Below are 121,896 nucleotides of genomic sequence, written 5' to 3'. Positions count from 1 at the left end.
AATTGCCAAGAAACTGAAGATCTGGTACAACGCTGTGTACTACTCCCTCCACAGAACAGCCCAAACTGTCTCTAACCAGAATAGAAAGAGGAGTAGGAGGCCCCGGTGCACAACTGAGCAAGAGGACAAGTACATTAGAGTGTCTAGTTTGAGAAAGAGATGTCTCACAAGTCCTCAACAGGCAGCTTCATTAAATATATAAATATAACTTTATCCCATTACTCAACCATATGAAAGCAGATTTAATTAAATGGGACAATCTTCCCATAAATCTTACAGGTATAATAAACTTCTTCAGAATGACATGGCTCCGAAGTTATTACATTTATTCTCCTTATTATATTTCTTCTCGGTAATAGCAATTGGTGCTACCAAGCCATTCTTTAAAGAAGTATACTTGGTCATAAAATACTTTATATGAGCAAATAAAACTCATACAATAAAAAGGAATATTTTTATTATTTTTTATTATTATTATTTTTTAAATTCATTTTTTAAACAATCTTCATATATATATATTTTTTACCCCCTTTTTCATGGTATTCAATTGTTAGTAGTTACTGTCTTGTCTCATCGCTACAACTCCCGTACGGGCTCGGGAAGGTCGAGGGCCAAAACACAACCCAACCAAACCGCACTGCTTCTTAACACAGCGTACATCCAACACGGAAGCCAGCAATGTGTCGGAGGAAACACCGTGCACCTTGGTTAACGTGCAATGCGCCCGGCCCGCCACAGGAGTCGCTGGTGCGCGATGAGACAAGGCTATCCCTACCGGCCAAACCCGGATGACGCTAGGCCAATTGTGCGTCGCCCCACAGACCTCCCGGTCGCGACAGAGCCTGGGCGCGAACCCAGAGTCTCTGGTGGCACAGCTAGTGCTGCGATGCGATGCAGTGCCCTAGACCACTGCGCCACCCGGGAGGCCCTAGGATTTCTCAGTTTGGCTGGGCGGCCAGCTGTAGGAAGAGTCTTGGTGGTTCCAAACTTCTTCCATTTTAGAATGATGGAGGCCACTGTGTTCTTGGGGACCTTCAATACTGCATATTTTTTTTGGTAACCTTCCCCAGATCTGTGCCTCGACACAATCCTGTCTCTGAGCTCTATGGACAATTCCTTCGACCTCATGGCTTGGTTTTTGCTCTGACACGTACTGTCAACTGTGGGACCTCATACATCCAAATCATGTCCAATCAATTGAATTTACCACAGGTGGACTCCAATCAAGTTGAAGAAACATCTCAAGGATGATCAATGGAAAAAGGATGCACCTTAGCCCAATTTCGAGTTTCATAGCAAAGGGTCTGAATTCGGTATTTCTGTTTTTAATTTTTAATACATTTGCAAAAAAAAACTGTTTTGTTTCATCATTATGAGGTATTGTGTGTAGATTGCTGAGAAAAACGTTTTATTTAATCAATTTTAGAATAAGGCTGTAACGTAACAAAATGTGGAGAAAGTCAAGTGGTCTGAAAACTTTCCAAAGGCACTGCACTTAAAAAAATAGTATATTTTAATTATATCCACTAAATATATTTAAGTATACTTAAAAAAAAAAGATTTATAATATGCTGTTCCTCATTTAGCTTTTTCAATTGTTTTGATGTTCATTTGCCAACTGAATAATCGTGTACTTTTAACTAAACCATGTTTTATGTTAATTTATCACATTAATGTGAACAACTAAAGTGCTAAATGCGACTGGTGCACAGTTGTAAATTTTTTAAATGTAAAATTGCCACTTCAGCCACAACTGTTTTGTAAATAGACTGTTGTAACATTGGCTGAGAGGATGTCTTCATCAATCATTGTAACCTTTACATGGCTAATTACAATAGCCAATGTGGTATTACTGAGTAGAAGTATATTTGTAAAAGTATAACTGTACACCGTATTCATAAGGAATATCCAGGAATTCTAATTAAAATACCATTGAATTGATCATGCTAGTATACTAATAATATAATGACGTTGATGGGTCAACTACATGAAACTTACATTTATACGAATATAATTCTAATTTAAGAGAAATATACATAAAAAGTACCTAAAGTGTATTTAGGGGTGAAGGATAGCTGAAGCTGCTGGTAGATGGATTCAATTTTAGACTGAAATAAATGTAAAGTCCAGAAATGTATTGCAGAGCTTAAGAGAGCCAGTGAGGAGGGCGGGGAAAAACAGAAGCAATTTGCTGCCAGAAACAACTCACAAGATATAGATCAGGGAATTTTCTAAATGTGAAACCCACTTCCTTGAAACATTAACTGAAACTGTCTTTGTTGCATCCAAGATGATTAATTGCATGCCTTTTCCATTGTCTGATATGGCTGCTGGCCAAACTGTGTTTGCTCATGACAGCAGTTTGCAGTGAACTGTTTTAAATCCCCCCATTTCATGTTAAAGAGCTATCTCACCAGGATCAAATGGCACTAGGCAATGCAGCCTTCCACAGGGAAGTATACATGCAAATTCACCGCTTTCCCCATCTGTAAGTCTTCCTGCAACTTCTAATAATCTTCCATCTACCAGCATCATGTCAGTCAAATCTAATTACATAGTTGTCAAGAGTTAACCTGTCTAAGTATCAGGAAATTATTTTATTTGGAAAGAGGGTCAACTTTGGGTGTAAACATTTTGAAAGGGAGAGATGATGAGAAGTCTCGGCACAGCTTTCCAACAGTCTGGTGAGGAACTAACTAACTAACCAATCAGGGTTAGGGGTAAGTTACAGTCAGTGTTCTTGATTATCATGCATGCCCAAAGCCAGGGGACAAAGGTACAATACAAGAGACTAAAGCTTGGCCCCATGTGAATCACAATTACCAATTCATCAGGACTATGGATGTGTGAGGACCTGACTGAAATAAACATTTATGAGATGTTGAAGGATCTGTCACTGAAATGGTGATATGCCTTATTTAAACGCTCACGGAACTTGTGTAACATCAACATAGTAAGAGAACGAGTGCAAATGTTTGCTTAAACAAAAGAGCAATGTTTGTGCAGTTCTATTGACATATTCTAAAGAGCTACCATCTACCAACACAGTCAGATGAATCATCTTGGAATAGTAAGTTGACAGAAACATCTAACATTTGAGTGTTGGTTTGACACCAATTACAGATTTCCCCTTGGTTACCAATACCAATGAAAATATATAAAAAACAACTAAACCTGTCATGGAATTTGTTGATGCATATTCAATGGGCCCCACCTTACAACATGATACACTTTCTTTTTCTAATATATTTGAATTGAATAGTTGAAAGTGCAGAAGAGTAACAGCGCTGTTATACTTCTATTTTATACCCCAGATTGAACACCTCTTTCACAGACACAGACCCACCCACTCAAACCTTGATTCACCTACTATTACAGAATATCAGTCACTCATCTTGTCTTCAAACTAAGGGCCTCTTCACATTACAGTGCTTTGACAACTCAAACTAGGTCCAGCAGTGACACTTGTGTAGTGTAAAGAGAGATCTAAATTCAAATATATATTTAAAAGGTGTCTCCCATGCAACCCTATGTCAAATCAAATCAAATGTTATTTGTCACATGCGCCGAATACAACAGGTAGAAATATGAATACAACCTTACCGTGAAATGCAGTTCAAGAAATAGAGTTAAGGAAATATTTACTAAATAAACTAAAGTATAAAATGTCATTTAAAGTAACACAATAAAATTACAATACAGAGGCTATATACAGGGGGTACCGGTACCGAGTCAATGTGCAGGGGTACAGGTTAATCAAAGTAATTTGTACATTTAGGTAGGGGTAAGGTGACTATGCATAAATAATAAACAGTGAGTAGCAGCAGTGTTAAATCAGGGGGGGGGGGGGGGGTCAATGTATGTAGTCCGGGTGGCCATTTGATTAATTGTTTTATGGCTTGGGGATAGAAGCTGTTAAGGAGCTTTTTGGACCTAGACTTGGTGCTCCGGTACCGCTTGCCATGCAGTAGCAGAGAGAACAGTCTATGGCTTGGGTGGCTGGAGTCTATGCCCATTTTTTGGGCCTTCCTCTGACACCACCTAGTATATAGGTCGTGGATGGCAGAAAGCTTTGCCCCCTCTATAGCGCCTTACGATCGGATGCCGAGCAGTTGCCATACCAGGCGGTGATGCAACCAGTCAGGATGCTCTCGATGGTGCAGCTGTAGAACTCTTTGAGGATCTGGGGACCCATGCTAAATCTTTTCAGTCTCCTGAGGGAGAAAAGTTGTTGTTGTGCCCTCTTCACGACTGTCTTTGTGTGTTTGCACTATGATAGTTTGTTGGTGATATGGACACCAAGGAACTTGAAACTTTCAACCTGCTCCACTACAACCCCATTGATGTGAATTATGTACAAAATGGTTTAGACGATAAGCTCCTGTATAGTTGGAATTGCTATCCGTTATCATCTGCAAGCCCTGCCACATACGACAAGCATCGTAGCCGGTGTAATAGGATTCCACCTTCCTCCTATATTGTCATTTTTCATGTTTGATGTTTCGTCGGAGGTCTTAGCGGGATTTCTTGTATGTCTGTGTTCCATTCATTGTAAGCGGTAGCTCTAACCTTTAGCCCCGTGCGGATGTTGCCTGTCATGCATGGTTTTTGGTTGGGATACATTATCGTCACTGTGGGGTCGACATCGTTTATGCACTTATGAAGCCTGGGACTGTAAACTCCTCAATGTTATCGAATCCCGGAACATATCCCAGCCTGTACTAGCAAAACAGTCTTGTAGCTTCGCGTCTACTTGGTCCGACCACTTCCTTATTGGTACTTCCTGTTTGAGTGTTTGTTTGTAAACAGGAAGCAGGAGAATGGAGTAATGGTAAGATTTGCCAAAGATAGGACTTTGTATGTGTTTCTGTGGGTAGAATAAAAATGGTCTAGAGTTTTAGCGCCCCTAGTGGTGCAGGAGCCGTGTCGGTAGATGTGAGGTAGGACGGTTTTAAGTCTCCCTGTGTTAAAGTCTCCGCCCACCAGAAACCGCCACCTCTGGGTAAGCGGTTTCTTATTTGTTTATGGGCCCATACAGTTTGCTGAGTGCCAGAGTAGTGTTGGCCTTTGGAGGAATGTAGACAGCTGTGATAATTACAGATGAGAACTCTCTTGGTAGATAAAAAGGTCTGCATCTTACCGGGTGTTAATCCACTTCACTTACTGTAGTTCAATAACCAAAATAGATATTATTTCAACCTAAAGGTGTCATCATAGCTGACATCCCATTCTTACTGCAGAAATCTTTGAAATAAGACTTTTTTGAAAATGTGGTCACTTACCGTCATCCTGTTACCAAACTTTACATCTGCATTGTTCTTCGAGTAAACGTGTTTTTGTTACATTTTCAGTGGAAATTGTTAAAAGTAGTCCTTGTGCATAGAGTTGGATGGTTTGTTTAACTTTACAGGGTTTTTGTTTGGCACACTTTTAAAGTAAACAAATTCTGTTACTGTAGAATTGCCCACTGGCCAAGTACTTACTTTCGGCCCTAGGAGTTTAACACTTATTCAGACTGAAGAGTGATGGAGCAAAAACCTTGCTCTGCTATTAACATTTTTACTGTCGGAGTGTTGGGCTCAAAGAGACAATTCTGTTTAAATTGTCCTGCTTGGAGGGGGGCAACTCTCGGGCGAGGGTCGTGTGCTACCTCCGGAGGTAGCGTTTGAGACGTGAGAAAATTTGCAGCTTTACATTACAGTAATAAAACTAATCTCAGAATTGGTTTAATACCTCTCGAGAATCTCCTTAAATTTCCTGAAATGTTTTAGTCTACTGTATGTGGAGGCTATCCCCCTCTTTTTCAGTCAGAGCTTTTCACTATCCCATACCTTAGACATAGGCCCATGTAGCTTTACCTTCTAATAATTACTTTTATACCCTTGTCTAACTGGATATTTATTGGCTATTCATAAGATTTTTAGTATTTTAATTGAATCATTCCAAAAATGTTGATCAATGCCACATGAGATACAATCACCCACCCAGACTGATGGCTGGAATTCATTTATGAATGAACCCCTGTTAAATTTGGTGCAAAGTAATCAGTTATATAATGTATAATGTTGTGGGAACCTGAACAATGATTTGGATTTGGAGAGTTTGACATTAGTAGAGGAAAAGTTAGTTAATGAAAGCAAGTTATTCATTCTTAAGTTGCTTGCTTAGTAAATGTTACAGGCATCCATTTCCACTACCTGTACATAATAAATACATGTTTTTTGTGTCTTGAGTGCATGATTAAATCTGATCCGTTTAAAAAATTAAATCTGGAGAGAAATGTATTACTGCGGTGACTGCAAACCTAGTGAACGCAAGATAATGTAAAAAATAAAGACCATGTAGAAAACGGCCCGCATTTGGTTTTCAGTGATAATTTAATTATACAAAGGTTCATTCAAACATACAGAAAAAGGGCTTTCAATTCTTTGCTCTGACTTAGTCTCATAAATGTGCTGCTGTAGAACTCTAGCACCAAGTCATCCATTCACCACTCTAACCCCTGAAAACTTCAAAGAAAGAAAAATCTACCATACCAAAAAAAAAAGCAAACGTATCACTCATTACTACATACATGACATCCAATTGTAAATGAAAGATAAAAATGGGGATGTGTCCCAAATGGTATTGTACCCTATTCCCTATATAGTAAGGGAACTATAAAAGGGAATTGGGGGGGATTTGAGACGCAACCAGGGAGATTAGAGGGCAGTGTATTCATTTGTTTTTAAGACTGGGAGAAACGTTTGTCATTACCATGCTTCATAAAGTTTCAAGAGCACATGCAATTGATCCAAGATATTTCCAAATGCTGTTACCTAAGCAGATCAACCATGACAAGAGGTGTGGTTCTGGACAATGATACCGCTGTGACATTTTCATAGTACACAGTCATCCCTGGGGGGTAAATGAGTGTGCTGCTGTTTGTTGTCCTACTCCCCCCTATGTAAAGTGAATATTTGAAAAAGGTCATCTCGGTAGCCAGGTTGTCAAAGTCTTCACTAATTGCAGATGGAAATATAACAAATACAAGATAAAAAGTCATGTAGCCTTCCAGGCATGAAACTGAAGCATAAAGACAACTGGCCATAGTAAAAGAAGCGATAGTTAACTACTCAGTGCATAGAGATTAGCCAGTTAGTGCAAGTAATTTAAAAGGTCTTGAACAGTCCAAATCATGTTTTTCATGAAATTGAATGATATTTGGATGAAACTAGATCAAAGTATGATGACCAAAGTATGAAAAATGACTGTTGCTTTTACAATGATAAAGTTTGATCATAAAGTTACTGGTCCGCTCCCCCATATCAAACACTTGGATTCATTATTAAGAGGACATCACTTTAACTCTAATTTTAATACACTAATGGTAACATGATACTGTCTTACCTAATTTAAATAGGTACCGCCTTCTAACCAACATCAGCAAAAGTGTGTTTGGAGGGGCTTAGTTTATATAGCTAGATAGCTACTCTACTGGTGCCAACATTTTACTGTAGGGTGTCAGCAAATATAATTAAAAGTCTACCCTATTCATCTGTGGAAAAGACACACGTTTCCCCATTCATCTGTGTCTGGTGTTACTGGCTAGCTAGGTCTTCACCCAGCATGGAACAAAAGAGGGGGAAGGGTAGTTTACAACGCCAACGCAGTTGTCAAGCCAACACATCCGTCAGTGCTGCTGTGAACCCCATCACAAGAGACATGCCAAAACAAATATCATTGATGCAATTTCAATGTGGTTAGATTTGCTTTATGTATTACCAAGTTAGCTTGAGATAATTGTATTGCAACGCCGCTCACTGCATCCAAGTCGCTTGACATAGGCATTGAAAAGAGCTGTCAGTCAAGGCTAGTTGTCGGTCATGAATAAAAGCACCCTGCCCACTCAGCCTGTCTTTTCAAACTTCCTGGTAGTTAGCCATGAGAGAAAAAGTACTTTTCAGAATAACTGTTCAGAACCCTTCACATAGACTCTTGAGGGACTAATGAATTGACTGCTGGTACAAACAAATATTTTAACAAACGAGTTGTTTAACATTTTAATGTCTGAGCAAGATGAGACTAATTGTGAATTCAGAATTTTCTCTAAACAGTTTATTCCAAAGCCCAGGATCATTAGCAAAACATTAATCAAGCTGTGCCTTTTTCAAAGCAAATGTGTAAGATCTTTGGGCAAAATAAGCAAAGATGCTTCAAAACAACATAGCTCTACATTCTGCAAATACATTCAACTCAAGACAATAAAAGCCAGAAACATCATGGCTTTGCAACATGTGGACTTTTGCAATCTTACAGAACAAATGAAAACAAATTGAACCTACAGGGTGCTGATACAAATCTACTTTCCATGTATTGACCCTGATATAGAGGATCCTTTGAGTAAATGTTAGTTAATGTTTTTTGTGTGTTTTTTTTACAGGACTGGGCAACTCCAATTTTGATAAAGACCTCCCTCTAGTGGATGGATATACTGTAGCTCAACTTTCAGAGTAACATAATCAAAGTGAAGCTACAGCAAATAGTGAACAGGAAATGCATGTGAATGAGCTGTTCTTCATTTGATGTTTCCAGAAAACATCAACAACAATACATGCATATCAGGCTGCTGAATTTGTGGAATTACTCTCCTGTCCCTGAAAAGTATACACTGTGAAATTAGGATAAAAAAGTAAGAAGAGAACAGATTATATATTTTTAAGTCAGTTTAGGAACTAGAGGATCAGTACGCAAAATAAATGGCTTTTCCTCCCTAGTCTGTCTCTTTCAGGTTGCACAACACACGCAAACACACACACCCACGCAAACAGACACACACTACTCCTTTCATCACTGTAGTCTCAACTGCATTCAGACACGACAACTAAAATCAAAAAATAAAGATCAGAAAAAAAACTTCTCATCGCTTTTAAAAAGATTTGTAGCACCCTCATTCTTAACTTAGCATTCACACATGCATACACTGGATGTGGGATGTTGTTGGTTGAGTCGTATGCTGGGACAGAACAGAGCAGCTATGTCTTCTGGTTTCTGTTTGTTTTGTGGTAAAGTGGAGGTGGGACTTTGCATAAGTGTTTATATGAATCTCAGGATACTCCACCAGCCACAGGTAATCCTCCCTCATTAGTTGATGTGAATCCAGGAACACAGTGCTGCCTGGCTGTGACGATGTTTCCCGTGTCTTAGGACTGCCCAAAAGGATAGGGTCCGTGAATACCCTGTGGGGGAAAATAAAGAAACATCTTGTGGATATAGAAAAATATTAATAAATACAAAGTTTTGGTTATACTGATGAACTATAGTATATTAAACATTGAAGTGTATCCCTAAGAAGTTTATTGTTGCTCCATATAGGCCTTACCTGGCTGTAAGTCACTACTGATAAGTTGCTTTGGAGACCGTTTGTTGCTATATTCACAGAGTTTTGTGACAGTCCATTTTGCTCTTGCTGCATTTGGTCCGGGCCACCCTCCCAGGTGTCCGCGGGGTCCTTGAGACCGCTGTCGTCACGGTGACTGTTTTCGTTGCTACCGGCGTGTTTCTGTGGAGAGGCGAAGGGGTTGTAGTCTCCCTCCACGTTGCGGGCAGGCTGGGTGTTAAACTCAGCCTGGAAGGAAGACAGCTGCTGCGTCACACCCAGGAGGCCTCCCACCTCCACGCTGAGGATCACCCAGATCATATCTACAGTGGGGAGAGAAGAATGTTCACACTCCACCGGGGGAAAGGTTTTAGAAAACTACACCTAGTAGAAGCATTAGACCTTCAATGTATTCAAGTGATGAAAGCATTGCCTTTGGTGGATTCAACCTTAGACTGCGGTAACACGTTACATCAAAGTATACTTTCTAGAGGATGTGAAAAAGGTTTGAGTGGTTTAAACAAATACATTTATAGGTGGTTTATTAAATCGGTGCTAAACAGTTATAACAGTTGACTGCTAAATAAAGTTTCTCACCACCATAGAAGAGTCCTGTGGCTGTGCTCATCCTCCACTGGCCCTGGTACATGCCAGGAGCCGCTGGGCTACGCATCTGCACACTGACATCAGCCATCTCCTGGGGGTCTAATGAGCGCACCATCACCATGTTCACATGACCAAATTGGTCACCTCCAACATACTTCAGACATACCCCGGGGGGCCATGACTCTGCTCCTGTGAGAGACAAACAAACAAATTACACATGATGAAATTGATAAACCATTACCTCAATTGCCAGCCGCAGTAACGACCAGTAGCTTGTTAGGTTGTGATTTTAGTCACAGCTCCTAAAGGGTCTTTTCACTTCAACCAACCTGTGTTCTGTATCCTCCATGTCTTAGTGAATGGCGTGTCAGGAGGAACAGACTCCCCCTCACCGATCGTCACATCCCCAACAAAAGACATGCATGGTGCATTGATGTTGGGGCTTTCAAAGTCATAGTAGGCTCCGATGGCTGCTTGTAAGTTCCTATGAGAGACGTAAAAATGGGGGAAAGAAATGGATATCAGTTAGTAGAACACAACTATCCCCGTTTTGGTGCAAAGGGTGGAGGTTGAAAAGAGGGGGAAATCAAGCAAAAATATCATATTTAAAATAAAAGATGGGTTAAGTTTTCTTCAAACAAGCCTGTTACACACATACCCCTATACGGGTTGAAAGTGGCAGATTTGGGCATATAAGTGCCTGAATTCAGCCTGGTCTCAGAGACTAGACGTAACATAGTAAACCCGGTACACTAAAAGTATACTGGACAAAAATATAAAACACAACAATTTCAACGATTTTACTGAGTTACAGTTCATATAAGGAAAGCAGTCAATTGAAACAAATTCATTAGGCCCTAATCTAAGGATTTCACATGACTGGGAATACAGATATGTATCTGTTGGTCACAGATTTTTTTAAAACACACCAAAAAAAAGAGGGGCGTGGATCTGAAAAACAGTTTGTATTTGGTGTGACCACCATTTGCCTCATGCAGCGAGACACATTTCCTTCACATAGAGTTGATCAGGCTGTTGACTGTGGCTTGTGGAATGTTGTCCCACTCCTCTTCAATGGCTAGAAGGCCAACATCCCGGAGTCGCCTCTTCACTAATGAAGCTACCTGTTGAGGACTTTTGAGGAGTCCGTTTCTCAAACTAGACTCCCTAATGTACTTGTCCTCTTGCTCAGTTGTGCACCGGGGCCTCCCACTCCTTTTTCTATTCTGGTTTGAGACAGTTTGCGCTGTTCTGTGAAGGGAGTAGTACACAGCGTTGTATGAGATCTTCAGTTTCTTGGCAATTTCTCACATGGAATAGCCTTCATTTCTCAGAACAAGAATAGACTGATGAGTTTCAGAAGAAAGTTCTTTGTTTCTGTCCATTTTGAGCCTGTAATCAAACCCACAAATGTCGATGCTCCAGATACTCAACAAGTCAAAAGGCCAGTTTTATCGCTTCTTTAAAACCAGAACAAGTTTTCAGCTGTGCTAATTGCAAAAGGGTTTTCTAATGACCAATTAGCCTTTTAAAATGATAAACTTGGATTAGCTAACAACGTGCCATTGAAACACAGGAGTGATGGTTGCTGATAGGCGTACAGAGGTCCTAAAAAAATATATTTAAAAATAATTCAGCCGTATCCAGCTACAATAGTAATTTACACAACATTAACAATGTCTACACTGTATTTCTAATCAATTTGATGTTTTTTTTTTGTCCATTAGAATAAGTTATTTTCTTTTAAAAACAAGGACATTTCTAACTGACCCCAAACTTTTGAGCGGTAGTGTACGTTGTGCAAATTCGTAACATATCTAAAACAAATGAATACAAACCATAGGGAACATATACATATAGAGATTTTTTAAAATATAATTTCTTCGCTTCAGGCCCCCTCATACTCGGCTCAAGGCAAAAAACATCTGTCTGTTTAAGCAAGGGATATTGGCCTTTTTCATCAATTTACACACAATACCCCATAATGACAAAGCAAAAACATATACATACATATATATATATATATATATATATATATATATGTCAATATATATATGAAAGTCAATGTATTGGAGGGGCCATCACAAAGCCCTGATCTTAATCCCATAGAACATTTTTGGCTAGAACTGAAAAAGTGTGCATGAGCAAGGAGGCCTACAAACCTGACTCAGTTAAACCAGCTCTGTCAGGGGGAATGAGCCAAAATTCCCCCAACTTATTGTGGGAAGCTTGTGGAAGGCTACCCGAAAGATTTTGACCCAAGTTAAACAATTTAAAAGGAAATTAATATGTAAATATGCTTTTCTTGTTTTAGTTCCTAAAACGGCACAGCTAAGAGAGCTAAAAAAGAAAAGAACCTCATAGTTGAATACTCTTTGATTCACAAGTGCATTGAAATTACTCAGGAACTGTGCACACTTTGGGAGAGGTGTGTGGCCATTTGGACACCAGTTAGTCCTCTCACTCAAACCTTTGTAATTTTTTTGTCTTGCGTTGCACAGTTTTGTTTTTGCGTCTTTTACAATCGGTTTTGTACACCAGCTTCAAACAGCTGAAAATACAACATTTTTGGTTATTGAAAATATATATTTCACAGCGGTTAAGATGGCACAATAATTCTCTACACATTGCTTGTTTTGTCATATAAATGGAAATTAGTCAAACTATCCATATTTTTGCAACCATGAAATGGCAGAACGATTTCTGCATATTGCAACTTTAATCTACAGACTAAACACTGTCTTAAATTTTAATAAGACCCCTTGAAGTACATAAAAAAATATTTGATGAAAAACATAAAATTTGGCCTACTGCTATTAGCCCATACAAACACATTGAATAGTAAATTCACAACATTTAACAGATGTCCCTCCCCCCCCAAAAAAAAAATCTAAAAAGGAAGTTTATCTGAAAGATAAGAAAGATCAGCTTTGAATTATTATTATTTTTTTTTACATGTATTTAATATTGGCACTAAAAACACTCTTCATATATACACTTGTCATTCATTTTTTTCAACTGGTACCGGGGGGCCTTCAGACGACTTTTGTGATGCCTGTGGGCGTCCTAGAGCAAAACATGTACAGTACTAGTCAAAAATGTGGACACACCTACTCATTCCAGGGTTTCTCTTTATTTTGACTATTTTCTACCTTGTAGATTAACAGTGAAGACATCAAAACTATTAAATAACACATGGAATCATGTAGTGACCAAATATTAAGTGTTAAACATCAAAATATATTTAATATTTGAGATTCTTCAAAGTAGCCACTCTTTACCTTGATGACAGCTTTGCACACTCTTGGCATTCTCACAATCAGCGTCACCTGGAATGCTTTTCCAACAGTCTTGAAGGAGTTCCCACATATGCTGAGCACTTGTTGGCTGTTTTTCTTTTTCCATGCTTCACGATGGGAACCACACATGCGGTGATCATGCGTTCACCTACTCTGCGTCTCACAAAGACACGGCAGTTGGAACCAAAAATCTCACATTTGGAATCATCAAAACAAAAAGGGCAGATTTCCACCGGTCCAATGTCCATTGCTCGTGTTTCTTGGCACAAGGAAGTCTCTTGTTCTTATTGGTGTCCTTTAGTAGTGGTTTCTTAAACGGCAATTTGACCATGAAGGAAGGCCTGATTCACGCAGTCTCCTCTGAACAGTTGATTTTGAGATGTGTCTGTTACTTGAACTCTATGAAGCATTTATTTGGGCTGCAATCTGACGTGCAATTAACTCTAATGAATTTATCCTCTGCAGCAGAGGTAACTCTGGATCTTTCTTTTCTTTGGCGGTCCTCATGAGAGCCAGTTTCATCATAGCGCTTGATGGTTTTGGCGACTGCACTTGAAGAAACTTTCAAAGTTCTTGACATTTTCCAGATTGACTGACCATGTCTAAAAGTAAAGTATTTTACCATATAGGGCTATCTTCTGTATGCCACCTCAACTGATTGTCTCAAATGCATTAAGAAATTCCACAAATGAACTTTTAAGAAGGCACACCTGTTAATTGAAATGCATTCCAGGTGACTACCTCATGATGCTGTTTCAGAGAATGCCAAGAGTGTGCAAAGCTGTCATCGAGGCAAAAAGGTGACTACTTTGAAGAATCTAAGACATATTTTGATTTGTTTAACACTTTCTTTGGTTACTACATGATTCCATGTGTTATTTAATAGTTTTGATTGTAGAATAAAAGTGAAGACATCAATGTAGAAAATATAAAAATAAAGAAAAACCCTTGAATGAGTAGGTGTCCAAACTTTTGACTGGTACTGTACGTGTTTGTGAGAGTCTCGCCTTTGCACAGAGGTGTATTAGTGTGTAGCCCAAACTGTTCGGACACTACAGACAGATGCTTGGGACTCTACAGTGGAGCCAAGCCAAGCCCACTGTACAGTAGAGCCAAGCCCACTGTAGAGCAAAACTGAGAACACCATCGTGTTGGTGAGAGTCAAATCAAATGTATTTATATAGCCCTGCTTACATCAGCTGATATATCAAAGTGCTGTACAGAAACCCAGCCTAAAGCAATGCAGGTGCAGAAGGACGGTGGATAGGAAAAACTCCCTAGAAAGGCCCAAACCTAGGAAGAAACCTAGAGAGGAACCAGGCTATGAGGGGTAGCCAGTCCTCTTCTGACTGTGACGGGTGGAGATTATAACAGAACATGGCCAAGATGTTCAAATGCTCATAAATGACCAGCATGGTCAAATAATAATTTATTTGATTGATTTTTTATTTAATTTGACCTTTATTTAACTAGGCAAGTCAGTTAAGAACACATTCTTATTTCTAATGACGGCCTAGGAACAGTGGGTTAACTGCCTGGTCAGGGGCAGAACGACAGATTTGTACCTTGTCAGCTCGGGGGTTTGAACTTGCAACCTTCCGGTTACTAGTCCAACTTCCTATTACTAGTCCAACTCTCTAACCACTAGGCTACCCTGCCGCCCCAATAATAATCACAGTAGTTGTCGAGGGTGCAACAAGTCAGCACCTCAGGAGTAAATGTCAGTTGGCTTTTCATAGCCGATCATTGAGATTATCTCTACTGCTCCTGCTGTCTCTAGAGAGTTGAAAACAGCAGGTCTGGGACAGGTAGCACGTCCGGTGAACAGGTCAGGGTTCCATAGTCGCAGGCAGAACAGTTGAAACAGTCATCTTTCCATAGAGAGGTTTTTCTAGGCCAAACCATTCGGACGCTACAGACAATTTAGTGAGAAGACTGATTTCCGGGATGTCTCATGGTCTGACAAACACCACTCTAGCTGTCACCTTTCGCCGCAGACCGCAGATTGAGACACATCCAATGCAAAAAACGATATATCTAGCTTAAACTGATGGATTTTTAAATGGGGATTGTTTTATTATGCACGGGCATGGACATCGACTATAGGGGGGTTTTAAAGGACCAATCTTGAGGAACTGGCCAAAAACAGAGTGCGTGGAGATGATTTATGGATAACCTATGCTCCTCATGGAATAAAATGGTTTAAGTCAAGTCAGTAAGTCAAAGGTGCAATCTTGTGCCTTTAATTTAAAATTTCCACTGCTGTGGTAACTTGTATTGCTTCTTGGATCCCTCCCCCTGACACACTCTGATAAGGACAGGGAGCCAAGCCCACTGAAGCCAAGCCCACTGATCCACCACCCCTAAAGGCTTTTACTAACTAACAAGCTGGTCAACAGGAATTACATTCTCTGAGAAGGTTTTTTAGTCCCTTTCAAAATGTTCCTTGCTCATACAATTTGGCCAGATGTATTTTAGTGGACATTGACCTTTAGAATTATGCATGTTCCTCAGAGCAACACTACAGAAATGCTGCAAGCTGAATGTACAGCAATATACCTAATGTCATATGTGAGTGCAACAGTTCCACATTTTAGACAGTGCAAATACATAGTCTCACGTGATTACAAATCAAGGCCTTCGAATGCCCATTTGCCACGATGCAGTAGTATGTTGTTAGTTAACTAGCCATAGTCAATAGCGACGCAAAACTGTACAAATGTAATAGTCAATGAATGGGGTTATAACGTTCACAACCATGGAAGATAAACTGTCCAGTAACATTACTAAGGACGAACGACTGCGAAATATGATGTGTATTGTGTACATAGTTGCATTAATAAACACATTGTGAAACGTTTCCACAGCTGAACACTGCTGTGTGAGGGCAAACCTTCCACCTGCAACATTGCTGCATGTGAAACTTGAACTGCACAGCATGCTGACTGCACCACATGCTGACGGCAGCACGTGCCCATGATCTAAAGGAGGATCTTGGAACCATAGAGATCCTATTCAAGTACTATGTCATAACCCCTCAAAGTTCCAGAATGGTATGAAAATGGAAGCCATTGTGGTGGTCAGGGAGAAATCCAAACCAGTCTAATTGGAATGAATGGCAGTAGAGGCATTGGAGATGCATTTCCTGCTTTACTTACGCAGGAAACTAAAGGCATGTGATAGAGTGTGCAATATAATTATTGTCACCCTAAAATGATTGTATAAACTATTTATAGGTCTAACTTTGACATCTAAAATATATGTAGATAGACCATAAATGGAGTAATCCTTAAGGTCCAAGGAAGATATATATTATTTTCAAAGGTCGACTGGCTCTGGCAGAAAACACTCAAATCTAAATGTGAAACGATTCTCAATTGTAATACGGTTCAAGAAAAAAAAACTTTACTTTCATATCACATAAACATAATTTCACAAATGCTAAATATACACTTACAGTTCATGGTCGTAACCGGCTTTATCACAGTTGCAACCAACATTATTTTTTCAGGAAAACAGGTTTCTAGTGGCCTTCTGTTACACACAGGTGTTCGGAGCATGCTAGATAATTAGTTATCACAGGTGGTCCCTCTGTCTTCCGTAAACATGCGCTGTAACATGGGGATATGGCCATGTGGGAACACTAACTCTATAAAGTGGTGTATCAATTTAACCGTTTGAAAATTATTTCTTGCTGATATGAAAGGTCCTTATGCTTCCAAATGTTCAGAACAAGCCGTGGCTCTTAAAAAAACTCCTCCGTACAGAAGACGTCTTCATCCAATGACTCCTCTAGCGTCTAAGCCTGGGGGAGGGTTCCACTTAACTAACATATGGAATTGTTTTAAGATGGCGACACCAAAGATCATTTTGCTATTTGATTTTGACACCTTAGGTATAAAAAATATTCATGAAATACTGAATTTGACCTTACTGCTATTAGCCCATAGAAATGCATTGAACAACAGATTCATACGTGGAAAAATAGCTAGTCCCAAGAAATATTAAAAAGGAAGTTGTCTGTCCTTTATCTGAAAGATAAGAAAGACCAGGAAACTACTTTAAAAAATGTATACATATTTAACCCGCTTTTTTTTAAGGCACTAAACTACCATATATACTTCCATTATTTTTCTTGTATAAGGCTATCTTCAGGCGAGTCTTGTGGGTGTCTTTGAGCAACCGACCGTCTTCATGAAAAACTCACCTTTCCATAGATGGGTCATAATAGTTCGTAGGCTAAACTATTATGTTGTGTTATCATATTTTGCCTACTCCAATGTTTGTAGAATGCATACTGGCATTTGAAAAAGGGAATCCGGACACACTGTGGGCACGGGGGACATTTAAATGTAGTTGTAGATGCATGATACATTTGGAATTCCATGATCAGAACTCTATAATCAGAATACTAAAGCTGCATGAACTGTCAAGTCTAGACACAGCCTTAAATCCACAATATGTAACTTTTTGGGCAACTACCAAATTCACATAAAAAAGTGGGTTATAGATCTGTCATTCTCATTGAAAGCAAGTCCAAGAAGCGGAAGATCTGTTCCATGTACGCTATTTCTATGCCACTCTTTCTTAAGTTTAGTTTTTGGGGGTATTTTACTTTTGGCTATGAACACCAGTTTCAAACAGCTGAATTAAAAAAAAAAATGTTGGCTATGGGAAAAATATTTCACAGCGGTTTAAATGGTACAATGATTCTCTACATAGTGACTGCTTCCTTTGTTACATATACTGAAATTTGGCTAACTATTAGCATTTTAGCAACCAGGAAATGGCAGAGCAATTTCTGCATATTACACCTTTAAACTGGCTGGCTAACAAACATGCTGTGCATATAACAATAAGATAAGAATTTTATCACAGCACTGGCAGACCATGGCTGATCTATACTCTCCCTAACCACCTGATCTTTTATACTGTCATAATAACAAATCATGCATTGAACCTTATTGTGACCTAGGTCATAATAACAATTATGTTCCTTCTAGTATTCTAATTCTATGCTTGGAACCTTGTTGTGACCCAGGCCGTGGTCTTGTGATGCCTGGACACTTTCATGTGGAAAGAAATGTATTGCTGAAAAATAAAATCAGAGTGGACAAACGAGCCATATTGGTTGTATTTGCCCAGCTAGATATGATGACTACTCTTGCTAAAGATGCGTTAATTCAACGTTAACTCAATACCCTCTCCAGACATTATAATTAGTCTGACGGTAAATAGCTGTACAAAATAAAGATATGCAATTTACACGTTCCACAATAACGTTATAGAATGATCGTTAATAGACCCACACCTGTCAATGATTTTTCATTGAAGGAAGGACTATCCTGGCTGTAGCTAATTAGCCAGTTAGCTAGCTAGCAATCCAAATGACAATCCAATTAATTACATTTTACATCTAAGAATAGACGCAAAAAATAATATTTTTTGCTCGTTGAATTGTAAATAAAAAAGAAAATCACAAACAAATTGTTGGCTGACTATCCGTCATACAGCTAACTAACTAGCTCAATCCTCTACCTAGCTATCTAAGTTAGCATTAGCAAACACAGAGAGGCCACAAGTCCCCGAGCTCACCAATTGGTCATGTCCAGGAAGAAGGCGCATCCAGCGGGGTTCAGTTGAAACCCAAGCAGTCTCTGAAACTCGGCTATGAGGATGTCTTTATCGGTGGTGCCCATGCAGCTGAATTTCTGCATAAGCTCCGGGTCCAGATCCAATTCCATGCCCTCCATCGCGGATTTCCCTGACAAGGGACAGGGTACCTTTCCTAATTTAGTCCGAGGCCTCAACCCGTCATAAAAAAACTAAACAACAACCCAAATGCGCATGAGTGACAAATCTACGACTGATGCCGCGTTCAAACCAACAGGGAACTCGGAAATCTCCGAGGTCAGTGCGTTCAAAACAACCGGGAACTCGGGGAAAAAAGAGCTCCGACTGGGATTTTTGTTTATTTAAAACGGTCATCAAACTCGGAATTCCACATCGGGAACTTGGGCCTCTTTCTATCGCTCAGACTTTCCGACCTGAAGATCACTGATGTCATGTTTTGACCTCGTATTTTGCCGAATTCCTAATTGTTTTGAACGCGACATAATGGTGCGTTCAAGACAACTGAGAATTCCGAACAAACAAGACTTCAAACCATGACGTCAGTGATTTTCACGTCGGAAAGTCGAAACTCTACGAAGGTTCCCGAGTTGGAATTCCGAGTTGGATGACCGTTCAAAATATGTTTCCCAGTTGGAGCTCGTTTTTTCCCCCCAGAGATCCCAGTTACCGTGAACGAATTGAATTTGGAAGTTGGATATTTCCGAGTTTCCAGTTGTTTTGATCGCAGCATACGTCAACCCATGGCCAATTCACGAGGGTCGATGTAGCGACATAATCTGCCAACTCGGAGGTCACACCTAAAACGGTCAACTATTTGTTTTAGTTTTCGTAATAGATCAATTAATCTGTAATTAGGCTGCAACTATCAAACAACAGGTGGTGAACACAACAGATACACGCTATATTTTGTCATCGAGTCCGCGCTGCGCCAGCTCAGGCCGACCCTCTTGAACTAAACCACGGTTGGCGTTTCAGGTCGCCTACATTTTTGACGTGCTGCGCATTATCATATCTCAGAATAATTTTTTGCACTACAAAATGATTTCTTATGAATGCATACAGTACTCACAAAATGCAATGCCAAATGGTCAATTCAGAAATGTGTCATACAATTTATAAGACATTGATTCTCAGATTCTGTACCCGAATTTGCATTATTTGCAATACCGATTGTGGAGGGAGGTGGCGCTGCAGTTATTATGCGGACCCTAACGAGCACGCGTCTCCTCTCATCTTAAAGCAGTCGTTGTTTACTTAGACTTCCGGTAAAGGGAAAGGGGTTTTCAACGTTTGGTGTAAGCTAGGCTGATCGAAATGCCGAAGTAAGTGTTTTATCTTGTGTCTCTCAGTTGCATATTTAATCTATTTTGAAGGTATTTTACCTTAATGAACACTGGACATGTATATCTAATGGAAGTTAGTTAGCTAATTCAATCGGCTTCAGCCAGAGCTTCAACCCTGTTGGCTGTGAAGGAAGTGTAGCATCATTCATAGCGTTCCTGTTTTGCTCCCTGATCTTACATTGATTTGGTTTTATTATGACAGCTGAAGTATTTACTCTGGTTTTGCCTACACTGATCAAGTTGATCTAGTGCTCAATGTCTGTTTATCCATCAGGTTTTATTGTGACTACTGTGACACTTACCTAACTCATGACTCGGTAAGTCTGCACAACATTGGTAGTAGAAGTGTTTACTGATTGCACATGGTTGATTCTGTCTTGAAGCCGCATATGATGAGTTTCTTCTCTAGCCTTACTGTATATTCAGATTGTTGCAAGGTCAACATTGTGTCCAGTGTACATTGATGACTGTAATGTGTTTGGTAGCCCTCTGTGAGGAAAACACACTGCAGTGGCCGCAAACACAAAGAAAATGTAAAAGACTATTACCAGAAATGGATGGAAGAACAAGCACAGAGCCTCATTGACAAAACAAGTGAGTAACACAAGAAAAATACATACTTTGACCTGTCTTTGTTACCTTGATGTGTTTCGGCCACGATAACCATCCTAGGTGAAAAGGGGCCAGAGGGCTAATATGTCAGGAGTTCTAACACATTTTGTTTCTCTTAGCTGCTGCCTTCCAACAAGGGAAGATGCCCCCAACACCATTCCCAGGAGCCCCACCTCCAGGGGGTGCCATGATCCCTCCACCAAACCTCCGTAAGTGCACAAGTGCCATGTACATTTCTGCGAAAAGCACATCCAAGCTCGACCAAATTCCTCAGTTGGAGAGTAAATCTTACCACTCATTTGCAAAAATGACATAATATACAAATATTTTGTTACTAATAAAGGTCTGAGTTACCTAGTAGTGGTTGTTGTTAATGATGTTTTACGAATAGATGGCCCACCACGTCCAGGGATGCTACCAACACCCCAGATGGGTGGTCCTCCAATGATGCCCATGATGGGTGGAATGGGACCACCCCCACCTGGAATGATGGGTGGTCCAGGTAGGATAACCTCGAACTGTTATTTCTGTAATGTACAGTGCATTCAGAAAGTAGTCAGACCCCTTGACTTTTTCCAACATTTTGTTATGTTACAGCCTTATTCTAAAATCTATTAAATAAAACATTTTTCTCAGCAATCTACACACAATACCTCATAATGGCGAAGCTAAAATGGAAATATCACATTTGCATAAGACCCTTTACTCAGTACTTTGTTGAAGCAACTTCGGCAGCGATTACAGCCTCGGGTCTTATTGGGTATGACGCTACGAGCTTGGAACACCTGTATTCTTCTCTTCAGATCCTCTCAAGCTCTGCCAGGTTGGATGGCGAGCATCGCGCACAGCTATTTTCAGGTCTCTCCAGAGATGTTACATCGGGTTTTAGTCCTGGCTCTGGCTGGGCCACTCGAGGACATTGAGACTTGTCCCGAAGCCACTCCTGCGTTGTCTTCGCTGTCTGCTTAGGGTCGTTGTCTTGTTGGAAGGTGAACATTTGCCCCAGTCTGAGGTCCTGAGCGCTCTGGAGCAGATTTTCATAAAGGATCTCTCTGTATTTTGCTCCGTTCATTTTTGCCTCAAACCTGACTAGTCTCCCAGTCCCTGCCTCTGATAAACATCCCCACAGCATGCTTCACCCTACGGTGAAGGAATGGCTTCCATCTGGCAACTTTACCATAAAGGCCTGATTGGTGGAGTGCTGCAGAGATGGTGGTCTTTCTTGAAGGTTCTCCCATCTCCACAGAGAAACACTAGAGCTCTGTCAGAGTGACCATCGGGTTCTTGGTCACCTCACTGACCAAAGCCCGTCTCCCCCAATTGCTCAATTTGGTAGGGCGGCCAGCTCTAGGAGGAGTCTTGGTGGTTCCAAACTGCTTCCATTTAAGAATGATGGAGGCCACTGTGTTCTTGGGGACCTTCAATGCTGCAGAAATGTTTTGGTACCCTTCCCCAGATCTGTGCAATCCTGTCTCGGAGCTCTACGGACAATTCCTTTAACCTCATGGCTTGGGTTTTTTTCTCTGACGTGCTGTCAACTGTGGGACCTTCTATACAGTACCAGTCAAAAGTTAGGAGACACCTACTCATTCAATGGTTTTTCTTTATTTTGACTATTTTCTACATTGTAGAATAATAGTGAAGACATAAAAACTATGAAATAACACATGGAATCATGTAGTAACCAAAAAATTGTTAATAATATCAAAATATATTTTACATTTGAGATTCTTCAAAGTAGCCACCCTTTGCCTTGATGACAGCTTCACACATTCTTGGCATTCTCTGAACCAGCTTCATGAGGTAGTCACCTGGAATGCATTTCAATTAACAGGTGTGCCTTGTTAATTTGTGGAATTTCTTTCCTTAATACATTTGAGCCAATCAGTTGTTGTGACAAGGTAGGGGTGGTATACAGAAGATAGCTCTATTTGGTAAAAGACCAAGTCCATATTATGGAAAGAACAGCTGAAATAAGCAAAGAGAAATGACAGTCCATCATTACTTTAAGACATGAAGGTCAGTCAATGCAGAAAATGTCAAGAACTTTGACAGTTTCTAAAAGTGCAGTCGCAAAAACCATCAAGCGCTATGAAGAAGCTGCCTCTCATGACGACCGCCACAGGAAAGGAAGACCCAGAGTTAGCTCTGCTGTAGTGGATACTTCATTAGAGTTAACTGTCTCTCATGACGACCGCCACAGGAAAGGAAGACCCAGAGTTAGCTCTGCTGTAGTGGATACTTCATTAGAGTTAACTGTCTCTCATGACGACCGCCACAGGAAAGGAAGACCCAGAGTTAGCTCTGCTGCAGAGGATACTTCATTAGAGTTAACTGTCTCTCATGAGGACCGCCACAGGAAAGGAAGACCCAGAGTTAGCTCTGCTGCAGAGGATAAGTTCATTAGAGTTAACTGTCTCTCATGACGACCGCCACAGGAAAGGAAGACCCAGAGTTAGCTCTGCTGTAGTGGATACTTCATTAGAGTTAACTGTCTCTCATGACGACCGCCACAGGAAAGGAAGACCCAGAGTTAGCTCTGCTGTAGTGGATACTTCATTAGAGTTAACTGTCTCTCATGACGACCGCCACAGGAAAGGAAGACCCAGAGTTAGCTCTGCTGCAGAGGATACTTCATTAGAGTTAACTGTCTCTCATGACGACCGCCACAGGAAAGGAAGACCCAGAGTTAGCTCTGCTGCAGAGGATACTTCATTAGAGTTAACTGTCTCTCATGACGACCGCCACAGGAAAGGAAGACCCAGAGTTAGCTCTGCTGCAGAGGATACTTCATTAGAGTTACCAACCTCAAATTGCAGCCCAAATAAATGCTTCTGAGTTCAAGTAACAGACACATCTCAAAATCGACTGTTCAGAGGAGACTGCGTGAATCAGGCCTTCCTTCATGGTCAAATTGCTGCAAAGAAACCACTACCAAAGGACACCAATAAGAGACTTGCTTGGGCCAAGAAACACAAGCAATGGACATTAGACCGGTGGAAATTTGTCCTTTTGGTCTGAGTCCAAATGTGAGATTTTTGGTCCCAACCGCCGTGTCTTTGTGAGATGCAGATTAGGTGAACGGATGATCTTCGCATGTGTGGTTTCCACTGTGAAGCACGGAGGAGATGGTGTGGGGGTGCTTTGTTGGTGATTTATTTAGAATTCAAGGCACACTTAACCAACATGGCTACCACAGCATTCTGCAGCGAAATACCATCCCATCTGGTTTGCGCTTAGTGGGACGATCCATTTGTTTTTCAACAGCCTGGGGCTAGGCTGTGTAAGGGCTATTTGACCAAGAAGAATAGTGATGGAGTGCTGCATCAGATGACCTGGCCTCCACAATCACCAGACCTCAACCCAATTGAGATAGTTTGGGATGAGTTGGACTGCAGAGTGAAGGAAAAGCAGCCAAGAAGTGCTCAGCATGTGTGCGAACTCCTTCAAGACTGTTAGAATATAATTCCTGATGAAGCTTGTTGAGAGAATGCCAAGCGTGTGCAAAGTTGCCATCAAGGCAAAGGATAGCTTCTTTGAAAAATCTAAAATAAATCAAAATATAACTTTTTGGGGGGGTTCATGATTCCATGTGTTATTTCATAGTTTTGATGTCTTTACTATTAATTCAACATTGTAGAAAATAGTAAGAATAAAGGAAAATCCTTGAATGAGTAGGTGTCCAAACTTTTGACTGGTAGTGTAGACAGGTGTGTGCCTTTTCCAAATCATGTCCAATCAATTGAATTTACCACAGGTGAACTCCAAGTTGTAGAAAAATCTCAAGGATGATTAATGAAACAGGATGCACCTGAGCTCAATTTCAAGTCTCATAGCAAAGGGTCTGAATACGTATGTAAATAGGGTATTTGTTTTTTATTTTTAATACATTTGCAAACATTTCTAAAATCCTGTTTTTGCATTGTCATTATGGGGTATTGTGTGTAGAATGAGGGAAAACAATTATTTAATACATTTTAGAATAAGGCTGTAACGTTACAACATTTGGGAAAAAGTCGAGGGGTCTGCATAATTTCTGAATGCACTGTACATACATAGACTCAAACAAGTGACGAATGTGCTTCGGAGTATGCCAGTATTGAGAAAACATACAATCTAAAGCCAAAATACAATCATCTGAAAACAGGAATGACTCAAACCATAAACTGTAAATGCTTTCTTTCCTTCATTCTCAGGTATGCGACCTCCAATGGGTGGCCGAATGCAGATGATGCCTGGACATCACATGATGCGACCTCCCGGTCATCCAATGATGATGCGGCCAATGATGGCACGGCCAGACCGATAAACTCTCCCCTCCTCCCTCAAACACACACTGTGGGTTTGTTCCACATGATCACTAAATCTTAGGTTCTCACTTCTCCCCTAAAGTAATTTGATTAGGGAAATCTATGGTTGATTAAGTTGGTCTAAAGCATTTAATGAAGTTGCTGACAAGTGCCAAGGTCCCTTATATTTAGCCACTTGATCGTAGAAACATTGTTAATTTGATGTCAAACTACCAAGTAGATTTGAAGGTGAGTAAGAGATTCCATGGAACTAACCTTTTGGCAAATCCCTCCCCACTCTACATCTGTCTCTAGGACTTAACTTTACATAATACTTTTGGTCATCTTGCCTTTGCTGTCCTCCCACCCATTTTCCCTGGATGGATTTCATTTTTGTTATGCTACAGATTTTATAATAATCCCCTCTGCTTATTCCAATTTTCCCTGCCCATCCTTGTTAGTTTGGTGTCTTGGCACATGCTAAAGACAAAACAGGAACATATGAGGAGGTTGTTGAATGTGTTTTTGTCATTCACATAGAGGTGTATTAAGGTCTGTTTTTAGTTGGCAGTACCATTCGGATGAAGCATTGTATCAACTGTTTTTTTAAAAACATTTTTAAAACAATTTTTATGAGCTGATGCTATTGACTGTGCATTTATTTTATGACGGTCTATTAAACGAAAATGATAACTTATTTGTCTGGTCGATAAGGTTTTCCGTCTCTTTGAACAGTTATATTTTATATATTTTGCTGTTCGTTATAAATTCAGCCAGATGGCGCTATAACGCAATATGTGTCAAAGCATGTCTTTGCTGTGTCTTATGGGAAAAATACAATTACACAAATTACCCGTGGTGAATAAGGGTAGTTTCTCATTTGGCTGAAGATGAGAGGTGGAGTGGAATGTGAAGAGAATATGTCTATACGCTAGCTAGCTACAAATAAATAGTTTAGCTAGGTTATTCTCACCAACACCGCAATGGCAGGAATAATCAAAAAGCAAATATTGAAACATTTGTCCAGGTAAGAAAGATTGCTAGCTAGCTTGGCTTGACTAACGTTAGCTAGCCATCTGCTTTAAGCTTGGATGGGCCAGCTAGGTGTAATACTAGGTAGGCATGTCAACCAAAAGATGTCCAGATAGAAGGATATTCATGATTTGTTACACAGCCCACTAGTTGTCTTTTGTGTTGGATAAATCCGCTGGCAATCTCTCAAGCTAGTAGTGCAACACCAAGCAAAGCTGATGCTTTAGTCTCGCGTGCGAACAGACGTTTTCGCGGAATATTTTATTCATGTCAGTCACCTTACATAATGAATCAATACTGCCGACTGTAAATAAACGAATCCAGCATGATGTTACAATTTCTCAGGAGTGTGACTGTGTAATAGAGCATGAATGGACTGGAACCTATTATATTTAACGTTACCTTCAAGTGTTCTGCTTGGACCTCATCACCGTCAGTCATGTAACAGACATGCAGACTTTTCAGGACCGGCCAGCAATGAGTGTCTATGGACGGGACAGCAGTCATTTATAGGCACAGTATAAGCTCCTGAATGGGGCTTAAACAATTGTGTACATTTTTTGTGTTTTTTTAAAAGATTACCGAGACCTGTAGTTACAGCCATGAGTGGAGCCACTCCGTATTGAGAACAATGAAGCTCAGGTGGCTTCAGGACTATTCATACATTCCTGTCCCTCGTTAGAGTCAGGTTATGAGAGCAATTGCTGACTGTGGGTGTCATTTCAAGTCAGCGATGAACGGCCATCAGCCCTTCCTTCAGTGTAATTTGTCCTCACTTACAGTGGTTTGAATAACTTGGCATTACACCTCACAAGGATCTCATCATGAGATCTGCTGCCTGCTGGAGTGTAGTGCTGCTGCTGTGCTATTTTGAGAAGATGGTCCAATTTTGGGCTTTTGTTGACAGATGAGGATGTGAATTTGACATGTTTGTGTACTCCCATTATTTCTCTTTCTCTCGTACTCAAATAATAAGAAAATAGGTGTGTCTTGACCACCATTTGCCTCATGCAGCGCGACACATCTCCTTCGCATAGAGTTAATCAGGCTGTTGATTTTGGGCTGTGGAATGTTATTCCACTCTTCAATGGCTGTGTGAAGTTGCTGGATATTGGATGGAACTGGAATACACTGTCGTACATGTTGATCCTGAGCATCTCAAACATGCTCAATGAGGGACATGTCTAGTGAGTATGCAGGCCATGGAAGAACTGGGACATTTTCAGCTTCCAGGAATTATGTAGGGATCCTTGACATGGGGTCGTGCATTATCATGCTGAAACATGAAGTGATAGTGGCGGATGAATGACACGACAATGGACCTCGGGATCCCATCACGGCATCTCTGCATTCAAATTGCCATCGATAAAATGCAATTGTGTTCGTTGTCCATAGCTTATGCCTGCCCATACCATACCCCACTGCGCTGCTCTACCTTCTTAAAAGCATTATCAACAAGACAGGCCTTACAGGCTCTAGTTTTGTCACACCATCCAGGGAAAATGCAGCAGCTACTCTTTCTGGGGTCTGGCATAATTAAGGCAGTTATGAATGTATTGTAGTGTTTTTTTAAATTGTATAACAGATTTCACAACACACTAATTCAAGTGTGTGTCCTCAGGCCCCTATTCCACCACATATCAACAACACAAAATCCATGTGTATGTGTGTGTATATAGTGCCTATGTTATTGTGTGTGTATGCATGTGTCTGTGCCTGTTTGTGTTGCTTCACAGTCCCCGCTGTTCCATAAGGTGCATTTTTATCTGTTTTGTAATATCTGATTCTACTGCTTGCATCTGTTACCTGATGTGGTTCCATGTACAGTCGTGACCAAAAGTTTTGAGAATGACACAAATATAAATGTTCACATAGTCTGCTGCCTCAGTTTGTATGATGGCAATTTGCATATACTCCAGAATGTTATGAAGAGTGATCAGATGAATTGCAATTAATTGCAAAGTCCCTCTTTGCCATGCAAATGAACTGAATCCCCAAAAAACATTTCCACTGCATTTCAGCCCTGCCACAAAAGGACCAGCTGACATCATGTCAGTGATTCTCTCATTAACACAGGTGTGAGTGTTGATGAGGATAAGGCTGGAGATCACTCTGTCATGCTGATTGAGTTTGAATAACAAATCAAATTGAATTATATAGCCCTTCTTACATCAACTGATGACACAAATTTCCGTACAGAAACCCAGCCTAAAACCCCAAACAGCAAGCAATGCAGGTGTAGAAGTACAGACTGAAGGCTTCAAAAGGAGGGTGGTGCTTGGAATCATTGTTCTTCCTCTGTCAACCATGGTTACCTGCAAGGAAACACGTGCCGTCATCATTGCTTTGCACAAAAAGGGCTTCACAGGCAAGGATATTGCTGCCAGTAAGATTGCACCTAAATCAACCATTTATCGCATCATCAAGAACTTCAAGGAGAGCAGTTAAATTGTTGTGAAGAAGGCTTCAGGACACCCAAGAAAGTCCAGCAAGTGCCAGGACCGTCTCCTAAATTTGATTCAGCTGCGGGATCGGGGCTCCACCAGTACAGAGCTTGCTCAGGAATGGCAGCAGGCAGGTGTGAGTGCTAGAGGTTGACAGATTTATGATTTTTCAATGCCGATACCGATTATTGGAGGACCAAAAAAAAAGCAGATTCCGATTAATTAAAATATATATTTTATTTGTATTTTAATAATGACAATTACAACAATACTGAATTAACACTTATTTCAACTTAATATAATACATCAATAAAATCAATTTAGCCTCAAATAAATAATGAAACCTGTTCAATTTGGTTTAAATAATGCAAAAACAAAGTGTTGGAGAAGAAATTAAAAGTGCAATATGTGCCATGTAAAAAAACGAACTTTTAAGTTCCTTGCTCAGAACATGAGAACATATGAAAGCTGGTGATTCCTTTTAACATGAGTCTTCAATATTCCCAGGTAAGACGTTTTAGGTTGTAGTTATTATAAGAATTATAGGACTATTTCTCTCTATTCCATTTTGTATTTCATATACCTTTGACTATTGGATGTTTTTATAGGCACTTTAGTATTGCCAGTGTAACAGTATAGCTTCCGTTCCTCTCCTTGCCCCTACCTGGGCTCGAACCAGGAACACATCGACAACAGCCACCCTCGAAGCATCGTTACCCATCGCTCCACAAAAGTCGCGGCCCTTACAGGGCAAGGGGAACAACTACTTCAAGGTCTCAGAGCGAGTGACGTCACCGATTGAAACGCTATCAGCGCACACCCCGCTAACTAGCTAGCCATTTCACATCAGTTACACCAGCGTAATCTCGGGAGTTGATAGGCTTGAAGTCATAAACATCTCAATGCTTGAAGCACAGCGAAGAGCTGCTAGCAAATGTTTGAATGAATGCTTGCGAGCCTACTGCTGCCTACCACCGCTCAGTCAGACTGCTCTATCAAATATCAAATAATAGACTTAATTATAACATATACTAACACACATACGAGCCTTAGTTTCTGGATTTGACCATATTAATGACCTATCATTTCGAAAACAAAACGTTTATTCTTTCAATGAAATACAGAACCGTTCCGTATTTTAACTAACGGGTGGTATCCATAAGTCTAAATATTCCTGTTACATTGCACAACCTTCAATGTTATGTAATAATTACGTAACATTCTGGCAAATTAGTTTGCAACGAGCCAGGCGGCCCAAACTGTTGCATATACCCTGACTTTGCGTGCAATGAACGCAAGAGAAGTGACACAATTTCCCTAGTTTAATATTGCCTGCTAACCTGGATTTCTTTTAACTAAATATGCAGGTTTAAAAATATGTACTTTTGTGTATTGAATTCAAGAAAGACATTGATGTTTATGGTAAGGTACATTCGTGCAACGATTGTGCTTTTTTCGCAAATACGCTTTTGATAAGTCATCCCCCGTTTGGCGAAGTTGGTCTTCACACAGTTCGCAACGAGCCAGGCGGCCCAAAATGCTGCATATAACGCAAGAGAAATGACACAATTTCCCTAGTTAAAAGAAATGCATGTTAGCAGGAAATATTAACTAAATATGCAGGTTTAAAAAATATATACTTGTGTATTGATTTTAAGAAAGGCGTTGATGTTTATGGTTAGGTACACATTGGTGCAACGACAGTGCTTTTTCGCGAATGCGCTTGTTAAATAACCGTTTGGCGAAGTAGGCTATGATTCAATGATAAATTAACAGGCACCGCATCAATTATATGCAACGCAGGACAAGCTAGATAAACTAGTAATATCATCAACCATGTGTAGTTAACTAGTGATTATGTTAAGATTGATTGTTTTTTAAGATATGTTAAATAGCACCTTACCTTGGCTCCTTGCTGCACTTGCATAACAGGTAGTCAGCCTGTCATGCAGTCTCCTCGTGGAGTGCAATGTAATCGGCCATAATCGGTGTCCAACAATGGAGATTACCGATTGTTATGAAAACTTGAAATCGGCCCTAATTAATCGGCCATTCCGATTAATCGGTCGACCTCTAGTGAGTGCATCTGCACGCACAGTGAGGTAAAGACTTTGAGGATGGCCTGGTTTCAAGAAGAGCAGCAAAGAAGCCACTTCTCTCCAGGAAAACATCAAGGACAGACTGATATTCTGCAAAAGGTACAGGGATTGGACTGCTGAGAACTGGGGTAAAGTCATTTTCTCTGATGAATCCCCTTTCCGATTGTTTGGGGCATCTGTAAAAGGCTTGTCTGGAGAAGACAAGGTGAGAACTACCATCATTCCTGTGTCATGCCAACAGTAAAGCATCCTGAGACCATTCATGTGTGGGGTTGCTTCTCAGCCAAGGGAGTGGGCTCACTCACAATTATGCCTAAGAACACAGCCATGAATAAAGAATGGTACCAACACATCCTCCGAGAGCAACTTCTCCCAACCATCCAGGAAGAGTTTGGTGATGAACAATGCCTTTTCCAGCATGATGGAGCACCTTGCCATAAGGCAAAAGTCAAACTATGTGGCTTGGGGAACAAAACATCAATATATTGGCCAGGAAACTCCCCAGACCTTAATCCCATTGGGAACTTGTGGTCAATCCTCAAGAGGCAGGTGGACAAACAAAACCCCACAAATTCTGACAAACTCCAAGCATTGATTATGCAAGAATGGGCTGCCATCAGTGTGGCCCAAAAGTTAATTGACAGCATGCCAGGGTGGATTGCAGAGGTCTTGGAAAAAAAGGGTCAACACTGCAAATATTGACTCTTTGCGTCAACTTCATGTAATTGTCAATTAAAGCCTTTGACACTTATGAAATGCTTGTAATTATACTCCAGACTTCCATAGTAACATCTGACAAAAATATGTAAAGACACTGAAGCAGCAAACTTTGTGGAAGTTAATATTTGTGTCATTCTCAAAAGTTTTGGCCACGACTGTTGTCATGGCTCTATGTAGTACTGTGCACCTCCTATAGTCTGTTCTGGACTTGGGGACTGTGAAGAGACCTCTGGTGGCATGTCTTGTGGGGTATATATATGAGTGTTTGAGATTTGTGGTAGTTGTTTAAACAGACAGCTCGGTGCTTTCAACATGTCAATACCGCTCACAAATACTAGTGGTGAAGTCGATCTCTCCTCCACTTTGAGCCAGGATAGATTGACATTAAAGTCTGCTCTCTGTGTACATCCAAGGGCCAGCCATGCAGCCCTGTTCTGAGCCAATTGCAGTTTTACTAAGTCCCTCCTTGTAGCACCTGACCACATGTCTGAACAGTTGTCCAGGTACGACAAAACTAGAGCCTGTAGGACCTGCCTTGTTGATAGTGCAGTTAAGAAGGTAGAGTAGCGCTTTATTATGGACAGACTTCTCCCCATCTTAGCATTGTATTGTCCCTAATACAATGATTTTAGATTGAAATATTTAGGACTAACTTATTCCTTGCCACCCATTCTGAATCTGAGGCTCTTTGCTAAGTGGCATTACTCAATGCCAGTGGCATGTCGTTAATAAAGTTTGAAAAAAGTAAGGGGCCTAGACAGCTGCCCTGGGGAATTCCTGATTCTACCTGGATAATGTTGCAGATGCTTCCATTAAAGAACACCCTCTGTGTTCTGTTAAACAGGTAACTCTTTATCCACAATAAAGCAGGGGATGTAGAGCCATAACACATGAGTTTTTCCAGCAGTAGACTCAGATCGATAATGTCAAAAGCAGCGCTAAAGTCTAACAAAACAGCCCGCACATTCTTTTTATCATCAATTTCTCTCAGCCAATCATCAGTCATTTGTGTAAGTGCTGTGCTTGTTGAATGTCCTTCCCTATAAGCGTCTTGAAAGTCTTTTGTTAATTTGTTTACTGTAAAATAGCATTGTATCTGATCAAAGACAATTTTTCCCAGAATTTTACTAAGGGTTGGTATAACAGTCTGATTTTTGAGCCACTAAATGGGGCTTTACTATTCTTAGGTAGTGGAATTACTTTTGCTTCCCTCCAGGCATGAGGGCACACACTTTCTAGTAGGCTTAAATTGAAGATATGGCAAATAGGAGTGGCACTATTATCTGCTATTATCCTCAGTAATTTTCCATCAAAGTTGTCGAGTCCTCGGTAGTTTGTCATTGTTGATAGACAACAATAATTTTCACCTCTTCCACACTCACTTTACGTAATTCAAAATTACAATTTTTGTCTTTCATAATTTGGTCAGATATACTTGGATGTGTAGTGTCAGCGTTTGTTGCTGGTATGTCATGCTTAAGTTTGCTAGTCTTGCCAATGAAAAAATCATTGAAGTACTTGGCAATATCAGTCGGTTGGAGGCGGCTTATGGTAGAGAAATTTAACAATCAGTTCTCTGGTGACAGCTACGGTGGAGATTGCTGCAGTTAGCATGCCAATTACACGCTCCCTCAAAGCTTGCAAGCTCACTAACAGGGATGTAAACAGATGTGTGCACATAATGTGAGAGAAATAAGCTTTTTGTGCATATGGAACATTTCTTGGATCTTTTATTTCAGCTCATGAAACATGGGACCAACACTTTACTTGTTGAGTTTATATTTTTGTTCAGTACATGTTTAGGAGGGGGTTATAGCGTAGCCTAACCAATTCTAAATGGCACTAGCAGTTCGCAAAGTAGCTTAAGCTGATTTGTTTCAAAACTGCAGCTCGTTTTTGGAACACATTTTCTTACTTCAGTCAACCAGTCCATTTTGTGAAAAAAAGTAATTTCGCAAGGAATGTAGCTTGTGTATCCCATCAGTTAGATACGTTTTTATATGCATTTATTTCTGTAGGCCTAACGGGAGCTTGTGTGCACTCAGCACGCGTGTGGAGCGAGCGTTCAGAATGCAATTGAGTGAATGAGACACTGAGGGGAAAGGGAATTTAGGGAGAAGAACAGTGTGATGCTTGGAATAAATTAGAGACGGTTACTCATACTGTCGTGGTTGTGTGTATCAGACAATAGCCATAGGGAAGGCTAGCTTGCATCCCACTTATTGAAGCCACTACGTAGGCTTACAAAGTCATCTGTCTTTAAATGTAGCCTACGGTTGCACACCTTTGCATTTAGAGTTACGTAGAAGCGTCAAGCTTTTGTTTGCAGCAATACTGGTTTAGGTCTAACTCTGACAGTTCTCTCTCTTCTTGCATGCCTGGCAATTACTCTCACTCTGTCAGTAAGGGCAGGGTTTTTGTGGTGAAATTAGTTGAGATCTCACTCTGCTCCGCTGTATGGGGCAAAGGCTAAGAGGCATTGGCCTAACTCCAGTATGTCAGTTTGACACATGTTTTGCTTTGCTCTGTTGCTCCAATTGTGGTGACTGTTAAATAAATCATATTGTTCACTAGATAGGAGGTAACAGAGCAAATTCACAATGGCATTGAGAGCATACTGTAGCCTCTCAATTGCATTCTGACAAATGGTAAATATCCTAACCTTTTTTCCCTGTTATGGGACAAAATTAGAATTATGGCTTATTCGTTGATTTTGTCTTTGGTAATTAGCCTGAAGAGCTCCGGGTCTTCTATTCAACTGACGCTTCTCCCTCCCTGTACTATGACATTCGGCTATCATTATCAACACTGACTATCAGCTGTGGAAAACCATTGCCTAAGTCAAGACCTGCAACCCTACATTTTGTTTTGTTTTTCAAGCTTCTTTGAGATTCTCTTTGTAACGAAAAGCAGGAAATAAAATACATCTGTTATTGGTAATTGTATTCAGCCTTTGATTTGGCTTAGGGCTTTATTTCACCAGAGACACAATATTGCTATGGATTGTAGCTTCTTCAAGACTGCGAGTGCATTAGTATGACACATGGCCTGCATTAGGTATGACTGTTTCATTCCCCCTCCTTGCATAAACTATAATAAGGACTTGTCAGAAAACACAACTCTCTTGGAGTGTTAGCACACGAGAAACTGTGCTAGAATAGAATAGCTAGCCTTGCCGTTTCAGTGCTGCAAGTGTTTGGAAGATGCAGACATCATGTTTGAGTTTGTCCTCTAGGTCAGTTCCATGTTACCCACTCAGCAACTCCCTGGCCCTGCGGAACTGCCCAACCCAGTCAGCTGTCTTGTGGCACTGTTTTGTTGGCCAAACCGAGTGGTCAACATCAGTGCTCAATTCTGTTATGTCCAATTTCCACCCAATCCATTCCTTAACTCACTCAATCATGGTCTTTCTCTGGGAAGAATGACAGAATCAAAATCACCAGGCTCTACCAAGCGCTGGACACATCACCGTTAGTGACAGGCTCTGTTACTGATATGACCGGGTGCCCTGTTTTGGTTGTGCATATCATATAAAATAGGAAGATAACATCTTGGCCTAAAATTGACCAAATCTAGGCCCTATGTTGTGGCAAAAGATCGGTAGAAAGGGATATGACAAGTGTTAAACCGTGGCTATATCAAAATGTTGCTTTTTTTGACCACTCCACGTTCCTCAGCAATTTTCCTTGTCTTCAACCCCATTGGACATGAGACTATTGAAAACACTGACTAGCACTGTACTGAAAACGGCTAAACAGCATCCTTTCCAGCTCCTCATGAGTTGTTCTGGAGTATTTCGATTTTGAGAAGAAGGAGGATTGACATACTTCCCTGGATTTTACATGGGGCCTGTGAGCAACAAGCATCAAGTGAAACACTCGAGTTGTGTTCAAAGCTTAACCCTCAGGTAGTTTGTGTGGACTTCATGGTGGACTCCCACACACTGTAGTACTAAACAGGAGCTGCTCTCCCACAGCAAGCGTTAATGGGGTGCTCAGAAGTGTGTGACTGGTTGGCTTCCCTCTGTTTGAGAGAATGCCCTGAAGTCGACGTCTGTTATGAAGGGATTTGAGAGACTAGTTAAGGAAAATATCTCCTCCATCTTACCTGACACCCTAGATCCACAACAATTTGCATACCACCCCAACAGATTAATGGATGACGCAATAGCCATTGCACTGCACACTGCCCTAACCCACCTGGACATACCTATCTAAGAATGCTGTTCATCGACTACAGCTCAGCCTTCAACACCATAGTGCCCCGCCAAGCTCATCACTAAGCTCAGGGTCCTGGGTCTGAACCCCTCCATGTGAAACTGGGTCCTGAACTTCCTGCCACGCTGATCCTCAACACGGTAGCCCCACAGGGGTGCATGCTCAGCCCCCTCCTGTACTTCCTGTTCACCCATGACGGCGTAGCCATGCACATCTCCAACTCAATCATCAACTTTGCTGACGACATTGTTGGCCTGATTACCAACAACGATGAGACGGCTTACATGAAGGAGGTGAGAGCCCTGGCAGAGTGGTGCCAGGAAAATAACCTCTCCTTCAATGTCAACAAAAGGAAGGAGCTGATTGTGGACTACAGGAGACAGCAGAGAGAGCACGCCCCAATCCACATCGACGGGCCGCAGTGGAGAAGGTCAAAAGCTTCAAGTTCTTTTGCGTGGACTTCACTGAGGACCTGAAATTATCCCATCACACCTACAGTGTGGTGAAGAAGGCACAACAGCACCTCTTCAACCTCAGGAGGCTGAATAAATTTTACTTGGCTCCTAAGACCCTCACAAACTTCTACAAATCCACCATTGAGAGCATTCTGTCCGGATGTATCATCGCCTGGTATGGCATTTGCATTGTCCTCAACCGCAGAGCTCCCCAGAGAGTGGTGCGGTCAGCTGCTAAACTGTGTACGCAGCCATTAAAATTTGAGTTAGCATAGGATCTCTGCAGGCTATGAGCACATCTGTGAGTGATCACTGTCCATGATGTGCCTTGATCCTGGTTGATGGACAAGGGAAGCTCACTTTACTATGATGACAGCTCACTTTGGAACTAAAACCTGGTTTTACGCAGCATATTTAATACTGACTGGTAGATGGCTTGAAATCTTTTTTAAATCTTTTTTTAAATCAAAGACAAATATCACTTTTCCCTTTCATTCATAGCCAGGCCATTATGTGTTGAATAAGCCCTCAAATTGTTGTACCTCAAAACAATGCTAATCCCCAAAACATTGCTGTGGCCTAGTTTTAATGAATAACCTGATGGTTTGTATGGTGTTCGACTACAGCCTATTTATTCTTTTCACCGGAATACATTAAAATGCACGGCATTGTTAAAAGGGTTGGATCCCCAGCTAGGATGTGTTGGAGGCTGTGTTTTAAATACCTTTTTTCCCCTCTTCTCATTATTGATCTGGGTTAGTGTACATCAAAGCTACTGAGAGTGCAGGCTTTTGTCCAGCCCTGCTATAAATGATGGAACAAAATCATGCATACCCAGTAGCTCTAATATAATATAATAATATAATTTATTCAACTTTTAAAGTGCTATTCATTAGATAAAGAAATCTCAAAGCGCTGTAAAGCAACAACAAAAAGCAAGATATTTAAAAACAAGATCATTAATCATCATGTGTAGCTCAAGAGACTGAAGTTTGAGAAAGTTCATGGCTTGATTGAGGTCAGCGGAGGGAGGAGGTGGTCAAAGGGGAGACGTGTAGGGTAACAGTCTATTTTCAGACATGGACATTTCATTATGGGTTGCTAAAGTGGTCTTGTGGAATGAAAGTAGGCCTTTAACCTAATAAAAACAGTTCTGTAAGAATGGGTTTTGTGCAGTAGGCCTAATGCATTATCACAGTTTATTGACTATATGCCTGGCGTGCCAATATTGTTCTTCTCGGACCATGTTTATTATATTTCAAAACTCAAGCTTTGATTACAAAATATATCAGTTGGTGTAGCACTTGCGAGGCACAGATGAGCATAAATTGCAATAATTTGCTTTTTTATTTTACTGGACTGCTGGTACCTGCATCTGATGGTCATGGTGCTTTCAAGACAACTGGGAACACAGAAAAAAACAAGGTCAAATCATGACGTCAGTGATCTTCAGATCGGCATGTCGGAGCTCTAGAAACATGCCAGAGTTTCCGACTTGGATGAACATTAAAAACGATTTTTCCCAGTCGGATCTAGTATTTTCAGAGTTCCCCAGTTGTCTTGAACATACTGAAGTCAGAGATTTCCAAGTTCCCAGTGGTTTTGAACACAACATTAGTCTCAGCGGAGGGAGAGAGCAGCAGAGGATCCGCCTCTCATGCTCCCTGTTCTGTCCTTCCTTACCTCCGGTGAGACTGACCAGAGAGAGGGGACACCGTCTTCCACCTGATGGCAAAACTCAAGTCGCACCGCATCTGCCTCATGCATAAATTCCTGTTGTTCCTATGACCAGAGAAAGTGAAAAATTCCTCGAAGTTAAAATAAACATAATAATAAAAGCACATGGCTATCGATACACTTAGCTACTCATTCATTGTAGCTTCAGCGCGAGTGGAAATAGGGATTTTATAATAGTGTTGAATTTAAACACTGATAGTGCTGAATAAAACAATTCAACATGAGCGCACTCATAAAAACAGCATCTCTTTGCTGTATTCTTTGGCACTCTGTCTGTGGTCATGGTTTTAAAAGTTATTAAATCTTACGTAGGCTAGTATTAAACTGCTGTGGCCGGGGTCGTGGAAGCTTCGTAGGTGATTTGGACTATCTGATTGGCCAGCGCAGTAGGCGCACTTTAGCCAATTATCTCCCGGTCCGCGGAGTTTGTTTTTTTAACAAATGAAATGGTTTAAAATGGGAACACTTTGCTTACCCACTGCGCAGGGCTTCTGAATCAAGTGCACCTACTGCCAACAGCGCAACCCCTGCCACAAAAAAGGAGCACAAGCCTTTATCACAGCTGTTACCGTTGACTTTTCTACAGAAATGTTTGGTGATCGACTAGGAATGCCTTAAAGATCGACCAGTCGATTGTGATCGAACGGTTGGTGACCACTTCTTCTAGAGTCAATGACACACCAGTATTGTGACTGGGATATAGATTAGGAGGAATGGTTGAGGTGGTGGAGTGGTTCACCTGTTCACCTTAGCTTATCAATCGTTAACGTAGGCTGACAGAGGATATATCACTGTTATTTACAGGGCATTTCCATATATAGGAGCATGTTAATATGGGTGTCAAATTTAAGCTAAGAGCCTATACTTTTGAGAAATTTAAGGCATATACACATTTTCTACCATTTCCCATCTTAAAAATGTGGAATAAGCAAAGGCTTTGATTTTTGGTCAAACAGATGGAAATGGGGTCTTAGACAACATCTGGAGAAAGAGCTCAAACATTGCCTTGTGATGGAGAAAAACATCGATAGTGACATATTGCAATATTATTTTGGGATGATATATCGATATTTGATTGGTTTGTAGCTAGCGCTAGTTGGCTGTACCTGTGCCAAAACTCATCCTATACCTTGTTCTCCATCTAATTTTTAAACTGACCCAACATTTTCAGTACTTTTATTTATCTGAATGATCAAAACTTGTTTTCTAATGTTCTCTTGTCTCTCTGCAGCAGACAGCAATATGTTTGGAACATCAAATCGCAATAAAAATGCAGTATCAAATCGCAATACATACAGAATTGTGAGAATCGCATTGCATATTGTATCGGCACCTTAGTATCATGATAATATTGTATTGTGAGGTCCCTGGGGGCGTTATTCTCGTATCACAAAATTGAGATCCGTACCGAACAGGATTCATTAAATTCTTACCCGTAACCTGTCTCCAACCAAATCCGGGCATTACATTAAAAAAGAAAAATGTTCAATTTGGATCCGAGGTGATCCAGATCCGATTAGGGTGACCACAAGTCCCGGATTGTGCAGGACAGTCCTGCATTTTGGCTCTGCGTCCCGCAACCAAACAATCATGTCCCGCATTCTATCAACAAATTCAGACACCACTCTATGAGATTAAATGGTTCATTTGTCCCCAATTTCAGTCATACATTCCGACCTGCCCCTTTCAGTCACGTTGTGTTTCTGAAAATACATATATCATAAGGATGTGGTGGACTAAGCCTGCTGGTGAAGCCCAGTTCTCCAGTTGTTGTTAAGATCTGATATTCTGCGCAGCGCAAGACAAAAAGTAATGTCATTGGCCTATCGCCAACCAATCATATTTCTCAAACCGTTTCGGGCTTCATTTCAGCCACACTTGGAGAGGACAGTTAGGCCTAATTACTTACAAAAATGAGATTTCCTTTATATGAACTTTAACTCAGTAAATCTTAGAAATGGTTGCATTTTATATTTTGGTTCAGTATCGATAACAGTAGACTGAAAGATATGTAATTTCATCAAACTTTTGAGGCTCACGATATTCATTAAGATGCTCATTCAACAAATGTTCTGCTACTTCACTAAATTAAATCCCGCTTTTAGAGTCTCCCTTCCTAATTGTTTTACATTGACTGAGACCAATCAGAAATTTCCCTGGCCAAATATTTGCAGATTTTGTGGTCTCCCATTTCTGCATCGGACTGCAGGAGCCTCGCTCCGCCACTTCTCACAATGGTGCTTGTTTAGTAAAGTTTAGATCAAAGCTGAATCAATGTCTTGTTAGATCACATAATGATTCATTAGTATTTGACATAACATATCCAAATGTATGATAGGGCTGATGACCCAATTTAGTCGAGTGATCAATTGTTTGGTTGATAGGCTGTTGGTTGACCAAGATGTTTTTAGTCGAGCAATATAAAAAATATATATCATGGTGTACAAGTAAGCTGTCTGATTAGCTCCTGTCTGAGTGGACTAATCCATTGTGAGGCCCTGGCGGATGGCACAGTCCATCACTCTTAAGACATGTGCTACTAAAATTCTATATGGTTATATTACGTAAGAACAATGGTGCAACACTAATAAAAATAATATTTTATAACAAATGCGCATTCTCCTGTGTTGGATAGTGGTCACTGTCCGCAGTTCTGAAACACCTCAGTGCGCTATTGAATTGGCGCCTTTTCCTAGACAACGTTGCTTTGTGTATAGAAGTTAACCAGCATATTGGTGTTGAGAACAATGAGGCAGCTGCAGAATGAGGAGACGAGAAAAAACAGCCCTTTTCTTATTGTCTAAGAAAGGTGAGCAGAGAGGAAACCTCAACTTAATTAGGTCTATAATCAAAAGCCTAACTGTTAAATGTGCCTGGCTTTATGACCTTTTGAGTGTTTTAATAGCCTACTGATTCCTTGAGCAGTAAGCCTCACCCAACTACAGTGACTTCCAAAAGTATTCACCCCCCTTGGCATTTGTCCTATTTCGTTGCATTACAACCTGTAATTTAAATGGATTTTCATTTCGATTTCATTTAACTTTTTTGGGATAGGGGGCAGTATTCGGAAGTTAGGATGACTGAGGTGCCCAAAGTAAACTGCCTGTTACTTAGGCCCAGAAGCTAGGATATGCATATAATTGGTAGATTTGTATAGAAAACACTAAAGTTTCCAAAACTGTTAAAATAATGTCTGAGTATAACAGAACTGATATGGTACGCGAAAACCTGATGAAAATCCATCCAGGAAGTGGGATATTTTTGATCTGGGTACTTTTATATTGAATGCCTATACAGTATGTAATGGGTTAGGACCCAGATTGCAGTTCCTATGGCTTCCACTAGATGTCTTTAGACATTGTTTCAGGCTTGTTTTCTGAAAAATGTTTTGTAAGTGAACTGTAGAATGAAGCAGAGCTGGTTTGCGCGCGTGACCGATTGCGTGCTCTTCGTTGTTTTTCCTTTCTTTTGAATACGTTATTGTCCAGTTGAAATATTATAGATTATTTAGACAATAGACAACCTGAAGATTAATTATAAACATCTTTTGACATGTTTCGACGAACTTTACTGGTACTATTAGGATGTATTCGTCTGCACATTGTCACCGCCTTTGAGCCATGGATTACTGAACAAAACACGCCAACAAAATAAAGAGGGACTTTATCGAACTAAACAAACATTTATTGTCTAACAAGGACTCATGTGACTGCAACCATATGAAGATCAAAGGTAAGTGATTAATTTTATCGCTATTTCTGACTTTCGTGACTCCTCTACTTGGCTTGAAAATGTTTGTATGCTTTTGTAAGCAGGGCGCTGTCCTCAGATAATCGCATGGTATGCTTTCGCCGTAAAGCCTCTTTGAAATCTGACACAGCGTCTGGATTAACAAGAAGTTCATCTTTAAGCCGATGTATAACACTTGTATCTTTTATGAATGTTTATAATGAGTATTTCTGTATTTTGAATTTGGCGCGCTGCAATTTCACCCGATGTTGTCATGGTCGGTCGCTAGCGGAACGCCTATCCCTATAACAAAATAGTCCAAACTGGTGAAGTGAAATGAGAAAAAAAAATATTCTAAAAAATAAAACACGGAAAAGTGGTGTGTGCATATGCATTCACCCCCTTTGCTATGAAGCCCCTAAATAAGATCTGGTGTAACCAATTACCTTCAAAGTCACATAATTAATTAAATAGATTGCACACAGGTGGACTTTAAGTGTCACATCATCTGCCACATGATCTCTGTATATATTCTGTTCTGAAAGGCCCCAGAGTCTGCAACACCACTAAGCAAGGGGCACCACCAAGCAAGCGGCACCATGAAGACCAAGGAACTCTCCAAACAGGTCAGGGACAAAGTTGTGGAGAAGTACAGATCAGGGTTGGGTTATAAAAAAATATCAGAAACTTTGAACATCCATAACATCCATTATTGAAAAATGGAAAGAATATGGCACCACAACAAACCTGCCAAGAGAGGGCCGCCGCCCACCAAAACGTACGGACCAGGCAAGGAGGGCATTAATCAGAGAGGCAACAAAGAGCCCAAAGATAACTCTGAAGGAACTGCAAAGCTCCACAGCAGAGATTGGAGTATCTGTCCATAGCTCACAAGCTACAGACAACAGACAACATGGAAAGCGGCAATACACAGCTAGGGATTATGATCACAAATCTGATTGACCTTTAGCCATGTATTCATACATCTTGTGAAAGTGTGATAGGTGGTGCAGTTATGTGTGTCTGATGGCAGTGTATTCCAGACATGGGAAGCTCTCACAGAGAAAGCGGATTTACTAAAGGTGCTTATCCTTAAGGGAACTATACAGTCACCACTCATGGCAGACCTTGTGGATCTGCTGCCATATGTTTGGGTTTTCTGTTTAACAAAAATACTGAGTGGGGGGGGGCAGGCCATTTAGGATCTTGAATACAAGACATGCGTCGGTGTATTGCACAAGATTTTTCCAACTCAGGAGCTCATGCTTTCTGAGGATGTAACAGTGATGATGGCTATTGGGCTTCCTATCAAGCACTTTGAGAGCCTGTTTGTAGACAGACTGAATAGGTTTTAATGTTGTACAGAAAGCTTGGGCCCAACTAGTCAAGCAGTATGTTAAGTGGGGGAGTATCATAGATTTGAAGTACAGTTTTGCTACCTCTGTAGTCAAACAATTTCGTATAAATCGGAAATTAGCTAGGTTGAATTTGGTTATCTGAATTACCTTTTTCACATGCTTTTTAAAAGAGAGGTTGGAATCAAGTATGATGCCAAGGTACTTAAAATCAGATACCACCTGGAGCTTCTCCCCTGACACAGACATCTGGCTCAGTAGCATCTGTTGCCCTCTTTGTGAAGAACATGCAAACAGTTTTTTTCACATTGAGATGCAAACACGAGTCACTGAGCCACTTTGTAACCTGAACCATTACAGTAGTGAGTTCTTGTGCAGCTTGTGGTTTGCTCTTTGCATGCACATATATACTTCAGACCTAGTACAGACAGAAGGCAGATCATTAATGTACAGGCTGAACAGGAGGGGCCCCAGTATTGACCCTTGGGGCACGCCCACATCATAGCTAAGAGTGGGCGACAGCTCATAACTTACTCTGACACACCGAGTTCTGCCTTCAAAGTTTGATTTCATCCATCTCAAGGCATCGGGGGAAAAGTTGAACTTGGACAATTTTGTGATGAGAATCTCATGGTTAACAGTATCAAAAGCCTTCCTTAGGTCCAGAAACACAGCCCCAACAATGTCCCCTTTGTCCCTCTTGAAGAAAGCAGTTGGCCGTTTCTGTGGAGTGTTTCGCTCTGAAGCCAAACTGCATGGAGTGTAAGTGGTAGGCATGTTGTGTAAATTAAATTATACAAACCCCCCAAAAACAGCAAAATAGGAAAAATGCCAAGGGGGTGAATACCTTCGCAAGGCACTGTACAGTTGTGGCCAAAAGTTGAGAATGACACACATATAAATTTCCACAAAGTTTGCTGCTTCAGTGTCTTCAGATATTTTTGTCAGATGTTACTATGGAGGTCTGAAGTATAATTACAAGCATTTCATAAGTGTCAAAGGCTTTTATTGACAATTACATTAAGTTGATGCAAAGAGTCAATATTTGCAGTGTTGACCCTTCTTTTTTCAAGACCTCTGCAATCCGCCCTGGCATGCTGTCAATTAACTTCTGGGCCACATCCTGACTGACTGATGGCAGCCCATTCTTGCATAATCCATGCTTGGAGTTTGTCAGAATTTGTGAGTTTTTGTTTGTCCACCCGCCTCTTGAGGATTGACCACAAGTTTTCAATGGGATTAAGGTCTGGGGAGTTTTCTGGCCATGGACCCAAAATATTTATATTTACTTATCACTTTTGCCTTATGGCAAGGTGCTCCATCATCCTGGAAAAGGCATTGTTCATCACCAAACTCTTCCTTGATGGTTGGGAGAAGTTGCTCTTGGAGGATGTGTTGGTACCATTCTTTATTCATGGCTGTGTTCTTAGGCAAAATTGTGAGTGAGCCCACTCCCTTAGCTGAGAAGCAACCCCACACATGAATGGTCTCAGGATGCTTTACTGTTGGCATGACACAGGACTGATGGTGGCGCTCACCTTGTCTTCTACCTTTTGCAGAATATCAGTCTGTCCCTGATGTTTTTCTTGGAGAGAAGTGGCTTCTTTGCTGCCCTTCTTGACACCAGGCCATCCTCCAAAAGTCTTTGCCTCACTGTGTGTGCAGATGCACTGACACCTGCCTGCTGCCATTCCTGAGCGAGCTCTGTACTGGTGGTGCCGCGATCCCGCAGCTGAATCAGCTTTAGGAGACGGTCCTTGTGCTTGCTGGACTTTCTTGGGCGCCTTGAAGCCTTCTTCACAACAATTGAAGTTCTTGATGATCCGATAAATGGTTGATTTAGGTGCAATCCTACTGGCAGCAATATCCTTGCCTGTGAAGCCCTTTTTGTGCAAAGCAATGATGATGGCACGTGTTTCCTTGCAGGTAACCATGGTTGACAGAGGAAGAACAATGATTCCAAGCACCACCTTCCTTTTGAAGCTTTCAGTCTGTACTTCTACACCTGCATTGCTTGCTGTTTGGGGTTTTAGGCTGGGTTTCTGTACGGCAATTTGTGGCATCAGCTGATGTAAGAAGGGTTATATAATTAAATTTGATTTGATTTGTTATTCGAACTCAGTCAGCATGACAGAGTGATCTCCAGCCTTATCATAGTCAACATTCACACCTGTGTTAATGAGAGAATCACGGACATGATGTCAGCTGGTCCTTTTGTGGCAGGGCTGAAATGCAGTGGAAATGTTTTTTTGGGGATTCAGTTCATGACAAAGAGGGACTTTGCAATTAATTGCAATTCATCTGATCACTCTTCATAACATTCTGGAGTATATGCAAATTGCCATCATACATATTGAGGCAGCAGACTTTGTGAAAATTAATATTTGTGTCATTCTCAAAACTTTTGGCCACGACTGTACATGTCAAGTAAACAATTTCCAAAATGTGTCTGTTTTTATTATTTGCTTTGCTTTAATAAAGATTTTACATTTTTTTCATTAGAACAGCCTCTCTGGTATTAATTATAATTTATTTAGTGTTTACACTGTTCCAAGTTGTCCGAAATTATATTTATTATAATAATAATAACGTTCCTTTTTCTTGATCTCCTTATTGTTATTATTACTATTATTATGGTCATCCTCATGATAATAAGTAATGTCATTATCAGTAGTAGGCTTAGTATAGCAGCCTTGTATAACCACCAGCTGTTAGCCTAAGAGCGTATCCTGTTCAGTCTTAATACCATAACAAACTTAGGACTGACTATATTTCAATACTTATATAGGCTACTGTGTCAGTCAATCATTCATTTGTTTGTTATCACACAGCATGCGAGTCATTCATGATTTAAAATGCAATCAAGCGTTTTAGTTTGAAATTTTAAATAAAGCAAGCCTCGAATAATTAGCTTAAACAATAAATAAACTGTTCCATTTCGGCAATTGCATTACTTTATTTATTAAACAGTGTACGTAAAGCATCAGACAAGCTCAGTGAATATAGTTGATTTGTTTAAAACATCGGCTGTGTCTATATATGTAAAAATATGTTAATTGTTCGAAAGAACAGACCCAAATGGATTCAAGATATTTTAAAAATGCAGCTTTATTGCCGCACAATCCAGGTAAATTGTTTTGACTAGCCTGGCAGTGAACTTTACAACAGAAAATGCATGTATCTAAAATAGGCTAATTGATTTGTGATCTGTAGTTCGATATTGAATATTTGAGTAGGATGATTTGTTTAGGATCAACGCCAGACAGAGCAGCGAATAGTTGTATCCTAATATTTTGTAGGTCTATTCTTTTACTGAGCAACATTACAATATAGCATATTTAACTGTTTTGATCAGCACTGATTTAAACAAAAGGTAGGATATAGTCTGACCAGAAAGCTTCAAAATCAATTCAGAAAGTATTCACACCCGTTGACTTTTACCACTTTTGTTTTTACAGCCTGAATGTTCAAATGAATTATATAGAGATTCTGTGCCACTGATTTACTAAACACTATACCCCATAATGTCAAAGTGGAATTATGTTTTTAGAAATGTTCACAAATTCATTCAAATGAAAAGCTGAAGTATCTTGAGTCAAGAAGAGGGAAGATAATGAAAGTTGACAGAAGTAAGAAAAGGTAGACCTACTAATTAGTGTTTTTACTGATATTAAGTTTGTTTATGAATTATTAAGTGATTCAAACACGGAATTATTTTGATTTAATCAGTAACGAAATTACAGAAATCAGTAATGGAATTATTGCAATTGGCTACAATGGGAAATCCAATAGTAGTCACAAACCACAGTTGGGTGACCTGCTACTGTCATATCTTCCACTGGCATACTGTTATGTTCAGCTCATAACAGTTTTCTTTCTGTCTTCTTGTGGTAAAAGCAAGGCTGTAAAAACAGTCTAGACAACCCTTCACTCTCCCTTGCTCTCTCTGTCGCTCTTTCTCTTCTCTCACTCCTCTCTCTGTCCAGTTAATGTCACCTCTCCCGGCTCTTACTGACACCTACCATGACACCTACCCTCTTAACATTTACTCCAACAAGCATCCTTTCCCACTGAACCAATCAGAGGTTTGTTTCACAAGTTTGGACAGCACAATTCAGTACAGGAGAGTACAGAACAGTAAAGGAAACAAAAGTCGAATACAGTAGCGCACACGAGTAAAGTACAGTATAATGTACTGTACTGAACATATTTACTGTACTGTGCTCTACTGGGATGTCCAGATCTCTGACACAGATGGCTATGATTGGTTTAAATTTGGTCTGGTCCGGGCCAACCAAATGTGGTCGTGTTTAGGGGCGGAGCTCATTAGAATAATATCCAGTGTTTAGAATAATACACAAATATGCAAAATAAGGATATTGTATATTTGTACCTATTCAGGATACATCACCATGAAGAGAATTCCATTCATATTCATAATTATGCATTTCTGTATAGTACAGATCAGGGACCCATAATGACCCATAATGTAATTCCGTTCATGGCTGTAAATCCACTTGACCTACTACTGTACTACTGTGACACTCAAGGTGCCATGTCATAGCTGACACCCCATTCTTTCTGCAGACATCTTTGAATCAGAATTCAGAGCAGATATGTAACCATTTCTGGAAAACGCGGTCGCATAAAAAACCTGAGGGAGATTTTACTTCAATTCTGTTACCAAACTTTGCATCTGCATAGTTCTTCCAGTAAATGTGTTAATTGTATGGTTTGTTGAAATTTGAAATCAATGGTTTTTGTTTGGCATACATTTTAAAGTGAGAAATCTGTCAAAGCATAATTCAATTTCTGTGGAATTGCCCTACAGCTGACGACTGATAACCGGCATGTTCCTGTGCTGGCAGGCTAATTCAAATATTGTTGGACTTCGGTTGATGCTCTGTTATACTGGTATCTCAGCTTTCCAAATGTAGCCCTCTCATTAATAAAGTCAGGCTGTTGGAACTTGCTATATACCAAAGGCTGCACTTGGCTTATTAGGCTACTGGACGAGCCCCTGACATCATCTTGAACCAGTGTTTCACTTGTCTCAGTAGCATTACAATATGTTAACCAGACAGTGGACCGGTGAGTCAGACCTCTCGTGTATTGGCATTTATCTCTGTTACCACCAGCCAAAACCCAAGCAACACCAGCCTTTGTGTTGGGGTCTGAAATGTCAGGTTTTAGTTTTAATGAGTGTGCAATAAAAGGTCATAATTGTCAGTCATGGTGAGTGTGGTAGATTGGAACACTTAACTGGTCTGTTTGTTGCCACATACTGGTAATCATCAGCCTACTCCTCACCACCGCCGTTTCACTGTGTGGTTTTGCTCTGGCAAATGGCTCAGCAGTTCATTTGAATCTGTAGTGGAGAGTAAGGTCAATGAAGCCAGATGGAGAGCTATGGTGGGACTCTGGCCAAGACACTGACTGTTACTACAGCCTGGGATTCAATTAGACCTACAGCATGAACCTCACAATTACATCTCACTGCCAAAAGCCGACCTTGGTCAGACTAGCATCTCATTTCAATCAGTGTCTCACATAGCTTCCTAAACCTTGTAAACCACACAAACATATGTAGAAATTGGTGAACGCAGCAATATGTCTGGTTTACGTCACACACGCAACACACATCTCAGTGGTTTCCTTAACTAACCTCTCTCCCATTCCTTTGTATGAAGGTTCACCAAGAACCTGTCCCCAGACAAGATCAACCTCAGCACGCTGAAGGGCGAGGGTCAGCTGTCCAACCTGGAGCTGGATGAGGAGGTGCTGCAGAACATGCTGGACCTTCCCACCTGGTTGGCTGTCACCCGGGTCTACTGCAACAAGGCTGCAATCAGGGTGAGACAACTGTGTTCTTCTGATAATAAACCATGTCAAATCCATATCAGTCTTTCCCTAGGGCTGTGGCGGTCATGACATTTTGCGGCGGTTATTGTCATGCAAAATACTGCCCGTCTCACTGTAATTGACCATTAATTAACATAAACACGTTTAGAATCTCCAGGCCTCCACACTAGATGTCAACCGATTATGATTTTTCAATGCCGATACCGATTATTGGAGGATAAAAAAAAGCCGATACCGATTAAATCAACCGATTTTTATATATGTGTGTGTGTAATAAATGACAACAACAATACTGAATGAACAATGAACACTTTTATTTGAACTTAATATAATACATAAATAAAATTATTTAGTCTCAAATAAATAGTGCAAAAACAGTGTTGGAGAAGAAAGTAAAAGTGCAATATGTGCCATGCAAAAAAAGCTAGAGTTTAAGTTCCTTGCTCAGAACATAAAAGCTGGTGGTTCCTTTTAACATGAGTCTTCAATATTCCCAGGTAAGAAGTTTTAGGTTGTAGTTATTATATGACTATTTCTCTCTATACCATTTGTATTTCATATACCTTTGACTATTGGATGTTCTAATAGGCACTTTAGTATTGCCAGCCTAATCTTGGGAGTTGATAGGCTTGAAGTCATTAACAGCGCTGTGCATCCCAGCATTGCTAAGAGCTGCTGTTTGAATGAATGCTTATGACCCTGCTGCTGCCTTCCACCGCTCAATCAGACTGCTATCAAATCATATACTTAATTATAACATAGTAAACACACAGAAAGGAGAAAAGGCAAAGCAGGAAAAACCGCTGGTAGGCTTGGACATACAAGACAAACTGGCACAGAGAGACAGGAAACAATGGGATAAATACACTGGGGAAAACAAGCGACAACTGGAGGGGGTGGAGACAATAACGAGGACAGGTGAAACAGATCAGCGTGTGACAATCCCCCCAGGGGGCGCCACCAGGATGGCAGGGAGCCCAGCACCTCCACCGGGGCAAAACCTACCTGGTTGTCCAGGGTGTCGGCGGTGAAAGTCGACAGCAGTGGAACTCAGGTGATGGGAAAGGGACCAATAAAATGGGGGCTGGATCCAGGGCTGGCGATGAGGGCTGGATCCACCTTAAGGTGGTGTCCAGGTCTTGGTTGGCTCCCTCCAACTGACCGTTAGTTCGGGGATGGAATCCGGATGACAGGCTGGCCGACGACCCAATAAGGGTGCAGAATGTCTTCCAGAACTGAGATGAGAACCCTGATCGGAGACCATGTCTACCGGGAGTCCATGGATCCGGAAGACATGCTGCACCATAAGCTGGGCCGCCTCCTTGGCAGAAGGTAGTTTGGGGAGAGGGATGGAATGGGCAGCCTTGGAGAACTGGTCGACTACCGTCAGAATGACAGTCTTGCCATCAGACGGAGGGAGCCCAGTGACAAAGTCCAGAGATATGAGACCAGGGACGATGAGGAACCGGTAGTGGCTGCAGGAGGCCTGAAGGAGCTTGCCGTGGAGTCTTGTTTTGAGTATACACTGTGCATGCGGTGACAAAGGCAGAGACGTCAGGGACCATTGTGGGACACCAGAAATGTTGTTGAAGGCAGGCTAGTGTATGACAGGTCAGCCTGGAGGAATGAGCCCATTCCAGGACCCGGGACCGGACTGGATTAGGGACAAACAGCCGGTCAGCCGGCTCCCCCCTTCCGGTCCAGGCTGGGAGCGTTGTGCCTCACGGACCAGGTTCTCAATAACCCAATCTACAGTGGCAGCAAGGCATGAGGTAGGGAGAATGGTTTCAGAGGTCAAGGGTGTGGCAGAGGAACTGTATAGACGGGAGGGCGTCAGGCTTCACATTCTTAGACCCTGGGCGGTAGGAGATGGTGAAGTTAAATCTGGTGAACAGGAGGGCCCACCGGGCCTGCCTCGAGTTGAGGCGCTTGGCTGTACGGAGATTTTCCAGGTTATGGTTCGTCTAGATCAGGAATGGCTGTTCTGCTCCTTCCAGCCAGTGCCTCCACTCTTCCAACACCGTCTTCATCTCCTGGAGTTCTCGGTTGCCAACATTGTAGTTTCTTTCAGCAGGATTGAGACGATGGGACAGGAAGGCATAGGGATGGAGCTTCTGGTCCTGGGCAGATCGCTGGGACAGGATGGCCCCCACTCCAACATCTGAAGCATCAACTTCCACCACAAATTGACGCGAGGGCTCCGGATGGATGAGGATGGGTGCTGTTGTGAACCGATGCTTCAGGTCCACATAGGTTTTGTCGACAGGTGGAGACACACAGATATCATTGCATGCGTGACAGAAGAGCACAATATGTACTAAAAATATTTTTACCATGCTGCGGACACTCCTCAGCTCGGCAAAAAAAACTATAAGAATGATGGTGGGGCGGCCAGTGGCACTGTATCCCCCTACTGCGGATTCAATCTTTAAGGTCATAATTTGCAGGCCAAAGGAAGCAAAGCAGTAAAGCACTGCCAGGCAAAACCTATGGTGAGCGGTTTGACAAGACCATGTTATTGTGGTTTCACCGTGTAGCCTTTAGCTCCATCAATGAAAGCCACAGAGGGCATAAGCTACCCATGCTCCCTGGTAGCAGTCCAGAGATAAGCAGCACTGTTATCTGATAACACTGAGATCAGTGCACGTGTCTCTAGACCCACTGCTATCTCAAGATAACAGAGTGAGAAACAGCGTGGAAGAACACAAAAGGTCAGAGGCTAGCAACAGCACCAGCCACAGCCCTGAATAGATCAGACTGTTTAGGGAGATGTGGACTAGATCCGAGGAGATGAGCTCTGTATGGGTTGCCTCTGTAGGGCCCTGGTGTCCCTTTTATCTTCAGTATTACTAGTTTGAAGCCAGTCTAGATCAGATATTAGTCTGTAAGGAGAGTTCTTACTTGTGTTTCTTGGTGTAAGCTCTCTTTTGCACAGTGAATGATAAACATTCCAGTAGAACAGTGCTGAGGAAAGTGTTTGTGCATGACTGGTCCCTGCTGTTTTGTCTCCCTTAGATACAGTGGACAAAGTTGAAGACCAGCCCTATTTGCCTGGTATGAATTCTGCCCTTTGTTCTATTTCCTCCATGAGTTTGTTGACTTTCCTCTTTTTCTTTCTCTCGCTCTCCATCTGTCCCTCTCCCTTTCTTTCTCTTGTAACAGATTGTATTGGTTTCATGTTGTTATACTGCTATCAGGGTGTGGCCTCAGGCTATAGCCTACAATGTTGACCCATGGTATCCTTGCAGTTCCTGGACAAAGTAGAAGTGGAGATGAGAACGTGTGAGGAGCCCCGCGCCCCAAATGGCCCCTCCCCTATTGCCATCACTGCTGGCCAGAGGTAAGCCTTATCTGTTCTCTGTTTGGAACCTTTTGAGGGATTTTACTGTTCATGCTCTTTACCAGTGAAAGGATAGGTACATAGTTATCTGCAATTGTTCATATGTTGTTAGTAATAATGTGATAAAGTCTACATTCTCATCAAATGTTCTATTCCTATGTCTTTCTGCAGTGAGTATGGCTTTGCTGAGAAGGTGGTGGAGGGTATGTCAGTCATCATCAACTCTATCACCATCAAGGTGCAGTCCCGTGCCTTCCACGCCTCCTTCGAGCTCTGGCAGCTCCAGGGTAACAGTCTCAACCCCAAATGGCAGAAGACTGACCTCCGCTACACCCGCATCACAGACCCAAAAAGAGGAGAGGTACGCTCATATGATTGAATTAACACGGTTATATTGCATTTATGTAAATACCCCCTCCCCCCCCTGTGTTCACCTTCCTTCCTGTCAAGCCACAGTATATATTGTACAGCATGTCCAAATTACATGATACCTAGAAAGAAACCTAAAGAGGAACCAGGCTATGTGGGGTGGCCAGTCCTCTTCTGGCTGTGCCGGTGGAGATTATAACAGAATATGGCCAAGATGTTCAAATGTTCATAAATGACCAGCATGGTCGAATAATAATAAGGCAGAACAGTTGAAACTGGAGCAGCAGCACGGTCAGGTGGACTGGGGACAGCAAGGAGTCATCATGTCAGGTAGTCCTGGGGCATGGTCCTAGGGCTCAGGTCCTCCGAGAGAGAGAAAGAAAGAGAGAAGGAGAGAATTAGAGAACGCACACTTAGATTCACACAGGACACCGAATAGGACAGGAGAAGTACTCCAGATATAACAAACTGACCCTAGCCCCCCGACACATAAACTACTGCAGCATAAATACTGGAGGCTGAGACAGGAGGGTTCAGGAGACACTGTGGCCCCATCCGAGGACACCCCCGGACAGGGCCAAACAGGAAGGATATAACCCCACCCACTTTGCCAAAGCACAGCTCCCACACCACAGTTAGTACAACATGTCCAGGTTACATGGTACAGCGTGTCCAGGTTACATGGTACAGCATGTCCAGGTTACATGGTACAGCATGTCCAGGTTACGTGGTACAGTTAGTACAGCATGTCCAGGTTACATGGTACAGTTAGTACAGCATGTCCAGGTTACACAGTACAGTTAGTACAGCATGTCCAGGTTACATGGTACAGTTAGTACAGCATGTCCAGGTTACATGGTACAGCATGTCCAGGATACATGGTACAGCATGTCCAGGTTACATGGTACAGTTAGTACAGCATGCCCAGGTTACATGGTACAGTTAGTACAGCATGTCCAGGTTACATGGTACAGTATGTCCAGGTTACATGATACAGTTAGTACAGCATGTCTAGGTTACAGCATGTCCAGGGTACAGCATGTCCAGGTTACATGGTACAGTTAGTACATCATGTCCAGGTAACATGGTACAGTTGGTACAGCATGTCCAGGTTACATGGTACAGTTAGTACAGCATGTCCAGGTTACATGGTACAGTATGTCCAGGTTACATGATACAGTTAGTACAGCATGTCTAGGTTACATGGTACAGCATGTCCAGGTTACATGGTACAGTTAGTACATCATGTCCAGGTTACATGGTACAGTTAGTACAGCATGTCCAGGTTACATGGTACAGTATGTCCAGGTTACATGGTACAGCATGTCCAGGTTACATGGTACAGCATGTCCAGGTAACATGGTACAGTTAGTACAGCATGTCCAGGTTACATGGTACAGTTAGTACAGCATGTCCAGGTTACTTGGTACAGTTAGTACAGCATGTCCAGGTTACATGGTACAGTTAGTACAGCATGTCCAGGTACACATGTGGTTACAGTACAGTTAGTACATCATGTCCAGGTAACATGGTACAGTTAGTACAGCATGTCCAGGTTACATGGTACAGTTAGTACAGCATGTCCAGGTTACATGGTACAGTTAGTACAGCATGTCCAGGTTACATGGTACAGTTAGTACAGCATGTCCAGGTTACATGGTACAGTTGGTACAGCATGTCCAGGTTACATGGTACAGCATGTCCAGGTTACATGGTACAGTTAGTACAGCATGTCCAGGTTACATGGTACAGTATGTCCAGGTTACATGGTACAGTTAGTACAGCATGTCCAGGTTACATGGTACAGTACAGCATGTCCAGGTTACATGGTACAGCATGTCCAGGTTAGTACAGTTAGTACAGCATGTCCAGGTTACATGGTACAGTTAGTACAGCATGTCCAGGTTACATGGTACAGTATGTCCAGGTTACATGGTACAGCATGTCCAGGTTACATGGTACAGCATGTCCAGGTAACATGGTACAGTTAGTACAGCATGTCCAGGTTACATGGTACAGTTAGTACAGCATGTCCAGGGTACAGTTGGTACAGCATGTCCAGTTAGTACAGCATGTCCAGGTTACATGGTACAGTTAGTACAGCATGTCCAGGTTACACAGTACAGCACAGTTAGTACATGTCCAGGTTACAGTACAGCATGTCCAGGTTACAGGTTACAGTTAGTACAGCATGTCCAGGTTACATGGTACAGTTAGTACAGCATGTCCAGGTTACATGGTACAGTTAGTACAGCATGTCCAGGTTACATGATACAGTTAGTACAGCATGTCCAGGTTACATGATACAGTTAGTACAGCATGTCCAGGTTACATGGTACAGTTAGTACAGCATGTCCAGGTTACTTGGTACAGTTAGTACAGCATATCCAGGTTACATGGTACAGTTAGTACAGCATGTCCAGATTACACAGTACAGTTAGTACAGCATGTCCAGGTTACATGGTACAGTTAGTACAGCATGTCCAGGTTACATGGTACAGTTAGTACAGCATGTCCAGGTTACATGGTACAGTTAGTACAGCATGTCCAGGTTACATGGTACAGTTAGTACAGCATGTCCAGGTTACATGGTACAGTTAGTACAGCATGTCCAGGTTACATGGTACAGTTAGTACAGCATGTCCAGGTTACATGGTACAGTTAGTACAGCATGTTCCATGGTTACAGCATGTCCAGGTTACATGGTACAGTTAGTACAGCATGTCCAGGTTACAGTTGGTACAGCATGTCCAGGTTACATGGTACAGTACACATGGTACATGGTACATGGTACAGTTAGTACAGCATGTCCAGGTTACATGGTACAGTTAGTACAGCATGTCCAGGTTACACAGTACAGTTAGTACAGCATGTCCAGGTTACATGGTACAGTTAGTACAGCATGTCCAGGTTACATGGTACAGTTAGTACAGCATGTCCAGGTTACATGGTACAGTTAGTACAGCATGTCCAGGTTACATGGTACAGTTAGTACAGCATGTCCAGGTTACATGGTACAGTTAGTACAGCATGTCCAGGTTACATGGTACAGTTAGTACAGCATGTCCAGGTTACAGTACAGTTTACAGCATGTCCAGGTTACATGGTACAGTTAGTACAGCATGTCCAGGTTACATGGTACAGTTAGTACAGCATGTCCAGGTTACATGGTACAGTTAGTACAGCATGTCCAGGTTACATGGTACAGTTAGTACAGCATGTCCAGGTTACATGGTACAGTTAGTACAGCATGTCCAGGTTACATGGTACAGTTAGTACAGCATGTCCAGGTTACATGGTACAGTTAGTACAGCATGTCCAGGTTACATGGTACAGTTAGTACAGCATGTCCAGGTTACATGTCCAGGGTACAGTTAGTACAGCATGTCCAGGTTACATGGTACAGTTAGTACAGCATGTCCAGGTTACATGGTACAGTTAGTACAGCATGTCCAGGTTACACAGTACAGTTAGTACAGCATGTCCAGGTTACATGGTACAGTTAGTACAGCATGTCCAGGTTACATGGTACAGTTAGTACAGCATGTCCAGGTTACATGGTACAGTTAGTACAGCATGTCCAGGTTACATGTGGTACAGTTAGTACAGCATGTCCAGGTTACATGGTACAGTTAGTACAGCATGTCCAGGTTACATGGTACAGTTAGTACAGCATGTCCAGGTTACATGGTACAGTTAGTACAGCATGTCCAGGTTACATGGTACAGTTAGTACAGCATGTCCAGGTTACATGGTACAGTTAGTACAGCATGTCCAGGTTACATGGTACAGTTAGTACAGCATGTCCAGGTTACATGGTACAGTTAGTACAGCATGTCCAGGTTACACAGTACAGTTAGTACAGCATGTCCAGGTTACACGGTACAGTTAGTACAGCATGTCCAGGTTACATGGTACATGTTAGTACAGCATGTCCAGGTTACATGGTACAGTTAGTACAGCATGTCCAGGTTACATGGTACAGTTAGTACAGCATGTCCAGGTTACATGGTACAGTTAGTACAGCATGTCCAGGTTACATGGTACAGTTAGTACAGCATGTCCAGGTTACATGGTACAGTTAGTACAGCATGTCCAGGTTACATGGTACAGTTAGTACAGCATGTCCAGGTTACATGGTACAGTTAGTACAGCATGTCCAGGTTACATGGTACAGTTAGTACAGCATGTCCAGGTTACATGGTACAGTTAGTACAGCATGTCCAGGTTACATGGTACAGTTAGTACAGCATGTCCAGGTTACATGGTACAGTTAGTCCAGCATGTCCAGGTTACATGGTACAGTTAGTACAGCATGTCCAGGTTACATGGTACAGTTAGTACAGCATGTCCAGGTTACATGGTACAGTTAGTACAGCATGTCCAGGTTACACAGTACAGTTAGTACAGCATGTCCAGGTTACATGGTACAGCATGTCCAGGTTACATGGTACAGTTAGTACAGCATGTCCAGGTTACATGGTACAGTTAGTACAGCATGTCCAGGTTACATGGTACAGTTAGTACAGCATGTCCAGGTTACATGGTACAGCATGTCCAGGTAATATGGTACAGTTAGTACAGCATGTCCAGGTTACATGGTACAGTTAGTACAGCATGTCCAGGTTACATGGTACAGTTAGTACAGCATGTCCAGGTTACATGGTACAGTTAGTACAGCATGTCCAGGTTACATGGTACAGTTAGTCCAGCATGTCCAGGTTACACGGTACAGTTAGTACAGCATGTCCAGGTTACATGGTACAGTTAGTACAACATGTCCAGGTTACATGGTACAGTTAGTACAGCATGTCCAGGTTACATGGTACAGTTAGTACAGCATGTCCAGGTTACATGGTACAGTTAGTACAGCATGTCCAGGTTACACGGTACAGTTAGTACAGCATGTCCAGGTTACATGGTACAGCATGTCCAGGTTACATGGTACAGTTAGTACAGCATGTCCAGGTTACATGGTACAGTTAGTACAGCATGTCCAGGTTACATGGTACAGTTAGTACAGCATGTCCAGGTTACATGGTACAGTTAGTACAGCATGTCCAGGTTACATGATACAGTTAGTACAGCATGTCCAGGTTACATGGTACAGTTAGTACAGCATGTCCAGGTTACATGGTACAGTTAGTACAGCATGTCCAGGTTACATGGTACAGTTAGTACAGCATGTCCAGGTTACATGGTACAGTTAGTACAGCATGTCCAGGTAACATGGTACAGTTAGTACAGCATGTCCAGGTTACATGGTACAGTTAGTACAGCATGTCCAGGTTACATGGTACAGTTAGTACAGCATGTCCAGGTTACACGGTACAGTTAGTACAGCATGTCCAGGTTACATGGTACAGTTAGTACAGCATGTCCAGGTTACATGGTACAGTTAGTACAGCATGTCCAGGTTACACGGTACAGTTAGTACAGCATGTCCAGGTACAGCATGTACAGCCAGGTTACATGGTACAGTTAGTACAGCATGTCCAGGTTACATGGTACAGTTAGTACAGCATGTCCAGGTTACATGGTACAGTATGTCCAGGTTACATGGTACAGCATGTCCAGGTTACATGGTACAGTTAGTACAGCATGTCCAGGTTACATGGTACAGTTAGTACAGCATGTCCAGGTTACATGGTACAGTTAGTACAGCATGTCCAGGTTACATGGTACAGTTAGTACAGCATGTCCAGGTTACATGGTACAGTTAGTACAGCATGTCCAGGTTACATGGTACAGTTAGTACAGCATGTCCAGGTTACATGGTACAGTTAGTACAGCATGTCCAGGTTACATGGTACAGTTAGTACAGCAGGTCCAGGTTACATGGTACAGTTAGTACAGCATGTCCAGGTTACATGGTACAGTTAGTACAGCAGGTCCAGGTTACATGGTACAGTTAGTACAGCATGTCCAGGTTACATGGTACAGTTAGTACAGCATGTCCAGGTTACATGGTACAGTTAGTACAGCATGTCCAGGTTACATGGTACAGTTAGTACAGCATGTCCAGGTTACATGGTACAGTTAGTACAGCATGTCCAGGTTACATGGTACAGTTAGTCCAGCATGTCCAGGTAACATGGTACAGTTAGTACAGCATGTCCAGGTTACACAGTACAGTTAGTCCAGCATGTCCAGGTAACATGGTACAGTTAGTACAGCATGTCCAGGTAACATGGTACAGTTAGTACAGCATGTCCAGGTTACATGGTACAGTTAGTACAGCATGTCCAGGTTACATGGTACAGTTAGTACAGCATGTCCAGGTAACATGGTACAGTTAGTACAGCATGTCCAGGTTACACAATACAGTTAGTATATCATGACCAGGTTACACGGTACAGTTAGATTTTTTTGCCCCTCTAAATGAGATCCAGTAATCAAGTTATCAGGAAATGCATATGCGTAAGCCTCAGAGATGACCTCTTTTACATGGTCTCCCTGTTTGTCTCGTAAAGACACAGATTGTTTGGCCAGTTTACTTCAGGCTCCTCCTACACACTGGTTCCCTAATATGTATATTGTGTCTGTCTGTCCAACCTCCCAGGTGTTGACGTTTAAGGAGATCAACTGGCAGAGTCTGCGTATCGAGGCTGATGCCATAGAGAGTGAGGACCAGGACCTGAACAGTACCCCACTACGCCTCATCACCAACCAGGGACGCATCCGCATTGCCTTGAAGCGCAGGGTAAGACTGGGCCATGGGGGTGGGGTTTTCTTGATGTGACTTTTCCCCAACAGCTTCCCCATGTTACAGTTTCTCAAATGCAACCGTTCTCATGGTGTATCATACGTAAATAAACAAACAACATTGTGTCATTGACTAAGCAGTAAAATGATTGTCTTATGACGACTAACCAGGTTTCTCCTCTCTTTAATCATACCCCAGCTGAAGGACTGTAACGTGCTGGCCTCTAAGCTACTCTTCATCCTGGATGACCTGCTGTGGGTGCTGACGGACTCTCAGCTCAAAGCTGTCATCCACTACGCCAAGTCCCTGAGCGAGGCTATGGAGAAGTCTGCCCAGCAGAGGAAGAGCATGGCCGCAAAGTCCCTACAGGTACCATCCTTCTGCCTTCCTCTTATGTGTTAGAAACAGTACAGAGTCTGCAGCCCACACTTATATTGTACTGCAGTTCAAGTCTAACTATATTACTGAGCTGCTGTCTATCTACTCACTCAAACATTTTGTATAGATATTATAATAGCCTGTGTACTAATTGCAGTCATATTGTTGATATTATTCTCTCTGTGTTAGACTGCACCACCTTCCCCTGGTATACACGCTCTATGGACAAACCCTCCACCCTCTCCCAGTGGTGGAGTCCCCAGTACCCTGGACCAGTACTTTGATCAACACGATGTCAAAGAGTCCTCCTACCACACCTTCATCTCTCGTCTAGACCTGCACATATGCAACGACAGTTCCTCAGCAGACCCCGGTTAGTCCCACAGACACCCCAAAGATATGTCATGCACAGAATTAGACTATAACCTATGCCCCTCAAACTCATCTCTGGACCTTGAAGCCAGTTCTACTGTGTGTTTTCATTGTTGCCCTCTAATCAGGGACTGATTTAGAACTGGGACACCAGGTGGGTGCAATTAATTATCAGGTAGAACAGAAAACCAGCAGGCTCCAGACCTCGTAGGTTAAGAGTTGAATAGCCCTGACCTATGACCTTTGTAGCTTTTCTGCCTGAAGTGATCTTATCTCTCATTTCTGGTTGTCTTTAATTTAGCCAATTAGTGGGTGAAAACACACTTTGGTAATGAAATTGCATTTCCTATTGTTATAAAATAAAAATGTGATGCTGCTTCTCGCAGCGACTTTTGAGGATTTTACATGGTGGTGTGGTCAAATCAAACTTTATTTGTCACATGTGCTTACTACAACAAGTGTAGACTTTACTGTGAAATGCTTACTTACAAGCCCTTAACCAACACTGCAGTTCAAGAAGAAGAAAATATTTACCAAGTAGACTAAAATAAAAAGTAATAATAAAAAGTAACACAATAAGAATAACAATAACGAGGTTATATACAGGGGGCACCGGTACTGAGTCAGTGTGCAGGGGTACAGGGTAGTTGAGGTAATCTGTACATGTAGGTGGGGGCGAAGTGACTATGCATAGGTAACAAACAAACAGCGAGTTGCAGCAGTGTACAAAAGGGAGGGGGGTCAATGTATACCTCTTTAAGGAATACCTAGGATAGGATAAAGTAATCCTTCTCCCCCTCCCCCCCCCCCTTAAAAGACCTAGATGCACTATTGTAAAGTGGCTGTTCCACTGGATGTCATAAGGTGAAAGCACCAATTTGTAAGTCGCTCTGGATAAGAGCGTCTGCTAAATGACTTAAATGTAAATGTAAATGTAAATTGTTTGGTGGCGATTTAATGAATTGTTCAGCAGTCTTACGGCTTAGCGGTGGAAGCTGTTGAGAAGCCTTTTGATCCTAGACTTGGCACTCGGGTACTGGTGGTCTTCTGCAAAGTTGTTTCCACGGGTGGCAAAAAGCTCAATTAACATGACAGAGGAGGGAGACACATTCATAACTAGAGTGCAGAGGCCTGCCCGCCGTCCCGGCATAGAGCCTCATCTGTGCAAAAGCCCACCATTCGACCCCATATGGAATCTGTTTTTTCGTCAATATAGCCATGCAGCACACTGAACATACCCTATGCTGTTTCATGCTCGGGAATCGTAAGACAGAACAATATGTCCTCATGAATAGCTTCCCCCGACATGTATAGCGAACAAAAGTCAACGCATGGGCATCTCTGCCCTCACAGCTGATGTCCATTTGGAGAGCATAATCTCTCCGTATCCCAGTCTGCTGTCCCCACATGCTTCAAGATGGCCACCATTGTTCCTGTACCCAAGAAATCAAAGGTAACTGAACTAAACAGACGACACAACAGTAGTAGGCTTGATTACTCACAATGACGAGACAGCCTACAGGGAGGAGGCTCTGGGAGTGTGGTGCCAGGAAAATTACCTTTCACTCAATGTCAACAAAACAAAGGGGATGATCGTAGACTTCAGGAAACAGCAGAGGGAGCAACCCCCTATCCACATCGACGGAACCACAGTGGAGGTGGAAAGCTTCAAGTTTCTACACATCACTGACAAACTGAAATGGTCCAACTACAAATACAGTGTGGCGAAGAAGGCGCAACAGCGCCTCTTCAACCTCAGGAGGCTGAAGAAATTTGTCGAGACACCTAATTTTGGAGAAATGTCCTCTGGTCTGATGAAATAAAAATAGAACTGTTTAGCCATAATGACCATCGTTATGTTTGGAGGAAAAAGGGGGAGGCTTGCAAGCCGACGAACACAATCCCAACCGCAAAGCACGGGGTTGGCAGCATCATGTTGTGGGGGTGTTTTGCTGCAGAAAGGACTGGTGTACTTCACAAAATTGATGGTATCATGAGGGAGGAAATGATGTATTGAAGCAACAGCTCAAGACATTGGTCAGGAAGTTAATGCTTGGTCGCAAATGGGTCTTCCAAATGGACAATGACCCCAAGAATACTTCCAAAGTAGTGGCAAAATTGCATAAGGACAACAAAGTCAAGGTATTGGAGTGGCCATCACAAAGCCCTGACTTCAACCCCATAGAAAATGTGTGGGCAGAACTGAAAAAGCGTGTGCGAGCAAGGAGTCCTACAAACCTGACGTAGTTACACCAGCTCTGTCAGGAGGAATGGGCCAAAATTCAACCAACTTATTGTGGGAAGCTTATGGAAGGCTACCTGAAACATTTGACCCAAGATAAACAATTTTAAGGCAATGCTACCAAATACTAATTGAGTGTATGTAAACTTCTGACCCACTGGGAATGTGATGAAAGAAATACAAGCTGAAATAAATCACTACTATTATTCTGACATTTCACATTCTTAAAATAAAGTGATTATCCTAACTGACCTAAAACAGGGAATTTTTACTGGGATTAAATGTCAGGACTAAAATGTATTTAAATGTATTTGGCTAAGGTGTATGTAAACTTCCAACTTCAACTGTACATAGACTTTAAATCACTGGCCACTTTAATAAATGGAACACTAGTCACTTTAATAATGTTTACATATTTTGCATTTCTCATCTCATATGTATATACTATATTCTATTCTACGGTGTCTTAGTTTATTCCGCTCTGACACTGCTCGTCCATATATTTATATATTCTTAATTCCATTCCTTTACTTAGATTTATGTGTTTATGTTGTGAAATGGTTAGATATGACTTGTTAAATATTACTGCACTGTACTGTTGGAGCTTCAAACACAAGCATTTCTCCACTCCCGCAATAACATCTGCTAAACATGTGTATGTGACTGATACATTTTGATTTGATTTGATCAAAGTCTCTGTAATAATGTATAGTGGGCATAGCCATTCACTGTGGGAATGATTCAAGTGCAACGGTCAGGTGCGGCCTTTTCCCATGATCTAAGGGGCTCTCTCGTTTAATTTTATCTTTTAGATTTTAAGAATTTTCATTTCGATTTTTAAGGTTAACCACATTACAATGATTTTGAGATACAAAGACAATGTTTATATATTTTATTCTTCGGGATTTTGAAAATTCTCCCACGATCCCATTTTTTGGTTTTCTTAGAGGAGTATTTACACAAAAATCCACCCTCCAATTATGGTCTTGATGATGAAAGTTTGTTGTCAGAGTTGAACAAAGCTTTTGACCTTTGACTTCTCATGTCACACAGATGAGCCTCCTCCTCCATGCCCCCATGGTGCAATGCAGCTGACCTTCCGCAAGCTTGGTTTTGACTACTACCCCATCCACAGGCCTGGTGAGTGTCGTTCCCCCGATCGGTCAAGAGACTTGTGCTACTATTTGTTATAATTAGAGCTCACGTTTATTCACTGCTGTCCACCACATTCTTTGTTAGTGCTCCCACTGAAATATCAACCTACATTCAGACTTCTAGTAAACCTCCTCTCCATTAATTCATGCGAACTAATAGCCTTTTTGTACATAGTCCCCCCATTTTAAGGGACCAAAAGTATTGGGACAAATTCACTTATGTGTATTAAAGTAGTCAAAAGTTAAGTATTAATACTCATATTCATAGCACACATTGACTGCATCAATCTTGTGACTCATACATTTGTTGGAAACATTTGCTATTTGTTTTGGTTATAATCCTGAATGAATCGTGAATAATGATGAGTGAGAAAGTTAGACGCACACATATCATACACCCCCCCAACAAAAAAATGCTAACCTACCCTGTTATTGTAATGTTGAGAGGTTAGCATGTCTTGGGTGTATGATATTTGTGTGTCTAATTCAGGCTTATCCGTAATCATTGTAACATGATTCCTAGTATATGAAACCTCAACCTCCATTCAGACTTCTATTAAGCCTCCTCTCCATTCATTCATGCAAACTAATAGCCTGGATGGCGAAGGATGCCCATTGCTATTATTCTCAGTGGAATTATTTGACTGTAGAATGTGGAGCACCTCAATTCCTTCTCGAACTCTCCACATCACTTCATCAGAACTACTGGTCTGTTACACAATTATGGAAAACACATTTTAAGGGAGATTGGAATGGTTTGCTTGAGCAAGCATGCTAAATCCCAGATCAAATAGTAAAAAACAAAGCTTTGGAAAAAAATACTTTAAGTTGATGTATATAACTGGGATGTTATATACAGGTGTATATATTTTTATTTGGGTGAGGGATGGAATCTTTTCAACAATAACCCTGGTGATGCAGTGAACCCTATTGTATAACCTTAATGTATGACTTTGTATGATATGACCTGCAGGTGATGGCTGTCGGCATTGGGAGCGTCACTGTGGGGCGATGGATGCCCGGGCCCAGTGGGCTGGCATACTACTGCAGGAGTTCCAGAGGAGGGTGGAAGCATCAGGGATCCCTGGGCCAGACTCTAAGGTCCCCAACCAGGCCAAGGACTTCCCTGCCAAGAGGACCCAGGGTGAGACTTACTACAACACACTGCCAGGTCCTCTTACTGTAGTAGGAATCTGATCCACCAACAGACACATACTACATAAACAAAAGTATGTGGACACCCCTTCAAATTAGTGGATTCGGCTATTTCGGCCACACCTGTTGCTGACCGGTGTATAAAATCGACCACACAGCCATGCAATCTCCATAGATAAACATTGGGAGTAGAATGGCCTTACTTGAAGAGCTCAGTGACTTTCAACGTGGCACTGTCATAGGATGCCACCTTTCCAACAAGTCAATTGGTCACATTTCTGCCCTGCTAGAGCTGCCCCGGTCAACTGTAAGTGTTGTTATTGTGAAGTAGAAACATCTAGGAGCAACAATGGCTCAGCCGTGACATGGTAGGCCACATAAGCTCACAGAACGGGACCCCAAGTGCTGATACATGTAGGGCATAACATTTTCTGTCCTCGGTTGCAACACTCACTACCGAGTTCCAAACTGCCTCTGGAAGCAAATTTGGGTTTGGCGGATGCCAGGAGAACGCTACCTGTCCGAATGCATAGTGCCAACCGTAAAGTTTGGTGGAGGAGGTATAATGGTCTGGGGCTGTTTGTTATGGTTCGGGCTAGGCCCCTTAGTTACAGCGAAGGGAAATCTTAACGCTACAGCATACAATGACATTCTAGATAATTCTGCTCTTCCAACTTTGTGGCAACAGTTTGGGGAAGGCCCTTTTCTATTTCAGCATGAAAAGTCCATACAGAAATGGTTTCTAAAGATCGGTGTGGAAGAACTTGACTGGCCTACAAAGAGCCCTGACCTCAACTCCATCGAACACCTTTGGGATGAATTCGAACGCCGACTGCGAGCCAGGCCTAATCGCCAAACATCAGTGCCCGACCTCACTAATGTTCTTGTGGCTGAATGAAAGCAAGTCCCTGCAGCAATGTTCCAACATCTAGTGGAAAGCCTTCCCGGAAGAGTGGCGGCTGTTATAGCAGCACAGGGGGGGACCAACTCCATATTAATGCCCATGATTTTGGAATGAGATGCTCAACGAGCAAGTGCCCACATGCTTTTGGTAATGTAGTGTACCTAGTGATGAGAATAAATTGTTATTTTCAAGTCACAGATACTGACCCTAAAAGTTTGACTTATGATATACACAGATGGACAACCCAACCCCAAGGCCAGCCCTCCTGAAAGGGAGCAGATCTCCAAGAGGACCTCAATAGCACAACCTCTCCCGTTGAACCCTCTTAAGAGGCTCCGCTCCAGCTGTGTGGTGGTACGAATGGATGACCTGGATATACATCAGGTGAGACAGGACTACCTATGTACATCTCTCCGTTAGGCTTCCTCTGACATTGTTTTCTGTAATGGTGGCAGTCAAAGTATGCTATTCATTATAAAAGGCTATCAATGGCAAGGACAGAAGACATGGAATGCAGCTGGTTGCACAGAATCGAGACATGTTGAAGACAGGAAAGCCATGTGAAGAAAATGAAATACTCTCTATGCACTATTACATTAATTCCTAACCTGGCAATGTAGTCTTAGTTATATCATAGTAAGAGGGGAAACCCTTTTCTCCTCACCACGCTCGAGTGCCCTAAAGCTTGTCAGCTGTGATGTAGAAAAACCCCTGCCAACACAAATAGAGCTAAGCAGTTCCTACTTTTACAGCCATAGAGGAAATCAGATATAATATGCAACAAGCCATGATAAGGGGTATTTTGGGCTTGAGTTGGTGGTAATTCCCCTTTTCTCTGTAAATAATCAAAAATGTAAGACCTTTTGTAGTTTCATTTCATGAGATGGGATATGCAGTGAGCACCAGAGGTATTGGGACAGTGACAGTGTTTTGTTGTTTTGGCTCTGTACTCCAGCACTTTGGATTTGAAAGGATACACTGACTGAGGTTAAAGTGCAGACTGCCAGTTTTAATTTAAGGGTTTAATATTTTCATCCATATCAGGTGAACCGTTTAATAATTACAGCACTTTTTGTACATTGTCCTCCCATTTTAGGGGACCAAAAGTATTGAGACAAATTCACATATGTGTATTAAAGCAGTTTCTATACACTTCTACATTAAAGTGGATGCCTCCATGGTTATGGATAATCCTGAATGAATCGTGAATAATGATGAGGATGAAAGTTACAGACCCATAAATGTCATACCCCCAAAAATGCTAACCTCCCCTGTTATTGTAATGGTGAGAGGTTAGCATGTCTTAGAGGTATGCTAACCTCCCCTGTTATTGTAATGGTGAAAGGTTAGCATGTCTTAGAGGAATGCTAACCTCCCCTGTTATTGTAATGGTGAAAGGTTAGCATGTCTTAGAGGTATGCTAACCTCCCCTGTTATTGCAATGGTGAGAGGTTAGCATGTCTTAGAGGTATGCTAACCTCCCCTGTTATTGTAATGGTGAAAAGTTAGCATGTATTGGGAGTATGATATTTCTACGTCTAACTTTCTCACTCATCATTATTCACGATTCATTCAGGATTATCCGTAATCATGGTGGCATCTACAATAATGTAGAAGTGTTAAGAAACATATTATATTCTTATTTACAATAAAAGTGAATGAAATGACAAAATACATTATTTATCATTAATTTCTATTGGGCACAATAAATAAAACACACAACCAAAACATACAGCAAATGCATCCAACAAATTTGTAGTCACAAGCTTGATGTAATCATTGCATGCTATGAATACGGGACCAAATACTTAACTTTTGACTACTTTAATACACACAAGTGAATTTGTCCCAATACTTTTGGTCCACTAAAATGGGAGGACTATGTACAAAAAGTGCTGTCATTTCTAAACGGGGAAAATACCCTCAAATTAAAGCTGACAGTCTGCACTTTAACCTCATAGTCATTGTATAATTTCATCCACAGAGCCAAAACAACAACAAAATTGTCACTTTCCCAATATATTTGGAGCTTACTGTAGTTAATACTGCATTAAGTTCCGTTTACACTACTTTCACTCTGACCGTCAGAAAACTCATCATTACTTTTAAGTTTTTGTGTGAGAAAAGCACTTCAGAAATCAAATTCACATGAATCATGATTACCATCCCTTACCCTCACACAGGTGTCTACAGGGGGATGCCACAGCAAGAAGACCCCGTCCTTAATATCCTGTAACCGCAAGGCCTTGAACCTAGCAGACAATATACCAGCCATCCACCTGCAATTCACAGAGTATTACTTCCCTGACAACCCCGGTTTGCCTGGTATGAGCTAACCATACACTGTTGTGTGTGTTTCTTGCAAACTGCTATTTAGTCATTATCCTAGTAAATGATTCAAACTGTAGTTTCTTGCTGATCCTCCAATTCAATATTCAGTTCTCTTCTGGTGAAAGAAACAAACCATTAGAATATTATCTTACAACTGAAAATATGTCCCCCTCTCCAACCCCCTCTCCTTCCCCAGTACCCAATACTAACCTATATGCCCAACTGAACGGCCTACAGCTGTGCCTGGACCCAGCCAGTCTGCTGTGGGTCAACCTGTTCTCTAGGGGCCTGCTGCGTACCCTGGAGCAGGTCAAAGCCTTCTACCACCTCCATGACAGCAGCAAGGCAGAGGAGCACATGGACATCCACATGGACGCAGCTCAGATCAAGGTGAGACTGGTTGAATAAACCCAGACCAAGCTGTCAGAATAGAGTTGCATCATTGCAGTCAGTGCCCCCCTTTTGGCAGCAGAGTATTACAGCTCATTACACAACTTTAGGCCATTTCAAGTGTTTCTAGTGTTGTTCAACCTTCCAGATGTTTGCCCTTAGGGACTTTTGTGTAGAAACACTGTTCTTTTTGGTAATGGGTATGCAGTTTTGTAATGCTTTCGTCTCCAGTTTTCTCTGCAATGAAATGGAAAGGGCCCATTTTAAACTTTGGTGTTGATGTTATTACTGGGTTAGTTGTCAGGAGATGACTGTGTTCCTGTTTCTGTGCCTCCCCCCTGTCTGTCTGCAGCTGATCATTCCCCTGGAGTCGTCGATCATGGACCACCAGGACCGGCCCCAGTCCCTAAGCATCACCGTTCCCCAGATGGTCCTCAGCAACACACGCCACTCCCCCCACGGCACCCGGGCCGACCTCCACTCCACCTACAGCAGCTTCTCCACCTGCCACTTCTTCCAGTCAACTCCCCCTTGCTCCTTCCCCCGAGACCAGAGCTCCTTCCTCCCCCTACCCTCTGCCTTCCTCCAGCACTCACTGGAGATGGAGCCCCTGTCCCTCTCTGAGAGGAGGCCCCTAAGGCCCAAGGATGTCTGGTTCTTCAGCCTGTCCCGTCTGTCCATGAGCTTCGAGGGGGCACGGAAAAGCAACAGGGGCAGAGCTCACCCCTTCGTGGAGCCTTTCACCATTTCTGTGTGGATGTGTCGTCCGTCTGCGTTTAAGGTCAGTTCCCTAGTCTCCTCCCCCAATGAACCAGCTCCTGTTGATCCCAACCATAAAACCCCAGAACAGCAGGAAAACCACCTCCCGCCCAACCTGGAACACAACCAAGACAGTCGACAGGAGGTTGCAGTGGCTTCTATCCACTTCCTGGCCCAGGCCATCACACCGGTCAAGGTGTGGCTCAACCACTACCAGTATGTTGCCCTGTTGCGGATGAAGGACACCCTGGCCAGGCTGGGGCACGAGCTGGGCCGGGACACCAGGGACTCTAAGCAGGCCAGGGGCCAGGAGGCTGACCCCCCTACGGTGTGCCTAGCCCTCCTAATGGACTCAGTGGAGCTGGGGCTCCTGCTACCACCTGCAGCCACGGAGCCAGAGGAGGCCCACACCCCAGGGTCTGAAAGCCCCAGCCTGACAGACTCCGATCTCTCCCCCACTCACCAGGCTACTTCACCAGGCCCTCTGGAGGACAGTGGGATAGGAAACACCACTGCCACCATCAACAGCTCTCCTCCCCTTGAGCAGGAGGTGGATGGTGTAGTAGATGAGGCCAGCGAGGCAGTGGAGGTCATGGAGGGGGAGATGGCCCAGGGGGATGGCAGTGGTCCTGTTCTCTCTCCTCCCTTCTCCCCTGAACACCATCACTCCCTCTTGTCCAGGGACCCCTCTACCTTCAGCCTGGAGGGAGAGCTGTCCACTGCCCTCACCTCCACCAAGGACGTCACCAAAGATGCCTTTAGTGCCTCCCTGGACCTGACTAAAGGGGCGTTCTCCATTACAAAAGATGCCTTCAGTTTCATGAGTCGCGGGTCGGGGATGAGCAAGCTGTTCAATCCACAGGCGAAGTAGGTTTCCCAGCATGCTCTCCTGCTGTGCTGTTGTCATTACACTATATGGTTCAGCTCTTCCAGGTCCATATTGTAAACTGTATGGATGTGGTTTTACTGGTGTGAATGAACATACAGGCTGTTGACCCTAACTCACCCTCCGTTTCTGTTTGTGTAGGGAGCAGCGCCCTGAGGAGGGGTCCCCCATAGCCAGCCTGCGGCTCCAGTCCATGAACCAGTCTCTCTCGCAGCACTCATTTGACAGTGCTATCCTGGACGGCAGCCTGCCCAACGACCACCTCTCAGTGGAAAACGATGCCAGTGAGAACTTTGTCATCCTCATGGATGGTAACTCCCCACAATATCATCAGTCACTTCAAAACCATCCAAACTCTACAACACACATGCGTATTGTATCAAGAGAATACAGAACATTTAAAAATAAAGATATACTATCTATCTAGTAAGATGATTTAAGAATAATAATCTTGAATCCCACTGGACAATAGAGTTTTGTCCCTGTGTGTTCTGTTGTGGTTTCAGACTCAGGGGTAGTGTCCATGATGCGACCCAATGGCACCCCGGGGCCCAGTGGAGGCAGTCCTGCCCTGGGGACAGAGGGGGGGTCCTCAGCTGACCTGAGCAGCTCCCTGTCCCAGAGCATTGAGGACATCACACAGGACACAGTGGGTCTATTTACATACATACACTGTCCAGTGTGACATTACAGAGGCATTGTCAGCACTTCCACTGTATATGCTCAGCAATCATACTGTATTTGTAAGCTGAGCAAAGCAGAATTGTTATTGTGATTAACTGATTGTGCTGTGGTGTGCTGTGCAGACCTCTGTGTTGTTGCTGGTGCTCAGTGGGATGGCCTGTGTGGCAGACCTGAAGGGAGAGGACCTGGTGGTGGCAGTGGAGGCCCAGGATCTCATCCTAAGACAGATGGGCAACGTCAGGGTCTCTGACCTGCTGACTGAACTGATGCCAGGTAACTGCAAGCTACGGATGGAACTATGCTTTTATCCATTCTGGATGACTTCCAGTGGCAGATTTGGATAATAATCCAGCGTAAAAACACTGCCTCTGTCAGTCATCGAAAATGAAGTAGAACTTAACTACCTAAAGACCATGCACCTTACTGAGCATCAGTCACACTCAACATCTGTGTCAACACACTGGCTCTCAATTTCGAATAAAAATGGTTCCCTTTGTCAGAGAACACTCTATCCTCCCAACTCACTCATGCTCTCCGATTCCCTGCCAAAACACCTGTTATATCCACTCACAAAAAGAAAAACTACACCTTATGGGAAAACGCAGACTGTGAAGACACACAGGCACACGCACTCTACACGCACGTACATTTTAATATTGAATATATTGTAGTGTTATACATTTTGTATTGTAGAAATGTAGTGGTGTAATGATGTTAGATGATGTACTGTTTTATATTATTCGTTTTTGTGTGTCTTAATGTGCTTAGACCCCAGGAAGAGAGCAGCTAATGGGCATCTATAATAAACACAAATACATACTCATATTGTGATATAATCACTCCTGTAATCACCTCACTCTCCCAGTGTAACTACTAAAGACTCTCAATGCTACTTTTAGACCACTCTGCATCCATAATACCCATTCTCTGACTACACAACACACCATTTTTTACATGATGTCCGTAGTGCCTGGTGGGTCTACCGTTGGCCACAGGCAAGGCTGCAGGGCAGTTCCCGTGGTGGGCATACGGATGGAGATGGGTCCTTCTGCAGCGCGGCATGGTTCTCTGTCTGGGTTGGTGGGTCACCTGGAGCTGGGTGTGCGAGACTGTCAGGTGGATCTGTTGGTTTCTACACTGGCCACCTTGGGGCCCTTCCTGGAGGATGAGCTCAGTGCTGACATCCAACCCATTAAGATCCGGCTGGAAAACGTCACTATCACTCTGAAGGTCAGCTGGTAACGGAGACTATGGAACTCTGTTGGGGTCAGATAATGTTATTTGATGTGTAGCCTGTTTTTATACGTGGTAAGATCCCAACAGCGTTCCATAGGATACAGATTGAATAAATGACAGTTAGCCTGCCATCCATGCAATGGACTTAACCAGTGTTTTCCCCTCCTGTTTAGGATGATGGTCCCAAGGTCTACCCCACGGCCCCCCAGCCCCAACCTGTCACCTTTACCGTAGACCAGGTGGTTGTGGAGCGATCTGATGACGGCATTTTGAGAATCAAAGGTGATCGGGGGAGAGGAGACGGACCTGTCTTTGAATATTACAATGATTTTGTCTCTCACTGCTTGAATGACATCGAATAACAGGAGTAATCTTTATTTCTAAATATGTATTGTCTTGTCTTGCAGGTGGTGAAGGCACAGTCCCAAGAGACTCAGCAGGTGGTGCTGTGGTATGTTTGGAGAAGCCAGACTGTTGGACAGAACGAAAACTGTCGCAGATCACGGTAGATCTCTACACCCACTCACACTGACTCACCAGTATCAGTAAGGATTAGGCTAGTTTGAACCACCATGTAAAATGAAAGCGTAGCATACATAAAGTGATTATTCACGATAGCACAGTCCCGACAATAGTTGCATTGTACTTATGGTTTTTAACCTGAAATGTGTGTGAAACGGTTGATATAAAATCGCATGTACTCACAGGGCTTAAATGGAATACTTTTAAGTTACATTTTGGATGATTAGATAAAGATAAGGCCAGACAGTTGTAGTACTTGTTCTTGTCTGGTTCTCTTGTTAAGGCTAAGAGGGGCCAAATCAGGGTAGCAATTACAGCTGAAGAGATTTAGCATACTTGCCCTGGCAAAGAAACATTATTTAGAAGTGAAAAGCAATAAAGACAACAACCTTTTCCCTTCAGAATACTTTCCTGGAGTCGCAGCTATCGGAAGCTCAGTCGGCCCTCTCTCAAGCCCTCACTGACCGAGAGCGTCTCCTCTTGGAAGTCAGGAAGTATGACCCCATGTTTGACCTGTGACCGCTTTACTTCCCCGGCCAGCAGAGGGCAATATACTGGCACTAGATCAATAAGGGAGTAAAGGAACTGATAGAAATGTCTGGACAAAATTAGCTGTCTGAACCCAGGCATATGACAATTTCTAAAGAACAGTGATGAGTACCTAACAGTGGAATCCACCCTGATGGTTCCAAAGTTCAAGCTCTTGTAATGAATTGCACAAACAAACAGTGTGTCACTTCCAGAGAACACATAGGGGGCCCCTGTAGAAAACAGGTGTCCTACTGTAGTCACTCTTTACACACTGACGGGTATTGCTGTACATTTAAAGCTATTTACACCTAGTTTGAATTTAAACCACCATAGAGAATAGTTGACTCATTGTTGTGCTGCACCTCACTGGCCATCTATCTTTAGCAAATCTTTTATTTGAAGAACACATGCCAAAATTAGTCTACTATGCAGAGAACTGTCAGTTTAGTAGTGTTAAGATTCCATTGATGTTGTTTCCTGTACACATCTTTCAATGTCAGGCATGCCCTGTGAAGACCACTAGAGCTCTAGGAATGTTGGTGTGTGGGTTTACAAACACCCACCAAGCTGCAACTATAAAACTGTTCGCTATTGTAAAGTAGATCCTGTTCATAGTTGTACGTCTGTATAGTTAGTAGCTGGTATTTTAGATGCATTCATGTAACGTTGTTTAGGATGATTGTGTATTAAATAGAAGTGGGGAAGGGAAAGAAAACCACTGACTTAAAGCAGTACTGCACTGTAAACATGGAGCTCCTGTCTGTGGGATCACCAGACACACCTCCGCATAGCTATCCTTTTGAATGGTTGTGTATCTGAGAAGGGGAAAGCTCTATCCACACTGTTCTCAGATACCAGGTCAAAATGTTCCCGTCTTATTTTTCTTGCATTTAAAAAAAAAAAAAAAAAACGTATATAAATTTGGTGGTTGAATGTTCAGATGACACATGCTTTCTGATCTTTTGAGGACAGTTAAGACAATGGTTATGGTACATTAACTGGTTTAGTTTTTTACTTGAGAGGTGTACCCTGCACTCAGACAGGTATTAGTTGATCTCCTTTACTCACCCATCTGCATGGAGAAACACCATCTAGGTATATACTAATACCTCACTGACCATCCACAGAATTAGACTTCAATAAGTCCTTCTGCTATCCCTAACTTTTAGATACAGGGGAGTGGATTGGGGTATATTCATCTATGGTTAGAAGCCCCTGTTTTGGATCCCAGTGTGGATGAAATGTAGTGTTATTATTTTGATATGAACTGTTATAGGCAGTCATGAATATTTACTTTTTGCAGCTATTTGAAATAATTTTTGATAAGACAGTCTTGCTACTAGCCATCTCAACAAACACATCAGATCAAAGAATACATAGAGATACTGCATCTTAATTGCGTATATACACACAAAATATGTATAATGCTAATGCTTTTATCTACACTAAAACTGACAGGTGCACTAATGCCAATTTGTTGTATTCTACCCATTGGGTACCTTTATATTACTATGGAACACCTGTGAAGCCTTTGTACTAATTGGAGTTATATTATTTAATGTGGTTATATAATTAGATTTTTGTTAGTAATTATAGGATATCTAATGTGGAGTTGACAAAGTTTATTATTTCTAAAATGTTTGTCTCAGAAGATTGGTACTTAAGAGGAGAGACATTGGGTTAACGTTACTTAGATCAAAGTCACACTCAGCAAAACAAGTGTGAATAGGGAGAAAGTCAATTGTGTCAAGAAGAGACTTGTGTATGTGGTATGGTGCTAACAAGTTAACTAACCCTTGGTTGAGCTTTTAGCATCATTCTCCACTCTCTTCTGAGTGGAACTGCGAGACCTCTGGTGGCCATAATAATATACCACTGTACCAAGCCTCTGGGCTTGTTTCTCTGGTTGCCTTCTGATATTAATGTATGAATGATAATGTTACATTCTGATTGAGAGATGTAGCATGAAGCAAAGGATGAATTATGTTGTACCCATAGCCTGAGAATGGTTTTAAGCAATTATTTTTTTTTTTTAATGTAAAAGTGAAAATGCCTAAGGTTAACAAATGAACTTGTCTAATGTGTCAGTTTTTTCCCTCGTCATGCATGTTTGTATTTGAACATTCCCTAAAGGTCACATTCAGTGTAACAAAGTAGTGATTCCATTACGAATAATATCAACAACTCTCAGAAAATACATACTGCTACCCAATTGTTTTTTTGATTGTAGATATTTGCTTTTAGTTTTTTTTTTTTGCATGGCCTTGGCTGTAGCTAGGTTTCCATCCAATTGGCGACAGATTTTCATGTGAATATTCTATAATCCGCATTAAAACAATATGTCCATGTTCCCATCAGAGTCGTTTCCATCATATTGATTTGTTGCGGTTAAAGGTTGTGCGCGATGTAGTGCACATAAAAATAACTTTTGCGGTTAAATTCCCATTCAGGGCTCGACCCACCCAGTGTATAATTAAGAACAACAAGCGATGCAGGCGAAACAGACAGTGTAGGCTTAGATACTTGAGAACATTTTGTCTCAAAATGTATTTATTTTTAAACATAAATACATTTGCACAATTAGCATAGACATGAGATTGGTCAAAACAAGACATGGTATCAATAACATTATAAACTGGATGGTTCGAGCCCTGAATGACGATTGGCTGAAAGTACTGTTACCACGGGTTTGACAAAACATTTATTTTTACTGCGCTAATTGCGTTGGTAACCAGTTTATAATAGCAATAAGCCACCTCAGGGGGTTGTGGTATATGGCCAATATACCACAGCTAAGAGCTATTTGATCAAATAGAAGTTTCGCAATGATTACGTTGTTAGGAGTCTACTGATAGAAGTAGGATTCGTGACAACCCGGTAACTTTGAGAAGAAAAAAAAACTTTTATAGTTTGTGTTTGGTCTTCACAAACTACCACAGCTTCAAAGCAAACACCGCCCATTTCTAAAATATATATTTTTAAAATGTGATTTTAAATGTAACCCCAGCCACACTGCTAACCGTATGCCTAACCTTAAATTAAGACCAAAAAGCACGTTTTTGTTGATTTATTTTCACGTAGCCAATTTTGACTTTGTGCCTGTGACGATAACTAGTGGAAACCGATGTGCATGTATCTGCATTACATACATTTACATTTAAGTCATTTAGCAGACGCTCTTATCCAGAGCGACTTACAAATTGGTGCGTTCACCTTATGACATCCAGTGGAACTGCCACTTTACAATAGTGCATCTAAATCTTTTAAGGGGGGTGAGAAGGATTACTTTATCCTATCCTAGGTATTCCTTAAAGAGGTGGGGTTTCAGGTGTCTCCGGAAGGTGGTGATTGACTCCGCTGTCCTGGCGTCGTGGGAGTTTGTTCCACCATTGGGGGCCAGAGCAGCGAACAGTTTTGACTGGGCTGAGCGGGAACTGTACTTCCTCAGTGGTAGGGAGGCAAGCAGGCCAGAGGTGGATGAACGCAGTGCCCTTGTTTGGGTGTAGGGCCTGATCAGAGCCTGGAGGTACTGAGGTGCCGTTCCCCTCACAGCTCCGTAGGCAAGCACCATGGTCTTGTAGCGGATGCGAGCTTCAACTGGAAGCCAGTGGAGGGAGCGGAGGAGCGGGGTGACGTGAGAGAACTTGGGAAGGTTGAACACCAGACGGGCTGCGGCGTTCTGGATGAGTTGTAGGGGTTTAATGGCACAGGCAGGGAGCCCAGCCAACAGCGAGTTGCAGTAATCCAGAAGGGAGATGACAAGTGCCTGGATTAGGACCTGCGCCGCTTCCTGTGTGAGGCAGGGTCGTACTCTGCGGGGATGTTGTAGAGCATGAACCTACAGGAACGGGCCAGCCTTGATGTTAGTTGAGAACGACAGGGTGTTGTCCAGGATCACGCCAAGGTTCTTAGCGCTCTGGGAGGAGGACACAATGGAGTTGTCAACCGTGATGGCGAGATCATGGAACGGGCAGTCCTTCCCCGGGAGGAAGAGCAGCTCCGTCTTGCCGAGGTTCAGCTTGAGGTGGTGATCCGTCATCCACACTGATATGTCAGCCAGACATGCAGAGATGCGATTCGCCACCTGGTCATCAGAAGGGGGAAAGGAGAAGATTAATTGTGTGTCGTCTGCATAGCAATGATAGGAGAGACCATGTGAGGTTATGACAGAGCCAAGTGACTTGGTGTATAGCGAGAATAGGAGAGGGCCTAGAACAGAGCCCTGGGGACGCCAGTGGTGAGAGCGCGTGGTGAGGGGAGACAGATTCTCGCCACGCCACCTGGTAGGAGCGACCTGTCAGGTAGGACGCGATCCAAGCGTGGGCCGCGCCGGAGATGCCCAACTCGGAGAGGGTGGAGAGGAGGATCTGATGGTTCACAGTATCGAAGGCAGCCGATAGGTCTAGAAGGATGAGAGCAGAGGAGAGAGAGTTAGCTTTAGCAGTGCGGAGCGCCTCAGTGATACAGAGAAGAGCAGTCTCAGTTGACTGACTAGTCTTGAAACCTGACTGATTTGGATCAAGAAGGTCATTCTGAGAGAGATAGCGGGAGAGCTGGCCAAGGACGGCACGTTCAAGAGTTTTGGAGAGAAAAGAAAGAAGGGATACTGGTCTGTAGTTGTTGACATCGGAGGGATCGAGTGTAGGTTTTTTCAGAAGGGGTGCAACTCTCGCTCTCTTGAAGACGGAAGGGACGTAGCCAGCGGTCAGGGATGAGTTGATGAGCGAGGTGAGGTAAGGGAGAAGGTCTCCGGAAATGGTCTGGAGAAGAGAGGAGGGGATAGGGTCAAGCGGGCAGGTTGTTGGGCGGCCGGCCGTCACAAGACGCGAGATTTCATCTGGAGAGAGAGGGGAGAAAGAGGTCAGAGCACAGGGTAGGGCAGTGTGAGCAGAACCAGCGGTGTCGTTTGACTTAGCAAACGAGGATCGGATGTCGTCGACCTTCTTTTCCAAAATGGTTGACTAAGTCATCTGCAGAGAGGGAGGAGGGGGGGGGAGGAGGATTCAGGAGGGAGGAGAAGGTGGCAAAGAGCTTCCTAGGGTTAGAGGCAGATGCTTGGAATTTAGAGTGGTAGAAAGTGGCTTTAGCAGCAGAGACAGAAGAGGAAAATGTAGAGAGGAGGGAGTGAAAGGATGCCAGGTCCGCAGGGAGGCGAGTTTTCCTCCATTTCCGCTCGGCTGCCCGGAGCCCTGTTCTGTGAGCTCGCAATGAGTCGTCGAGCCACGGAGCGGGATGGGAGGACCGAGCCGGCCTGGAGGATAGGGGACATAGAGAGTCAAAGGATGCAGAAAGGGAGGAGAGGAGGGTTGAGGAGGCAGAATCAGGAGATAGGTTGGAGAAGGTTTGAGCAGAGGGAAGAGATGATAGGATGGAAGAGGAGAGAGTAGCGGGGGGAGAGAGAGCGAAGGTTGGGACGGCGCGATACCATCCAGTAGGGGCAGTGTGGGAAGTGTTGGATGAGAGCGAGAGGGAAAAGGATACAAGGTAGTGGTCGGAGACTTGGAGGGGAGTTGCAATGAGGTTAGTGGAAGAACAGCATCTAGTAAAGATGAGGTCGAGCGTATTGCCTGCCTTGTGAGTAGGGGGGGGAAGGTGAGAGGGTGAGGTCAAAAGAGGAGAGGAGTGGAAAGAAGGAGGCAGAGAGGAATGAGTCAAAGGTAGACGTGGGGAGGTTAAAGTCGCCCAGAACTGTGAGAGGTGAGCCGTCCTCAGGAAAGGAGCTTATCAAGGCATCAATATCTGCACGCTCATTGGCTAGAATGGTCCCACCGCATCCCAACTGCCTTCCATTTTTGAAGACTTTTAATTGTTTGAGCAGCCACTAGAGTATCTGGTCAATATAATGGATAATCTGTGATACTAGCTGAAACGAGACACATTTGATTTCCCACATAGCTAGCAACAATGACAAGAGGCTGCCATCTGACCTTTCAGAATAATAATGCACGCCTTCCTGCCATATCGATGCACGCACATTTTCTTGACGTTGTCAGTCAATCCGTCTAAACCTGGTTATTGTAAGTGATGTGGAAGAAAAGCTGTAGTTGTATGACTGACTAAAATCCATGCTCACCCCCTCCTTAGAACAACTCTGTAAACCCTCTCCATCCGCAGCAGGGTGACCACTCAGCCCCCAGCCAGCTTCCTCTTCACAGGGGCCAGCCTGTCAAGTTACACTTCTGCTGCCTCTTCAACTGATCTGGGTTACCATGACAACAGCCCTGAGCCAGCCAAATAGTGCCATGCATGAGGGGGTGGGCCTGGCATACGCTGTCCCTTTAGTTATTAGAATGACTTAGCAAGAATATAGTATTCTCATTGTTGTGGAAGGAGTGAGTGTGTACATGTAATAATCAAATGGATTATTTGCACTTTTAAGGGTGGTACATTAACTGGAAATTGCACTTTCTTAGTGTGACAGTGAGAATCATCCCAGAGAAGATAATGTCCTGATACATTTGTTGAGACACTGTGTTTTGTCAAATTTGTGTAACATTTGCTTAGAATTCCTCACCCAAGATGTTTTAATGTCATTCAATAAGACTTATGTAAACTTGGTTCTGTGAACCAAATTAGTATGTGAGAATTTTTCTAAGTGATAAAATATTGACGCAACCTTTATTTGTGTGCCGTCTATTCTCCTAGTGTAGGGTGGTGACTGATCTTTACACAGTATGGTTTTTACACATTTATTGGTCAGAGAGCAGGCTTGAGGTTAGTGTCCTATAACATGCACACACACAAACTCAATTTACGAGACTACCTGTCATTAATGAGAAGATAATACATTTTATTTATTGAAATATGTCAGCTACTGACCCAAATTCTGTTTTAAAACATTTTTTTCCATGAGGCACTAGATGGGACCAATTTTGGATATTCTTTCAGCTTTATGCTTCAGCTCAAATAATAAAGCGTCACATATACAAACACTAAGTAGATCTAATATTTTCATCCAACGTTCTATTATTGACAAGTATATCCAAGAAATACCCTCAACTAACACAGAGGTTGACTTTGGAGTTGGACTATTCCTGACAGCAGTATACTGCATTTGCCTTCATGGCCAGACATTCTCCATGCCAGTGGACATTGGAATAGAGAGAATGAACATGATAAAGTGGTGTAAGTTGCCACCATCTGAAAGGTGGACTACATCCCTACTTGGCTCTGTCCGTCTATAATCAGCAAGGCATGAGTGGCTCAGTGGAAGAGAATGTTCTTGTGCTTTATATTGGGGATCTGCTCTGTTCTTTAGCCTCCCTCATGTGCTTGGGCTGCAGGGGAGGCATGTCTCCCCTCTTCTCACACACATCCACAGCTGCAGGACCAAACAGAAGAACGTAGAGTAGTCAAAAATGCCTCAAAGTCTTTGTTGGTGGAGATGCAAGACAATCAAGAACTCATCTGGTCAATATTGACCCAGCGATGTCCTTTACTCACCTTCTTCCACTATTTCTCCAGCAAATACCGGACATGGCGATAACCACATTTTGAGAGACTGAGGATCCTGTGATGGACTGTATCAGCTGTATCAACCAGGTAAAGATAAACATATGTTGAAATACAGCATACATGCATCAGTGAATTTTCTTATTGAAATTGAACCGATTCTGATGAAATCTTACATAAAACTGCCTAAAGGTCTTACCTTCTTCATAGCAGCTTTAGGGAAGGCAGATCGTCTGTACATCTCATAGCAGTTAAAGCTGCTCCTCAGACAATGAGGAGACAAACCCTGGACAACACGGGGGGGAAATGTTAATGTACAAATGCAGTTACCACAAACGCTTTGTTAATACAATGTAGAATATATTAATCTTACCGCATCTTCTGTATGTCATCCTCGTCAACCTTTTGGCACCTCTCCGTTTTCTTCTCAGGCTCCAATTTCAGCTTTTTGGAAGCAGGGTGACCTGCGGTTCCCTCATCTCCAGCCATAGAGTCCTTCAGCAGGTCATGCAAAGTAAACAGAGGATTGTAGGGAAGATGTAACAAATAATAACTATATATTGAGTCAGGCTAGTGAGCTCTGTTGTGAGGTTGTTGTAGGGTTCCAGTACTTTGGGGGGCAATTTTTTTCTATATCACGACACTCTTTATAAGTTATAGTTATTCCAACAACACACTTAATTGATTGTGAGGATGGATCTTCAGTGTCTGCATCCGAGGTCACGGGTACTTCTAAAGTGTCTTCGGTTTTAGGGCTTTCTCCAACAGCCAATGATATCTTAGAGTTGGATTCAGTCTTTATCAGAGCCGGGTCTGCCATAGCTCATTTGAAATCTTACCACACCAACCGAACTTATAATTATGCAACAGTCAAAGCGGCAATGGTCGAGTCCAGAAACAAACTAGTTAGCTGCTAGCTAAATAATTACTTCACAGCTAACGTTAACTACGCTCACTTACTAGCCTCGTGGAACTCAGTATATCTCGTTTATTGACGGTTAGCTGCTTTAGTAAAATACTAGCAAAAGCGCGAAAGAAAAATGTTTTGAATGTAGAACATTCGCGGTCGGAAGCTGCTGCTCAAATCCACTTCCTTTTCCCGGGTCGTCACCATAGCCACAAAATCATAAACCCCGCCCATTTCTAAAATGTATTTTTTAAACCTAACCTTAATCACACTGCTAACCTTACGCCTAACCCTAACCTTAAATTAAAACCAAAAACCACATTTTTATTTTCAAGATTTGTTACGATATAGCCAATTTGGACATTGTGCTTGTGGTAACTAGTGACAACTCCTTTCCAACTTCATTGGTCTTTATTGAGAGAATACTGAAAACAATGTGCGACTTTGTTTATAGTTGTCTTTTCTCTGTCAGTTGAGTAAAGATACACACACAGTTATATTTTGTCCAGTGCTTTAGTTGAGTACTTCCATTCAACTAGTCATAATGCTTGGCATGTCAATGGGAAATAAAATACTATGCTTTTTTTCAGATGATGCTCTGGCTAAATGTAATTTGGTAATCGAAGTTAAATTATATCAATATGTCAATAGCCTCCATTATTAAGTGGAATATACATTGAACTCTGGCACCCACATATATTTTGTGTTTAACGATCCTAGAGTTTTTTTAAAGGAGAGAAAAAGGATGCCAACATAGTTGATTATTGCATGTACAACCATGTGCACATGCACAGTGTACTTACTGTGCACTTAGTGTATTTAGTACAAAGATATATTTTGTGCATATTGGTAATAGAATAATCACAAATTAGAAATTACGAAAAAAAATGACTGATCGACGTCAGCTAGGGCCAGTTTCGAGGAAGTGACGCGCGCATGAGACTGGGCGAAGGAAGTTTGCTCCGTGGTACTGAACGAAACTTTTCCCCGGAGCTACAGTGGGAGATCAGAACAATCCTGGAGAATTGTGTTGCTGGGAGAGTGATCCAGTCGTGCAGGGAACCATTGTTTTCCTCAGTACGCCTGTGAGATTGGTAGAGGACCGCAAAGGATTTTTTCTCCCGTGTTCTATCCCCCTACTCTATCCGAGATGGGGAAGGAGCAGGAACTCCTAGAGGCGGCGCGCACTGGAAATCTTACCGCTGTGGAAAAGCTTCTTTCTGGGAAACGACAATCGACTGGAAGTGGCAGTGGATCATCGGGGACTGGTGGAAGCAGCAATATCAGTGGTCACAATGCTTCTCACCCGCTGTCCAGCCTTCTCAGGTAGGGGAGATCAGTGGATGAATGGGAGGCAGAGCGCGAGGTGTTCCGAACAGGAACGTCGGTGCATGGGCACGTTGTAAACGGCACAGCCACGTTCAGTAAACAACCTCCCGGAGTAATCAGTTTATTGTATTTCGGTTGCAATAACAGCAGCAGCTATTCATTTGTTAGTTTGCATCCATGCAGTGTACCCTTGCTTCGCCATGTTTAATAACATGTTCACGTAGCCATGCACGCGCAATGAAGTGCCTCTTTGTTAGATGATCGTCAGTGAAAAATAAATAAATGTAATGCAACATAAAACTCGTTACATATTCAAGATATTCATATGTAGTAGATTGCAACCTCGAGTCGTCATTTGTTTGTGTGGGAAGCTAAACTACTCACATGCTTTTTGGTTTGTCTAGACATTTTGGAACGTTGAGAAAAATAGTCTACGAACGCCCTAGCATAATTATAAAAATGTTTTATTTTATTTTATTGTCACAGGTGCAGTGAAATGTGTTGTTCTATACAGGGTCAGCCATAGTATTACGGAATTAGGGTTAAGTGCCTTGCTCAAGGGCACATCGACAGATTTGTGGTAATGGTCGGCTCTGTATTCAATTCTGGGACATTTCGGTTACTGGCCCAACTCTAACCAATAGGCTACATGCCTATTAATGTTTGACGCCAGACCCATTCATTTTCGTATGCCACGGTGAAATTCGTTTACATAAACCAAGAAAAACGCAATAAAACAGGATATGTGAGTAAAATGGTTCATGATTCTTCCCCCTACATTTTGTTGCACCATGTCCTCCCGAAACTTGTCTCTACTAGCAAGTGGAAGGAATTGAGTTTGTCGGTGGACTGGGCAGTTGCATGCTCTCTTTTTTACTTTTTACTTTTTTTACTTAAAAAAAAACTTCAGTCTGTCTTGCTCAAGGTTATTAAATAAATAACACATTTTGTGTTTTTGGGATTAGATAGATGGAGTGCACTTGGAATGCCCACTGAGAGTAGTGAGAAATAATGTCAGAGAGACTAATTTTGGTGACACTTGCTCTACAGCCCTTTCAGGTAAAGGTTGCAGGAGAAATAGGAGGAAGGGAATACACAATGACCTAGGCTATTAGTAATTGCTCTGGGACCAGTGGTGCCCTTTGTGTACTCCGTAACATAACTCAAGGTGCATTTTAAAGAGGCCATTGTTGTTATGTTATGGTGCGTACTTGGTCAACAAGAGAAGGGCAGTGTGCTGTTGGGGTAGTGGAAGAACATGTTGTGAACATATTTCTCTTGAGGTCTATGCCACAATACACATGCCCAACGAGAGAGGTTTTCCATTATTTCCTGTTTTAAACACTAGGACTAGATAAACCACTTGAAATTAGAATGCTGGCCACACACAGGTGCATAGCAGCCTTGTCAATCAACCTCCTAAAAGCCTCATCGAGGTGCATACGTCCCATGGCTGAGACAAGTGTTTGCTAAAAGCCCCTAGGTGATGTGTCACTGTGCTACTCATGACAGGCTATACACTACACTGAATGTACTCTAGCTAATTACATGAAACCCTCTTAATCGGAAATCCAATTCAGGGATGTCATGATGCATTCAAGGCTGCCTCCATCCCTGCTTGTCTGTTACAGATCTGTGGGTGGACAGGGAATGATGAGCCCATTGTATCAAATTAAATTGTATTTATCACATGGGCCAAATGCAAATGGTGTAGACTTTACAGTAAAATGCTTGCTTACGAACCTTTTCCAAAGATGCAGAGTCAAAAAATATAAATAAATAAAAGTAAATAACGAGGAATAAAATAAAATGCACAAGAATGAAGCTATATATAGGGAGTACCAGTACCAGATCAATGTGCAGAGGTATTTGAGGCAGATATGTACATGAAGGCGGGTAAAAGAGTAAAATAACGAACAAAGTAGCAGCAGCAAATTATGAGTGTAAAAGAGTGTGAGGTTGTGGTGTCGGTATGCCTGTGTGTTATGTGTGTGAACGTGTGAAGGAGTGACACTGTAGTGTGTGTGTGTGTATATAAAGTCTAGTGAGTGTGCTTAGAGTCAGTGCAAGAGTGTGAGTGCCGATTGTTCGGGTACCATTATTGACTATTTAGCAGTCTGGCAATTTAGGGGTCTTATGGTTTGGGGGTAGAAGCTGTGCCAATGCTCCAGTACTGTTTGCCGGACGGTAGTAGAGTGAACAGTCTATGGCTTGAGTAGATGGAATCTTTGGCAATTCGTCAGGCCTTCCTCTGACACCGCCTGATTGTAGAGGTCCTGGATGGCAGGGAGCTCAGCCGTAGTGATCTGCTGGGCTGTCCACACCACCTCTGTATTACTTTGCAGTCAAGGGCAGTGCAGTTGCCATACCAAGTGGTGATGCAGCCAGTCAAGATGCTCTCGATGGTGCAGCTGTAGAAGTGTTTGAGGATCTGAAGGCCCATGCCAAGTCTTTTCAACCTCCTGTAAGGGTAGAGGTGCTGCCATGCCCTCTTCAAGACTGTGCAGGTATGTGTGTGGACCCTGTTAAGTCCTTAGGGATGTGGACGCCAAGGAACTTGAAGCTCCCTGGTCTAGCTCACCTAATCAATGGCTGGCAACCATCCTCTTAGATAATGTTTGTCTAGCACTCGTTGGAAATAAATAAACTGATGGTCTATAGACTGAATATCCCCAGCCTAGTAATATCCACTTTTCTGAAGATCTATGAGATCTTTAGCTTTTCAAATATACTGTTAGCATTGCCTCTGTGTATATATGAGCTATACGGAAGTATGGACATGTAGCCTATGCTTACCCCCAAGTGGCCCAGGGGGAGATTTTCTATTGTTTGTGACATTTGATTTAGCGCATGTAATGAAAATGACAATACGTTTAGGGCACGTGTCAAACACTTTCCTTGGAGGGCCGAGTGTCTGCGGGTTTTCGCTCCACCCTTGTACTTGATTGATGAATTAAGGTCACTAATTAGGAAGGAAATCCCCTTACCTGGTTGTCTAGGTCTTAATTGATGACCAAAAACCCGCGGACATTCGGCCCTCCGTCAAATTAGTTTGACCCTCCCCTGGTTTAGGAGCATCTGTGAAATTACCATACTGATTCAGACATCGGTTCAATAGAGTTCTTTCACTAAAGACGGTTGGCCTGTGTTGTATGCAGCTTGCTCGGCTTATTTTCATGGTGGAAAATAAGTGATCTTTAGGCCTAGGCCCACACCTGTGCCTGTTCAACTTTCATGTTGAACTACGTCACCTGCAAAATGTGGTTGTTGTTCCAACTGATGTAGAAATTTGACATTGAGCAATATTATTTCCAGAAAATCCATCTAGGTTGTTGTTACACTGACATATGTTAGCACAGGCACAGCATAGGTAGTTGTCCTTCTTTGCACAATGCATGTAACATGATTTGTATTCACACAGTATCTGTCAGCATTGGTGATGGTGTGTTGTATTTATGCAGAATTTTTGCCATTCTTCCTATGGAATGGAGTACATGTTGAGACTTGTGGTGTTTTCGTAGCCAGGCAGGAGCACAGCTTTTCCTATGCAGAATGTCTGCTCTTCCTGAACACCTGAATGGAAGATGCAATTGAACACACACTGAGCCCTTCATGTTCAGAACCCCCCCACATGTGCTTTGTGTTACTCTGAAACAGAAAGAGAAATGGATGGAATGACACTGGATAGCATTCCCCACAGCTATCCTAGTGAGAGACAGGGAGCCCAAGGCGTCAACATTACCTTCTCAGCATCAATACTAACCTTCCCGACTGAACAGCAGCAGACTGACGCCTGATAAGGCTTTCCTGTTTACCAGGGTTGGGTTCAATGACATGCCACTGCCAGTCAATGCCAGAACATGTGGTATTCAGTTGACAAGTTGAATATCAATTCACTTCCTGAATTGACTTCCATTTAAATAGAATTTACCTCTGTTATTTTAGATTGCTTATATGGCCTTTTTACTGCCGCGGTGCAAACCTCTCTACAATAGCCTAGGCCCTATCACATGTTCTATGTGTCAATGGATGTGGTTTATTCCAGTGGCTCAAGATCAACAAAGAAGCAGAAGTGGTGAAGCACTGTGTCATACATTCACTTCAAGCTATGCCTTTACAAATAGTGTACTGTACACTTACTGCAACGTACTGCCCACATCTCACTCTGGCCCCATGATCCGTGTCGATCCCGGAGGTCCACTGGAAGAGCTCCTCTCTGGCACTTCCTGTCCCAGGTTGTCCAAACAACCCCAGCTGCTGGTTTCCGGTCCTGGAGGCAGGGGTAAACGGAGCCCATGGCAGGCCAGAGAGAGGGAGAGAGAGAGAGAGAGCCTGGCCTGCCCATTGTGGGGAAATTAACAGAGGAATGCGTGGAGCAGCACTGACTGAACTGATACTCAGAGTTTAGCCAGATGAAGGGTTGTGTGTTGTCTCCTAAATTCACAGCCAGCTCCTTTGTCCCATTGACACAGCACAGAGAGGATCCCTTTTCATATTTATCAGGCCCCAGGGAACAGTTTGGGCTTTTTCTAGACTAAGTGTCCTAATGGAAAAAGAGAGCTTTCAGTGCAGTGGTACAACATACCTTTTTAAATGCATTCCCTTTTCTCCAAATGGATTATTTTAATAGTACTGTAGGTCCTCAGTCAAGAAAGCTGAATATACTTTGGCTATTTTGTAGCTAGATACTGTGGCAGTCGGGATTAGTTTGTTCAAGTAGGCCAACTGAAATGTAAGCTTCCGTTTAGCTTCTGTCACCATTTGTGAAATGTCATTGTGGGGAAGTGGTCAAGGGACAGGACCTGTTGCCAGATGAGGTTTTAGGAAGTTTGAATTAAGTTCCTGCCCTGAGTGACCCAGAGTGTAGGCTACATACACACTGAGGCCCCTAAGTTCTGCAGGTTTGTTGGTCTTGTTTTGCTAAAATATGCATAAAAAACACATTTGAAGAAATATGTAGCCTAGACAGAGTTTACAGAGTACAGACGTCAGATGGGTCCTAACCAGTAACCACAGAGGAAGGTACTGGGAGGAAAGATGTGTGTGCCAGCCAGGCTCAGCTCTTCTGCTCAAATCCGAGTGGTGATTATAATAAGCCCCAAGCTGCAATTGTGCAACAACGGTCACAGAAAGTGAATTGTGCTTCCACTCAAATCTTCTTGCATGTAGGGTTTCTGGTCGGTCCCTGTGTAGTTGGACCACCCTTGTGAAAATGGAACTTGCTAGCTAACAGCTTGAGACCTAATAGCCAATGCCTTGTTAGCACATTCTTTTTTTAGCTTAGTCCAGGGGTTTTCAAACTTTTCTTGCCTAGGGACACCCACACAGGCAAACCGGCAACCCAGGGACCGGACCCCCTCATGTTAGCCAAAAAATAAATGTCTTATCAGGTGAATAATAATGGCAAGTAGAAGTCATGCATTTTTAAATGGATAGATTTGGTAGAAAGTTTCATTGTTTTAACTTCCCCACAGTTCTTTGGAAGAGGAAGTGTAAACTCCTAACATAGCCTATTAGCTAGAAAGGTATCTTGGCGGCGGAGAGAATTTTGCTGTTGTAATGCATGTTTTCTGCAATTCTACAAATTTTTCCACTGAGCTGAGAGGACAATTTCCAGTAATTCTACATAGTTTGCTATGGAACCGAGAGCCAATCTAGCAGTTTTAAAGTCATTTCAGCCACTCAAGAGACCATGGTGTCTCCACAGACCATAGAGCTCTCTGCAGGAATCACTTATGCATTCCTAGAATCTGTCTGTAGTGTAATGTTAACAGCAATGTGACACTACCCACCCAGGCATGTGGTGAACCAGGAAGAGAATGCTAATTAAATGGTAGTTCAGTAGAATGCCTGGCACCCAGGTAGTGTCTCCAGTAGCTAAGAGCTAAGTTAGAAGTTTGGTTAACAGCATGCTGTGAGTGTCACGTTCAGGGGATGGAAGGGTGATCTCTGAACTTCTTTTTGGTTCCATCTAGGAGAAAGATGTGGTAGCTGTAAAATCTAACACCCATGTGTTGGCATTCCTAAAGTATTTGAATTTGGGATGACAGTCTGAATGTGAGGCCATGTAAGATTTACAATCAACATGTTTGTCTTGTCAGAAAAAGCTGGAGAAAGCAGTAGGCTAATAGAGGTAGGTGGCGGGCCTCCTTTACCCATGATGAATTCCACAGATGTGGGGGTGAAGACAGAGAGATGCTTCTGTGAAGAGGCCTCACTTGGCCCTGCCATGTGACAGTGGCAGATTATCATTGCTGTAAGCTATAAAAAAAAAAATAGTTACACGTAGAATAATAGTGAAGACATCAAAACTACGAAATAACATATGGAATCATGTAATAACCAAAAAGTGTTAAACAAATCAAAATATATTTTATATTTGAGATTCTTCAAGGTAGCCACCCTGTGCCTTGATGACAGCTTTGCACACTCTTGGCATTCTCAACCAGCTTCACCTGGAATGCTTTCCCAACTGTCTTGAAGGAGTTCCCACATATGCTGAGCACTTGTTGGCTGATTTTCCTTCACTCTGTGGTCCAACTCATTCCAAACCATCTCAATTGGGTTGAGGTTGGGTGATTGTGGAGGCCAGGTCATCTGATGCGGTACTCAATCACTCTCCTTCTTGGTCAAATAGCCCTTACACAGCCTGGACGTGTGTTTGGCTGTTCTTCCTGTTGAAAAACAAATTATAGTTGTTTACAGACACAGATTATTTCACTTATAAATTCACTATCACAATTCCTGTGGGTCAGAAGTTTACATACACTAAGTTGACTGTGCCTTTAAACAGCTTGGGAAATTCCAGAAATGTCATGGCTTTAGAAGCTTCTGATAGACTAATACACATCATTTGAGTCAATTGGAGGTCTACCTGTGGATGTATTTCAAGGCCTACCTTCAAACTCACTGCCTCTTTGCTTGACATCATGTGAAAATCAAAAGAAATCAGCCAAGACCTCAGAAAGAAAATTGTAAACCTCCACAAGTCCGGTTCATCCTTAGGGCAATTTCCAAACGCCTGAAGCTACCACGTTCATCGGTACAAACAATAGTACGCAAGTATAAACACCATGGGACCAACCCCATGCAGGCGTCATATCGCTCAGGAAGGAGATGCGTTCTGTGTCCTAGAGATGAACGTACTTTGGTCGAAAAGTGCAAATCAATCCCAGAACAACAGCAAAGGACCTTGTGAAGATGCTGGCGGAAACGGGTACAAAAGTACCTATATCCACAGTTAAACGAGTCCTATATCGACATAACCTGATAGGCTGCTCAGCAAGGAAGAAGCCATTGCTCCAAAACCGCCATAAGAAAAAGCCAGACTACAGTTTGCAACTGCACATGGGGACAAAGATCATACTTTTTGGAGAAATGTCCTCTGGTTTGATGAAACAAAAAATAGAACTGTTTGGCCATAATGACCATCGTTTTGGAGGAAAAAGGAGGAGGTTTGCAAGTCGAAGAACACCATCCCAACCGTGAAGCACAGGGGTGGCAGCATCATGTTGTGGGGGTGCTTTTCTGCAAGAGGGACTGGTGCACTTCACAAAATAGATGGCATCATGAGGAAAGACATTTATGTGGATATATTGAAGCATCTCTAGACATCAGTCAGGAAGTTAAAGCTTGGTCTTCCAAATGGACAATGACCCAAAGCATACTTCCAAAGTTGTGGCAAGTTAGCTTAAGGATAACAAAGTCAAGGTATTGGAGTGGCCATCACAAAGCCTCAATCCCATAGAAAATGTGTGGGCAGAACTGAAAAGGTGTGTGCGAGCAAGGAGGCCTACAAACCTGACTCAGTTACACCAGCTCTGTCAGGAGGAATGGGCCAAAATTCACCCAACTTATTGTGGGAAGCTCGTGGAAGGCTACCTGAAACGTTTGACCCAAGTTAAACAATTTAAAGGCAATTCTACCAAATACTAATTGAGTATATGTAAACTTCTGACCCACTGGGAATGTGATGAAAGAAATAAAAGCTGAAATAAATAATTCTCTCTACTATTATTCTAACATTTCACATTCTTAAAATAAAGTGGTGATCCTAACTGACCTAAGACAGGGAACCTCTACTAGGATTAAGTGTCAGGAATTGTGAAAAACTGAGTTTAAATGTATTTGGCTAAGGTGTATGTAAACTTCTGACTTCAACTGCAGGTTGTTTCACTGCATAACTTTGATTGTGCTCACTGTTCATCTTTAAAAAAAACAAAGAATAGGACTGTATGTAAGAAACAGGCTAGCTTAAGTCCTTGCCTTAAAATGATCATCTTTGTGGACTGGGGGCCTAAACAGAATAGAACCCTCCCCCAATTGGGTTATCAAATTAGATTTTGCGATTTGGGTGGGTAGTTTCCAGAAAGACAAGTACACAAAACTTTTAAGTCTCAACTGTTCCATTGTTATTTTCTCTGCCCAAAATGAGAAGGCAGAAATAGAAGCTAATCTTGACAAGAAAACTACAGCGCATTAGTTCCAGATAAGAACTTGGATCCCGACAGAAACCAGTGTTATTTATAGGTTCCCACTGCGGTTACTGTGTTAAAACAAACAGAAAAGGGACCCGCTTCTCGACTGTGAGTCTGGTATTTCACTAGAGAAACAGACACCTCTAATGAACTCTCCACTATGATGTGTTTGTTTGAATGACCCTTCTTCCACCCAACACAGTGAATAACCTCAGTGGCACTGGAGGACAAAATGTGTGTCCTCCTGATATGAGAGACAGAGTTTTGTGTGGCGTAATGTGTCCATTAGTATTTGATAAAGTCTGTTTATAACTAGTTCCAGAGACATACAGTAACACTTTCATCCAGGCGTGTTTCTGAGCCCAGGCAACAAGGGAACTCCTGCCCCAGAAGTTATGGTCTCCCTGGCCTGGTGTCTCTCCCTCTGTCTCCTTCTCCCTCCCTGCTGCTCTCAGCGGTCTCCTGCCCACCTGCTGGGACCCCAGCCAACCCCCAGACTTCAAACATGTTTTACCTGAAGTCAGGAGAGAGAAATAATTGTCCTCAATAAAATGTACACAGGCCACCAATTTTAAGCCCTAGCACGTATTAACTTCTGCTTTGCTGACATTTTCTTGCTTTTCCAAGCTCAGTCTCATTTATTTTATTTGAGGAAGTCTGTTTATATTATGAAATGTCAGTGCTAAAATGGTTGTCTTGAACAAACCAAGCTAATCTGTATTCTCCAGAGTCTATTTGCACTTCCTACTATCATATTGATGTGAACATTGATGGATAGATACACTGTTATTAGAGCAGGTTTCTTCAGTGTTCTGGATGACAGGATGTTGACTGGTGGAAGACATTTATTTTTTATTTGCCACTTCCTGATCTGTTGGGAAATCATGTCCTCTTTCAATTAAATTCAATTGAAGGGCTTTATTGGCATGGGAAACATATGTTAACATTGCCAATGCAAGTGAAGTAGATCATAAGAAAAGTGAAATAAACAATACAAATAAACAGGAAAAATTCCACTCACAGAAGTTCCAAAATAATAAAGACATTTCATATGTCTGTGTACAGTGTTGTAACGATGTGCAAATAGTTCAAGAAAAAAAAAAAGGGGAAATAAATTAACATAAATATGGGTTGTATTTACAATGGTATTTCTTCTTCACAGGTTGCCATTTTCTTGTGGAAACAGGTCACAAATCTTGCTGTTATGATGGCACACTGGTATTTCACCCAGTAGATATGGGAGTTTATCAAAATTGGGTTTGTTTTCAAATTCTTTGTGGATCTGTTTCTACTGCTTTCTCTCCACCTCTCTTGTTCTCTCTCCCCACACCTCTCTGTGCATACAACATACAGTGGGGCAAAAAAAGTATTTAGTCAGCCACCAATTGTGCAAGTTCTCCCACTTAAAAAGATGAGAGGCCTGTCATTTTCATCATAGGTACACTTCAACTATGACAGACAAAAAACATCCAGAAAATCACATTGTAGGATTTTTAATAAATTTATTTGCAAATTATGGTGGAAAATAAGTATTGAGTAGAGTAGAATGACAGATTTTTACCTTGTCAGCTCGGGGATTCGATCTAGCAACCTTTTGGTTACTAGTCCAATGCTCTAACCACTAGGCTACCTGCCACCCCAATGTCAACGTAGGCTTACTGTACAGTACTGTATATGATTTGTATCAATTATTCTGTACTGCAGCAGCAGTACAGAACCATCGCTAGATTGGCACATTAGATGTCACACTCAACAACCAATTTGTTCTACACTTTAAAAAATATAATGTATTTTGATGTGATTTAAGCATTGATATGGATTCAAAACATCTAATTTAGTTGTTTCTCTATGAACAATTGTAATTTTGAGTGAAAAACAAAAAATCTAAAACCAGGAAAAATAAAACTGGGAACCTAATGTGGATAAATATGAAACAGAATTTGGGGAAAATCACCTGGTTTTATAGGGCCCCCTTTTAGTGTTGTTTCTTAACCATTATTTGAGCAGGTACAGTGCATTCGGAAAGTATTCAGACCCCTTCATTTTCCCCCACATTTTGTTACATTACAGCTTTATTCTTAAATGAATTGTTTTCCTCATCAATTTACACACAATACCTCATAATGACAAAGTGAAAACAGGTTTTTAAAAATATAAGCAAATATGACACTCAAAATTGAACTCTGGTGCATCCTGTTTCCATTGATCATCCTTGATGTTTCTACAACTTGATTGGAGTCCACCTCTGGTAAATTCAATTGATTGAACATGATTTGGAAAGGCACACACCTGTCTATATAAGGTCACACAGTGGACCGTTCATGTCAGGGCAAAAACCAAGCCATGAGGTTGAAGGAATTGTCTGCAGAGCTCAAAGACCGGATTGTGTCAAGGCACAGATCCTGGGACAGGTACCAAAACATTTCTGCAGCATTGAAGGTGTTTTTCAGCGGCAGGGATTGGGAGACTAGTCAGGATCGAGGGAAAGATGAGCGGAGCAAAGTACAGAGAGATTCTTGACGAAAATCTGCCTCAGAGCACTCAGGACCTCCGACTGGGTGAAGGTTCACCTTCCAACAGGACAAAGACCCCAAGCACACAGCCAAGACAACGCAGGAGTGGCTTCGGGACAAGTCTCTGAATGTCCTTGAGTGGCCCAGCCAGAGCCCGGACTTGAACCCGATCTAACATCTCTGGAGAGACCTGAAAATAACTCGGCAGAGACGTTCCCCAGCACTACTTTCTATTTTACACTAAACACTCGGGGAACGGTTGCAGGGGAAAAAAGTTGAATGTGCCTTTTTTGAAAGCTAGAGAGAAATAAATAGCTTGTGACACTTTTAAAAAACTTTTTTAGTAGCACTCATTCTAGAAAAGGTTGGATACCCCTGGGATATAGCATAGAGGGTGAGATTGGCAGGGCTGTGTAGTTACTGCCATGGCTTCTGTTGGGAAATCAGTAAACGCCAGCCTGTTTGAGGGAAATGCTGAAATAATTATTTTCTCACACCATCTGATCCTCCTCGTCTTTCAAATTATGTATCTTTCTTTTCCATCTCTTTGGCACCAGTGTGTCTTCTTTTGGCCCATTAACATGCTCTGCTGTCAGAGCGGCATGTGGCGTAAGCAGTTTATCCTCACCTCCTGCTGCATCACAGATGCTGTGTGAAACAGACGCTCACTGAGAGCTGTTCATGTGCCATGAAGACTCAATCATGCTACACAGCCATACACACAGGCTGAAATGATGGTAAAAAATATTCTGAATGAACAACCAACTAGCTAAAGCTGTCAACTAACTGATTGCTAATGAGCTAAACCTGACAGGCTGCCACTGTCCATAACTATTATATGCAGGGATTTTGCTCCTACTCCCTATCGGCTGTAAGGTGTTGGTTACTATTTCTAGGCCAAGGATGTCTCTCTTGTTAAAATATATTTTCTTCCCCTCTAAAAATCTAATTGTGAGAGATTTTAGGACTGCTTGTTAAGTGAGAGCTTTGTTAGCTCTTGCTCTGGACGTTTCTTTTCTGTATGCAATATTGTGGTAAAGAAATGTGTGCTTTCCAGGATAAATTGAATGTTCCATCTATAAGGACCAATGACCACCAATATGTGAAGTTCATAGGAGCATGTCAAATGAAAGCTAATAGTCTCTATATTTTTGAGAAATTAAGGCATATTTAAAATGTTCTACCATTTTTGCTCCTACAAATTTGGAATAAGCAAAGGTTTCTGTTTTTTGTCACACAGATGGAATAGATGTCTTTAGAAAACATCTACCAGAGAAGGTATTACAAATACATAAAAACATACTTGGATGCAATGTTGCCTCAATTTTTGGGGGGCACTGAGCGATTTCAGGTCTGCTGAGTGTAAACTTGAACATTGTAAAAATTCTGTGATAACTTCCGACGAGTTTACCTTGAACACTGAGGCTGTACTTACTTTGTTAGTTTTAACAGTGGTCTAGTAGGCTACTCTGGCTATTTGATCTTAATGTAGGCCTACAAGAGTGGCCTCCTATCAAAAACAATGGAGCAAATGCATCCCATAACATTTTAACATGGAAATACAGTGACAAGAAAAAGGATGTGAACCCTTTGGAAATACCTGGATTTCTGCATAAATTGGTCATAAAATTTGACCTGATCTTCATCTAAGTCACAACCATAGACAAACACAGTCTGCTTAAACAAATAACACACAAAGTATTATACGTTTTCATGTCTTTATTGAACACCCCGTGTAAACATTCACAGTGTATGGTGGAAAGGTATGTGATCCCTTGGATTTAATAACTGGTTGACCCTCCTTTGACAGCAATAAACTCAACCAAATGTTTTTGGCAGTCAGATAGCCTTACATTCTCCTGCAAAATGTCTTGATAAACTTGAAATCATTTTCCGTCGATGATAGCAAGCTGTCCAGGTCCCGAGGCTGCAAAGCAGCCCCAAACCATGACACTCCCTCCACCGTACTTGGAATGAGGTTTTGTTGGTGTGCTGTGCCTTCTTTCCTCCACACATGGTGTTGTGTGTTCCTTCATTCAACTCAACTGTAGTTTCATCTGTCCACAGAATATTTTGCCAGAAGCGCTGTGGAACATCCAGGTGCTCTTTTGCAAACTTCAGACGTGCAGCAATGGTTTTTTTGGACAGCAGGTGCTTCTTCCGTGGTGTCCTCCCATGAACACCATTCTCGTTTAGTGTTTTACGTATCGTAGACTCGTCAACAGAGATGTTAGCATGTTCCAGAGATTTCTGTAAGTCTTTAGCTGACACTAGGATTCTTCTTAACCTCATTGAGCATTCTGCACTGTGCTCTTGTAGTTATCTTTGCTGGTTGGCTAGGAGAGTAGCAACCGTGCTGAACTTTCTCCATTTATAGGCCATTTGTCTTACTGTGGACTGATGAACATCAAGGCTTTTAGAGATACTTTTGTAACCCTTTCCAGCTTTATGCAAGTCAACAATTCTTAATCTTAGGTCTTCTGAGATCTCTTTTGTTCGAGGCATGGTTCACATCAGGCAATGCTTCTTGTGAATAGCAAACTCACATTTTGTGCGTGTTTTTATAGGGCAGGGCAGTTGTAACAAACATCTCCAATCTCGTCTCATTGATTGGACTCCAGGTTAGCTGACTCCGGACTCCAGTTAGCTTTTGGAGAAGTCATTAGCCTAGGGGTTCACATGCTTTTTCCAACCTGCACTGTGACTGTTTAAATTATGTGTCCAAAATAGACAAGAAAAATACAGTCATTTGTGTGTTATTAGTTTAAGCAGACTGTGTTTGTCTATTGCTGTGACTAAGATGAAGATCAGATCACATTTTGACAAATGTATGCAGAAATCCAGGTAATTCCAAAGGGTCCACATACTTTTCTCCCCACTGTAGCTGTTCTGTCATTCAGCCTACAGTAGCAGCCAATGTGTGGTTTTCAATGTAGCCTACATTCCATGAGACGTTTGAAAAAGAAACATGTAGAGCTTGACATTAACCTGTTTATCCACTTGTCCTTTAGAGAACGACTCCCTAGTGGTACAGTGGTCTAAGGCACTGCATCTCAGTGAAAGAGGCGTCATTACAGTCCCTGGTTTGAATCCAGGCTGTATCACATCCGGACTTGATTGGGAGTCCCATAGGGCAGAGCACAATTGGCCCAGTGTCGTCTGGGTTTGGCTGGGGTAGGCCATCACTGTAAATCAGTTTTGGGTGATTTCTGTGGCCAAAAATGCTTGATTTTTGCTGCAGCTTTTCTGAAATTCTGCGATACATTTTGCAATGTTTTTTTCCACGTTCATTTCACATAAAGCAATACAAAGTCGTATGTGCTCAGTTTTAGGACGATTTTATGCAGAATACATAATACAAAAACAATTAAACATTCACTCACACACACCTCTCCTCTCCATCAGGCTTGTGGCTTTCTATAAATATGAGATGCACCTCCCATATGCACCTCCCATTCCTACTCTCTCTCTCCCTCGCAACAAAAAAAACCAAATAGATTCAAAGCTGATCACTTTCAATTTGAGGGTTGATATTTCTTTCGCATAAATTGTCTTCAAAATACTTGAATGTGATTTGTATTTTTCTGAAAGGGTCGTTAGGAAGATAAAGCACAGAAAACGTAAAAATAGAGTATTGTGGTTGATATGTATTTTTATAACGGTATTACAATTTTTTTTTAATCCAGAAAGATTGTGCTTTTGTGATCTGTATTAGGTTTTACAGAGTTTAAAATGGCAAATCTGACAAACTGGGAAGAGCAGAGTGCCGACCGCCAAGAGTAGCCGACCGCCAAGAGTAGCCGACCGCCAAGTGTAGCCGACCGCCAAGTGTAGCCGACCGCCAAGTGTAGCCGACCGCCAAGTTTAGCCGACCGCCAAGTTTAGCAGAGTAAAAGTTTGAGTAAAACACCACTCACCTTGATTCTTTCAGAGCTTGCCACAGTCTTCCCTGCTACTACTTCAGTCATGGTGATCTGCAGCTGCTGTGGGAACTGTTCTGACATTCTCATGTGCTTTGCTGATTCGAAGTGACTGTTGAATGTCGACCTTCTCATGTTTCCAAAATCATTTGGTTAATTGTTTAGCTGTTATTTTTGTTGGCAAATGAGATTGATTTCTGTTCATTGTACTGCCTGTCGGCCATCAACAATCACACATCTTCGCACGAGAATACGCTGACAGGTCAGGGGGGAGAAACTTTTTTGATGTGTGGTTGGATTGGGCCATTTTGCACAGTAACAGTGCAGTAATTGGTCAATATTACGAACTCCCTTTTGATTGAACCCTTTTATGCACTAAAAGTGCAGGATTGGTCAAAATTGCGAGCTCGCATAATATGTGCTCATTGGTTGATTCTGCATTGAATTATGCTATTGCAGAATCGCGTAATCCTGGAGGGACTGTTAAATAAGAATTTGTTAACTAACTTGCCTAGTTTAAATAAAGATAAAATAAAAAAGGTGACTGAAAATGTTGTTGTGGTGTTTGATGCAAGAAACTACTTCACAAAATAAAATGCATCATTATTCCCATACCATTATTACAGAGAATTAGACAAGTCAAGCTACCCTCTGCCTATTGGCTACTTAGCTTCTTCAAGCCTGTCTCAAAATACAGCACTGCCCCTTTAAGACAAGAAAAGCTATTTACCTGATGCACTTTTTAAAGATGGCTAGAAAAGCACATGTTTTTGGCTCTTGTAGGAAGCAATCACTCCCCCATTCCTGACTACACATTATCTATACCTGTGCTAATAACTCACTAACTATCTAGCAAATGTGAATATGAATATGAATAAATGTGCACAGGTCGGTACATGTAGCTCTCGCTTTGATCTGAAAACAAGCACATCTACTCATGACCACTCATGCTGCATACACAGTCCAGTTCAAAGTGAATGGCACAGATCCATATATGGCAATGGTATATTTGCATATAGGCCTACTGCAGCTCAGATTGGTTATGGCGCATTGGTCTGTGTAGAGTATGGACCTGAGTCCTGCCTGTCAATGCAATAGAATCCTACTCCGATGCGTTTTGCCTACAAAAAAAATCTCTTAGTTTTGCATACTAAGTCTGGCATGGTTTGTTTTGTTTCGGTATGTTGCATTGATTCGATCAGCTTAGAGACAACATTGCTTACATGCCTTCTGTAAGTTTAAGAAACATTTCCTTCTGCTTAACAATTCCGTTACTAAAAACAAACACACTACATGACCAAAAGTATGTGGACAACTGCTCGTCGAACATCTCATTCCAAAAATCATGGGCATTAATATGGAGTTGGTCCCTCATTTGCTGCTATAACAGCCTCCACTCTTCTAGGTAGGCTTTCCACTAGATGTCGGAACATTGCTGCGGGGACTTGCTTCCATTCAGCTACGATCATTAGTGAGGTTGGGTACTGATATTGGGCGATTAAGCCTGGCTCGCAATCGGCGTTCCAATTCATCCCAAAGGTGTTCGATGGGGTTGAGGTCAGGGCTCCGTGCAGGCAGTCAAGTTCTTCCACACTGATCTCGACAAACCATTTCTGTATGGACATTGTCATGCTGAAACAGGAAAGGGCCTTCCCCAAACTGTTGCCACGATGTTGTAAGCACAGAATTGTCTAGAATGACATTGTATGCTGTAGTGTTAAGCTTTCCCTTCGCTGGAACTAAGTAGCACTGGTGTTCCCAACTTTAAAAAGTTAGAAGCGCAACAACATTTAGGAGCACCAGGAAATATGAATCTTTTAAAATGAATTTGTATGTAGCCTATATGAGTTCTAGGTACTTCTGAAGTATGTTGTACCCTAAAAACACGTGTCCCTGTATAGGCACTAAATGTTGATACAAAAGTCATCGATGGTTTCTATATTCTGTAAAAGCATTATTACATTACATTTGATCCCTAAAAAAATAAACAATATGAATTTCAAACCTAAGATATGTAAAGTACTTTTGAGCGTTCAGGACGTTTGGCATTCTGAAACAATGGACTTTGACGTCAGTAGGGGTAACCAGTCAAGCAACTAAAACATACACTGAGTGTACAAAATATTACAAACACCTCTTTCCATGACAGAAACTGACCAGGTGAAAGCTATGATCCCTTATTGACGTCACCTGTTAAATCCACTTCAATCAGTGTAGATGAAAGGGAGGAGGCGGGTTAAAGAAGGGTTTTTAAGCCTTGAGACCATTGAGACATGGATTGTGTATGTGTGCCACTCAGAGCATGAATGGGCAACACAAAAGATTTGTGCCTTTTGAATGGTGTATGATAGTAGGCCAGGCGCACCAGTTTGAGTGTGTAAAGAACTGCAACGCTGCTGGGTTTTTCACATTCAATAGTTTCTTGTGTGTATCAAGAATGGCCTTTGGGTGGTGGACCATTCAGCAAACTTGAGACAACTGTGGGAAGCATTGGTGTCAACATGGGCCAGTATCACTGTGGAAAGCTTTCGACACCTTGTAGTCCAAGCTGTGACGAATTGAGGCTGTTCTGAGGGCAAAGGGGGGTTCAACTCAATATTAGGATGGTTAATGTTTTGTACACTGAGTGAATAGGTAGGCCATAGAAATAACCAGGAAAAGGGTGAATATTCATATGGAATCAACAGTCCATTGCCTAATACCAGAATTTAAGATGGCCCTGCCTATTCATTAATATACAGTGCATTCGGAAAGTATTCAGACCCCTTGACTTTTTACACATTTTGTTACGTTACAGCCTTATTCTAAAATGGATTAAATTGTTTTTTCACCTCATCAATCTACACACAATACCCCATAATGACAAAGCAATAATAGGATATATAAATGTTTTGCTAATTTCTAAAATAAAATGTATCACATTTACATAAGTATTCAGACCCTTTACTCAGTACTTTGTTGAAGCACCTTTGGCAGCGATTACAGCCTTACAAATCTTCTTGGTACACTACAAGCTTGTCGAACCTGTATTTGGTGAGTTTCTCTCATTCTTCTCTGCAGATCCTCTCAAGCTCTGTCAGGTTGGATGGGGAGTGTATCTGATAGTGATGGGGGGGAAGTAGATAGTGTTACATATCAGAATCAGTGGTGCCTGGCGCTGCTGATCCTGCTATCTTTTACTATATATCGTATTGTTTTGACAATATTTGCAGTATTATTAGTTGGCTGTACCTGCACCAAAACACCAGTATTTTTCCTTAATAGCTTGTTCTCCATCTTTTTAAATAGGGAGCAAATTTGTTTTCAGTAGTTTTATTTCCATGACTAATCAAAACTTTTTTTTCTTAACTTCTTGCGTCGAGCCATCCCGGATCCGGTATCGTGACTACAGACTACAGACTACTATAACGCAACGTTAACTATTCATGAAAATCGCAAATAAAATGAAAATAATCTATTTGCTCTCAAGCTTAGCCTTTTGTTAACAACACTGTCATCTCAGATTTTCAAAATATGCTTCTCAACCATTGCAAAACAAGCATTTGTGTAACAGTATTGATAGCTAACGTAGCATTTAGCGTAGCATTTAGCGTTAGCATTCAGCAGGCAACATTTTCACAAAAACCAGAAAAGCATTCAAATAAAATCATTTACCTTTGAAGAACTTCGGATGTTTTCAATGAGGAGACTCTCAGATAGCAAATGTTCAGTTTTTCCTAAAGATTATTTGTTTAGGACAAATCGCTCCGTTTTCTGCGTCACGTTTAGCTACGAAAAAAACCTGTATCCAGGATTGTGTAAATCTATCCGCAAGCTCATTAGCATAACACAACGTTAACTATTCATGAAAATCGCTAATGAAATGAAATTAATCTATTTGCTCTCAAGCTTAGCCTTTTGTTAACAACACTGTCATCTCAGATTTTCAAAATATGCTTTTGAACCATAGCTAAACAAGCATTTGTGTAACAGTATTAGTATTAGTATTAGCCTAGCATAGGATTATGCCTCTATTTCAGCATGCAACATTTTCCACAAAAACCAGAAAAGAATTCAAATAAAATCATTTACCTTTGAAGAACTTCAGATGTTTTCAATGAGGAGACTCTGTTAGATAGCAAATGTTCCGTTTTTACAAAAAATATTATTTGTGTCGACTAATCGCTCCGTTTTGTTCATCACGTTTGGGTAAGGAAAAAAAATAAAAAGTCATTAAAACGCTAACTTTTTTCCAAATTAACTCCATAATATCGGCAGAAACATGGCAAACCGATGTTTAGAATCAATCCTCAAGTTGTTTTTCACATATCTATCGACGATAAAATCCATCGTGGCAGTTTACTTTCTCTTCTGAAGAAATGGAACGCGCATGGACCTACAGATTACGCAATAATTTCGACACAGGACACCGGGCGGGACACCAGGTAAATGTAGTCTCTTATGGTCAATCTTCCAATGATATGCCTACAAACACGTCACAATGCTGCAGACAATGGCGGGAAACGACAGAAAGCGCAGGCTCATTCCTGGCACATTCACAGCCATATAAGGAGACATTGGAACACAGCGCCTTCAGATTCTGGGGCATTTCCTGTATGAAACTTCATCTTGGTTTCGCCTGTAGCATTAGTTCTGGGGGACTCACAGATAATATCTTTGCAGTTTTGGAAACGTCCGAGTTTTGTCTTTCCAAGGCTGTCAATTCCATGCATAGTCGAGCATCTTTTCGTGACAAAATATCTTGTTTAAAACGGGAACGTTTTTATTCCAAAATTAAAAGAGCGCCCCCTATCTCGAAGAGGTTAAACTCTCATTTGTTAAGGGAAATATATTTCACAGCGTGGTTTAGATGGTACAATGATTCTGTACACTACATTTGCTTGTTTTGTCTCAAACTGAAATTAGGCAAACTTCATTTTGCAATCAGGAATAGCGATGGGTATCATTAAGATTTTAACGGTATTACTACTCTTACAGATACTGCTTATCGATCATGTATTTTAACGGTATTACTACTCTTACCGATACTGCTTATCGATCATGTACTTTAACGGTATATAGCCCTTCATTTATATAGCCCTTCGTACATCAGCTGATATCTCAAAGTGCTGTACAGAAACCCAGCCTAAAACCCCAAACAGCAAGCAATGCAGGTGTAGAAGCACGGTGGCTAGGAAAAACTCCCTAGAAAGGCCAAAACCTAGGAAGAAACCTAGAGAGGAACCAGGCTATGTGGGGTGGCCAGTCCTCTTCTGGCTGTGCCAGGTGGAGATTATAACAGAACATGGCCAAGATGTTCAAATGTTCATAAATGACCAGCATGGTCGAATAATAATAAGGCAGAACAGTTGAAACTGGAGCAGCAGCACGGTCAGGTGGACTGGGGACAGCAAGGAGTCATCATGTCAGGTAGTCCTGGGGCATGGTCCTAGGGCTCAGGTCCTCTGAGAGAGAGAAAGAAACAGAGAATTAGAGAGCGCATATGTGGGGTGGCCAGTCCTCTTCTGGCTGTGCTGGGTGGAGATTATAACAGAGCATAACGATCATGTACTTTTAACGGTATTACTACTCTTACCGATACTGCTTAACGATCATGTACTTTTAACGGTATTCTTTTCGGTTCTTTTATTTTTTACAAAACAAAACAAATTAAGAACAGAATTAACATTGCTTTATTTTGGGGCGGCAGGGTAGCCTAGTGGTTAGAGCGGTGGACTAGTAACCGGAAGGTTGCAAGTTCAAATCCCCGAGCTGACAAAGGTGCAAATCTGTCGTTCTGCCCCTGAACAGGGAGTTAACCCACTGTTCCTAGGCCGTCATTGAAAATAAGAATTTGTTCTTAACTGACTTGCCTGGTAAAATATTTTTTTTTTTTTTTTCTGAAATGTAAAATAAACAATTATTTACAGCAAAAGAAACAGCAATGTTTTGAACAAATCACTATTATAGACTCAGATGTTGTGATGATGGAAATGTAAAACAAATGAAATAAACACATTTTCCTGCAAATGAAAAGACAGTGGTATAGAGCAACACGGGTGGGGCACGCAGGTAGGCTGCAAAAGGACAAACAGTTCTTAACAGTTCCTCTGGAGAAAGATCAACATATTTGTCTTCTCTGGCAGAAGTCGGAACCTCTCCTGGCTTATTGTGTTCCCTGCAGTAGAAACTACCCTCTCTAGGGGTGGAGGAGGCTTGAGCACAGAGGTAGCTTGTTGCACTGTCTGTGAGGAGGGACAGAGTAGCTCTCTTCCCCCACCACCACATCACAGGATCTTCAGCCATGGGGATGGGAGGCACAGGTCCTCCAAGGCACTCCTTGTTTTGTACAATGGAGGGACTGTCTCCTCCATTTCCTCTCTTTCTCCTTCAGACTCCTCCTGGTGACTTGCTGGTGCTCTGTGTCTGTCTGCTCCGGCTCCTCTGACAGCCCTGGTGTTGCTCCTGTCACATTGGCCTCAACAGTTGCCACCTGGGACATGCTGAGGAAGGCGTCACTCACCGGCCTCCCTTTAAATCTGGGGTCCATTGCTGTGGCCGCATGCAGGAAGGCTTGAAAGTCCTCATCCTGATAGCTCTCGAAGAGGTTCTCCCACACCTTTTGATTGTTGCCACAGATTTAGCATCTTCATGCTTCACAGTGAAGCAAGTACTCTTCCAGTTTTTGGAGGATGGGTATGATCTGTCCACAGGTGGCATTTTGTCCACATGACAGACACAGTGTGGCTGTATAGAGGATTCTCATGAGCTGGACAAACTCCTCAGCCTTATGGAAGTCCTCGTCCTTCGGACGGCCCAGATTGTCCTGGACCATCGTGGGTCCAAGGCTGCTGCTTGGATCGCTGGATACTGCTCCATGAATCTCTCTATCATTAGATAGAGTTCCATCTGGTCTTGACATCAAGGATGAGTGAGTGTTGCGGAAGGCCTGAAACAACAACAACAACAAACAACATACATTTAATTACCGCACACTTGAATATTGAATTAAATAGTTAAATGTGGGAATTTCTAAATAATACTTTAATAGATTGAACTGGCTTCTTACCAAGGAGCTGCTGCTTTTCCTTCAATACTGTTTTGGACATTGAGGATCTCTTGAACTACAATCTTGCTTGGGTCTATCTCAAACTCTTCCAGAATGTCTGAGATCTCCTCTGCCACTACTTCGCCAGTTGTGATTTGTTCACTGCCCTGGTGTGGAGGACCTTCTGGTTTACACTGCCCTGGTGTGGAGGACCTTCTGTTTTACACTGCCCTGGTGTGGAGGACCTTCTGTTTTACACTGCCCTGATGAGGAGGACCTTCTGTTTTACACTGCCCTGGTGAGGAGGACCTTCTGTTTTACACTGCCCTGGTGTGGAGGACCTTCTGTTTTACACTGCCCTGGTGTGGAGGACCTTCTGTTTTACACTGCCCTGGTGTGGAGGACCTTCTGTTTTACACTGCCCTGGTGTGGAGGACCTTCTGTTTTACACTGCCCTGGTGTGGAGGACCTTCTGTTTTACACTGCCCTGGCTTGTGTAGTGCACTGTAACAGTGAGAGAGTGGTCCTGACAGAGGCTGGTCCATCCGTCTGATGTGATGGCCAGCTTTGGCACGCCCTTCAGCCTAGGTATCACATTGGCCTTTTCTACACCATACCAGGTAGGAATGAATGTGTTATAGGCAACTCCTGGAGGGAGGGGTATATTTGGGGTTGAGTGCCTTGCTCATCTCCCTACAGTAAAAATAAATGTTTTCATGTGTTGAATTATCATTATTGTGTATTGTATTGTGGAGTGATGGGACTAACATACAACCCTTTTATACTACTATATCCTAAAAAATGTATACAGCTCAGTATATACTGACAGACTGTTACCTAAAGCCCTTGGACTCCACTGTTGCAAAGGAGTGTAGGCCTTTCACTATGAACTTGGTCACGGCTGGGTGGCACTCATTCACCCTCTCCTCAGTCATCCTCCCACTAGCTGCCATTGTGAAGGGGCTTTGGGCTTGTCTTTGGCTTGGACCAGCGGTATTTCAGGGAGGAATGGGTTGGTTCACTGTGGTTGCAACTTTAACAAAAAAGTAGCGTAATCTTTAAATGGGTGAACACACCCATAGCTAAACAATCATGGTTCCTTTTGATCAGGAACCCATGTTCTCTGAATTGGGTTAACTCTGTGTGTGGTCTCTAGGCTGCTAGCATACATACCTGACGTAGATCGGGCAACGAGAGATGAGCTACAAGCCATGCAGTCGAAATCTGTGCGCTTTCGATAGATGTTCGGACAGATTGCTTGTGTTTCCGCCCTTACAAGAAAAAGTCTTGTTGCACTTGTGGCAACGAGCATTGTCAGCATCGACTCTGGTGACTCTTTTGAACGTTTAGTTCGCTCTGCCATCGTTACTAATTAAGAGCAGGATATTTTGTGTGTGTGTGACACAGGCTCCCCGCCAGAGAGACCTCTCTTCTGGATTGGGTATAGTGAAAGACAAATGTCTTCATCTTATTGCAAATTAGAAATGGTTGGTGAGATAAAATGTGCAAGATAACGTTTATGTAGCAATAATAAATAGGACATTTATTTTCTTAAGTTCTCCAGTACGGAAAGCAGAACCAATAACGTTAGAGCTTATCGATACTACGGTCTTTCATTATTTAGCCCCTGGGCCCGTTTTAATACCGGGTTTCAGTACCCATCCCTAATCAACACTAATTTGAATGCATCTTTAACTTTATTAGCAGTAAGCCTATGTTTTAAGTTGTGGAAAATGTGTGCACCATAGCCATGGTGCTCAGTGGTCCCATCGTCTCTCGCTCGCTCTATCGCTCGCTCTATCGCTGTGCTGGACTGACCCTTCAATGATGGCTTGAATATTAATAGGTTAGTCTGAGGAGTTTTTTTTAAAGGCGGAGGCCATTTTCTCTAGTGCACTCGGGAACAACAGTACAGGGAAGCCTAATCATTACAACAATTATTATAGGTGATGTTTTTTATAGATAGTTGCACTGGTGCTCCTAATATAAAACGGCAAGTTGCACAGCAAAATATTTAGTAACATATGCGACTAAAATGGTCACACTTTAGAGCCCTGTGTGAGGGGGGTCCGTGCGTGACTTTTGATCATTTCTTGGAGTTTTACTAATTGGTAGGAAGAAGTTTGGTCCAAATCGAATGTTACGTACTATTATTATCTGAATCCTGTAAATTTAAATGGCTAATTTAGGCTGCAATCAATTAGCTTAATTTCTCCAAGATAACATTTTATTTCAACAAAATGTTTCAGTAATGCCGATCACCTGTTTCTAACCACAGAAACAGTTTCAGAGCAATCTGAGATGGTGGGTGTCATGGCTTGTTGAAATGACATGGAACGACTCAGCCCTGACATGCGCAGTTGTCAGTCTTACCTCACGCTGCTGTACGCTACAGCTCTGACATCATTAAGTCAATGTGATTCAGTATAATCCACTGTGGGAGCTAGGACATTGGCAGGTAGAGAAGTGCCGGTCTCTCTCATGGGGACTGGAGACTGTACAGTACAGGTAGTGGACACTGTCTCTGAGAGGCTTGCTGAGCTACTGTTTGGCAAATGGCGCATCTGGTCTCAATGCCCGACCAGCAGCCATCCCTCCGCTTAATTAAGCCCAATTGCCCTGGCAGTGCCCCCGCTATGCGCCAGGCACCACTGGACAGCCTGCCCTTGGGTACTGCTGCACCACTAATCCCTAGCTGTGTGGTCGCACTGCTTAATTGGCCTGAGGACAAATCTGTTTATTTGACACTGGGGCTCAGCCTCACCTGGTCTTTCCACCCAGCGGCACAGCAATCAGGTCCCTAAAGTCCCAGGACTGCTGCTTTCCCCTTCCACTGCTCTACTTCACCTTGCCATGTTGTAATACTGTTGAAATGGAGTTGTTTTCACGTAGCTACTAACTTGGAAACCACAGGGTTGTTTGGCTCATAGTACTGTAGATGCTGCCGTAGTGGATCCGAAAGAGACAAAGACAAATGGCAAGAAGAGGGCAGCAACAGAGGCTAAAAAGAGATTTCCGTCAGAGTTTTTGGGAGAGTGACACAGAGGATAAAGGCAGAGAATGGGGTCCGTGAAGACGTCTTGGGCATCCATGAGTAGCTTCATCAGTCTTCTCCTTAAACACAAAGAATGTAAGAGAGAGTGAGAGGAATGGTATTATTATAATTTGTCCTTTTACTGGCCAAGCTTTGTGCAACGTGGCATTAAAGCCCCCAGAATCTCTTTCAGACTTCATCCTCATCAAGCTGATATTCCCTCAGGGATATTAGGGATTAGCTCTTTCCTTTCAAAGAGGAATTCTTAAGTCAGTTGCCATGCATCATACCCCTCCCCACTCCAACCAAATCAACTCCATTTTGTCCCCCCCGCCTTGCTTCTTTAAGCTCTGACTGTCCCTCAGTCCAGTTGGTTCTGAATCGCTCTAGCTATAAGGGGATGAAGTGTATTGTCAAGTGCCACTAGCACTGACTCATGCCCCTGTTAAGATGCTCAGGGGAGGTGGTGAGCCTTACACTTCGAGGTGCGGTCGAAGGGCCTCATTCTGACACATTTTAGGATATATTTCAAACTGCTTCCAGTCAGTGTCTGTCCTGCATTCTATAACAGCCTTTCATGCTTGCAGTCAGACCTTGCATATACTGTATGTAATCATGCAGGCAGCACAACAAGACCAGAGCATTTTTCTAATTTGGTTATTCATTTTTTGCAGTAATCTGTTATATAAAATATTTTATTATCTGGGACAGCAACTAGCGAGCTGACATTTGAGTTTTTTCTTCCGCTAGGTTTTTGTGTGTATTATGTTCAGTGGGCATGAAACTGGAAATGTGCAAGTCCAGTGTCCTGTGCAGTACTCCTCACTACTTAGCTGAGGTGCTTGGGGGTGCTGGTCTGGAGGGATTTGCGTTGGATCTCTAGGGGATTTCCTTCCCCTGGGCAGAAGAATATACTTCCCCACTATAAGTGCCTTCAGAAAGTATTCACACCCCTTGACTTTTTACACATTTTTGTGTTACAGCCTTAATTTAAAATGGGATAAATTTCGATTTTTTTTGTCACTGTCCTACACACAATACCCCGTAATGTCAAAGTGAAATTATGTTTTTAGAAATGATGGCTGACCCCATTTAGTCAACTGGTCAATTGTTTGGTCGATAGGCTGTTGGTCGACCGAGATTTGATTATTCCAGCAGTCGCAAATATATATATTTTTTTATGGAACACGAGACACCTGTCTGATTCACGCCTGTCACAGTGGACTAATCCATTGCGGAGGCCGCGTGTATGGCACACTAGTATTACCAGTAGTACATTTACTGTTCTAATCTACAATGTTTGTTTGGTTAAGCTAATTTCTCTTAATGCATTCAATATATTATTATTACAGTCTTTTACCGTTCTCATTGTCTGAATGGACACGTTGTTTGCGGACCGCACAACCTAGGCTACGCTTGTGTGGAAACATTGTAAAATAGGCCTTCTTGATTTACTTCTTATCCTTTGCGCAAATAGTCTACAGCTGTTTCTGTCTGGAGCTTGGGGAAATTCTGAGTGCCCAGAATATTTTATACAATGTTGCAAGTTTGCTAGCAAGAGCTTCATGCCGACCATGTTGATAGTTGATACAATGTTTCACGTTCCTTGCAGAGAGGCCATGCATAGCCAATGTGATTTATGGGATATTTATTTTTATCAAGATATTTTCTACCTGCAGGCTGCAATGTTTTTATTTGTTGGATTTATGTAAGCTATTTTAGCCTACATAGTTGGTAATGGCAATAGAAGTTACTTTTACAATTTTTATAAACCACATGATGATGATGATTTTGAGATACTAATACTTTATTATAAATTAAGTGAAACTTCCACGAAAATGTGCACATGAAAAACATAACTGGCACACAGATCGGTAGAAATTGTGAGATAATTTGGCACTCCAAATGGAAAAGGTTGCTGACCCGTAGTGTAGCCTATTACTGGCAGCTTCAGGAGCATAATGGCAGAATCTGCAAAGGCCAGCAGCAAGGGGGAGGAGGAGGGTCGGGAACAGGTTTTTTCTTCTGGTTACCTTGATTTCTTTCTCCCTCTTGAGTCATTTGAGTGTCTTAATCTCAGTGTGCTTAAAGCATAAAACAACTCATTAGCCTACATATAGGCTAGTTGATATTTTAAAAACACATAGGGTGTGTAAATATATGGGAAAATACACATTTTTAAAATGTCTACCAATCGATTGTTTGAAAGAACAGTCGACTCTTGGTTGACCAACATTTTCTTTAGTCGTGGACAGCCCTATTAGAAATGTTGATACATTTAACATTTTAAGCTGAAATGTCTTGAGCCAATAAGTATTCAACCCCTTTGTTATAGTAAGCCTAAATAATTTTATGAGTAAAAATGTGCTTATCAAGTCACATAAATTGCATGGACTCCCTCTGTATGAAATAAGTGTTTAACAGAATTTTTTGAATGACTACATCATCTCTGTACTCCACACATATGTAAGGTCCCTCCAGTATAGCAATGAATTTCAAAAACAGTTTAAACCACAAAGACCAGTAAGGTTTTCCAATGCCTAGCAAATAAGGGCACCTATTGGTAGATGAAATAAAAATACATTGAATACCCCTTTGATCATTGTGAGATTATTAATTACACTTTGGATGGTGTATCAATACACTCTGTCACTACAAAGATACAGGCGTCCTTCCTAACGCCGTTGCCGGAGAAATAGGAAACCACTCAGGGCAATGGTGACTTTAAAACAGAGTTTAATGGCTGTGGTAGGAGATCAAAAACATTGTAGTTACTCCACAATACTAACCTAACTGATGGAGTGAAAATAAGAAGGCCTGTATAGAAAAAAATACTCCTGTTTGCAATAAGCCACTAAAGTAATACTGTCCTGAATACAAAGTGTTATAGTTGGGGCAAATCCAATACAACACATTAGTCGGTACCACGCCATATTTTCAAGCATAATGGTGGCTGCATCATGTTTTGTGTGTGCTTGTAATCATTAAGGATTTGGGAGTTTTTCAGGATAAAAAAAATTAACTAAATGGAGCTAAGCACAGGCAAAATCACTGGGTGATGAATTCACCTTTCAGCAGGACAATAACACAATCTACATTGGAGTTGCATACCAAGAAGACTGTGAATGTTCCTGACTGGCTGAGTTACAGTTTTGACTTAAATCTACTTGATAATCTATGGCAAGACCTGAAAATGGTTGTTTAGTAATGATCAACAATATATTTGACAGAGCTTGAATAATTTGTAAAAGAATAGTGGGCAAATGTTACACAACCCAGATGTGGAACGCTCTTAGAGACTTACCCCGAAAAAGTCACACTTGTAATTGCTGCCAAAGATGCTTATACAATGTATTGACTCATGGGTGTGAATACTTATGTAAAGGGGATTTCTGTATTTCATTTCCAAAAATATACAACTTTCTCTCAACATGTTTTCACTTTGTTATTATGGGGTATTGTGTGTAGATGGTTGAAAAATACATGTAATACGTTTTGAGTTCAGGCTGTAACACAACACAATGTGGAATAAGTCAAGGGGTATGAATACTTTCTGAAATCCCTCTATATCCTCCTTGCTCCCTCTGCTAGTATAGCACTAGCCTGTGCCGCAGACTGCCACTGATATCTTCCTCTCCTGCTGACTGTGAGATGCATGTAGCAGGCCTATAGGTCCATACATGCCTGCAATTGGGGTTGATTAGGCAATGGTAAGGACTGCTGATGTAACACTATAGAGGGAAGGGCTCATCTAAAGATTCTCTACTTCCTGGTGCAGAGCTTCGGCCTGTATTGTTCTGGAGGATAGAATGGAGAGACACTTATTTAATGAGACTTCTTTGACTGGGTTGTTGCAGACTGCTCTCAGAGTTATTATGGGATTTTTATTTTAGGGAGTAAAAGCGACAGTTACAGCCAAGTGACAAAAACGAGAGGGGCTCGTTGCCAGAGCGATGCCAGTGTGGAGCTATGAAGGGGGGCTTCCTGTTGTCCGTGCCCTCCTACTGCCTTGTGCCCCCCTCCTCTCCACAGGCAATGGTCATGTCATCATGTTGTCACCATTATCGCCCCATTCGTAAGACCTTTCTGAGATTAAGCATCATGTCAGCACTGTAAAGTGTGTGTTGCGTGTCCTCAGTTACTTTTTCAGGTTATGTGCGCATGTATGATATGGATTAATGTTGTGTGAACTCTGTTTCCCTTTTAATCTGGGTCAAATGTTAGATTAAATGTTAGTGTGGTGCAGCAGCAGCAGCAGCATCATCATCATCCCTACTCTTGATGCAATCCCTCTCTAGGTTCCACTTCAGCGTGCTGTCTTCTTGTGAGCCATCTCCTTCTCATTTCTCTTCATGTGAGCCATCCCATCTCTCCTCTCTCAGACCATTGTTTTTCCAGTGCTGTGCTGGAATGTTCTTTTCACATGGTTCATTTAGAATGTTCTCACTGTGCAGTCACATCCCAGTGGTACTGTAGGCCCGATTTTGGCAGGACCCTCCCAGGACCCTGGTTTCCATTTGCCTGTTTAACTACTCTCTCTGTCTCTCTATCCGCTGATTAAAAGAAACAAACCATCTCAGCTGACAGCTGAGTTCAGTTTTAAGTGGATGACAGATCTACAGCTATATACCATTTAAGCCTGTATATCCCCTAGCCCAGACCCTTCAATAAAAGCTCTCTAACCACATTTGATGCAGTGGCGGGGGACAAAGTGATCAAAGGGTGGGTTGATAATGCCGTTAATGGACTAATTATGCACATACCGAAATGAGGTCATTTTCAGATTGTGTTGCACAAATATTGGATAACTGGCTATTCCACTGCACTGAGGCTGAACAGAGATGTTTTATTATGATATAGTAGTGTTTTCCAGGGCTATGTAGGTAATGACTGAATTAAGATACTATGTTCCTTCCTGATAGGCCTATGTTTGCTTTAGGCAATCATGAGGAACTCGGTATGGTTTGCACTTGTATGTTTGTTGATGTAAAGGGGGCTTTGTGGGTGTGGCTGGGCTATGTGCTTGGTGGACACTGACCTGTGACACCAACCTGGCTGCCCTCCTGCTGTGTTAGTTTTTGTGTGTACATACTGTACCAACCCCCTCCCTCCTCCACTGCCGAGTGCTGCTGGCTTGGCCCATGCTTCCTCATTCCTTTCCCTTTCCCTCTCTCTCAGTCCTGTGGTACAATTCCTTAGGGAACGCCTCCCACCTGGGTTTGAGCTGAACTGGGCTGAGCTAGGCTGTGAACTAGAGGTCGACCAATTAATCGGAATGGCCGATTTAATTAGGGGCGATTTCAAGTTTTCATAACAATCGGAAATCGGCACAAAAAAAAAAATTACACCTTTATTTAACTAGGCAAGTCAGTTAAGAACACATTCTTATTTTCAATGACGGCCTAGGAACGGTGGGTTAACTGCCTCGTTCAGGGGCAGAATGACAGATTTTCAACTTGTCAGCTCGGGGAATCCAATCTTGCAAACTTACAGTTAACTAGTCCAACGCTATAACCACCTGCCTCTTGTTGCACTCCACAAGGAGACTGCCTGTTACGCGAATGCAGTAAGCGAAGGTAAGTTGCTAGCTAGCATTAACCTCTTGCCTCTACTTGGGACGCTTGCGTCCCAACTAGAGCTCTGGAAATGCAAATGCGCTACGCTAAATGCTAATAGTATTAGTTAAAACTCAAAAGTTCATTAAAATACACATGCAGGGTATCAAATTAAAGCTACACGCGTTGTGAATCCAGGCAACAAGTCAGATTTTTAAAATGCTTTTCGGCGACAGCATGAGAAGCTATTATCTGATAGCATGCACCAATACACTTCAACACAAAAGCACAGCAGGGGACGTAAACAAAATAATTAGCATTTCGGCGTTACACAAACCGCACAATAAAATAGAAAACAGTCATTACCTTTCACCATCTTCTTTGTTGGCACTCCTAGATGTCCCATAAACACTATTGGGTCTTTATTTCGATTAAATCGGGCCATATAAAGCCAAGATATCGTTATATGTAGACTGTGTGATAAACGAAAAAACAGCGATTTCACAACGTAACGTCATTTTTAAAATTCAAAAAGTAGACGATAAACTTTCACAAAACACTTCAAATACGTTTGTAATGCTACTTTAGGTATTAGTAAACGTTAATAAGCGATAAAAATCATCCATAGGCGATGTCAAAATCATTAGCTGTCGTCTTGGAAAAAATTTCACGAGAGAGCTCTTCCGGAATGATCTGGGCGGAGACCGGAGGTAAGTGGTGCCCCTGTTTCGGTTCAACCAAGAATCAAAGAGGATTCAATTCACAAGACTCTAGACAACATGGGGATGCTGTGGGAGTTGAATGCTCGGTCTTATCTAATTCGGCTCACTGTTAACAATTGCTGGAAGTGGCGCAAGGATATTTATTTCCATTTTCTGTGATCAGGTTTTCCTGCGCTTTCCGATGTAACGCACGTTATGTAATAGCCACAGTCGTGATTTAACCAGTTTTAAAAACGTCCGAGGGTTTCCTATCCACACATTCTAACCATATGAACGTACTATATTCCTGGCATGAGTAGCAGGGCGCTGAAATGTTGCGCGATTTTTAACAAAATGTTCAAAAAAGTAGAGGGTAGGAGCAACAGGTTAAACTTATCTCATAAAAAACAATCAATCAATCATAATCGCTAGTTAACTACACATGGTTGATGATATTACTAGTTTATCTAGTGTGTCCTGCGTTGCATATAATCTGACTGAGCATACAAGTGTTTGACTGAGCGGTGGTAGGCAGCCGCAGGCTCGTAAGCATTCATACAAACAGCACTTTCGTGCGTTTTGCCAGCAGCTCTTCATTGTGCATCAAGCATTGCGCTGCTTATGACTTCAAGCCTATCAACTCCTGAGATGATACTGGTGTAACCGATGTGAAATGGCTGGCTAGTTAGCGAGGTGCGCGCTAATAGCGTTTCAAACGTCACCCGCTCTGAGACTTGGAGTGGTGGTTCCCCTGCATGGTTAACGCTGCTTCGATGGTGGCTGTTGTCGTTGTGTTGCTGGTTCGAGCCCAGGGAGGAGCGAGGAGAGGGACGGAAGTTATACTGTTACACTGGCAATACTAAAGTGCCTATAAGAACATCCAATAGTCAAAGGTTAATGAAATACAAATGGTATAGAGGGAAATAGTCCTATAATTCCTATAATAACTACAACCTAAAACTTCTTACCTGGGAATATTGAAGACTCATGTTAAAAGGAACCACCAGCTTTCATATGTTCTCATGTTCTGAGCAAGGAACTTAAACGTTAGCTTCCTTGCATGGCTTTTACGTTCTTCTCCAACACTTTGCTTTTGCATTATTTAAACCAAATTGAACATGTTTCATTATTTATTTGAGGCTAAATTGATTTTATTGATGTATTATATTAAGATAAAATAAGTGTTCATTCAGTATTGTAATTGTCATTATTACAAATACATAAAAAAAATCGTCCGATTTATTCCGTATCCGCTTTTTTGGTCCTCCAATAATCGGTATCGGCGTTGAAAAATCCTAATCGGTCGACCTCTACTGTGAACCACGGCACACAACAATACAGCCTAAGCCTGGGACGTTATCAGTTTTGTTCAGCCACACCCACCTAGTATTCCTAGCCCTGTATAGGCCCTCCCTCTGGCTGTGTGGGAATACACTCAGATCTCATTCAGCAGGGAGATAACATTGTGGATCGTACAGGTGACTGGCAAAATAAAGGAACCACTAACATCGTGTCTTCATAGGGCTTTGGGCCGCCAGAACAGCTTCAATGCGCCTTGGCATAGATTCCACAAGTGTCTGGAACTGTTTTGGAGGAATGCCACACCATTCTTCCACGAGAAATTCCATGTTTTAGTGTTTTGTTGATGGTGGTGGAAAATGCTGTCTCAGGCGCCGCTCCAGAATCTCTCTTAAGTGTTTAATTGGGTTGATCTGGTGACTGACACACACACACACACACACACACACTTTAAACCCCCTATGCTCCTTTGAGACCCCTCTTTCAAAGTCACTGAGACCTCTTCTTCTAGCAGTGGTAGACAAAAATATCTAATTTACATAAGCATTCACACTCCTGAGTCAATGAATGTTAGTATCACCTTATGCTGTGATTACAGCTGTGAGTCTTTCTGGGTAAATCTCTAAGAACTTTGTAATATTACAATATTTTCTCATTCTTTAAAACGTTATTCATGCTCTGTCAAATTGGTTGTCGATCATTGCAAGACAACCATTTTCAAGTCTTGCCATGAGTCAAAACTGCAACTCGGACACTCAGGAACATTCACTGTCTTATTGATAAGCAACTCCAGTGTAGATTTGGCTTTGTGTTTTAGGTTCTTGTCCTGCTGATAGGTGAATTCATCTCCCAGTGTCTGGTGGAAAGCAGACTGAACAAGGTTTTCCTCTAGGATTTTGCCTGTGCTTAGCTCCGTTTTGGAATGATTTTTATCCTGAAAAACTCCCCATTCCTGAAAGGAGTAATTAAGCTCTTCCCTCACCTGAATTATACAGTGACCTTTGTTACATGATCTAATGTTCCCTCTTTCTCTCCACAGTATCTGGAGGGGTCCTAATGTAAACTGTGTGGACAGCACTGGATACACTCCTCTACACCATGCTGCCCTAAATGGACACAGGTCGGTCTATAGCGAGTCGTGTTCTTTTGTCATGGGAGTTTAGATTGATTGCCTTTGGTGTGAGTTGGGGCCACCCTGTGTGAAATGCAGGGCTTGAGATTAGCTTTTTTTTTTCACTGGTCCATTGGGCAAGTAGGACAGATTAAAAAAATATATATACAGTGCCTTGCGAAAGTATTCGGCCCCCTTGAACTTTGCGACCTTTTGCCACATTTCAGGCTTCAAACATAAAGATATAAAACTGTATTTTTTGTGAAGAATCAACAACAAGTGGGACATAATCATGAAGTGGAACGACATTTACTGGATATTTCAAACTTTTTTAACAAATCAAAAACTGAAAAATTGGGCGTGCAAAATTATTCAGCCCCTTTACTTTCAGTGCAGCAAACTCTCTCCAGAAGTTCAGTGAGGATCTCTGAATGATCCAATGTTGACCTAAATGACTAATGATGATAAATACAATCCACCTGTGTGTAATCAAGTCTCTGTATAAATGCACCTGCACTGTGATAGTCTCAGAGGTCCGTTAAAAGCGCAGAGAGCATCATGAAGAACAAGGAACACACCAGGCAGGTCCGAGATACTGTTGTGAAGAAGTTTAAAGTCGGATTTGGATACAAAAAGATTTCCCAAGCTTTAAACATCCCAAGGAGCACTGTGCAAGCGATAATATTGAAATGGAAGGAGTATCAGACCACTGCAAATCTACCAAGACCTGGCCGTCCCTCTAAACTTTCAGCTCATACAAGGAGAAGACTGATCAGAGATGCAGCCAAGAGGCCCATGATCACTGGATGAACTGCAGAGATCTACAGCTGAGGTGGGAGACTCTGTCCATAGGACAACAATCAGTCGTATATTGCACAAATCTGGCCTTTATGGAAGAGTGGCAAGAAGAAAGCCATTTCTTAAAGATATCCATAAAAAGTGTTGTTTAAAGTTTGCCACAAGCCACCTGGGAGACACACCAAACATGTGGAAGAAGGTGCTCTGGTCAGATGAAACCAAAATTGAACTTTTTGGCAACAATGCAAAACGTTATGTTTGGCGTAAAAGCAACACAGCTCATCACCCTGAACACACCATCCCCACTGTCAAACATGGTGGTGGCAGCATCATGGTTTGGGCCTGCTTTTTGTCAGCAGGGACAGGGAAGATGGTTAAAATTGATGGGAAGATGGATGGAGCCAAATACAGGACCATTCTGGAAGAACCTGATGGAGCCTGCAAAAGACCTGAGACTGGGACGGAGATTTGTCTTCCAACAAGACAATGATCCAAAACATAAAGCAAAATCTACAATGGAATGGTTCAAAAATAAACATATCCAGGTGTTAGAATGGCCAAGTCAAAGTCCAGACCTGAATCCGATCGAGAATCTGTGGAAAGAACTGAAAACTGCTGTTCACAAATGCTCTCCATCCAACCTCACTGAGCTTGAGCTGTTTTGCAAGGAGGAATGGGAAAAAATGTCAGTCTCTCGATGTGCAAAACTGATAGAGACATACCCCAAGCGACTTACAGCTGTAATCGCAGCAAAAGGTGGCGCTACAAAGTATTAACTTAAGGGGGCTGAATAATTTTGCACGCCCAATTTTTCAGTTTTTGATTTGTTAAAAAAGTTTGAAATATCCAATAAATGTCGTTCCACTTCATGATTGTGTCCCACTTGTTGTTGATTCTTCACAAAAAAATACAGTTTTATATCTTTATGTTTGAAGCCTGAAATGTGGCAAAAGGTCGCAAAGTTCAAGGGGGCCGAATACTTTCGCAAGGCACTGTATATATATAAAAAAAAGTTTTACTTGTCTGAAAGCTCACTTGTCCAACAATGTAAAACAAATCTGTAACACCATGAGCCAAAACGGTGACTGAAAAAATTTGTTTCAGCAAGGAACTGTTGGTTGTTGGTCTCTGATCCCATGTATTGTATATCCTGCCGTTGTGGCCTTGAGCAAGTCACCCCACAAAGTAAAATACTGTGCGAATAGGCTACTGTATAAAATGTATGTTGTCAACCCTTCATCTGGAAAGCTACTGGGTCTGCAGGCTTTTGACCCAACCCTGTTTAAACATACCCTAGTCAGCTTATCAAGGTGAGCTTATCGAGTCAGCTTATCAAGGTGAGCTTATCGAGTCAGCTTATCAAGGGACTCTTAAGCAGGTGATTCTTTACAATGTGTTAGTGCAGGGCTGGAGCAAAATCCTGCACACCCAGTAGCTCTCCTTGACTCTCCTGGAGGATGGTTTGCCAGCCTGCAACATTACAGTTACAACCCAATACTTTTTTTTGTCTCTATAAAATCATTCCCTCATTCAATGAACGAGGAATCAAATGGCTGAGGTGGGTGACTTTAAAGTAAGGTAGCTAACTAAGACATGTTTCCCTGTTTTGTTTGGCTAGAATATGTCATTTTCAGGGGAGATCTTGACAGCATATGAGTTACTTGTCAAATAGGCTATTCTAAGATTATTTATTTTTTACTATGTCAGAATTGCATGGCCAGTATTGAATAGAGGAAAATCCCAGCTTTCCAATGGTGCCAGAATTATTTCACCCCGTTTTGAGCGTTTTACAACCGGAGTATCCAGCATTAGTTTCATCTGCACGCCCGTATCAACTGTGTGACGGCCATTTTGTGGTTGAACACAAGTGACTGTGGGAAGTTGTTTCGGATGTTGGATATGACAATACGATGAATACATGCTAATACCTAAATAGATAACCAGCGAGATAACCAGCCGAACTACACAATATGTTTGTCTGATGCTTATAATTATTTTACCTCCCCCAGGCTCGCTTTAATAAATATAAAACGCATCGTGTGACTGCATGATTGAAAAACCGCTCGTGCCTGTCAATGCAGGCCTACAACAATTATTTGCCGATGCACTCTGCAGAGATTGGGAGGACAGTGTGCAACACATCCCATCCACGTTTTTTTACATGTTCATTTGGACAATTTAATCTGCTTGTCCCACTATGTGTTTTACCTGCCCCTGGCAAGAGGACAAGCATTAGTGTTGAGCCCTGAAATGCTATAATTATGGGGTTAACAATGACACCGTTTACTGTCAACATCACCTACATAATGAACATGTACAACTCTTCTGACCCCGTTTGTCCCATCCGCAGTGAGGTAGTGGAGGCGCTGCTACGTAACGAGGCCTTGACCAACATCGCTGACAATAAGGGCTGCTACCCCCTGCACCTGGCCGCATGGAAGGGGGACCAAAGGATCGTCAGGCTACTCATTCACCAAGGCCCCTCACACCCCAAACTCAACGAGCAGGTCTGACTTCCCCCTACTACCTGAAGCTCCCTTTTCACAATCCATGTTCCCCTTTCCCACGCCTCAATGAATCAATCTTCCTTTGCTAAGAGTAGCAATGCTTTTTAAACATTTTTATCAATCTGATCTGTGTATGAGAAGGAAGGAACAGGTCTGTGCAGTTAACGTTTCATAACTCACAAACTAGACAATGAGCTCTAGTGTTACTTCCTGTTCCTGTTAGTCACATGCAGTTTTAAAGAGCGAGATCTGGCCTATACAGCTCATCATTCATTTACACATTTGACCTCGCTGAGCTCCTTTCTATAGGATTGATTTTCAACTAAGTACAATGTGGACGGTCTTACTCGACTCGCTCTGTCTGTGGTTTGCCGAAACCATTTCCCTTTCTTTGGGAATTGCATTTTGTAGAATACAGTATGGCATAGCTTGTTTTTTCACTGCAAAACCATACACATTAACTGCATTGCAGCATGAATTCAAATGCACTAATATTTGTGTTGAAGCGACTAGACGCCAGCCAAGTGAATGTGTCTTGATTGATGTGTTTATGTTGTAACGTGTTAAAACCAGGCATGGTGTGTAGAGACTGCAAACTGCATAACCACCAGCAGCACCTTCAGTCTTTAACCTGTCCTGTCTGTGATCTCAGTATCTTTACCATTTGGGAAGAAATGACCCATTATGAGGCAATGGAACAAATGAAATCATAGCCATAAAGTTTACCATCACTGTAGTACTTACCAATAGTACTTCAGAGACATTTGAGTGTATTAGACTCCCAGTTTGCAGCCATGTTAATGTATTTCTTTGATCCATTGCCATCACATTTTGTGTAATTTCTCTTCAACAATATGCCTGTTCATAAACACCTGTTCATTCATTAACTCAACTTTGTTCATATTTCTGTTAATTTATTTTGATACATTTTTGCAACTGACAGTCATTCATTGCCTGTATGTGAGTGAAAAACCATTGCCTCATTTATCTTCCCTCCTAGAGCTCCTCTGTAGAGCACAAAGAGTTGAAACGCTGTGGGCCCTTTGACCTGCATATTAATGCCAAGGTGTGTACCCAGATAGACAGACAGACCGACAGACTGCCCGCTTTCCTGCTTCCAAAGTATGCACACAGCTAGTTGCGCACCAGCTGTTCGCCATGCTTGGGCTTGATGCTTGGGTTTGATGCTGAACTTGATGCTTGGGTTTGATGCTGAGCTTGATGCTTGGGTTTGATGCTGAGCTTGATGCTTGGGTTTGATGCTGAGCTTGATGCTTGGGTTTGATGCTGAGCTTGATGCTTGGGTTTGATGCTGAACTTGATGCTTGGGTTTGATGCTGAGCTTGATGCTTGGGTTTGATGCTGAGCTTGATGCTTGGGTTTGATGCTGAGCTTGCACTGCCGGTCTGTTTATCAAAGATAAGAGAACTGGACACTGACTTTTTTACTTTTTCTGGGCACATATCTTTTGATTTCTTGGGGTTCTTTCTCTAGATAATTTCATCTTCTGGCAGGCGAAAGGCGGTACGGCGTCCCGGCAAAATAAATAGTGGGGGTACGTCGTACCGGTAAAACATGAGCCTATCACGATAATTAAAACAAAAATGTCAACAAACTGTAGGCTATTACAATCATTTTGATCATTACTGCATGTCAAAGGCATGAACAATTAGCAAATGGACTTGAAAACGGGTGGATTTGATTTACAGTACCAGTCAAAAGTTCGGACACACTTACTCATTCAAGGGTTTTTCTTTATTTTTACTATTTTCTACGTTGTTTAATAGTGAAGACATCAAAACTATGACGTAACCCATGGAATTATGTAGTAACCCAAAAAGTGTTAAACATATCAAAATATATTTTATATTTGAGATTCTTCAAAGTAGCCACCCTTTGTCTTGAAGACAGCTTTGCACACTCTTGGCATTATCTCAACCAGCTTCATGGGGGAATGCTTTCCAACAGTCTTGAAGGAGTTCCCACATATGCTGAGCACTTCTTGGCTGCTTTTCCTTCACTCTGCGGTCCAACTCATCCCAAACCATCTCAATTGGGTTGACGGATGATTGGGGAGGCCAGGTCATCTGATGCATCACTCTCCATGGTCAAATAGCCCCTACACAGCCTGAAGGTGTGTTTTGGGTCATTGTCCTGTTGGAAAACAAATGATAGTCCCACTAAGCGCAAACCAAATGGAATGGCGTATTGCTACAGAATGCTGTGGTAGCCATGCTGGTTAAGTGTGCCTTGACAATGTCACCAGCAACGCACCCCTACACCATCACACCTCCTCCTCCATGTTTCACAGTGGAAACCACACATGCAGAGATCATCCGTTCACCTACTCTGAGTCTCTCAAAACACGGCGGTAGGAACCCAAAATATCAAATTTTATATTGATATAAATATCAAAATATCAAATTTGGACTCATCAGGCTAAAGGACAGACTTCCACCAGTCTAATGTCCATTTCTCATGTTTCTTTCTCTTCTTATTGGTGTTCTTTAGTAGTG

The 121,896-nt window shown here is 42.1% G+C and overlaps 4 protein-coding genes and 1 pseudogene across 13 annotated transcripts in view; 3 read left to right on the top strand and 2 right to left on the bottom strand.

Annotated features, from left to right (window-relative positions):
- Positions 1-6,358: 6,358 nt before the first annotated feature.
- On the bottom strand, positions 6,359-19,367 carry LOC115102308 (protein ILRUN-like). The gene is made up of 5 exons (XM_029622128.2): positions 18,859-19,367; positions 10,294-10,448; positions 9,956-10,153; positions 9,362-9,681; positions 6,359-9,218 (listed from the first exon to the last, which is right to left on the bottom strand). The coding sequence occupies exons 1-5, from the start codon at positions 19,014-19,016 to the stop codon at positions 9,183-9,185; spliced, it is 867 nt and encodes a 288-aa protein (XP_029477988.1). The 5' UTR covers positions 19,017-19,367; the 3' UTR covers positions 6,359-9,182.
- A 750-nt stretch (positions 19,368-20,117) lies between these two features.
- On the top strand, positions 20,118-25,838 carry LOC115102309 (U1 small nuclear ribonucleoprotein C-like). The gene is made up of 6 exons (XM_029622129.1): positions 20,118-20,219; positions 20,515-20,557; positions 20,726-20,834; positions 20,972-21,061; positions 21,244-21,354; positions 25,049-25,838. Exons 1-6 carry the CDS (start codon positions 20,212-20,214, stop codon positions 25,159-25,161), a joined length of 474 nt encoding a protein of 157 aa, XP_029477989.1. The 5' UTR covers positions 20,118-20,211; the 3' UTR covers positions 25,162-25,838.
- Positions 25,839-25,927: 89 nt separating this feature from the next.
- Positions 25,928-75,100, top strand: LOC115102306 (bridge-like lipid transfer protein family member 3A). Of its 2 annotated transcripts, none has more exons than XM_029622127.2 (21): positions 25,928-26,168; positions 48,620-48,782; positions 51,807-51,845; positions 52,040-52,131; positions 52,303-52,492; positions 59,063-59,203; positions 59,405-59,575; positions 59,774-59,957; positions 63,252-63,338; positions 64,326-64,496; positions 65,647-65,795; positions 67,595-67,736; positions 67,939-68,132; positions 68,485-69,758; positions 69,919-70,061; positions 70,284-70,426; positions 70,584-70,734; positions 71,429-71,691; positions 71,871-71,979; positions 72,105-72,202; positions 72,622-75,100. In XM_029622127.2, the coding sequence occupies exons 1-21, from the start codon at positions 26,125-26,127 to the stop codon at positions 72,736-72,738; spliced, it is 4,065 nt and encodes a 1,354-aa protein (XP_029477987.2). In that variant the 5' UTR covers positions 25,928-26,124; the 3' UTR covers positions 72,739-75,100. The 2 variants fall into 2 exon arrangements, with proteins under 2 accessions (XP_029477987.2, XP_029477986.2); XM_029622126.2 differs by having other exon boundaries at positions 69,919-70,088.
- A 4,325-nt stretch (positions 75,101-79,425) lies between these two features.
- On the bottom strand, positions 79,426-86,814 carry LOC115102305 (transcription initiation factor TFIID subunit 11-like; annotated as a pseudogene).
- The window catches only part of LOC115102304 (ankyrin repeat and SAM domain-containing protein 1A-like), a 119,938-nt gene continuing 80,075 nt past the window's right edge, over positions 82,034-121,896 (top strand). For 6 of the 9 annotated variants that reach the window (XM_065005427.1, XM_065005424.1, XM_065005425.1 and 3 more), the window contains exons 1-4: positions 82,035-82,435; positions 116,004-116,084; positions 119,224-119,380; positions 120,381-120,446. In XM_065005427.1, the coding sequence (XP_064861499.1) occupies positions 82,260-82,435; positions 116,004-116,084; positions 119,224-119,380; positions 120,381-120,446 (480 nt within the window). In that variant the 5' untranslated portion in view covers positions 82,035-82,259. Of the gene's footprint in view, positions 82,436-116,003; positions 116,085-119,223; positions 119,381-120,380; positions 120,447-121,896 lie in introns of all 9 variants that reach the window. The other 3 variants (XM_065005426.1, XM_065005429.1, XM_065005428.1) reach the window with 3 other exon arrangements.

This window comes from Oncorhynchus nerka, linkage group LG20, assembly GCF_034236695.1.
Source record: "Oncorhynchus nerka isolate Pitt River linkage group LG20, Oner_Uvic_2.0, whole genome shotgun sequence".
Lineage (NCBI taxonomy): Eukaryota > Metazoa > Chordata > Actinopteri > Salmoniformes > Salmonidae > Oncorhynchus > Oncorhynchus nerka.
This window is presented reverse-complemented; position numbering and strand designations above follow the sequence as displayed.

What these genes read in the sequence shown, in the direction of transcription:
- LOC115102308 (XM_029622128.2), bottom strand. Translation starts at nt 19,016, where the DNA reads ATGGAGGGCATGGAATTGGATCTGGACCCGGAGCTTATGCAGAAATTC. An exon ending in TTCCTGGACATGACCAATTG is followed by an intron (nt 10,449 to 18,858) that starts GTGAGCTCGGGG and finishes CGTCTCTCATAG; the next exon opens with GAACTTACAAGCAGCCATCG. An exon ending in CACAGGACTCTTCTATGGTG is followed by an intron (nt 9,682 to 9,955) that starts GTGAGAAACTTT and finishes TCCCCACTGTAG; the next exon opens with ATATGATCTGGGTGATCCTC.
- LOC115102309 (XM_029622129.1), top strand. An exon ending in CTTACCTAACTCATGACTCG is followed by an intron (nt 20,558 to 20,725) that starts GTAAGTCTGCAC and finishes TGTGTTTGGTAG; the next exon opens with CCCTCTGTGAGGAAAACACA. An exon ending in GATCCCTCCACCAAACCTCC is followed by an intron (nt 21,062 to 21,243) that starts GTAAGTGCACAA and finishes TTTTACGAATAG; the next exon opens with ATGGCCCACCACGTCCAGGG.
- LOC115102306 (XM_029622126.2), top strand. Translation starts at nt 26,125, where the DNA reads ATGGCAGGAATAATCAAAAAGCAAATATTGAAACATTTGTCCAG. An exon ending in GCAACAAGGCTGCAATCAGG is followed by an intron (nt 48,783 to 51,806) that starts GTGAGACAACTG and finishes TGTCTCCCTTAG; the next exon opens with ATACAGTGGACAAAGTTGAA. An exon ending in CGGCATTTTGAGAATCAAAG is followed by an intron (nt 71,980 to 72,104) that starts GTGATCGGGGGA and finishes CTTGTCTTGCAG; the next exon opens with GTGGTGAAGGCACAGTCCCA.